Here is a 144,179-nt window from a genome sequence, read left to right as displayed (position 1 = left end):
GCGTTGTTCCATCTCTCTTTTCCATGGTGAATCTCAGTCCATCCTGGCTGACCTGAGCCATCTATTCCACAGTAAGTTTGTGTTGCTTCCATCTGGTCGCATATTTTCAAAGCCAAAACACAGACAAAAAGACTAAAGAATTCCTTTGTCCCTGCTGTGATTGTGTTTTTAACTGATACAATGTGATATTTATGTTATTTATTGCTTTGTTGGTTCTGAATATTGGTTGCATTTTATTTAACCCATAAAGACCCAAACAGCCACTGGCGACCAAAACCATCTACTGATCTAACATGTTTAGTACCTGTTGTTCTAATACATGTAAATAATTGGTGTAAAATACAGTTTGTCATCTTTTCATGGTCATCAGCTGTGACCCATTTGGACATTCAGAGGCTCCGTAGTTACTGCGGAAACACCGTCATCTTCTACAGCATTGATTCACCAGTAAAACCCATGGAGTTGGAATCAGTGACAGTGAATGGACACACTGGGTGTATGTTCAGTTCATGAGAGATTTGCTGAAAAAGTCACTTATTCTTTAGCTTTCTCTGTTTTATAATAACCTTTGACTTTATTCCAAGTTTTTATGAACATTTACATGATCAGTAAATTCAATATAAAAGGAAAAGCATAATTTACACTGAAAAATCTCAAAAATAAAGAGGCTGATAACGCAATAAATGAAAATAATTGCATAAGAAAGGTTAAATATAGAGACACATTCATTTGGGAAGTGCCAGAAGACTATCACTGGGTCTTTATGGGTTAATTTTTGGCTGCAAACAATTTGTTGCCATTTGGGATAATGAAGATTTTGTGAACTTGATCTTGAACTGCATTTTTTAACATGACATTTATATATTATATGTCAATATCACTACAGTTGGACTAATGTGATCATTGACTTCACAAAGCCTCATGCAGTTACAGCGATGCATCATATATCAAACTGTACCAAAAGAAAGATTATGTAAGTGTTGTTCTACTACAGGAAATGCAATGCAAAATGCAGCTTTTTCCATGATGGAATCCCAGCCCTACCCAAGGGTAATATTCCCAACACTGGTCAATAGTTACTAAAAAGATAATGTAAATATGATAAACCTTTATAAGTGGTCAAAATAAGGGTTTAATATGGAACATGTTTCCAATATATAGATATCGATCTACTTGTATATAATAATCTCTCAAATCTTCACACATTAAACATCACTCCATGGTGTGTGTGTGGTGGTACCTTCAGGGACCCTGCCTTCTGCCTGTATTATTTCATTTCCTCTTGTTTGGAATGCTTGACATTTGTGCAGTGAGTGTGTACCTCAATCACACAGTTTATACAGGCAAAACAATATAACAACAAAGCAACGAGGGATGGGACTGATAAGAATTTAATGATTCCGCTTCCATTATTGATTTTGCTTATCGATCTGGTTCCTTATTGATTCTCATTGGGTGAGGGGATAAAGAGTACAAATGGCTTTGTTTGCATTAACTGTCTTTTATATTTCCATCTCTGCATAGAAAATATAACATATATAGTATGTACAAATAATAACAGATGACGCCAGGCCCGTGGGCGGGGGAGTCACACCATATGACCGTACAAAGTGAAAGGGAAACTTAAGACCCTTTATTAATTCCTCTATGTCTCCCACTGTTGTGCACCTCATTTTTTTTCCCTACCTTCAAATACTTTTAATTGAGGGGCAGGACGTTTTTTTGCCCCCCCTAGAACTGGGCTCGGACTTCCTGGTGTTTGTTCTGTCGCTAGATTCACAAGCATTGCTAAGTAGCGTATCAAACATGTGACATTCCTGCAAATGAACTGCATGCTGTTTGGACAAATGCTATAGCTCATCGGAGGTATTTCCCCCCTTTGAAGAAATACAAGCTTTGCAAGTGTTCCAAGTGGCCCTGGTGTCATCTTTTCGCGTGAAATATAGCCATTCTTTGGAACGTTTCTGCCTTAACGCCATGTTGTCTACCTTCTAAACCAAAACAATGCAGTGTACATGTGATGTCATCACGCATGTGCAACGAAGGAGGAATCAATAAGCAGAATCATTAAGCAAAAGGCAAACGATTCCAAGGAACTGAACTACTGGAACTGGTTCTCGATTCTCATCCCTAAAAGCTACCATGGTTCACACTACTGTTCTCACTTGTTGCACTGCCCTAAGTACTGTGCAGTTCTGTCTGAGGGACCACATTCCACCATTCTGACCTGATCATCACCTATCTAACGTACATAGTCTTTGGTTTATTTCCCTCTAGAACATTCCCATTTGTGTTTATTTGTCAGTTAGACCATAGCGTCTGTGACGTAATCAGAAATTAACTTTTTTTTTTTTCACAGGGTTTTTCTTGTTAATGCTGACCATCAGGGGTCTGTACGTATTTAGTGTGACCTCCGTTTGTACTTACCATATCTTTAACCATTTTGTTCAGACAATATGAGATTAACATTAATTTTCAGATATTTTATATTAGGTTTCATTTCATTCAATTCATTTGTGCTGATTCTTGTCATGGGGATACGTTAAATACACTAAGACTTTAACCATTACAACCCATTTACGTCAGTTTTTGTGTGTGTTTAAAGGCTGTGCATATATTCCTGTATTTTCTTGGTGTATCTGAAGAAAAGAGAATGATAATTGTGTACGCTCTTTCATTTCCCTGCAAAAATAAGACTTTTGCACAGTATTGTAAATGTAATTTACATAGACATAAATTCTGCTGTCATGCAGTGACAGTAATAGTTGGACCAGACTCTTCTGTCCCACAATGCCCACTGTTTTTAACACTAATAGCTCCTTTGCATAATAGCAGATGCTAGTGATGCTTTACTTTCTTTTTTTACACATGCCACCATCTAGCATGACACATACTATAAATGTATTTCTACCTTCATCAAGGCTCTGTTTTAAGACCTCATGCCGACCATATGGGCGGTGGGCCTGCCCCCTGCCATACAGCTCTATTTTACATAATCCAAAGCCATTTTTCACTGCATGCTTTACCTATAATGAGAAGAGCCGACTAAAGGGCATATTCTAAATGTCATTTCATGCACTATTCAAACAGACAAGCTAAGGATATATTTAAACATTACGGTGTTGCTTTGCAAGATGAAACAGTAAATGTGAGGCTAAAATCAATTTCACAGCCAAACTATTTCCTTTTGCTCCATGAATCCTGATATTTTCTGTAATCTTGATTTTTAAAGACAACAGTTTGATGTCCAAATGTGTCTTATATACAGTATTTATTGTGCATCTAATTATTTTGGTCATATTAGTAAATACAGTTATTAAGGTGAAATTGATTAATTTTGGGATTTTAATGAGAGAAAATTCAAGATGCAACAACAACCCAGAAAAGCAACAGCTGCAACACAGAAGGAAAAAAAGGACCAGTTCATTGTTCCTATGCTTCCAAAAGTATATATCATCTTGGCTGCAATAGAAGTAATGTAATTCACTGTTCCCAGTTTATTTAATAAAATACACTTTGGGAGAACAAGACCATTGAACACACATTTACTTCATTTTCTTTGTTATTGATGATGGTTATAGAAAAAAAGGGGCCTCTGGGACTTTGGCTACTCTTGTGCAGTGTCTTTTATTTTATCTTTCTCACTTCTTTTCAGACTCTTAAAACAAACTGTAATCTTTCACTCACTGTGAGATTCTAATTATCCATTAGCACTGTTAACCAGCTATGAAAAATCTTGTGAATATGGTCTCTTTCATCTTTTTATTGCAGATCTGTGTTGTATTGGCTTATGCAGGTTGTGGACATGCATATACATGCATAAGAATGCACACATTATTATGTAGCAGAAAGAAAAGGGTATTATTCTGCAGCAATAATTGGCATACTTTTAGGAATCTTAAATTATTTAAGAACACGCACATGGCTAATTTAACTATTGTCAATTTTATTGAATCTGTGAATAATAAGTCATTTCATCCTTCAATGTGGAGCATTTTATCATCTAAATTAATCACTTTATGATTTTTTAAAGGACAATGAGTCTAAACTGCTCTGTGACAGATAAGTTCTCCTCTGTATTCATCATTTTCCAACAGATTAATGGATCAAACAATGGTGTGATGTGTATCAGTGTGGCAGAGCGGTCTTCTGATAGCTACACTGCAGCTTCTCTCAAGAGTTTAGCATTGAGTCTGTAAAAAGGTTTTGTCCTTGTAGTTGTTGCAGTTGTGTAATCTCTCCTTTGGGATTGAGTCTACTGACATTGTGGTAAGAATGTGGCTCCAGTGACTTTAGAGCTATTAGCTTGTACACTCTAATGTCTCATGTTAATGCAGAGCAGTATCTGAAATGTGTTTTTTCCACTGAAACAAATGCTGATAAATCTGAGTCATTCAATCTGTCACAATAAACACAGAAAAAAATCTAAAGTTCAAACTGTCAGTGAACAACGTTAAAAGGGTAATAGTCAATTCCATTATGACAGACGTCTTTTGGAGCAATAACGACAAATATCTTAAGCAAGCAGCCCCTTAAATATGACTCAAATATTAAATGCATTTAACAAGCTTCCCCCAGTGCTGCTGGAGGCATAAAATGTTTAGGGATAACAATATTTTTTTAATGTCAATAATTTATTCATTCTTTATGTTTGTTTTCCCTTGTTTCTTATGAGAAAATGGTCAATAACATCTTCGTGGATGTGTTGAAAATTGGATATACTCTTACAATAACTTTATATACATGTATTGTACTTTTGTGCTAGTGTCGGCTGCTCTGCCTGTCAGTACGTCCAACGCTTCACTCTCCACTACAGTCATCTTTTCTTTGTGTTGCGGAAGTGATACAGTGCACCAATATTTCACTCTGTTACATAATTTCCATTTCTTCCACAAATCAAATTTCATGATTTGACATAGTTTCAGCTACATTTACATACATATAATTACATATAGCTTTCATCACAGGTCACATAGTCTCAGAAACATGCACACAAAGCAAGTTAATAACCAATAAAGGGGATCCTTAATGTTTCTTGGTGCTGTTTGATTCTGTGTCTGAACTTTCAGCCCTACATAGCTTCAAAAATTCAGCTCCATATCTTGGGAAGTTGTCCTTCTTTGTCAGTGTTTCCAGATGTGTGTTATAACCTTGTACCTGTCTGTACAAATTAGCTCACGTCTGCTGCTTTGACATGTGGCTGCAAACAATCACTACATAGCATCAAGTCAGACCAATGCTAACCATTGACTGAACCTTCAAAATAAAAAAAACAAACAAAACAATACCCCATTCAACATCATCATTTTTGTTTAAACTCATCCTTTATCCATTTTAATGAACTCTTACTCTGGTGATACATGTTTGAATGCATATGCATGCAAATGCATGACATGAAGCACTATCGAATATATATTTTCACATTACAACCAACTTCCGGGATGATCTTTTTTTCCAACTTTATTAATCAACATCTGGCTCTATCATTCCCTCTGCCTCCAGCTCTCTAGTGGCCTATGACCGTTCGGGCCAGACATGCAGTCCCCTGCCCTCCTGCTCTCAGCTGGCCAGTCAGAGGCCACCTGAGAGCCAGAGGGCAGGGAACTGCATCTCCGTGTCCGGCCTAGACGGTCAGGGGACACCTGAGAGCCGGAGGGAAGGGGGCCTCTGACTCTCAGGTTCTTCAGGCTGGACACAAAGCCCCCCGCTCTCTGACTCTTAAATACAAAAAATAAACATTAAAAAAAAAATTAAAAATATAAAAAAAAATTAAAATAAGAAATTAAAAATAAAATTAAAAAAATTAAATTTTAAAATAAAAACAGTTAAATGAAAATATAAAAAAAATAATAAAAATAAAAAAGAATATATATATATTATACATATATATATATATATATATATATATATATATATATATAATATAATATATATATATATAATATATATATATATAAAACTGTCAGTGGCCAGTCAGGGGCCACCAGAGAGCCATCCCCCTGCCCTCCTGCTCTCAGGTGGCCTGTGCCACCTTTATTATTTATTTATATACATTATTTATACACTTATAAAAGTGCAGGATGATTAGACCCTCTGCACAATCACTGATGACAAATGTAATCATTTGATTACTTTGTGACAATGCTAACAGTTGTAATCACTCACAAATGATGTATTTTACTATATTTCCTTAAATGTTTGGGAAGGTAGTTATGTACATTAAATGAGTACAGGGTGGGTGAAAAGTAACTGGAATTAAAAATTGGTAATAAAATCCATATTCTTATTATGAATGAATTGAAACAAATGATACATATCTTTATTACATGGGAAAATGAAAGTAAATCTTCATATTTCAATGTAAGCACCGGTGGCGTCAACCAGTCTCCTCAAACGGCCAGGGATGGAATGAAAAACCTTCTGAAGGAAGGATCCATGAATAAGAAATAAGAAAATAAGAAATCCCCATTAGTGTTGTCTGTTTAAAAAATGTTTTCATCATGACTTCAGTGATACTAAAAATTCAGTAAGCAATTTCTAATGCCGAGTTACTTTTCACCCACCCTCTATATTACTGTATGTTACATTACATTGATTTTAATTGAACAAGACCCATATGTACTGTTCCTGTCAAATAATGTTAAATTAAATAAACTGAGTGATGAGCATAATTCTTATGCAATGTTAACTTAGAACTTGAACTGAATAAAGTAATTTAGGAGCCAAAGTTACATTTTGTTGGATCACATGTCTTGGTCATGACGTGCATATAATACATTTCTCCAAAGCACATCATCCTTTCAATGCTCAAAAGCTCAATATAATATTTGCGTGTGTGTGTGTGTGTGTGTGTGTGTGTGTGTGTGTGTGAGGGTGTGTGTGTGTATGTGTGTGTGTGTACACTCATGTGAACTTTGGGTTGGAGTTTATTTTGTTTTGTGATGTTTTTTGACATTACATAACTCCATTTCTAACCTAACAACTGTCCCACTTGACTCCATCCATGATAACAGTCAATAAACAAAACAACACACTGATTTCTACTGGTGGACATTTCTACTGTTGCTCCTGAGTTTTTCAACACTCCTCCTCTGCTCCTCGACTGCTGTAACACTGGGCAACAATATCTACTATTACCAGAGAAATGGAATCAGCTGCTATCAATAAAGACCTGCTCCCCACATAGCACTGACGCCAACACAAACTTAAATTCACATGAACTTAAATCTTTCATTTTAAACTGTAAAGTGATATTTTATGAATGTCTTCCACTGTTTTGAGACTCAGTCCTTACATTTCCATGTTTGAATCATGAGCTCCTTCTATAAAATACAGTGCTGATGGTGATAAAGATAACCTCATTTTTTTTATTTATATTCCAACTTATACATATTCAGACGAACAACCACTCACTGTCTTATTCACACCTATGGGTAATTTAGGTTGAACACTTAAAGGAGTGATATTTTGCTTTTTAAATAGAATTATGCATTTTAAAACATTTCTCTGTGGTCTACATAAACTGTAAATGCTATGCTTGGGTCTGAATTCTTCATTATTTAAACTCCACAGGTCCATCTTCAACCCTATTTCTGAGTAATGACACCAGAAAGGTCATTTTGAGCACTGGCCCTTTAAATGCAAATGAGCCACTTCATGCCCCGCCCCCTCCAGGTTGTTGTCCCTGCTTTCTGTCCCGTTCAGCCACTTGTGTTTGTTAATACAACCAACAACTGAACATTTTAGGTAATCGGCTCGAAATTTGGACATATTTTCAGTTTTTACTACAACAGCTGCTGTTGATAAACAATTATGTCATACTCGGAGAAATGGTCGTCAAGTCTTGACCTTATATGTGCAAATGTCGTGACGTAACTAGTTATAAACACAACAAATTAAGCAGGATTTGAAACGGGTTGTAGAAATCCACTCGATTTTTGCCAAAATGAATATAAAGATAGCTTTGCAGCACCTGGAGGGTTCAAATTCTAACTTTTTGAACTATTAGGGTCCAAATACACAAATAAATGTATCAAAGACTAATAAAACTAGGTTTAACAAAATATGACCCCTTTAACTTATTAAGGTTCATGTCTTTGGACGGTGGGGAGGAAGCTGGACTACCTGAACAGAACCCACACAGACACATTAAGAAAACATGGAATTGAACCCAGGACTTATTGTAATGAAGCAAAAGTACTAACTGCCCCACTCCCTAGCTATAGACGTCACATCGTTAGCCTCATAGCATAATTCCCTGAGTCATATTTTTTCTGGTCGAAGCCAATGATGCAAAATGAAGCAGCAATATTAGGAGAGTAAATTTACAAAGATATCACAATTTTGGCCCAAAAAAAAATGACATTGGCAATTATATTATGAGGTTAACAATATAATTTATGGATGGAGAATCGTGCTGTCACCCCTGGTTTAAGATCTGCATTTTTGAAGCCTGAAGTGACCATATTTGGACAAAATCAAATCGCAGCAGGAGCATCAGACGTGATACTCTACAGTCTGACCTAATAATGTATAGTCAAGCTGTCTGACTACCAGATCAGAGAGGTTCCAAATAAATAAATGAGGCTGGAATGGGTCCAGGGAACACATTATTTTCAGACAATGTAAGTTCATGCTCTTAAGAAATTAATTATGTTAAATTTTGAGCAGCCCGTTAAATTTGCTAATCTATAACTGCCCACATCAACCCCGTAACAGGAGCAGCGTCCAATGGGAGCTGTAAGCTGTTTTTATCTAAATCCTCCTCTGGACACACTGGTTTCTCTGTTCATGGTATCATTATGTAAAATTCTTTTCCCTTAAATCTCAAACTGGACACAGACTGGAATGTCATGAATAACTCACTCTATCTGTTCTATTGTATTTTAGCTTGTATTATATATTATTGTGATCGTATCGTATTCTGTACCAGTTTTATGTTGTGTTTTTCTGCTTTAAACCCCAGCTAGAGACTTGCATTAAACATTAACCTATGCCATAATAATCTATGCCACATACTGTCACATACCAGGTGTTTTGAAGCCAACCCTAGTGGCCACCACTGGTATTGCACTCAACAACTTACAAAATAGCATTGTATGACCTTATCAGAATCAGAAAACTGTATTAATCCCATGTGGAAATTATTGGGTGTTACAGTCACTCCATTCAAGTATAATAACAAGTAGTAGGAAAGAAATTATCAATACAACAGAAAAAATAAAAATATATAAAGCTTTAAATATACAAACATATATGTAGTTCTGAAGTTGGAGCTAAAGCCTTATGCCTGGACCCTTTCCAGATTTTTATTCTAGTGTTATGCCTGGCCTAGGGGAAACCAAACATAACATAAAAAGAGTCTCCACTTGGATCAGATCAGGACTGAAGTAGTAGTGGTCCAAAAATAATCAATTTCAATACAAAACTTACAGACTTCAGGAGAGCGAAGCCAAAATAAAATACAAACAAAAAAAACAAAAACACTGAAGTCGTGAACCCACTTACTCCCCAAGGAAAGGAAAACACAATACAATTTTATTCCTACCTAACCTAACCAAAAACTGAAGAAAAAGCTTCTTACACCTATTTCCATGTGGACTGCTGAATTTAAGTATTTTCAAAATTCGGCAGTTCAGTGGTACAGTGGTTTGCACTATGGCCTCCTAGACAAGAAAATCCTGGGTTTGATTTTGGGTCTTTCTGTGTGGAGTTTGCATGTTCTCCTCATGTCTGGTGCTCCTCCCACCTTCAAAGACATACACTGTAAGGTTAACTGCTTAACTCTTTCCCCACCAGGGGTTTTACACTAGTGGTTTTTCCATTGGACACATGCGCAAAACTTTACCAATATTTACTAAATGTCGAAAAGCAGAAGTGCATTATGTCAGTTTTTCCATTAAATCGCAAATGTGATGATTTGTTTATTTATTATAGCGAGATGATACGAGAAGTCATTCCATAAACATGGCGACAAACGTAATATCAAGGTGATTAACAGACGTTTTAATTATTTTTATATATCACCCCTCTATCTTGTACTAAATTAAAAAAAAAAAAAAAAGATTCAGTTTCCTGGTGTATCCACACATACCGCGCCATGTTTCTTTTAAAACTCTTCTTCACTTGTTGTAACATCCGTCCACATCTGGGGTTTTAATTCACGTGACTCAAGTTGCGGAGAAAGGTCTTTTTTGTACTGACAATATACAAATCTACAAACAACTTGGCATCTGTATTAAAGAACATACAAAAGGACGGGTGCAAACAGGAGTAAATACATAGATATCAACAACCATCAAGACTGCAAATTTGGAGAAAAAAAAAAAAATTGCAGAAAAAGGTCTTTCCATTGCAGTTTTGCGTAATTTACCATTTGCACTACGCCCGAAAAACCACCCCTTGCCAGGACAAAAACTTCCAATCTAAAAACTAGACTTTAGACAAAATTGTCATTTTTCCATTTGGTAAATTTTTATGCGCAAGTTATATTTTCACAGTTTGAGGGTCAATGGAAAAGCGACTAGTGAGTTGCCAGCCAGCGCCAGCCTTTTTGGTCATATCCACTAATATTTGAAGGCCCACTGAAAATGTTGTGTCAGGTGTATGTGAACACTGAATACATCAAAGAAAGAACAGAACTTCAACTTTTAAACACAAAAACTATTTTATTTTATCTTCATTTGTACGTGAAGTATAAACATTTGAATATTGGTAATTTTCTGGAAAAAACACAATTTTGGGCAAAAAAACTGAGGAAATTGCATTTTTTTTTTCAGTTTTTCTTTGTTTCTCTGTTTGTTTTTGGACTAACAAAAGTAATTCACATGATCGGCAACAGCTCCAACTACAGTATAACAGCGAAAACAGGGATTGATGGAAAATCTCATCATTGGCGGGGATGTGTTGGGAAGCAATTGACGGAATATTTCATCAGTGGCGGGGAAAGAGTTAATATAAATTACCCATAGGTGTGAATGTGACAGTAAATGGTTATTTGTATGTATCTATCAGCCCTGTGATGAACTGGTGACACATCCAGGGCGTATTCCACCTTCAGCCAACGGTTGACGAGATAGGCTCTGGCACCACCCAACCCTCATGAAGACTAAGCATTCAAAAATGGATGAACCAAAAATTTGATTTACAAATCCCACTGTACTGAATCACACAGGTTTCACAGATGGAATGATGAGAGAGGAGAACCCCTGAGTCATTAGATGACTCTCCTTTTAGACCAGCGGTAGGCAACCTGTGGCTCCGGGGCCACATATGGCTCTTGGGCCCTTTTCTAGTCACTCAATGTAGCTTTGTCAAAAACCATAGGAAATTATTACACTTTTTTGTACATATTTTGTCATTGGAATAAAGTGATTCTGATATTATGCAGTTGTAAAAATGTAGACTCTACTCCAAATTAATTAAAAAAAATAGTAATAGTAGCAAAAGTAGACTACTTTTTAATTTCATAACACTAAATTATTCATCTGTATTCTCCATTGCAAAGAAATGTTCACTTACCGATTGATTTTTGCTTCAAACTAAAATAATGACAAATATCACTGTTTTCCTTAGTCTTGTCATTTCTTTGTAGTTCTGTAAATGCACTGAAACTTTGATTTATTCTCCACATATTCTGTACAAACTAATCCTAAACAGCTTCTTAAACAGTCATCAGTTTGAGGAAAGGCATAATATGACCTCCAGTGGGCTGGACCATTAAAATACTAGCACAATAACCTGTAAATAATGACAACTCCAAGTGTTTCTCTTTGTTTATTGCAATAAAAAGCATTAAATTATGAAATATTTACATTTATAAACTATCCAAACAAAAAGAAGTAATTAACCTGAAAAAACAAAAATTTCTTAAGAAAAAAGTGCAGTTTTAACAATGTTATGCCTCAACTTCTCATTTATACACATACACACATTACACACGATGTTACACAAACATTTGATAATGTCACAACTTTTTAGTTTGGAATTTGGAACTAAACTGAATAGTTTCTACAATATTATGTGTCAGCTTATTATTAACACACTTACAGATCAGAGTGGATCTGCAAATGCACAAAACATTTAGTAACAGCATGAATATTGTTAATATTAGATTAATTTTCATCTTGTCCACATTTAATTGTTAAAGGGTTATTATGTTATTTTTTACTTTTGATCATATTGGTCTGTATATGGAACCTGGACTAAAACCAGTTCAACATCCTTGATTGTTAATATCAGTGTAATTTTTGCACTTTGTAAATTCATGCCATGGGCCATGATTGGAACCTTTGGAGGGCTGGTTTTGACCCCTGGGCCGCATGTTTGACACCTGTGTTTTAGACGCTCATACCATCAGCCTTCGTCCAACTGCTACTCTGGAACTCCAACAACACAAATTAGATCAGTGTTTTTCAACCTTGAGGTTGGGACCTCATGTGGGGTCGCCTGGAATTCAAATGGGGTCACCTGAAATTTCTAGTCATTGATTTAAAAAAAACACAAAAAAACTTACTAATAAAAATATATGGTGAGTTGAGAGAGACTATCACAATTCATAAAAGACATGACAAACTGTGAAGCTGAAACTGAAGCACTGTGGTTCTGTTTATCTTTCAAATGTTCATTGTGGTCGGTTTCAGATGCTGCAGCTCTTTCATAATTCACAGTTTGAGTTCTTGTTTGTTCAGTATTAATTGTCAGCCTTGTAAATCCAAGCTGGACTGACTGTACATATCCTGACCAAGGAAATCAAATTCTCACTTTGTGCAGTAATCTACACCTGTCTTTTCTGCCTCCGTCCATAATAATATAGATTATAGACTAAATGTTGTCTAAAAATGTTTATTTGCAACATAGTATAGCAAACTATTACATGATCAAACACAAATTAATTTGAACAAAAAAGAGTGTCTTGTTGAGCTGCATTATGTAATAAATTCCCATAATGTAATAAAGTTCAAAATGTAATAACAATGTGATGTCATCTTGTAATACAGCCACATTATGTAATAAGCTGACGTATTTTGTAATAAACTACATTATTATAGTAATTTTATATATATAATATTTATAGCATTATATAGTAATTTTTTTCACATTATGTAGTAAGTTATTACAATTTGAGAAATTTATTACAAAATGCACTTGACACATTTTTATCTAAAAAAAAAAAGTAATAACATGGTTCATTATGTAATAATAACAATCCAAATTATAATTTCATATATAATATAATTTCAGAGCAATTTAGAAGAAATTAGTCACAGGAGCTACAGGTAATGTCATCAGAACTTTAACCACACAGTTTAAAGATTAATTTAGCACATTACATTTTCCTGAAAATAAAATGTGTGAAGCAGAGGTGGGTAATCCCACCTCCTTAGAGTAAAAGTCCTGCCATGTATTTGTTCCAACCACTCACTGAACCAGCCCAGTTTGATGAGCACAACTCCTCATCCAGGTAGATGAAGGGATAATTAATGGATCACCTGTGTTAAGTGAACAGGTAGAACCAATTCATGGCAGGATTTATACTCTATGGAGCTGGGATTACCCACCTCTAGTGTGAAGTACATTTTGTAACTAGAAGCACTCGGAGAGCGCAGACCTCCGCCAAGGCTGATCAGTGCCCCCCCCCCCCCCCCCCCCTGGGCCCCCCCACCCCCATCACCACCAAAATGTAATCATTTCTTCCTTATCCCATTTCCAACAAACCCTGAAAATTTCATCCAAATCTGTCCATAACTTTTTGAGTTATGTTGCACACTAACGGACAGACAACACACAAACAAACACAAACAAACAAACAGACAAACAAACAAACAAACCCTGGCAAAAACATAACCTCCTTGGCGGAGGTAACAAACAAACAAACAAACAAACCCTGGCAAAAACATAACCTCCTTGGCGGAGGTAATACATTTCTCAAATAGTAATAACTTACTACATAATGCGAAAAAATTTACTACATAATGCATTGAGGTAGTTTATTACAAAATGCGTCAGTTTATTACATAATGTGGCTTTATTACAAGATGACATGACATTCTTATTACATTTTGAACTTTTATTATATAATGGGAATTTATTACATAATGCGGCTCAACATCTCTGTTTTGAGTGTCTGGGGTCGCCAGAAATTTGTGATGTTAAAATGGGATCATGAGCCAAAAAAGGTTGGAAACCAATGAATTAGATGAAAGGTTAGAGTCCCTCCCTCAGGTAGGGAGGAGGAAAAACGATCAAATAAAATCCACTCGACCAAAGGGTCAAAACTAGGGCTGTAATATGTCATCTCGTAACACAAACTGTGAGCCTTTTCGATTTCTTGCTCAAGCATCTTTCCTTTCACACTCAATCTGTGTTAACATGTGAGGTCTGTTTTCAACCCAGAGACACATTCCACTCCTGGTGTCATAGATCGTACACTCTGACATAGAGGTCTGTAAATGTCCACAACCTGATGACACTGGAACAGGGGCTTCCCTGACACGATCCCTGGGATGTTACAGGATTTCATCTCAGCTTTAATGGACTGACATCCTCTCACTCATTTACAGCAGTGAACATCACGCCACATTTTACCTTCACCATCTATTCATTCTTTGTTTAGGCCATTTTAAATACAGTTCGCTGCATTAAAAATGTTGTTATGACTGAAAGCCAGCCGAGACCGCCCAGGGTGATCAAGTCTGTCGATGTCAAATTGAAGTCATAGCTGAGGGAAGGTTGAGACAGTATGACATGAATGCAGAATTAGTGCGAGTTTTGCTTCAGCAGACTCCTTGTTGAGTTTCTGAAATACAAATAAGCCTATGTGGAAACTGTAAAACTGCCACCAACGTGAATGCCTTCAACTTTAGGGGGAAATTAAGTAACTGTATTATCCACCCCCCTCCCATCTTGATAGTGACACCGCTGACACTGAGCATTTAGGGAATCAACCCTTAATTAGTTGAATAATTATAATATTTCTTAGAAAATGTCCTCTGTCACCTTGTTTACTGCTATATCCTCATCAGATTTTGGCTGCATGCTTCCTCAAAATCCTCCCGGTTGTTTTCTTCTTCACAACTCTACACTACTTGATCAGATAGTGTGCTTGGCATTTCTTTCCTGATGAAACACTGCCTCATCTACCTGTAATAACTGACTGAAGAGGCGTCAACTGTCATTAAGACCGCACTGCAAACACAAAAAGTGCCTTCAACCAAACTGTGAAACGTTTGAGAGTTTTAACACCATAAAACTCAGGAAAAACACATTAGCTTTTAGAAGTGAGAAGTCGTTTAATAAATAGAGGTTTGTTTTTTTTTAAATTTATATATATGTATCAACCATAGAATGAAATGTGAAATCGGTGAGAAGTTTTATTGTTGGACGCTGGAGAGGCTTAGTCTACAGCTGCAGGTAAACAAAACAAACTAAAATCAGGGAAAAAAAAAAGGCTCAGAAAAAATATTAGGCAGCTAAAAACCAGTTACAGGTGACTCTGTCGGGATGTGATGAAAGACTGAAAACAAATGCATGAACTCCAGCGATGCAAGGTCACCTATTAAGTGGGTTTAAAACAGTACATAGGTAGATTTTGATGAGATCGAGTTGGGAATTCATTTATATTCAGCAAACTATTCCTTGTACAGGCAGAAAAGAAATGAGTAATCACTAGTGTGTCAGAATCTGAGCTGGACTGTAAAATGTATCCCCACACTCCCACAAGGTTTTGTCATTCAGCAGTGTAATATAATACAAAGGCATCAGACCCTGTATGAATTACATTTCATAATAAATCAATTAAATGAATTAGAATGTCATATAATATACTTGTATGCGTATATGTATTATGTATTATGTATTGTGTGTGTGTCTGAGTGCGTCTGAGTGGAGGGCTTCTCACAGTGAGCTGCAGGGAGCCCTGGCTGCATGGATGGATGGATTTATGTTATGGTGCTGCTCAGCGGTACTGATAGTGACATTGCTCTGCTATTTGCTTTGAAAATGTATTTTACAGCTCAGGTATGTCACCAGCTGAGAGAAACTCTGGAGCGGGAAAGTATTACTTTGCAATGTTACAGCTGCAGATGGGTGACAAATTAAAGGAAAAAAGAACATAAAGCATCCCAGTACTGTATGGAGAGGCTGCATTGAACCTTGGCATCGATTTTCACACTTCGGAACTCCACTGACGGGGACGAGCACCGTTCTTCTGAAAGATGTTCGCTCATTTGATGTTGGCGGTAGATGGGGGGTCGAACAAGTTGATCCAAAGTCTCCTTTAGGTGTCAACCAGGTCCACACTGGGTGACTGTGAAATCAATAGCACATGATTCACAGTTGCATCGTAAATGTGGGTGCGGCCTCTGTATGGTGGGGAAATTTCAAAGCAGAAGGTTCTGGCACAACTTCATCTACTTCCACTGTGTATGTAGAAGGAAAAAATGTCCACGAAGGAAGGAGGGAAGGGAAGAAGGAAGGAAGGAAGGAAGGATGGATGGATGGATGGAAGGGTGGGTGGGTGGGTGGAAGGAAGGAAGGAAGGAGGAAGAAGGAAGGACGGAAGGAAGGATGGCTGGCTGGCTGGCTGGATGGATGGATGGAAGGATGGAAGGGTGGATGGAAGGAAGGATGGATGGATGGATGGATGGAAGGAAGGAAGGAAGGATGAAGGAAGGAAGGATGGATGGAGGAAGGAAGGAAGGAAGGAAGGAAGGATGGATGGAAGGAAGGATGGATGGATGGAAGGGTGGGTGGAAGGAAGGAAGGAAGAAGGAAGGATAAGGAAGGAAGGAAGGAAGGAATGGATGGATGGATGGATGAAGGAAGGATGGATGGATGGATGGATGGAAGGGGTGGTGGGAAGGAAGGAAGGATGGAGAGAAGGAAGGAAGGAATGGATGGATGGATGGATGGATGAAGGAAGGAAGGAAGGATGGATGGATGGATGGGGGTGGAAGGAAGGAAGGATGGATGCTGGATGGATGGATGAATGGATGGATGGAAGGGTGGATTGAAGGAAAAGAGGATGGATGGATGATGGATGGAAAGGGTGGGTGGAAGGAAGGAAGGAAGGAAGGAAGGAAGGATGGATGGATGATGGATGGAAAGGTGGAAGGAAGGAAGGAAGGATGGATGGATGGATGGATGGAGGAAGGATGGATGAGGAAGGAAGGAAGGAAGGAAGGATGGATGGATGGATGGATGAAGGAAGGAGGGAAGGATGGATGAGGAACGAAGGAAGGAAGGATGGATGGATGGATGGAAGGGTGGGTGGAAGGAAGGAAGGAAGGAAGGAAGGATGGATGGATGGATGGCTGGCTGGCTGGGATGGAAGGAAGGAAGGAAGGAAGGATGGAGGGATGAGGAAGGAAGGATGGATGAGGAAGGAAGGAAGGAAGGATGGGATGGATGGTGATGGATGGTGGATGGAAGGGTGGGTGGAAGGAAGGAAGGAAGGAAGGAAGGATGGATGGATGGATGGATGGCTGGCTGGATGGATGGAAGGAAGGGGGAAGAAAAGGAGGAAGGAAGGAATGGATGTGATGAAGGAAGGAAGGATGGATGGAAGGAAGGAAGGAAGGATGGATGGATGGATGGATGGATGGATGGATGGATGGAAGGGTGGGTGGAAGGAAGGAAGGAAGGAAGGAAGGATGGATGGCTGGATGGATGAAGTGAAGGAAGGAAGATAGATAGATAGATAGATAGATAGATAGATAGATAGATAGATAGATAGATAGATAGATAGATAGATAGATAGATGATAGATAGATAGATAGATAGATAGATAGAAGATAGTCCACATACTATTCAAAATGCATAAAACTGTTCTATACAGTGAGTAAATCTCAGAGGACTGTCTGTCACTCAAACAGTCAGAAGTTTGTATGAAACTGTCATGTAGTAACAGAAAACAAAAGTTCAGTATGTTCTATGAAAAATGCATCGGATGAAACTAAATCTGTTTACATACCAAGTATCAGGCTTGATATAGTTGAGAACATGCATGCATTTGTTTTAATTTATTTATGTAACTAGAGCCATCAAAAATGCAGACGGACCAACAGACCTGTTCTCATATACAGACACATCTAACCTTTACACACTGAATCTGTTCCATAGTTTGTTCTGTGTTTGTGTTTGAGTTTGATAGACATCCACTCACAGATGCAGGAAGCTCATGATGCACTTCAGACTGACAAAACTATAATAGAAAAGCCAAAAAAACCCTGTATGTTTGGTGTTATTTTTATTGTTAGGCGTACTGACACGTCTCTATAAGAGGGTTTATCTGTTCCACACTCCATCCAACATTACAGTTAGAGGTGTAACTAAAGTCCTGTTTCCAGTCTGAGCCACTGCAGGATTCTGGAAAAGGCTTAAGTTGGAAAGAAGCTGAGATGGAGGTGATCAGAGTCTGAGGCCCTGTCCATACGAAGACAGCTCCAGTCCTGTCTGCTAGGGCAGCATGATATTGGAAAAAAATGACATTGCGATATGAAAAAATATTAAGGAGGATATAATATCTGTGTTTCCTCTTCGCTGTAAGCCCGCATAAGTAGAGTTTATTCCAAAAATTTGAGGCAAGTGATTGCACTTAAATGATTTGAGTAATGATCGACTATCAATTGGTTTGAGAAGGTTCAATTTTAATGCTAAAAGTATTGAACTTAAACTATTAAGTAGAAAACACTAAAAGACAAGTTATTTGTACTTTAAATCTGTTGTAAAATCAACCCCACTGTCCAACCATTCAACTCAGCATTTTTAAACTGGTTAATTTTCTCAGTTGCAGCCAGATTAATTTATCATTGATTAAATAACCTTTTTTAAGTTAATCAAACTCAAAATCCTATCCCTGATCAAAATGATTATGAAATTATTCAACCTAATATAATGTAATATGAATAGAAGTTAGCTCAATGTCATTTTCCAATTCAGGAAGTGCTTTTAATTTGATAAGACATTAAGATTTTCCATTGCACAATAATAGTTTTAGACAAACAGTAAAGCCATTGTTCTTCCTATGGCTCTGACTCATGGTGCAGCTCGACAAAAATACAAAACAAACACAAAAAGGCCAATAACACTGCCATACACACATTAAATCCAAATTAACACTAACATCACAACCCCGCTGAACCCCTGCACAGAAAAATAACACATTTTCAACAACATGCCCAATACCCCACAATGCAATGTGAAGATAAAAAGGTGTGGTTATGACTAAGACTTAGTGATTTAATTCCAGTCAACTTAAACTTTTTCATACTTTCAACTATGTCTACAAATTAGTAGAATACTTAACATTTTATAGTAACATCAAAACTTAAATCATTTAAGTGCATTGTAATTAAAGCATTTTAGTAAATACAAATTCCGGGCTTACAGTGTTGTTGTGGCAACAGGTGGAAGGCACTATCGACACAGAACACATGTTTCAGTATCATCCTTACAGCCAAATAATTCCAGATAACTGACGTTGCTTTTCTTTTTGGCATCAAGTCTTTGTTTTTGGTGATTTTTTTCTTGTTCATTCTGTTGCTCATTTTTCCATGTTGTTACCAGCGACTCACTCCAAACTGATTAAGAACGATTGTGATTGGTGGATCTGTGCGCAGTGTGTGTCAGGTAGGCTTGAAATTAGATGAGAACACATTGAGTTCATTTGCCTCCTACATTGCAGGACCTGCGACGTGACTATTGCGCACATGTACAGTGCAATGTCGATGCTCAAACGATAACTTGTGCAGCTCCAGCATCCACATGAGCCAGGGGGGCTGTGGCTCAGTTGGTAGAGCAGGTCATCCTTTGACTGAAGGGTCTGCGGTTCAAATCCTGGCTCCGACTGTCCACATGTGGAAGTGTCCTTGACAAGACACTGAACCCTTTATTGTTCCCAGTGGGCAGCAGGTGTAGAAAATGCACTATAAAAGTTCAGTACTGAAAAGTTTCAGTGACTGAAACTGGGTCTCAGAGTGGATAAACTTTAAAACGCCAGTATGACCAAGTTTTCTAAAACGATGATGACCTCTCTGACTTTTCACCCCAGAAGCAAGACACTACTTCACAACAACAATAACGGCGGACTACAGGGAAGTGCTCGTGCTACAACAGCTATTGCGCTTTTTGGAAATATTGAATCAAAATCTTCAGCTACTTTTTCATTACAATCAGCCACAAACAACCATAGCTGACAATACTCACTGCATGCTCTTGGATCTACCACGGAAAAGGGCAACCAGAGGGAAATATCGGATCAGATGTGATAGAGCCACGCAAGTTTTATGTGCATGCTCCATATCTTCTTCGTTTTTTTTGCGAGAGCTTTACAACGGCACATACAGGCCTGGCATCAGTACTACAGCGTTTTCAGTCGTTTTCAGTTTCGTGTGGACGCAGATATTTCCTGAAACGATGTGTTTACAAAGCACTTCATTGAAAACGCAAAGAAAAAGATCGGATAGAAAAGATGCAGTTTTGTGTGTGTGTTTTTTTTAATCATGTTGATTCTTGTATCTGATGATTCTATGTGCTCAAAATAATATTACTACTACTACTGCTGGCCTAAATGTCCAAGGTGGATATGAGACAGGAGTAGTTCAGGGACATCTGTATAACAGATAATCACAAACACTTAGGCAGAACATATGAGTCTGTGAGGGTTTGTTAAAGTGTTTGTTTGGTTTTACCACTTGGACAAAAGCCTGGCTAAAAATCATAGCTATCTGTTTAAATGCTCGCTATATTTAGAATTCATTTACAGCTTTGTCTCACCATCATACTGTCCCTTCCAACAGGGAATTGAAGTGCTCTTAATCCTACCAGCATTCATTGGGAAAAAAAGCAGCCTTTGTCAATGCAGTGTTATTTAATATGTTATTTCAGATTCAACCAATAAATTAACCAATGGAGACAACAGACCACACAAGAAAACAATAACATTCCTCCTTCGCTACTTTTTCTGTGATGTTCTTATCATTAATTGATGTGGATGTTTTAGTTTAAGAATGTTTGGAGATTATTTCATAACCTTGGAGCATGGGAGGAAAATACAGTTTTGCCAAGGTTCTGTTCAAGCCGGGGAACATTCAAGAACAACCACTTGGAGGCGTGCAGATGGTAATACAGACAGAGAGTATTCTGGAATTTACCCAGCAATGCTTCATAGATGAACATACACCAGTGATGGCTACCACTATTTAACCCCTAAAATACCCAGTGCTGCTTTTTCTGTTAGTACTCAAATGAATTTTTCTCTCTATTTAACCGTTCTTTAGTGGTTTATGACCATTTCTTAACATATTATCCTCTCCATTTTGCATTTTTTTTCCAGTGACAATCAGGTATTGTGTAATATTTTTTGTAAATTTATCATGCATTTTAATCATCATGCTGAGATTACAGTTGAAGGTTATACAGAAAACTTGGGAAAGGGGATTTTTTTTGTAAAATACATCATTAACTGAACATAATCCAGGTGTGTCCATCCACTGTCATTGATCCAGCTCCATGGGTTTTACTGGTGATTCAGTGGTTCGTTTACATGACTGTAAAAATCTGATAACTGGGAGTAATCCAATAATTGCCGTATCAGATGCACGTGTTTACATGCACTTCCGAAAAGCAATAATGGAAGAACCCTGGTTTACATGTTCAGTCCATTATTTGATTTCTTTCAGAGTACATACTTATGTTATGATGTAAGACGTACACTTCCTGTTATTTCAATACATCTGGTCTCGTCTTGGTGACCATGGCAACGCCTATGGTGTCAGCGTTAGCTGTCCTAATGTGGGAGCTATTGAGACATTCATTTCATTGTTTGTTTACCTTTTTCCATTCCATTTATATAGATCTTTTTTTTTACACGGATGTAAAAACAAAAAAGAAAGAAGTCAGATTAACCTGTATACATGCCTAAAGACATCGGAGTCATTCATTTTTCATTTTCTGAACCCGCTTTATCCTCACTAGGGTCACGGGGGTCGCTTGGAGCCTATCCCAGCTACATAGGGGCGAAGGCAGGGGTACACCCTGGACAAGTTGCCAGTTCATCGCAGACATCGGAGTATTGGGGATAAATCTAGGTGTGTTAATCCGATTTCTCATGACCAGATTACTGCTGTTATCAGATAAAGCCTATCCGATTATACTGTTTACATGATCACTTGAATAATCTGATAACTCTAGAAATCAGATAATGATCAGAGTGTTGGTGTGCATGTAAACGGCTCAGTGTTGTAGAACATGACGGTGTTTCCATGTCACTACAGAGATGGGTCATATCTGATGACCATGAAAAGATGATGAACTGCATTTTACACCAATTATTTACATGAATTGATTGGATTAGTGAATCAACAGAAGTTAAACAGTTTAGATCAGTAGATGATTTTGGTTTCTGGTGTATATTTGGGTATTTATGGGTTAATGACGTCCAGCCAATTAAATTCTAGAGGATGCAGTGGTGAGTGAAAGGTTTTGCATTTGACATGAAACATAGAGAAGTATTATACACTGAACCGATGCTCCTTAAAGTTGAGGAGGCTGCACTGTGATCAATCACAGACAAAATGAATAAGATTTGACAGAAACTGACTCATACACAGGCAGACTGAGCAGCTCTGATTAGAGACAGTGACATGATAATTTTTTTGCTTTGTTTTTGTGCAATTTCATTAAGAATTGAGCTGTTTGATCCAATTAAATGTATTTATTTAAATACATTATTTTAATGTGCATGATCACTGATGCTTATCACTATGTAGAATTGCCAGGTATCAGGAAAAACAGATATTTCTTGTGCATTGTTTCACCCACTGAAAATGATTATTCTGAAATCTCCATCCAAAGTAGAGATTTTTGAAAACTCCATCGTCATGCTTTATTGTGGTTTGGAGGGGAACAGTTGTATGGGCCCAGAACATAACAGAATGAGCCAAAAAATTACTAAATGTCATGTGTATGATCTTTGTTTACCCTAATCCTTACCCCATGATAGCGCTCCACAGCGTATTTATGCAGGTTTGTGTTGACTTAAACTGAAAATGATCTGCTGTGTACGATGTGATTATGAAAACAGCGGAGGGGAATATCTGTGTCTATAAATATCTACGTGTATAACTTGGCCTTAGTCATGACTTTTGTTTACAGCTACAAAAAAAGAAAAAAAAAAAAAAAAATCAAAAACTCAATATTTCAGAAAAACCTTGACAGAATTGTCTCAATGTGGTGTAAAGTTTCACTCAGACTCAAGGATGAACTAAATAAATTTTGTCAAACAAAGGTGACATTGATTATAATACATTTAACTTAAGGATCATGTTGTTATTTTGCTGTGTTTCCATACATAGACAATAATTTGTTTTAATTTCTCATTTTTTAACTGCAGGGTCTTTTTAATAACTCAAAAGTCTAACACTATGCCATCCATCTCTATATGAACAACTTTTATTTACATAAATTAAAATAAACAGTTTTATCAATGTTTTCCCATTGTGAGGGTGAAATATAGTTAAACAATAAATAGGTCCCCAAGTACCACTGTAATGTACTGCTTCATGTTTATTAATGAATGATTAAAAAACTAGTGCGTTGACCCGTGGGGATCCACAGGTTCTAGATGTGGTAGTTTTATGCTGTTGTGTGTCGCTTTGACACATTTGCCCAGCCAAAGCATTCTGGGTATAGCAACATGATTCTAAGGCTACTGTATTCCAAAATTACTAATATCTCCCAAAATATTGATCCTAACAACTTTCCGTTTTTGCTAGTCTGTTCCTTGACCCAAAATACATAATTATGTCAAACTGCAGTAGTCAGCTTCATCCAGTTTTTGTGTGAATCCAAAGACACGCATACACACACACAAACAAACAGAGGCCACTTGGCTTTATTATATACCGGGTGTGACTTGCTTGGGAGATGTGGGGATCAATCCTCCCTCTGGTTTTACATCCCTACTTCTGCTCAATGAATTTTAGGACAATCAACTAATGTAAATACAGGCGGTTTCCACCTATATCCTACATTACTGGCACTAACATTCACCTGAACCAACCGAAACAAATACAAACAAATGATTTTTACAAAATACAGAGAGGAAAGGGCCTGAGGGGGGGAATCCAGTTGTTTTTCATAGTGGGGCTGTGCCATATATGTGCTGATAATATCTAGATTAAATATGGATATATGATAATATTACTAGATTACTATAGAGGACAATATAGATATTATATGTATTATATTTTATGTGTATATGTGTTTTTGTATGTTTTGTTTTTGTTTTATAGTTTTTATTAATATCTGGAAAGATAAGTTGTAAATGGGTATTATCATATTAGTGTATATAGGAAAGAGGATGTATGATATTGTTATACTATTATTATTATTATTATTATTGTTGTAGTTGTTGTTGCTGTATTATTATTATTATTATTATTATTATTATTATTACATTGATATTGATATTCATGCAAAATAATAATTTCTTTATAGTGATCATAAGGAATAGTAATTGGGGGTAGGAGTATATAAGTTTTTACTTCTTCCTACTCCTTTTCGAGCATGTATAATTCAATTTCCTTTTTTTTCTCTTTCTCTTATTATTATTATTATTATTATTATTATTATTATTATTATTGTTGTTGTTTTGTTATTGTTGTTGTTTGCTATTATTATTATATTATTATTATTATTATGATTATTATTATATGATATTCATGCAAAATAATAATTGCTTTATAGTGATCATAAGGAATAGTAATTAGGGGTAGGAGTATATAAGTTTTTACTTCTTCCTACTCCTTTTCGAGCATGTATAATTCAATTTCCTTTTTTTTCTTTATCTTATTATTATTATATTATTATTATTATATTATTATTATTATATTATTATTTATGTATTTATTTTGTGGTTTGTTTGTTTATCAATCATTTATGGACCAGTACTTATATTTGCTGGTTGAGTTTGTTTTTATTTTATTGTCTACATGGTCGAATAAAGATGTCATTTATTTCATTTCATTTCACTATCCGCAGTCTCAGAATTTGCGAATGTCCCCATGCACTGGGGTGCCGTAAAAGGGGAGGGGGGAGGGGGGGGGGGTGAACGTGAAAAATTCATGGGGACGAGCAATTGTGTGACCAGTGGTACAGGTTAAAAGTTTGGATAATTTCGTGTAAGCTCTGCTGTATAATACAGGAACAGAACCCAGGAGGTGAACGTTGAAAATATGTAAAGTTTCACTTTCGTTTCACGCCAGCATTACTTATGTTAGTTATGCCACACCCCCCATGTATATAAATGCTGCCCCCCCCCCCCCCCCTGTTTTTTAATATAGATATCCTTGGGAAATGGAGTTTGTATTTCTTTTTTCAGCTACTTGTCCAATCAGTGGTGGGCATCCAATATTGGACCCCCATCCTCCTCCCATCAGGCTTTTCCTTTAATTCATCACTTGTCTGTACTTAAACACAAGACCTCACACAAACATGTTCTTTAAAAGCAAATTCCCGCTCATCAATTACACACACTATGGGCTCATCTTGTCTCAATCATTGGTTACTCGAACACAGTAATTGTTCTCTCCAGAAGTAACAGGAAAGGGTAAGAAATAGCTCAATAGCGCTTCCTCTCTAATGCGCTCGGCTCCACTGATTATCCCTCATGATGACACTATTACTCTTCTCCCCTGGTAACACTGATAGACCCAATTGACTGCATAAACAAAACCTGCACCCACCGTCGGGGTTATAAACAGGTGCGTTCAGACCCGTTACTCGGGGTCTCACTCGAGGGTTACCTCTCCAGTGGTTAAATGAGCAAAGAAAGTTTTGTGGCTAATTTTTCCACTTTGTAACAGTAATTCCTCTGCAGTGCAGCGCTTTTCAGTTCAAGATGAATCTTTTATCTTAAAGCATTCGGGGTACAAGAAAAGGGGTCTAATGCACTTCTCAGCTTAAACACTGCACTCTGTATTTAAGCACTCTGAAGTCTAAAGGAGCAGCTGCATGATTCACTCAAAGTGCTGTTTAGAAGAGTGGAAGGAGTGTCAGAAAGCTCCTTTGCAATAGTTGTTAAAGAAGGAGGCCCATATGTGTTTTTTCTATTTCTTTCTGAATATGACAATTTAAGCATATTTCACTCTTTGAACCAAAAAAAAAAGGAAATGGTCAGGGTTTCATACAATGCAACAAAATACTAAAAGGGCCTTAGAATTTTTTTTTTTGTGTGTGTGGTACCTTAAGCTTTAGAGCTGGATGGCTTGAATGCCGTTATCATTTTTAGACACTGATACGTCTTCTTCTAAAAGTAGTGAAGATAGCAGAGGCTGACCCAGAGTGACCTTGGTTCAGTTACTGTTTGGTTCATTCTTCTACCTTAGCTTTCACTGTAAACAGACTGTGAATGTTCACACTAAAGGCAGAAATCGCCAGTGTTGAGCAAGTTACTTCCAAACTGTAATACATTACTGATTACTTGTTATTTAAAAGTAATTCCTTACATTATAATATTACTGTCTCAGAATTGTAATATGTTACATGACCCCAGTATTACTTTTGAGTTACATACAGACGCTTGCAGTACAACCCCCCCCGGCAATACAACAGATAGGGGAGCCTTGGGACGCATACATTTGCCCCCTGAAGTACATGAGGACGGATAACTCAGTAAGTAACGCTACGGTCTACAATGTTCGAATCCAGCAGGAGCGCTTGCAATTTTTTTCAATATTTTACATGTTCACACAGGATGCAGTGCCGAGGATGCAGTAGATAAATCCGCAATTGATAAAGAATTGTAACTAGTCATAAAAATGTTAGCTTCCCTTGTCATTGCTGATCACAGGGATCATGCTAACTAGCTTCTGTAAAGCAGGGTTAGGGTTAGTAATGAGCATACGTCCATGTGGACAATGGACTGTCTTCTGCCGTCTTCACCCATTGGCTGAACACCAACAGGAAATAGAACTTTCCTGATTGCATTTTTGGATTCTGTAAGGTCTCACGGTTTTGCTGTTTGTTTTTTTCATTGAGCAATTAAATTATGGGTGAAAAGTATGTTGTAACACAAGTGCTATTGAACATATACCGAGTAAAATATTACAGAAAATTGATTAGTAATGCCTTACACTACTGTGTAAGGCATTACTTTGGTATCACATTACTCCCCACCCTGATAATCACACAGACATAAGGCCAGTGTTAATGTATTGATCACTTCTGTGTCACTGTTTGCCAACTGCAGTATATGTGCTGTTTTTGGCAGGTATCACATAACTTCAGGTGTATTATTACTACTCCTACTACCCATGGGACTGGAAAAAGGCCAGCTCTGATGTGCAGATGTCCCTGCAGGAAACAGAAGCATTTAGATTTGTGATCAATCCATCAGAGATTCATTCATGTGGCTAAGTGTACACAGAGAATAATACATCTAATCTGAATTTGATCCAGTATAAGACACTTGAGATGACAAGTATGAGATGGGGTGTGATGTGATGAAGAAAGACACTTCCACTTTTATTTATTTTTTTTACCAGAGTGGCCCAAGCACTAGACTTATTAATACTTATGAGACGTAAGCAGGGATTCAGAGACTAGAATGTATTCGACCCTGAGTGAAGATTGAAAGTGAAGTTGAGAGGCTGTTTGGAACAAACGTCACTGGCGGTGTTGATGATACCGCTGAAGCAGCCCGACCTCCACACAAAAATCAAAGACAATAGTAGTCGGATTAAAATGACAGATGTTTATGTGGCGTCTTGCGGTGCATATGAAACAAAAAGTCAAATGCTGGTGAGGTGGCAGATACAGAACCACTTTATAATAAGAGAAAAACAAGTTATTATTGTATGTGTTAGTCCTGTAAGTCAGGGGTTCCCAAAGTGGGCATCGCAGTATGCCAGCGGGGGGTTGTTAGATGATTTTAGAAACCTCTTGATGTGATCCCTGAGGTTATGACTGATTAAGGGAAGTATGGTTACACCTGTATTTTGAAAGTCGAATATTGAGTTTCAAGGTGCGTAGAAAGTCTTCACTTTGAAAGAGCAAAAGGTTTTATTACTACAGTATAACCAGCAGCTAAACAATGACAAACAGGTAAGGCATTGTTCGGCCTGCAGGTTTGACTAATGGTGTCATATGAATAAAAATAGGACCAAGGGTCCCTGTAGTCCAACAGCATATTAAGACATTATTGACATTCATTTGACCTTTCAAGGGTCACTCAAGGTCAAAGGTAATAGCACCCAATGAGGGCCCATATGTGACTTCCCATCTATTGCCAACAGTAATTATACCAATATCTTCAACTGTTTTTAGTTATAGCACTTTGAAATGTGTCCCATTATAAACAAATGGGGATTTTTAAAATTGTACAAATTCATAAAAAAAATGCAAAAAATTATATTTCACTTTTTTTTTTTGTTTTGTTTTGTTTTTTGTTTTCTACAAACTTGGTAGACCTTACCCCCAAGATGTTCCACAACAATATCAAGTCATTCTGACAGTTCTGAAAGATTGAAAACAACTCATACCAACAGTCCATCAGACCTTTCAGGCCATTGGACTAAAAAAAATAAACAGAAAAAGGCCAATAAACATAGTAACAGACACATAAATAAACATCAACATACTTTTGACTATTTTTTTTTTTGCTTTTGTTTTATTTCGTTTGACATACTGTAGTAACACACTGAACCTAAAATTACACATAAAACACAAAATCTGAGTAGGAAAACATAATTCTTTTACTGTTTTTCATTAAAAACATGTTGAACGGACCATTTTCATAACTTAGAGGTGAACATATAAATAGAAAACTTCAAAACAATTGTTAAAAATTTTGCAAATAACAAAGTTACAGACTACTATTCAGCCCACGCTTTGTTGTTTCTGAAATGAGCATACATATTTATTTCAGTTTCTAATCTTCAGTTACAACATTAAAACACAGGAAGATGTGCACAGTTTTGAACGTGCAGGAGGAAACCAAGGACATTATCCAAAGACCCCACAAACCCAATCCACAGACACTTTTCGCTGCTGCTGTTCCGGGTTCGGACCTTGAGACTGTGGGACGTTTCATCCCCAGTGCAATTCACACCTTAAATAGTCTCACATCCACTGTCATATAAATCACACTCTCAGTCATTTGCACAGTTCTGTTTACATATTTTCACATTTCACACATTTCCTGAAGACCTTGACCCCTATATAATATCATTGTAGTATGTTTTGCATTACTTTTTTTTTTTTCTTTTTTTTTTTTGTATTTAAGCCAAATATTTTTTTTCTATTCATGTCTGTTTCTATTTTTATAATGCAAAGTTTTCATTCACATTTTGTTGTGTTTCACTGTACAATGACAATAAAGGAATTAAAAATCTGAAGTATATGGCTTCTTCTTTTGGTCTTTTCATGTTATTTTTAACAGTTTTTTAACACTTTTTTATTTTAACACCTCAATCGACTGATTCATTCAATCATTCTTTTTATTTTAGTGAGCTGATTAAGAAAGTGAATCAATCAATTAAGTATCTGTGTTCTACAACCTTAGGTCAATATTTTGGGCAACCTCTACTCTCATGACAAAAAATACCAGCCCAATCAATAACCAATGATGGACATGTGTTGAATAAAACCTGCTGTATAACATCCATTGGCGGCTGGTGCTAAATGAGACTTGGGGCCATGAGAGAATATGAAGACAGCAGTTCTGAAAGTGTGCAGAGCCAAGTTTTTAATTACTCACTGGACTCAAACCTGTGTCTCCTGAGCAGAAAACCCACAACCTAATGAATTGACCACCGACCAGCTGCTCCACTGGGCCCTACGTTACCTCTACAACTTGGAAACCAAGTGATGTTTGGCCTCATACTCCATTAAATTAAAGGCCCTGTGTGTAATACAATGATGGAGGAGACTTTACGTTGAACAGGACTAAACTTTGTTGCCTGTGACATCTGGAGCGAGTGAATTCTCTGCTTTTATGTTCATTATGGAGTCCTGAAAGCATCTGGATTTTCACTGATGGCAACTTGCCAACCCAGCGAAGATTATACAATCACAGAAGGACAAGAAAAATTAAAAAGAAATCTGTTTTCAAATCACACACACCACATCTCAACACAAACAAGAAACAGTGGTGCCAGCCACATATAAACCCCACCCCTCGCGCATATTATAGTGTATTTTGGCATCGATCCAGCTGATGTCATCATGTCTATGTATGTGGTGATGTCAGCATATCAATTGCTCTATACATGTGCCAAGTTTGAAGTAAACTGAAGCAAAATTGATGTTTTATAGACATTTGAAATTCCTCCCATTATAAGTAAATGGGAGAAAAAAGAGGTAAAAAAAATCATATAAAATTTTAACTTTGACCTTCTATTCCCAAAACATAATGGCATCTATTCTGGGTCACTGGCAATGTATAAACCCAATTTGGTATGAATTCAGCTAACAATTTTGCTGCTACAGACATTTGAAATGTCACCCATTATAAGTAAATGGAAAAAAAAACATTTTAAAAATTCATAAAAAATTCAAACTTTGACCAACTTTTTCCCAAAATGTAATCAGATCTATTCTGGGTCACTGGCAATCTATAAACCCAATTTGGTATGAATTCAACCCATAGTTTTGTTGCCACAGTGTTAAGAAACAATCAAAACTGAACCAAAAACTTGCCTCCCCATAGGGGGGTGGGGGGTTACAATAGAAGAAGAGAAAGGGAAAAGAAGTAATAGTCATAAAACAAAAAAATCTTAACTTTAACAAAAATAAAAGCACAACACATCATTGAGTCAAATAACTTCAGCCAGTTTGTGTCAATGAGCCAACGGGAAAATCAAAAATTTATTATTGTTTTACTTAAAACAGCCACTGCCCTAAAGCATCTACTGATCTAAAATGTTTATTATTAACTTTTGAACCACTATTAGTATCAGTACATTTAAATAATTCAGGTAAAAGGCAGTATTTTTCCTTTTCATCGTTAACACTTATGACCCATTTGGATGTTCAGAGGTTCCGTAGTGGATTCCACTCGTTTGCTAAAAGTTTTAGAAAATACATAAACACTTATTTTGGACCAGAAAATGAACACATCCTCACAGAAATGAATTAAATACAGCTAAAAACAACTTCACTTTGGTCATGTTCAAGTCTAACTGCATTCTGGTCTTCAATATTTGATGCGTATTCACAAATTTCAAATCTGACCATTGACCCCTGCCCTTTTATCAGACTTTTTGACGTACCATTAGAAGAAAGGTCACAAAGGTCACAGTTAAATAGTATACCCTAATCCTCCCTTTTAGCATGGCAACTCATTCTTTTAAATTGGAAGAATGACAAACCCCCCCTCCTTTGGCAGATGGAAATATGATGTCATGTTTTTCCTTAAATTGAAAGATTAGATACACATTGAATGGATCAGTGGGGAGTTTAATGTGGTATGGCACCCTTTTATTTCTTATGTCGAACAGCTGACAATGCAGCTTGACTCTGGATAATGTGTGCTGTGTACAAAGTGAATGGGTAATTACATAGTGAACCACTGCAATATTTTGGTTTTTTTTTGTTTATTTCTTTTTTTGTTGTTTGTTTTGTGGCGTCTTATTCCGCTGCTGTACGTCTCAGTCTTTGTCTTATTTTTTGTGTATGTTTGAAAGACTTAATAAAAATACATTGATCAAAAAACCCAAAAAACGAACAACTTCACACATGTTGGCCTGAACTACAAAAACACAGGATGAATCTATCTATCTATCTATCTATCTATCTATCTATCTATCATCTATCTATCTACTATCTATCTATCTATCTATCTATCTATCTAGTCTAGCTTGTCTGCTGTCTGTCTGTCGTCTGTCTGTCTGTCGTCTGTCTGTCTATCTATCTATTTTTATTTATTTATTTATTTTATTTTTTTAAACACATCTTTATTGAGGTATTGGCACATTACATATTACATATATTACATATATTTTCTGACATGAACTGACAACATTATGTGAGTGAACACAAATCCCCTGACCCCCCCCCCACCGTCACCCCTGAATTTTTAAACAGCCATTAAAGTAAATAACATAACTACATACAATTGACCGACAATATAAGTAATAGTGACTTGTCACATCCATTTTTGTATATCTGATATATAATCAAACATCATTTAAAGCTATACCGTATGATGTGGCATTTTTACACTTTTCTTTGTCATCTTAAATGCTTCTAATAAGTGTGTGTCAAACTAACATGTAAAAGAAATCCACCAGGTATTGAAACGTCAAAAATGTTTAAATTCTCATATATTTCTAATAAAAGTCTGACCAATCATTTTAGTCGGTCCGAATGAAATAATTGGCCGAACCTGCCTGAGCCTCCTGTCAATCATCCATTACGGCCGTCCAGCATCCCGATCCATTATCTCCGTCTCACATCCGATATGTGTCCCTCTGAATCTGACGCTTCACTGGTGCTGCTTCTCCTGTCACTGACCACAGTCTACTGTCTAGGATGTGTTTGGATAGAACTGACATGCACATGTGGAAGGGAAAAAAACGGATTTATTAACAGAACGACAACTGAGGGGCACAAACAGGAGCCTGATGAATGAAGGATGGGGATAAAAGGTCCGGAAGTCAGCTGTACTGGACTGAACAGGTCTGCATAAAGCTCAGCTTTTCTGACGGTGGGACTCATACAGGTGCATGTACATGGTGTCACACATGTAAGATGATGTAGGATGATAATTGTATGGACTATGAAACCTCAAATGCCCACGGAAAATTTGCGGAAGCCACGCGTTCACAGTGTGCGTGCCCATCCCCTGGGCACTGCAGTGAAGACACTGGCCCAGTACTGCACAGACCAGGTCTACTGATGGAACAGGAGCCGCAGGCCCGCGGCAGGTGGATGATGCATCGATTACTGAGGGAGGGGTCCGCGGACACGCCAAAACGGACCGGACCTCCGCCTCTGCTTCCTCCTCCGTTTCCATCGCGCATCAGATAGAGGAGGAGAGAGGAGGAGCCTCAGAGCTCAGGCAGAGGGAAGGGGGCGGGGCTTTGGAGAGAGGCGGGTTGTTCATGTTCAAACTTTTACTAAGTGCTGTGAGAAATGCCACATCGGTAGGTATAGCTTTAACAAAAAAAGGATGACAATATTATTGTTATCATTAAACATTAATTTCAGACATTTTGCTCAAATTAATTTGTATAAACAGCTCTTCTTCTCCAAGCCACTTTAATCGTGACAGTGCTCCATGCCCCTATTGAACTTTAAAGCAGAACATTTGAGCTTGTCTGAATAAAAGTTTCACACGTGATTTGCAAAGGAGGAGGGTTACCCTGACTATTTCCAGTTCGGTCTGTAGAAGCTGTTTTTTCCTGGAACTTGTTCTGATTCTGCTCATGTTTTCTGTCTTTTCTACATATAGAGACTGATGATTGTGTGGTCATTATAACTTCATTAAAACAACAAACTGAATAGCGCCCTAAGACGTTTGCACAGTCCGGTCCTTTCAGGGGTGATTGTTAATCGATATGTTCTGTGTTGTTTATGTATGAAGATGTGTTGCACTGAAGTGTTGTCTAAAAGTCGCTGTGGTGGTTTTTGTACCAGATTGCTGCTACACAGGCAAGGAAACAGAAGGAAGTAATTGTTGGCTTAGAGTCTTCAGGTAAATTATAGGTAGTATGAAAGAGGTAAAATAAATGGGAGTTCATTGATCGTAGATTGTTACTTCTCTGATTGTGATCATAACTAACTTCCCTGACTCCACCTGCTGATAATATATTCCTCCTTCAGACGGACAAAAGGAGCGATTGATTCATAGCCTCTGTATGAGTAGACCTGCGATGTTTTCAATCTTCTGCCTTTATCAGAGTCAAAACAGACAAAAGCTTCAATGGGTGAGTGTTGCAGCCAATATCCAGAGGGAAAAACACAGATACACCCAACATTAAGAAATGGAGTTTAAAAAAACAACAGCTCTTTTGTTAACCCTCAAAGCCAAAAACAGCAACTGATCTAAAATGTTAAGTAACATTTTAGCTACTAATTCTATCAATACATGAAAAGAATTCATGTAAAATACAGTTTTCAGCTTTTCAATAATCATTGGACATACTGTATGCGCTAAACTTTACAGATATTTACTAAAGTCGAAAAAACGAAAGTGCGTAATGTTGGTTTTTCCATTAAATCACAAATGCGATGAGTTGTATATTTATTATCGTGAGATGACATGAGAAGTCATGCCATAAACATGGCAACGAACGTAAATATCGTCTTGATTTATAGATGTATTCATTATTATTATAATATATTACCCCTCTATCCCATATAAAATTAAAAAATGATTCGGTTTCCTGGTGTGTCCACACATTCTGCGCCATGTTTCCTGTAAAACTATTCTTCTTCGCTTGTCATAACATCTGTGGACAACTGTTTTTTTTTTTGTTTTTTGTTTTTTTTTTATTCATGTGACTCTAATTGCAGAAAAAGGTCTTTCCATTGCAGTTTTGCATGATATACCAATTGCGCTACTCCCAAAAAAAAACCCTTGTCAGCGCAAAAACTTTTAATGGAAAAATGAGAGTTTTGGCAAAATAGTTTTTCCATTTGGCAAATTTTGTGCACAAGTTATATTCGCACACTTTGAGGGTCAAGACACAGGTGTCAAACATGTGGCCCGGGGGCCAATCCGGCCCACGTAAGGGTCCAGTCCGGGGCCCCTGGGATGAATTTGTGAAATGTTAAAATTATACTAAGATATAAACAATCCTTTTAGTTCAGGTTCCACATTCAGACCAATTCAATCTCATAATAACCTATAAATACTCACAACTCCAAATTTTTCTCTTTGTAAATGTAAATGTTTTCATGCATTTAGACTAAAACAAAGTATAATTTTGCAAAAAATCTGAATAACTGGAACAAATATGAACAACCTGAAGTATCTTAAGAGAAATGCAATTTTAATAATATTCCACCTTTTACTAAATATTTGTGTATCTGTAAACCCACTGTGATCTGTAAGTTATAATGTACATGTGGAATGATAAACTAAAGCATAAATACATAAATTACACTTTTTTTTTTTCAGTTTGTCCATGTTATTCACATTGTTGGAAAGGTCAGTTTGTAGATGTAAACAATTTCATAATGTAATTTTCCCTTTTTCACTGTAAAACATAGAGAAATGTTTGGAGTTGACATCATTTATATATTATTATGCTATTATTTTTACTGGTTTGGCCCACTTCAGATCAAATTTAGCTGAATCTGGCCCCAGAACTAAAATGAGTTTACAGCCCTGACTTAAGCTATGACCCTTTCGGACGTTCAGAGACTCCAACATTATTCTAGGATCTAATGATAAGAGATTTTGGTGCTACGATTATCATCAGAGAAATACTCGTTGTTTCACTACTGCTATGATTATTTTGCGGGGGGTTTATATGTGGGGGTGTGGTCCATGCTGCACCTCCACAAAAGCGAAAGTAAAACTTAACATGTGTTACTAATTCTTCTACGTCTCCTACTGTTGTGACACATCAGACTATTTAATGCATTTTGCCTTGTGATCAAACACAGTGTATTTACTGCATCAGTTCACAGGTTCACCCTCCTGAAGCTTCTATGACAGTCTGAACTGGAGAAGAATGGCCTCACTCTACCACAGCTAAGCAGCCAGACTATTGTGAGTGGGTCGGACAATGGTAGCTTGAATCTGTGTAGATGATGGTAGTGAATGCAAACTGTATGGAAACGAAAGTGAGCCCGCATCGAAAATATATTTACTGTCTGAATTTCTGAGGCGAGACAGTCAGCTTGTTCCTTCTCTGTCATTTTCACTCATGGCATGTTGAATGCAGTGCTTCTGTAACGTTGATTTCATCTGCATATTAGCGTGTCTTTGGTTCCGCTCTTAATCTACTGTACATTATGAGACAGTTTTTGGCAACCTTAATGATTGACTAACTAACACGTTTAAAATCGCGATTAATCGTAACACCGTGACATCGTTACAACTAGGGATGGGAATCGGGAACTGGTTCTGTTTGAGAACCAGTTTCCAGTAGCTCAGTTCCTTGGAATCGTTTGCCTGCTTGCTTATCGATTCTGCTTATTGATTCCACCTTCTGTGCGTGTGTGATGACGTCACACATACGCTGCATTGTTTTGGTTTAGAACGTAGCCAACATGGCGTCAAGGCAGAAACACTCCAAAATATGGCTGTATTTCACACAAAAAGACGACACCAGGGCCAGTTGTAATACTGTCAAAGCTTCCGTTTCTTCAAAGGGGGAAATCCCTCCAATATGCTCAAACATTTGTCCACACAGCATGCAATTCATTTACAGGAATATCATGTATTTGATACCCTACTTAGCGACGCTTGTGAATCGAGCGGCAGAGCAAACTCCAGAGCATCATCTGGGCTCGGTTCTGGGGGCGGGGGCAACAAACGTCCTGCCCTCTCAAATAAAATTTTCTGAAGGTAGGGAAAAGGAAAATGAGGAGCACAACAGCGGGAGACACAGAGGAATTAGTAAAGCCTCTAAAGTTTCGGTTTCACTGTATGGTCTCCCCCTCGAACTGGGCCCTGCGCCATCTGTTGTTGTTATTTGTACATATGTATGTATATGTTATATTTCTGTGCAGAGATGGAAATATAAAAGACAGTTTAGTACAAACAATTCTGTTTGTACTTTAATTCCTTCACCCAATGAGCATCAATAAGAGAATCGATTAGGAATCAGATTGATAAGCAAAATCAATAATGGAATCATAATCATTTAATTCTTATCGATTCCCATCCCTAGCTACAACCCTAAATGATTCATCAGTAAAATCCATAGAGTTTGATAACAACAGTCGTTGTAGATGCTTGTTCTTATGTTCGATTAATGATATATCTTGCTGCAAAAGGTAACTTTTTCTTCACTTTTCTTTGTTTTGATATCCTCCTGAGACCCAGGAAAGTAAAAGTTTTGGCTTTTGTACATTAAATAATCACCTGGATTGGAAACAGTGTGATGAAACAGTTTTTTTCAGATCCTTTTTTTTTTTAAGTAAAGCTGTGAAGCTTATGTCCCCTACAGAGAACAAAAATGCATTGCCGGTCTCAGGAGGATAGAATAACCTTTGAATTTTCTCTGAGCTTTTATGAACAGCTACATGATCAGTAAATTAAATATAGGAAAATACCTGATTTTCACAGAAAAATGCAAAGTACAGAGGATATATGATAAACGGTAATAAATCACTTGGAAAAGGGTAAATGTAAAGAAAAAAAACAAGAAAAATAGTTGGAGGTCCTTAACCCCTTGATGCCTGAATTTATATCCAAGTATATTAAAAAAATATTATTGTGTTTTTGCTTTCTAGTAGATGCTAAATTAAGTGGAGATTGTTAGTTTGACTATAGCACATAAATAGAGTTTTGGGTATGTTGCATATTTGTGACAACAGGCAATTAAGGTAAAACACATTTTCCCGTCTCAGGCATGGAGACAGTTTTATTGATGCCACATCATTTTCAGTGTCCTGACTGTAACACTGACTATATTGTCTATTATTATCCAAACAAACAGAACTCAAGCTTCTATGGGTGTCAAAGTCATTTTAGTTCAGGTTCCACATACAGACCAATATTATCTCAAGGAGGCTGGACCAGTAAAATAATAACACAGTAACCTATAAATAATGACAACTCCAAAATTTTCTCTGTTTTAGTGTAAAAAAATAAATATAAAGGGCAGAAATTGCATTTATATCCCAGAATTTTATGTTTATAATGATTACAGAAATTAACTCCGATGGTGTTTCTTAAAGAAACTGCATGCATGATGAAGTCCATCTAAATATAGCACTGATCAGCCAGCACCATTTGTTATAGCCACATGTTGCTAATATGTTACAACCAAAACATTCAAATAACTTTAAAAATATTTGTCCCATGTAGTCTACTTTAATATATATGCTGTAGAAGCACACAATAAACCAGTAAATATTTTTATTTTGGCGCAACTTACCTTATGTACAAGTGGTGTCAGTCACAACAAACCCCACCCCCACACGTATTGTAGTTTATTTTGGCACCAATCCAGCTGATGTCATCATGTCTATGCGTGTGGTGATGTCAGTATATTAACTGCCTCTATATATGTGCCAATGTTGAAGTGAATTGAAACAAAATTGATATTTTTATAGACATTTGAAATGTTGCCCATTATAAATAATGGAGAAAAAACAAGATGTAAATAAAGTCATTAAAAAATTGAACTTTGACTTACTTTTCTCAAAATGTAATCAGATCTATTCTGGGTCACTGGAAATCTATAAACCAAATTTGGTATAAATTCAACCAATAGTTTTGCTGCTAGAGTGTTAACAAACAAACAAACAAACAAACAAACAAACCGAACAAAAAAAACAATACCCCATCCCTCCCCTTCGGTGGCGGAATAAAATTGATCCACTTATACAGCCTCCTTTCACGTGTCTCATAAGTGGGAACTTCTACTTCCATTAGCCGACATGTAGGTCTGCCACCGATCCATCCAATGAGAAACGAACGCTTGAAAAAGGTTCCTAGGAATGTGTTGAATATGCCTGAACCCTTATTGGGGGATTTATACGCTATCTCCGCTGTTTCTGTAAAGGAAACAGCATGTTGTGAATTTATGACTGGCGGCATTAAAGGGTTGAGGGTTAATCAGTGTTTTATTTTAGAGAATGTATGACCACCTCAGTTGCTCATCTGTGTTTAGAGAGTGAATCCAACGTGTGTTTGTGTGAAGCTTTGAGTTTACTATGTCTCTAGGCTCAGATCCTCCTGTTCTTCACTGTAACGTCGCTGCATGTATTCCCTCTCCTAATAACGTATTCATGTGGCTCCAGCCTTTCGCCTCTTTGTCGCAATGTGCTCTGTTTGTGCTATGATAGTGTTTGTGCCTTTGGTCATCAAAATTGCAAATAATATTTGTCCAGGCCCATGTGCACTCTGTGTGTTTGTGCTGGAGCCCAGTTTCAGCGCAGCAGAGTGCCGTGTATCATCACAGCGACAGGAAAAGCCTTGAGAGAGTTCCAATATAACTTTCCAAGGATGAAGCACTGAGTCTCTTTTCTTTGTTTTCTTCTTTCTCCTTTTTTTTGGTGCTTTTTGTAAAATATATTTTTGTGCAAGGGCGACATGGAGTTATGTACAAGAAATGTTTTTGTGTGTGTGTTTTTTTAATATGATCTTGACCTTTGCTCTTAAACTGCTGATTTATTTTTATTTCATCTTTCAAAGCAGATATTTCTTCGTCTAACTTGACCAATAACTCTCCTGAAAATGACAACCAGGGTTTTTTTTCCATTTATAAAATTAGGATGTCACTCCCTGCGTCCTTTTTTGTAACCTCTGGTCAGGCTCTACATGAAAACATTCATGCCTAACAAATGTTTCTGCTCCAAATTGTGTATGTTAATGTACTTTACTGGTGTCATAAGCTTTCCTGCAGTGTGTCAAAGGGTTTACCACAGTTATCCACCAACAATACTGCTGTGTGTCTAAAGTGTAGGTGTAGGGATAACACCTCAATCAGTAAATCTGCAGCCACAGTGATTTTGACGTATAGTCCCTTTGGTTTCTTTGATCGATAAATAGCAATGATGATGATGATGATGACAGTACCACCTTCAGAGAATTTTAAGCCAGGAAAAACACACTAGGAAATGAAAATACTCCAAGTAAAAGCTCTGCCTTCAGAAGTTTACTTCAGCTAGATGTATTAACAGCAAAATGTGTGTTGTAGTTGCTTCAGTTGTGGCATTAAGTTTTAGCACATATCATTTAACCAAACAGATCAGGATCAGTAAATTAAATATTGAAAAATGCCTGATAATATACTAATAATAATAATAATAATAATAATAATAATAATAATAATAATAATAATTATTATTATTATTATTATTATTATTATTATTATTATTATTAGTATATTGATTTTGTTCATCACAGGGCTGACATATAGAGACAAACAATTACTCTCACATTCACACCTATGGGCAATTTAAATTAACCACTTAACCCACCTTCGCCCACAAATAACTCAAATAGGTTCCAGCGACCCCCATGACCCTAGTGAGGACAAAGCGGGCTCAGAAAATGAATAATTGATTAGGTTTATCATGTCTTCCATTCCAAATGTTAGAGATTTTCTTGTGATCAGATAAGTTGAATTGAAGATATATATATATATATATATATATATATATAATATATATTATATATATATATATATATATATATATATATGTATATATATATGTATATATATATATATATAATTGTATTTTTTTAATGTGCTGATGGTTTCAGCTGTAGTTTCAGCCTTCTTCACGGAAAGGAGAACGGACACGGTTGAGTCGGGGAATTTTATCTTGAAAAGTTTCCTGGCCCAATCAGCTGTTTTTAAACATGTTACACCAGAAAGTGTTTGACAGCTCTGATGAAGGATGAAGCTACAGCTGAACCTGTCAGCAGGTAACAAAAAAAAAAAATTCCTCAGTTGTACTTGTCTGATCAAAAGAAAATGCCTACAATTATTATTATTATTATTATTATTATTATTATTATTATTATTATTATTATTATTATTATTATGCCTGAAAGTCAGAGGATGATATTTCAATGAATGGTGATAAATCACTTAGGAAAGGTTAAATGTGGAGAAAAATGTATTTGGGAAAACTGTAGATAAAGAGATCTGCAGTCACATTAACTTATATTTAAAGATTTTTCTCTCATGAGCAAGCATTTGTTTAATAATACAACAGTAAAACAGGACACCATGATATTTTAATGTAATAATTGTCATTTTCCTACACTCACATAATCATTAAAACTCTTAAAATACTTTGCTTGAACCAGCTGAAAGCACAGGAAATGAAGGAAAAACCCTGGATGACCACAGAATAAGTCAGCTTTCCATGTGTATAAAATGTTTATTGAATCATATATATGTAACTAAAATATGCACACAAACAGGAATGAAAAAAATAAAGTATTAAAAACTGCCATAATCTACAGCGTTAGGGAATATTCACACGTACTGTCTTATTAATATGATGTCTGTATTATTAGGAGGCTACAGGCCATACATTTATGCAGAAAAGAATAGTGTGAATGTATTTAGCCCTTTTTACACTCTTGGCTTTTTATATCTCGCTTGAATTCATTGTTTCTGGCAGATCTGGCAAGTGTCTATTTTTAACCTGTAGATTAATTGAACATCTGGAAATGTGACGGTGAGTGGCACATATCGGCAAGTTAGTGCAGTGTCTAGATTGTGAAACAGCCTGTTCTATATATTCACTCCACTGTTGTTTGTCAATGAGAAGTCCTTTTAAACAGTGTTTAATCTATAGAAGTCTATTTTAGGTCACATGACATAATGACCGTTGGGTTCCCACACTGATATGACTGTTAAATCACACCAATCCAGCTTGCAATGACTATTATCGGTATTTTCCAGCTTGAAATAAACCCACTTAAAGAGAGGTGCTAGCAGATTTCAGTCAAAGTAACCGCCACCCATGTTCCACCGCCAAATCAAACCCACTGCTCTTCTATCGATTGGGACCGATTGGACTTTAGATTTCTTCTCCGGTTCAGATGAAGACTACGAGGAAGTGCAGTCACCCTGACGCCAGCCTGACAATTCTCCCATATGCTACACTTTCATAACGATTTCACGCCCTGATGAGCTGCTCATTCTTTCGAAAACAGAAGTGTGTTCCCTGCAATTTATTAGCAGCTTCCGTCTTACTGAACAAATGAGCACAAACAAGTCCCCCCTCGCACCTCGACCACCATATCATGAGCCGGTTTTTCGAGTCTGTGTGTAATGGAGCTACAGTATGTACAGACATGTCACTTAAAAGCTTCTCAGTAATTATATGAGGGATAAAATAATTATATGTGAGTGTTTGTTTGTGCATCAGAGCAGATAAATTACCATATTTTGGCAACACATGAAACAGCAAATTAATTATAAGTTGCTAAAACTATTGCAATGTTTACTAAGTATTTTATTAACCTTTAAATAAAGTGATTAACATGTCTGCTGCATTTTCTCCAAAGAGATTGATGATTAGGATTAAAAGAAAAACAAGAGATGAAGGTCATTCAATTTTCCAATAATTACTTATCGTGTTTTGTCACTGTGTTTGTGTGCTCTCTATTAACCTCAGCTCACTTCTGATCTTTTAAAAAGGGTTAACAAGGATAAATGGGAACGCAGGATGAAGCTGCCATCTTGTCAGGATAGCTCTACTTCTGTGCTATATAGACATATACATATACACACATAAGAAGCTCTATTTAAGAGTTGTATGCCCAGGTCAACGGTAATAGTAGGAAGTCTCATAAACATCATGACATTTTAGTGAAAAAAAACAAACATGTTTTTGTACAGGTAAGGATAAATATGTTTAATACGGAGAAAGTATATGAAAACAAATTTCTTGAGGTGATACTAAACTATAGAAAAGCGTGGGTTAAGACAGCACTAGCACCACATCTAAAGTGATTATGCAATCCTGCAACAAAAAGAGCCATAAGGAGACTCATTAATATGGGTTTACAGGAACACACAAATTGTTTTACAGACGCAAGACCTGAAGTTCATGAAATAAGTGGATTTTCATAATGAAGAGAGAAAAAAAGGTGGATGTAATTACAAAGAGCATGAGTGTTTATACCTGAGGTGAACATATGTAACAGTATGGATGTAAAACCCAAGCAAAATGCAAAGATTTTAAAGTTTAAGATGCAAAATTATATTCTAAATTCACTGGGTGATGGGAGGTTATGAATACATATAATTTGGTTTGTTTTATAGTGGTTGTATTTGTATCGTAATATATGATACAGTTGAATATTTGATATGTCGTATGTCAGATAAAAAGTGAAGAACATAATAATAACTTCTAATTGATTCATTATATGCTGCACTTAGTGTAGTGTACTGTATGTGCATGTTGCACAGAGAAGATAAAAAAAAAAAAGTAGAGTAGTATTATATAAACGTGTATAAGTGATAAATTCATCTTTGTAATGTGTCTGTAGAAAAATGTAAAGGTTTCCTCTCAGTTTAGCATCAAAATATCAAGATAATCATGAAAATAAATGTTAAGGTTTAAGTTAAATAGTTTCCAACAATTACTAAAAATATGCAGGGATAATTATTTTACAGTATTTGTATTTCAAAATATAAGAGTGACAATAGTATACAAAAAAAAGGGGAAAAAAGTTTATTATTTGATATATTGTAGGTGCATAAGATAAAAAGTGTCTATCTATCTATCTATCTATCTATCTGAAAGTTTCTAATTGGTTCATTATATATGTGGAGGTTTATACACTGTGTATGTTTGTCTTCATAGCAACTGGCACAAATAAGTGCATGAGAAGTAAAGATTTTTGCCAAAAAAATGGGAGAGTGTAAAATAAATTGTATACTTTATCTGAAAGTATGTAATATTATAATTAGGTACAGCAAAATAGTATCATAAACGATTTTAAACCAAATTTGAAGTGTCAAATCCATCACTGTAATGTGTAGGTAGAAAAAAAAATGAATGGTTTCCTCTCAGTTTAACAATGATGAAATTCATGAAAATAAGTGTAAAGTTCGTCATTTCGTAGATAAATATCAGGTATAATGTGAAGTAAAATTGGATGTCAATGTAATGGATTATTCTGAAAGATAATTACAATAAAAGTAATATGAGAACCTGTTCATGTGTCGTAATAAGAAATAAGAGACTGAAAATGAGGAGTTCTGTTTTAAAGTTGTAATTAAATATGTGTTATGGTAGTGAATTTACTACCTTGTGTTTAAAAAAATCTCTGAAAATTTCTGAAAATGATCTAATTCCAGATTAATTGTGAAATAAGATTGATTATAAAAATGGGAGTACAATGGGTATGTTATGTGAGTTATGTGATACTCAGGAAATCTGTGTTTTTGAGAATTTCTATGTTGTATTTGTTGTATATTCACCTGACATATTAAATATAGGTATTTATTCATTTAATAGTTCCAAATAAAACAAATATCGGGTCAGTTAGTATTTTATTCTAGAAGTGTAATCTGGGTAATTCTTGGGGCTTTACTGTCATGTATCTCATAGCAGCTGGTATGGAGCCAATCCATTCTGAAACAGGGCACATTAGCTTCAGCCTCCTTAAGGCGGCCCTGCTGGAAACCCACTCTGGGCCATGACCATCGAACAGATAACCATTTACAGACATCTGTGCTGTGCATCTGAACTGAAGAAGAAGTAGAGTGCAATGTTTGTTTTCTTGCTGTTGGTAATTTAGTTCTCTCACGGTGCTTATAATAATCTAATAATAATAATAATAATAATAATAATAATAATAATAATAATAATAATAATAATAATATATTATTATTATTATTATTATTACTTACAAACTTATGTTACTTGTATATCATTCTTATGATTACTATTACTGTATCACTTTATTATAACTTTTATTCTGTGATTCCATGAGTATTTGATTAAAAAAAAAAATAATAGTATACTACTGTTACCTCTTACATTGAAGTCACAAATTATCTTTGTAATGTGTCTGTAGAAAAATGTAAGGGTTTCCTCTCAGTTTAGCATCAATATATTCACGGTAATCATGAAAATAAATGTTAAAGTTTAAAAATATAAAGATATAATAGTTTCCAACAAAATATGCAAGGATAATTGTTCTATAGTATTTGTATTTTAAACACATGTTGATATAATACTACTCTACTTCTTTTTCCTCCCAAAAAATATTTATGTATATATAGTTCAATAATCAAAAAATAAAAGTACTGGTAGAAACAAGTGTCAAAGTAGTAAATAATAATAGGTTATTATAGGGCTGCTTGATTATAGAAAAAAAAAAAATCATGATTATTTTAGCAATAATTGAAATCACGTATTAAAAACGATTATTTGTTAACCTTAAAGTTGTTTATTTTTTTCTTGCAAAACAATGTAAAATATACTCTTTAAACATAAATAAAGCTTTTAACCACTAAAACAAAGTATTTTCACTTTTGTACGAAACAAAAAAATCTTTGAAATCAAATAAGTGTACTGTAAATTCAAGTATGTTTCCTTTTGTAAACAAATAGTGCACTGTAATTAAACTGCTATAGACTTGCCATAGAACTGTAGCAATAAAAAAAAAAAAAAAAAACACTTAAAGTGCAAATTATAAATTCAAGTATGTTCAATGTAGTATGAAACATAGTAAATTCAGTGGCGTGCTGTGAGGTTTCAGTTAAGGCCTTCTGTATACATCAGCCATCTACAGGGTGTCCCATAAGTCTCCATACATAGGAGACATAATACATATGGTTCTAACATGTATTTCTTTATATTTCTTCTTTATAGTTCTTCAGCAGTGGAGGACACGCATTGAAATGTGTTCTCGACAAAATGGCAGTCATATAGCAGATTATATAAATAAAAATGGTTTATGTCAAGAAACGTTTTTTTTCCTATGTATGGAGACTTATGGGACACCCTGTAGAATACGCACGTTAGGGTTATACAGGTTAGGGTTAGGTTAATACGGGAGTTGCAGCGTAAAGAGATTGGAGACTGAAGATTGCATTGCGGACGAAGTTGTTTTTATGCGTTTTAGTTTTTCAAGATAAAGAATATGATAAAGGTGGCGGTGGTTAAACTTTAGATGGTTAAAAAGGTTTGTTGTGTTAGCGGTCGGTGCGGACACAACTACCAAACACTTTTTGCACGTGATGGTTTTTGCTCTTCGTCTTCTTCATCAAACCCAAAGTGATTCCATACAACTGAATTTGACTTGCCTTTTTTGTTTACCAAGCACTCTGCTGTGATTCTCCTGCCGTTTTTCCAGACCGCTAGGTCCAACTTTCCTCTTGGGGTGGACCTGCCGGCTAGCAGGCAGCTGTAGCTTAGAGGGGGGCGGGCAGAGCAGCTCATGGTAGCTTGTGTGCGCGTGAATTAAAACAACTCAAAATTAATAATCGTTTTTTCTCGATTACATAATTTTTGTAATCGTTGCGTGTAATAATCAAAATCGTAATTGAATTTCGATTCATTGCACAGCCCTAGGTTATTATGTTATGCTATTATAGTATAATGTTAGTATGCACTATATACAGTATATATGCCACTTATACAACATGTATGTGCCACTTATGCCACTTGTTTCTACTAGTACTGTCTGATGTGCAATAGCAAATTTTCACTACTGTTTTTTATAGCTATTGTATTGTTATTAAGGATTAATAAAGTTATATCTAATCTAATCTAAGAAGAAGAAGGACACTGTTCAGATCCCACTGGAGCTTGGCTTCTGCGTTGTGTTTAATACAGATGTTGTAATGTTCTAACCTCTACAGTATATGTTACATACATTAGCAAAAAGCATATTTGTATCCCACAGAGAATGCCATATTGTAGATCAAAAATATGCAAAGAACGCCCCAGTGAGTTTTAGTTATTACTAAATCAATCTGATAAGGTCATCCAGATGGTAGGTTTGAAGGAAATTGTGTGTTTAGAAAGAGATGTGATTTCACAAAACCAGTCCTCTGGGAGCAGGGGGGACGGCACTGCCAAATTGGAGCATTCACCAAGTCAGAGTGTACAAAGACAATTCTTGTTCATTAATTCAAAGTGGAAGCTGAGCACTCTTACAGAAGAGTCGTCCAACAGAGGGCCTGGATGTTTGCAATAGGAGGCAGCAGGCCAAATGGTTTCCTACTCAGTGGCCGTGCATGCTAGCACACCGGCTGCCAGTGGCAATCTACAAAAGCTAAATTCCTCGGAGAGCTATTTACTGCTGCCTTTTAATTTGCATGCTGTTTAGTCGCTGTGAGTCACGTGACTTTTTCAGTCTGCTCCATCATATGCCATCTTTTCATTTGATAATTTTTTTCCTGCTCAGATAATCAGTTGTTTGTCTGATCATGAATCAAACTTTTAATATATTTATATTATTTTTCTCTTTCATGTGGGTCGTTTCTTTGTTTATTTCCTCCTAATGAGCCATTGTTGATTTACATATGAATTATCCTGCGGTAATTACTCTGGAATGAAAGGTTTGGAACAAGCGAATCTTTAAAATCCGCTCAATCTATTACAAAAATTATAACAGCAAGACAATGACCCTTAAATCAAAGTGGCGCTGCATTCAACTCCAAACAAAACAATACAAATCAAGGGGAATGATGATGGAAATATTAAACTTACACAAAAAGCTTAGCAGAAAAACATCTTGTATATTTGTTTTGATTTTGCACTTTCAGTTTATTGAAAGTTTACTGTACCCACTCATTAACCCATAACGACCCAGAGCTACTTTTGGGTTAGGGTTAGAAAAATGTTAGGGAGTCGATGACAAATACAGAAACAGGGAGGAAAGTTCGCAAGTACCAGCCATTCAAATACAGAAAGACTTGTGTTCTTAAGAAGTCTGTTCTCTGGGACTGTTCTTACCAAGACTGTACTCGCCGAGTTCACAAAACCGTACTCTGTGTTCGTGATATTGAGAAACAGCCATAGACTCCCTCACAATATTCTTGGAGTCATAAACATATTACTTGTACCAATAAAGGCATGCTACGAATCATTAGAAGGCTTCGATTCTCCATATTTTTGCTATTTGTGTTTTTTTATCGAAATCATGAGCACCAAAGACCTGATAAAATCCAGACATGTGTCGAGGATTAGTCTTGATCCTTTTGTCCAGGCACAGTCAATTATAATGTGAGGAGGTCCAGATAGAACAAATGTCCTTGTGTACAGATCAGCAGCATCAACGTGTTGCCCTTCTTGCTTCCAAATTTGAGGTCTTCGTCCTTGGCCCATGATCTGATCCTTCCACTAAATCAAAAGCCCTACTCAGGCGGGATTAGTTTTGCATAGGTACGTGGGGTAAAGTAATAATTGTCTGAGATTTTAGTCCGTCCGAATGTGCTACATCAGTAATCATGACCGCACAATGTCAGTAAAAATTACCTTGAATTTTACCTTCTGTAAAAGGGTCCAGGAAAATGACCCCAGGTAATAGTAATCCGAATAGACCAGTAGTTAATATGTGTGTAGATATTCCATCATATCCTGTTTACAAGTGTTTTTTTGTGGATTTTCAAGCATGGAGGCTCTTGAAGAAGCACTCAGTTTTCCAGTAGGCAGTCGGACAAGTGCGCCTAAAACCTTGTGTACTGTCAGAATTGGTGTATGACAAACACGATTCAGAAGTGAAAGAAGGTCGAAAGCACTTGTTAGAGGTACGGGACTTCTGATTACTTTGAGTAAGCTAAGCAACGTAGCAGGACTATGTGGCTAATAAAAAAAAGTGTTAGCTTAATTATCGGTTGCTGGACAATATTAACCCTTTCATGCATACTGGTCACTCCAGTGGACAGTTCTTCTCTGGCTGTTCTCTTGTACATTCATGGGTTTTGTTGTTTTAGTTCCATATCAGCCAAAACAATGGACACTAATGCATCATCCCAAACATTGACATTCATACCATTACTGTAAATTTTCTGTTCTAGATGAACCTGATCTGCAGTAACATGTTTGAGTGTAAGTTAATTGCTTGTTATTGTTATTAAACTGCAATTAAAGTTTTTGTTTTTTAAATTGATTAATTAATTAATTAATTTTTTTATTTTTTATTTTGCATATTATATCCATGTAGTGAGTATTGACTAGTATTAGAGTATGTTAAAATGTGGGAAAACAGCAGATTGGCAGCCTTTAAACAGTTTTTATTTCATAGTTTTCACACAATATATCAAGAAATACATGTTTCTTTGCTTCAGACATTAAATGCATGGTGTCTGTCAAGCTGAGTGGACATTTTTGGAACTCCATGAAAAATAGGTTCATAAAAGAATTTTCAATTGCATTCTTTTTTTCGTGTCTAAAGAAGAATAAAAACACTCAGGAAAAAAAAAATTGATTGATTAAAGTTCTCATAATTCATGCATGAAAGGGTTAGTATCAAATCATGATGTCATTACCTGACAACAGGAAGCAACGTCACACGCACATGACGACAGGAGGGGTCGGTGGTGCGTGAATGGATTTACTGCTCCCACTTGGGGTGATTTTATTTATTTATTTTTATTTTTGTCTTTATTTAGGCAGGACAGTGCACATTAATGAATACATTTATACATTCCATTTCAGTATAAACATGTAAGCCGGAGTTAGCATCAGTGCTAATTCTTCAACCACAGTTGCCACTTAATAAATAAATAACAGTGATCCGTGCAATACAAAGCAATACAGTGGAATAAGTGCAGTACACAGCAAGACAGTGTAATACATTACAAAACAGTACAGTTCAATACACTACAATATAGTACAAAATGACATTTGTGACTACGTGTCAAAGATTTAAATAAACATCCAGCTGTCCCTTTAAAGTGCCAGTGTTCACATGTTTGGTTGTTTCTTAGCCATACTTTAATCTGGTTTTTGAAAGCAGCATACATGGGGCTCTCCCTGATATCCATTGGGATGGTGTTCCAGCTGGTGCAACCTTTATATGATGGAACATTTGGGCAAAAGATGTTTTTTTTTTTTTTTGCTTGTACCTCGCAGTCCCCCCTAGTGGTTGATCTAGTACTGAGCTGGTTGTTTTTCTGTCTGATAAAATCTCCTACAGGAGGTGGGGCTAATCCGTGTAGTGTTTTATAAATTAGACATATGCTTTTGAATAATCTAAAGTTCTCAAAGCTGAGGAAATGATATTTCTCTAATATTAAGCAGTGGTGATACAACTGGGGTTTTCTATCAAACACCTTGAATCTTTTTTGTAGAGCTGTTCAAGGGGTGTTAGTACTGAAAAAAAAAAAAAAAAAAAGTCAATACCATGGACATCCCTAGCTTTGGAGAGCCCTAATGATCTTTACTACTTCAGCTTCTGTTATTTTTTCTAAGTTAAAGATTGGTTTTTCATTGTCTATTTGACAAGTAAGGCAGTAGATGGACTAAAACATCACTGATATTTCTTATCCCATGCGAATTATCCATTAATATTACCGACGTCCTGTGGTAAAGTGACATTACCCCACGTGCCCATATAAAACTAATCCAGTCTGAATAGTGCTAAAGAGTCATTTTTTGCATAATTCTGCAGACCACATTACATCTTCAGTAGTCACAGAACACTCATAACCACATGTGCATGTATTGAAGACAGTTTATGACTAGAATATGTTAACATGTCTTCGACAAACAGTAATTGTGACCCTGTGGTTACAGTATCTTTTGTTCAAGTCTGTTCAGGAGCCCCATTGTCCTCCTCTAGCTCGCTTTTCTCTTGTCTTATTCCTTGTCCTCTCTCTACTGGGATTTATAATTATTATTATTATTATGAGTGCAAAACAAAGCAGATATATCAGCCCTGACAATATTCCAAACGTCTCTCAATACATGATCCCTTGTACAACATATAATGATGGATACTGGAGTTGGATCTGAGTTAATGTTCTGGTCCAGTATCTTCTTGAGCTGAACTCAGGTCCTTCGCACTTCACTCAGTCACACTTAAGAACATCAAATATTAGAATAAGCGCTATAACGCTGATTGTTATTATGAGGCCAAAAAGGCCAGAGCTAAGCTATTAACTGTTGTAAAAAAAAAAAAAAAAAAAAGGACAAGTGGTAAGTAGGATTATTGTCTGACAAATTACAATTCCAACAGAATAGAGAATGAAAAAACGGGCCACTTTGGTTAAAAAAAGAACCCACTTACAACAGACTACCAATGACTGGAGATAGACAACATAATTTCACACAGTTAGCTTTTGTGGAGGCAGAGTCGTAGAGGGAGCAGAGAAACATGACAGCAACTGTGGAATGAGAAAAATCGAAGAGGAGCAATAACAACCTCAGCCCCTGTGAAAAATTACCCCGATTGAAAAGGACATTGAAATTTAGGACTTGAAAGGGGATGAAGAAAAACACGGCACTGTTTAACTGACAGTATTGACCAAAAAAACATCACTTTCTTTCATGATCAGGAAATGTGTCTTTAGGAGCTGCTTTTCGTATTGTGCTGGATGTTTGCAAATTGTCTAGAATACATGACATGTCACAAACATAGTCCTTGTGGATTTGCAAAGATGTCAACCATGGCCCTAGAATATGCATTTATTTGAGAATCTCCCATTTGGTTTTTATTGGAACAGTGTGAGACTGGAGGGTAAATTATCCCTTTGTATGCATCGGACATGTTTGTTTTTCATGTTTCAGGGATGACTGAAAAACCTATACAGATGTATTTCATGTGAAACGAATAACAACAACACTGCGGTTGTCTGTTCACGCTGTGTACTGAACTCAGGATGACTTGTCCTTTCTTGCACTTTTCCCTCACTTGACTCTAATAGCACCACTTCCATCTACTATTTGTTCACAGACTTGTGTATTACATCGGTACAAATAAAAAAGTAAGTGACCTCGGGCTACGGTACATTGATTTTTCAGACTTTACTTCTTGACTGCATAAAAGCTTTCTCATGTATGATATAGAGACAACAGAAGAATAACATTCATTTTACAGTCAGACATTCAAGAGTTCTGCAGCGGTTAGGTGGATTAAATAGTAAAATAATGTTTAAATAAGGAGGATGGATGCAGAGTAATGGACAAAAGTAGACGACGCAGCACATGTTAAACTGATCATGGTCATATTTTGGAGAATACAAACACGAATGACGAGTCCCAGACAAACCAACAAACCTTTTCTGCTCTTTTTAACCAAACAAATTACAAGTTTTAAAGGTTAAGTATGTTTTCATAAGTGGCATCAACAAGAAACCCCTACAGTGGATATACAGTCACAGAAAAAAAATCATTAGACCACCCCTTGTTTTCTTCAATTTCTTGTTCATTTTAATGCCTGGTACAACTAAAGGTACATTTGTTTAGACAAATATAATGATAACAACAAAAATAGCTCATAAGAGCTTAATTTCAGGGCTGATATCTAGACATTTTCCATGATTTTCTTGATAATAACCAAAATCACTTCAGTTCTTACATCAATAGCTATGGAATTGTACTGACAAAAACAGTGCTTTTAGGCATCCCGTGTTTTCTTTTCTGCCTGTTTTAGTCACACGATACACACAGGAGTTCGTACTTAATTGCTAACCATTATTTGTTGATGATGTTTGATGGTCTACTCATTTTTTCCGCGACTGTAAGTCTATAAACCCCTGTTAAAATGACCAAGATAAATAAAATAAAAACATTTTCCACCTTTAATGTGACCCTATAAACTGTAAAAACTCCACTGAAAATCAAACTGACATCATTTAGCAGAGGACCAATGTGAACTGGTAATACCCTCATTTTGACAAAGATGGCTGCCCTGCACCTATAACCCCTGTTGCTCCTTGCTACCGCAACCATTATCAGTATCTCCTCCAATTCATCTGTGCCAGCATTTCCTATCAGCCCCCTTGACCATGCACTAACCCCCCCAAAGACCTGAAAAATATAGGTCAATGTGACACGTTACACTGATTTGACCTTGAAAATAAGGTCAAGGGCCAAAAAACTCGTGTCAGAGCTTCCCAAGTTGCCCCTAAATACAAAATATATAGCAGACAGACACCAATACATAGACCCTCATATAAATGGGAATGTAGCTGTGTTCAGGATTAACCCATTAAGACAAAAACATTCACGAGGGACCAAAATGATTTACTGATCTAAACTGTTTCATACCTGTTGTAAAATGCAGTTTGTCATTATTTCATGGTCATCAGATATGACCCATTTGGGACGTTCAGAGGCTCTGTAGTAAATGTGGAAACACTGTCATCTTCTACAACATTGAGTCCCAGTAAAACCCATGGAGTTGGATCAATGACACTGGATGGAGACACTTATTTTATATTCAGTTAATGATAGATTTTATAGAAAAAGAGACTTTTTCATCAGTTGCCTCTGTTTTGATATAATACCTTTGGATTTACTCTAAGCTTTAATGACATCTACATTATCAGTGGATTAAATATCAGAAAACACATGATGTTCACTCAAAAATGCAAAATACAGAGCATAATATTAGAGTACATGGTTATAAATCACTTAAGAAAGGTAAAAAATACAGAGGAAAAAATCATTTGGGAACTGCCACAAAAGTAGCACTGGCTCTTTATGGGGTTAACCAGCTACATTAACACTCATGTTACTGTATAGCTACCATCATTTAAGTGCCCAATAAAAATAAGCTGTTCTGATGGGTTTTTCCTACATTTTTTTAGTCACATCTCACAGTGTGTTCTACAGAGAGCTTCCAAAGCATGAGAAGGATCTCACTATTAAAAAGTGGTGGAAGGATGCAAAATTATTTCCAAGGCAATAGATGTACCATGGAACACAGGGAAAGCAGTAGTCATCAAGTGGAGAAAATATGGTGCAACAATGACATTATCAAGGAGTGGACATCCCTCCAAAACTGATGAAATGATGAGCAGAAAACTGGTTAGGGAGGGTTCCAAGAGGCCCACAACAACATTAAAGGAGCGTGCAGAGAGTTTCTGGTGAGGACTGATTGTGTATGTCATGTGGCAATGATCTGCTGTATTCTGCAGAGGTCTGGACTATGTAGTAGAGTGGCCAAACAGGAGCCTTTCTGGCTAAATTTTGCAAAAACAGATGTGAAGTCTCCCAAAAGCATGAGGGAAAATGTGTTATGATCTGATGGAACCAAGGTTGAACTTTCTGTCCATAGTTTGTTAAAGGTATGTTTGGCACAACAAACGTACCTGGGGCCAGTGGTTAGCACTATTGCCTCACAGCAAGAAGGTCCTGAGCAACACATCGGGACCTTTCTGTGTAGAGTTTGCATGTTCTCCCCATGTTTGTGTGGGTTTTCTCCAGGTGCTTCCTCCTACCATCCAGAGACATGCACTGATACGTTAATTGGTTAATGTAATTGCCCATAGGTGTGAATGTGAGAATGATTGGTTGTTCGTCTCTATACACATCAGCCCTGCAATGAACTGGTGACACCTCCATGACAAGGTTATAATAGTTTTGGATTTTTAATTATAGTTTAGTTTTAATTAGTTTTGACTTTTTTTCCTCTAATTCAGTTAGTTTTAATTAGTTTTAGAGCAGGTTTGCTAGTTTGTATAGTTATCATTTTTTTCTGAATGCTTACTTTTAGTTTAGTTTTAGTATTAGTTTAGTTCTTTCATATATTTATCTTCCTCACCATCCTATTCAAAGAAATTAGTGAGGTGCAAGTCAGCGGGTTACCCTGGAAACTTTTTTGGGGGTCGGGTTAGGGCGGCTCATTGACTGAGCGAGACAGAAACACATGTACAGTACAATGTATAAATTCCCTATAGCAGGTGGGGGAGGGTGCGATCCACACACAATGTCACGTACGTGAAAATAGTGTGAAGATGTGCAAAGCATGAGAGGAGATGCACAAAGCAGCCAGCAGTAAACCAGATAGAAACATATATAAACCAGATAGAAACATATATAAACCAGCTAACCAGCAGTAAGCCAGATAGAAACATATATAAACCAGATAGAAACATACAAACCAGCTAACCAGCGGTAAACCACACAGAAACATATAGAAACCATATAGAAACATATATAACCGCTTATAAACATATATAACCCAGTCCATCATCAGTAAACCACACCTTAGCAGATATCTCATATCTTAATCATCTACAGTTCCATTATTAGCCAACTTTGCTTCAGTTCAGTTCAGCTAGCTGTAGCTAGTAACATCAAACATTTTTTTACATTCTAACAGGTTCCATACCTCTGTAATTAGATTAGTTTTCATCCTCCTCTTCTCTCCTCTTCTAAACTGTGCAGTTCAGGGCTTGGAAGGCCTTTCATGGTGATAAACTCTCCAGTTTTTACCTGGATGCAAGTTCAACACTGACGCTGTCATTTAGCTCTGCTCTGTCTCTGTCACTCAGGCACACACACACACACACACACACATACACACGGTGCGCAAAAAAAAAAAAAAAAAAACGACCCATGCATCACTAAAGTAAATCCCAGACAGGACTGTGCTGCTGTGTCCCAGCTTTAGTCTGTATGTTCCAGGTACAGTGGGGACCAGAAGACGACTGGAAACCACAGTGACCAGACATGACAGACTGTGAAGTGTCCTATGGTGCTGCTAGCTAAAAGTGCTGGAGCGAAATAAATCAATTTGATATCAATCCAACATTGACAAAGACGAAAACGAAGGGAATTTTATCCATAATTTTTATATGTTTTAGTTAGTTTTATAAGCTCACAATACAGTTTCAGTTAGTTATCATTTTTTTCTTTTAATTAGAGTTTTTATTTATTCAGTTAACGAAGATGTTTTTACATTTTAGTTTTCGTCATTTCGTTCGTTTTCCGCTAACGATAATAACCTTGCTCCACGATGTACCCCCCGCCTCCTCGCATAGGTAGCTGGGATAGGCTCCAGCACCCCCACAACCCTCTTGAGGACTAAGCAGGTCAGAAGATGAATGAATGAATGAATGAATGATGAATGAATGTTTGGTACAAAAACAACACTGCACATCAACAGAACACCATTGAGGTTTTGCACATACATCACATGATCACGTGGTTTTCTGTTTACGACGCCATATTGGTAGGCAAGGTTTCCTTGGATCGTACAATGTGTTAAACGATGGACCTGCTAAACTCCTGTGTGCCGTTTATTACTTAGCTTTCACCAAGTATAAGTTAGTCCATACAGACCGCTCAGTTCCATGGTGGCAGCGGTGGTTCTGTTCTGACCACTGCTGTTTATAGTTTATTACCGCGGTTAGCATAGCTTCTCAGTATAGTTTAGCCTGCATGTCTGTTGCGCTTAGCGGCGTGGAAAAAAAGAATTGTCATCATGTGGTACGGTGATGAAGACCCTTTTAAAACCTACCAGGAAGGGCTTCCCCTGACCTATCACCCTACAGAGAGAGAGTGATTGTGGATCTACCTGCTCCTTTTGCCGGCGATGGCAGCCAGAGTTTCCTCAGTTGGAAGTGGCAGTTGGAGCTACAGCAGGCGACGCCGGTGAGTTTAGCGGGGAGCTGGTGAGAATATTCCCCACCCATCTGTGCAAGTCTGCTTTTCTACTATGGGACAGCCTTCCCGATGCGGTAAAGTCAAATTATGCGGTTGTGAAAGAGAAGATCGGACCGGCTTTTGGACAGAGACAGTTAATGGACCGTTTTAGAGCTAACATATTGGCTCGTTCACCAGTTCCAGGCAGAGTCCTGGAGGTGTACACGGCTGGTGTTAGCTGGCTGGTAGCAGGTACTGGTGTTTTTGCCTCTGAGTTGCGCACGCATCACTGTTGTTAGTAAACACTGAAAGTCATCTATGGTGCTTTTATCACAAGCAGACATAACTCCGCAAATAACAAAACACGCAAAGAGTCCAAAGAAAACACGATATAAAGCACAGTTCTGACTTTCTGGATCCAGATAGCGTGCCTACCAGTATGGCGGTGTAAACAACAATCACATGACCAGTGACATCAGCTGCAAGTCCTCAATACTCACAGTGATGCATGGTGGTGGCAGCGTTGTGCTTTGGGTCTGCTTTGTTTTTAGCTGGAACTGGAGCCGTATTCAATGTGGAGGAATTAAGAAGAATTCCAAATACCAGTCAATGTCAGCACAAAACCTTCAGGCTTCTGCTAGAAAGTTGAAGATGAGGAGGACCTTCATCTTTCAGCAATGACCCGAAGCATACATGCAAATTAACAAAAGAAAGGCTTCACCAGAAGAAGATTAAAGTTTTGGAATAAGCCCCATCCAGAGCCCAGATCTGAATCTGATTGAAAATCTGTGGTGTGATCTGAAGAGGGCTGTGCGCAGAAGATGCCCTCGCAATCTGACAGATTCAGAGCATTTTAGCAAACAACAGTAGGAAAATATTGCCAAGTCAACATGTGCCATGTTCATAGACTCCATCCAAAAAACTGAAACTGGTGCTTCGACAAAGTGTTAGTTCGAGAGTGTTTTAGTTTGTTTTTTAATGGAGCTGTACAGGTTATAGGTTACATTAAAGGTAGAAAAAGTCCTGACAATATGTATCTTTCACTACGTTCACATTACGTGTCTTAAAGCTCAATTTAGATTTTTTGATGCAATCAGATTTTTTTTTGTGTGTGTGCTTGTTCCCATTATCATTTAAATGTGACCATGTGCCATCAGACTCATGTGTGAACAGTCTATGGTCCTGACATGACCGACACACACACACACACACACACACACACACTCACCTACACACACACACACACACACACTGTATTAACAGAAGTAAATATGGATCATGCCAGCTCCTGCCTCCTCCAGTACAAAATTGTGACAACTGTTGCATTTCAATGACGTAAATGTCAGATGAAATGCAACAAAACTGCTCACACTGAAGTTATGACCCATTTAGTACCGCATATGAAAAAAGCCCCACTGTCATAAGAAAGTCAGACATGAGTCACATATGGGCAAAAAAGTCAGATTTGGGCCACTTTTACCAGCAGTGTGAACAGCACTGATCTCATTTTATATTGTTACATCACAAAACCTATTATTTTAACAGGGGTGCGTAGACTTTTGTTTCCACTGTGATTATTTCAGCATGTCTGTTATTTTCCAAGGTCTATCTAAATGTAGAGGCAGCTTCCTCATCGGGGGGAAGGATGTGCAGAAGGCCGGCTGATGCCATGGTAACTGCAATATGAAACGGCGAGCCAATACTCCGACTTCACGTCATTGTTTGTTGATTGAAAGTTGAAGCACAAATCGGACCCAAGAGTATGCAAATATGGATTTACATACACAGATGGTAAATAAAGACTGAGACACACAACAAAAGTGATGTTAAAGCATCATTTAGAATCACAACTGCTGTGTGTAGACTTTTTGTGTTTCATGATTATGAGCAGCATCCAATTGTGATGTTCACTCTGTTCTTTCTGATAAGAGTAATAAGTTCTCATCACATGAAAACAGATACCTTTTGTTCTAAAAAAAACCCACTTACTAGCTTCTTTGACAAATAAAAGTATTTGGTACAGATTCTTTAACCTTTTAACCCCTGACATGTCCGTGATGAGTGTACTGAATGTATGATTTCTTTAAAATATTCATAAAAATTCAACCATTTGCTCAATAGAAAAAAATGTAAAATGTGCTGATAGAATAGACCTTGTTCTTTTTATAGATGTCTGAGCATGCTCAGTGCACCCCCCACCACCTGTATAATGAGGTAAAACACAGAGCAGTGAGTGAGACCGACTCGCTATAAAAATAGATGGCTTGGGCATTTTTTTTTTTTTTTATACACCATTTTCCTTGTTGTTTTTTGTTTTTACTTGTTTTGGTGATTTTACTTTAATTTTTTTTTACTGCGTTTTTACCACATTTTGATTGTGTAACTGCTTTTGGAGTTCAACCAGGTGCCAAAAAGCAGCTGGACTGATTTAGAAAAAAAAGAGCCCCAAAACAAAAACTACTGGGCCAAAATTCCAGTTCACAGTTCATGTTCACCATCCTAAATCTCTTACTGATGTACATTCTGAGTGCCTTATTTAGTAAAAACCTGTCAAACTTCAGTTCCTCTCTTTGTCTTGTTCTGTTATTTCACCCTGTTTTGACCTTAAAACACACAATAAAGCAAAACCACTGAAGAAAGGAACACAACCACATACTCACAGCAGCTTTTATGACACTGAAACAGACACAGATTCACAGCAGAACGTTTAACTGAAATAATGTCTCAGGGGTTAAAGGGTTAAAAATGGGTTAGGACATAAAGATGGCAGTGATGTCTCCCAAATGTACAGTTCAGACCCAAAATGGGTTGTGGAGCTGTTTTTATTGGGTTGCCAATTGGAGTAGGAAAATATCCAGCAGTAATATGACATTCCTGATTAAACATAAGAAATATGTTTTCTTTAAAAGCTTGTGAATGTTGACTTCATAAACGCCATGTGAAGAGCACAGGAGAGGTGTCAGTTGTATGAGATGTAACAAGATAAACAACATAAAAGATGCAACACAACAGAAATGAAGTCAAGATCTAACAAGATTAAAATTACGTATCGAGAACGAAAATGATGCAACAGGACAGAAATGATGAACCAGACACAAGAAGTTGGAAGCAACATAAAGGAAGACTTCGAGAGACGGTGGTTTCGTCAGTGGAAGGGCTGATAAAAACGTAGATCTATGGCAATTAATGATGTTTTTTTAGAAGTCCGGGTCCAGAGGAGACACACCAAGGGGAAAGGTTCAGGAACCAGTGGACTAGGGGGGAAACAATGATCCTACAGCGAGACCAGTTCAAAAAATGTAGAGAAGATGCAAAAACTAACAATGCAAAAAAAACGAGAAGGCCGTTAATAGAGACCTAGACCAGTTTGTTGCTTTTGTTGTTTGTGTACTGTTAGGCTGGAGATGCACCTGTTTGTTACCATGTCTTCACATAGGGTGTATTCACACCTAAAAAGTCCTTTGGTCTGCTTATTTGATTAAGATCGAATGCAGACTTAATTTTTTTCATTTGGGTCGGATGGCATTCTCATTACACTTTTTGCTGGTGGACCAAAATGCATAAACAGAAGCACGCACGTGATGAACTGCGCTGGCATTGGACAGAAAAGTTGGGGGCAGGATGAATTGGAGACAGCCGGTGTTGATGACAACAAACATGGAGGTCCTACGTACAGCTATCATTTTTGGAATATGTATTATAGTTTTTACAGACACAAATTTACGAAAATAATGTTAATTGTCAAGAACAGCTCATCTGGAGCCAGTTTCATAATGTGGGCATCTGACCAAATGTCAATGAGACATTCTATCTCCTCATTGCTCCACGTCTGTCCACAGCTCATGGCTGCTGCTATTAGCTCTGACCACCCATGAACCTCGGCTACTTCCAGCCACTATGGTGGCTTGTCAGCACAAAAAGGCGCAAGATTCCTTGGTTAGTTTAGCTCGAGGCCGATTATATTCACACCAGAAGTGAACCAGCCCAGAGTCCATTTGGAAGCAGACTGAGAACCGCCTAGACGAGGTGGTCTCGGTCTGCTTGTTTGATTTGAATCAGAGTTTGCATGTTTGTATTCACACCTAAAAAAAGTTGGTCAGTTTAAAACGAACTCTGGTCCGTTTAAACTGACCAAATGAAGTAGGTGTGAATACGCCCATAGAGAACTGGCTGTGGTGGAGATATGAGGGTTCAGATACTTACATATACTGTGAGGTCAGTGGATTTTATATATATATATATATATATATATATTATATATATATAATATATATATATGTATATGTATGTATATATATATATATATATATATCTATATATATATATATATATATATATATATATATATATATATATATATAGATATACATATATGTTCATGGAATAGTGTGACTATAATATCTGTTTTACTGCAGGATGTTGTGCATCACTGCTTTACAGGTTATATAATTTGGGCAGTGAGCCGCTTAACCTGTTATTGCATACTTTTGGTTTATTGTAATGAATAGAACCACTTCTACATGGTGTTTAAGGGTGAACTTACATGATACACCTGTATTTATTTCAGCAATGTTATTATTTCGAGCCAACCTACTACTTATTTCCTTTCTTTAGAGTCTTCTGTTTGTGTTTTGTGTTATTTCATGTCATCCAGTACAGTATGGTTATATGTAGTTGAATGTCACAAAATTAAAACCAATTCACTGCAAAAATCAAAATCTTACCAAGTGCATTTTTCTCATAGTCAAAATATCTCATCACACTTAAATAAGACATAATCACCTAAAGAGTAACTTGTCACTGAGATACAAGAACTTATTTTAGACAATAGATCTTGAAAATCTTATTTCAAATAATCTTACCAAGATAATTTTCACTTGTTCCATTGGCAGATTTTTTTTTTTGCTTTAATCAAGCAAAAAAAATCTTAAATTAATGAGCTGATTACCTAAAATGTTCAGTTGCTGGTTGTATTAAGGAACTCAAGTGGCTGAACGGGACAGAGCAGCACAGCCAACAACCTGGAGGGGTGGGTTCATTTGCATTTAAAGGGCTAGCGCTCAAAACGACCTTTCTGGTGTCATTACTCAGAAAAAGGGTTGAAGATGGACCTGTGGAGTTGAATTAATGAAGAATTCAGACCCAAGCATAGCATTTACAGTTATGTAGACCAAAGGGAAATATTTAAAATGCATAATTCCATTTAAAAGCAAAATATCACTCCTTGAAGTGATTTTTCACCATTTATTTTAATACTATCCTCTGTGTCTGGCATTATTTCAGTGTAAACCATGTACTTCCCTATATTTAACTTACTGATCATGTAGATGTTCATAAAAGCTCAGATTAAAGTTGAGGGCCATTATATCGAAACAGAGAAACTGATGAAAAAGGGACTTTTTCAGCAAATATATCAATAACTGAATGTAAAACCAAGTGTCTCCATCCACTGTCATTGATCAAACTCCATGGGTTTTACTAGTAAATCAATGGTGCAGAAGATGTTTCCACAGTAACTACAGAGCATCTGAACATCCAAATGGTCATATCTGATGACCTTGAAAAGATGACAAACAGCATTTTACAACCAATTATTTCAACATTAATAGGTTTAGTGGCTCAGAAGTTATTAAACATTTTAGATCAGTAGATGAATTTGGTTGCCAGTAGCTGTTTGGGTCAATATGGGTTAAAATATAAAGATATTCTTTTAATTTTAAGATTTGATTATATGCTATAATTGCATGAATGTTTGCACCATCTCATATTCTTGCTGTCTTTCAATGGGGAGCTGAAACACTTGACAATTACTGTGGTTTTTCTTTTACTTTAGGCAATATGGCATTGCAATAAAATGTGTTATTCACTTAGATTTATCAGAACAAGAAGTAACACATGATTATTGAAATCGCTGGAGGTCATAATCTCTCATTATATATCAATAGACATGCTCATAACATTAGTGACACAACATTAAATATGAGCTTAGTTAATGTGACAGGTCTGAGCAGATCCGGTTCAGATTATCTAAAGGGACCAGATGCTGTTTGATCACATTACATCCTTTTATATGAAGTTACATAAGCACAACCTGTGATAGAAATGTACAGAAAAGTCTTGAAAAAAAAAAAAAAAAAAAACTGAAGCAGAATGAAGATGACAGTTGAATGGATCAGAAAGGAACCCACCATGTGATGTCATCACCAAGGTTGTTTTCAAGTGAGTAACACGTTTTATTATGGTGTCAAATATTATTTTAAGTACAAACAAAATAAAACCAAAGTAGATATTGTTTATAATATACCAGTAGATCAGAGCTGTCTCAATAATCAGGTGTTTACGTCGTAATGCCACCAAGTGACATCATCAGCGAGGTTGTTTCAAGATGGCTGTGCCCTTCTGGTGACAGAGTGTAAAAACAGAATTGATTAAACTTATTGTCCCCTTAAATAACACTGCTTTATGTTGCAATGATCTAGTTTTCTGATAAATATAAGTTAATAATATATGCTTTTGCAGTACTGTTATGGCCCGAAGGTTCTAACATCTTTAACAGAGGAGACAAAAGGATTCAAATTGTAAAGTTCTTCATTTTTAGTTGTACTTTTCATTGTTGGTTTTTCTTGTTCAACCCTTACCATGCCCTAAAAACAAAAAAAGGACGAAAGTTTAAAAAAAAAGGATCAAAGTGAGCCAGCCAACTTAACATAATGACAGTATGTGGGCCAGGCCAACCCTGTACAGGACCGCAGAAGCTGCCCACATACCGCTACCTTACAGAACACACCCACAACTAAATCCTGACAAAAAGAAAATCCGAAAACATGACATCAGGACCCACCTGGTCAAACAAAAGCAAAGGCTAACAAAAGCTAAGGAGCAGCCAAAATGACTCACTCCAGGAAGCGGCAGCACAAAACCTGATGCATGTGTCCTGGCATATGTGTTCTGGATCCTGGAGTTGGAGCTGGAGCAGGAGGAGAGAGAGTGCCCAGTTGTGTGTGGCCAAGTTATAACCTCTGAGACTGGCTGTTTACAAAAAAAAAACCCAAACAAAACACTAAATACAAAATATACCACAAAAATATTATAAAGGCAAAAATACCAATAAAGAGGGAGAAATTATTACTAACAAAATAAATTATTAAAAAAAAAAAAAAAAAAAAAGACAAAGCGGAAAAAGGTGTGCCAGAACATAACAAGAAAAAACACACTTATTTATTATTTCAGTTTCTTTAAAATCTCTTCACTGTCCACTGACCAGTTACTTCTTCTTATCCCTAAGACAAGACTTAAGACCTGAGACAAGTCTTAAACCACCAATGTTTTTAATTTCATCCTTGACTCTTTGTCTTTTAAACCAGATTGAGAGTTACACATCCATTAGTTTTGATTTTTTGGTTTTTATGGTCTTATTTACAGTCTTTTTGTGTGAGTGTGAGTGCATACATGTAAACTGGGTATGGCATTTTTCATTATGTTTGCACTGTGTAACCCTGATCTTTATTTCTACATACACACAGTACCTAGTATTAGCATTAGCAGTTAGCACCAAACACACCATAGGAACTAGGAATGCACCGATGCCGATACCAGTATCGGGTATCGGTCCGATACTGAGCGCGTGTACTAATACTCATACTCGTAAAAGTGCTCTGATACAAACACACTGATACCACTTTACAGCAGCGTGACATTCACAGTTTAGTGCAGCAGGTACACAGCGGAAGAGTAATGTCAGCAGTGTGGAGATTTTTTAAAATAAACGACGGTGACAAAAGTAACAGTGACTGAAAGTTACGTTAAAGACACAGACGGATACGGGTGGAGCGTTCTGTCCGTCCTCTGCCTACATTCTGTAAATAATTCTGTCAGTTTTCCAGGTGCTCACAGATGCGTACCCAGACGGAGAATTCAGAGTAGTATCCCCGGGAACCGTAGAGGTAGCGGAGCTTTTGAAAGAGCGACTGTGTGTGTTAGAGAAAACTACTGACATGTTTATGACAACTACCCTTATTAATATCAATATTAGCATCTACATTAGTATTACCTCCTCTGTCGTGTTTCATGTTTGTTATGATTTACTGTCTTCTTCTTTGTCTTAAAAAAATTACTCTTCTTTGTGATATTTGGCAAGAATGGTTAATTTAGAGCAGCGCCCTCTGGTGGATTGATCGAGAAACGCTCATTCCAACACATTAAATGTCAGTAGCAGCACTTTGTTCCAGTCAGACTAATGACAACGACAGTAAAGCACATTTTCAGAAGTAACTAAGAACGGTAATGGTATTATTAAGTACTCATCGGTACTCGGTATTGGCAAGTACTCAAATGTAAGTACTTGTACTTGTACTTGTACTTCACAGGTGTCAAACATGCGGCCCGGGGGCCAAATCCAGCCCGCCAAAGGGTCCAGTCCGGCCCTGGGGATGAAGTTGTGAAATGCAAAAATTACACTAAAATATTAACAATCCTTTTAGTTCAGGTTCCACATTCAGACCAATTCAATGTCAAGTGGGTCAGACCAGTCAAATACTACTGTAATAATCTATAAATACTCACAACTCCAAATTTTTTTCTCTTATTAAATGTAAATATTTTGATGTATTTACACAGTATAATTTCACAAAAAATCTGAGTAACCTGGACAAATATGAACAACCTGAAATGTTTTAAGAGAAGTAAGTACAATATTAACAATATTCTGCCTGATATTAAATATTTTGTGTATTTGTAGACCTGCTGTGTTCTGTAAGTTATAATGAACATGTGGAAATGATAAACTGAAGCAGAATATTGTTAAAATCACACTTATTGTTTCAGTTTGTTCATGTTATTCACATTGTTTGAAAGGATAGTTTGTAGATGCAAACATTTTCATTGTTTAATTTTACTTTTTTTCACTCTAAAACACAGAGAACATTTTGGAGTTGACATTATTTATATAATAATAATAATAATAATAATAATAATAATAATAATAATAGATTGGATTTATATTGCGCTTTTCTAGACACCCAAAGCGCTCTACATTATTGACCCATTATTCATTCACTCTCACATTCTCCCTCTGGTGGTGTTAAACTACATCTGTAGCCACAGCTGCCCTGGGACAGACTGACAGAAGCATGGCTGCCATTTTGCGCCTACGGCCCCTCCGACCACCACCAAACATTCATACACCAGTGTGAGTGGCACTGGAGGCAAGGGGGGTGAAGTGTCTTGCCCAAGGACACAACGGACTGACTAGGACAGAGTGGGATTCGAACCTCCACCCACCTTCGGTTATTGGACAACCCACTCTACCACCTGAGCCATGGCCGCCCCTATTACTTTTATTATGTTATCATTTTACTGGCTCGGCTCACTTCAGATCAAATTTAGCTGAATGTGGCCCCTGAACTAAAATGACTTTGACACCCCTGTTGTACTTGGATTGGAAGAAAGTGGTATCAGTGCATCCCTAATAGGAGCCACGAGCTGCCAATGAAGGCACTCGGAGACCGACTCCAGATCTGCATCAACACTGTATTCAAGAGCACTGACAGGAGAATGAACCTACATGTACCCGTTTTTATTATTATTATTATTACAGACTAAGGGAATATATTAGGTAATTACTTAGAAAACTACCCCTATAAAAGGAGAGAGAGGCTTCCAAACTTGCTGAATTCACAACAAGCACGGTGGTAATAATTCATATGGATGACCTAAGTGCTGGGAAAACATCCCTTAGAATAATGTGACACAAACCATTTAAAACTCAACGTGCTCTCAGCGGTAACTGTTTTCATAAAGTCAGTGCTCACTACAAGATGTCAAACTGAATATACCTGAGAGCTGATTCTCAGATCACTGCCCATCTTATGTGAATAATGTGCTGCTGGTGCAGGGAGAGGTTGTGACTGAGACAGAAAATGAGCAGGGCTGAACTCAGGCGAACCGACTTTGAAGAAGCGCTTTTATCTTCTCAGAGTCGTTCTTGCTTTAGGTAACAAACAGACACAGATTCCCGAATAAATCATAAAGGCAGAGCAAAGCGAAAGAGAGCTGCAAACAAATGGCACTCATTCAGGGCACAGAGCAAATTTATCACACATGTTTGGGAATTTATGGCGAAGTACTAAAAACGCTAAAGTAAAATTATTTGATAAACTGTCTCGAGGAACTTAAATATCCATTGACGCGCACAGATTTACTCAACTACTGCCACTCTGCTCGCCTGACTTTATGATCATAAACAAGTGCTTTAGGGGGACATTTGACATTATTTTATAACGTAGAAAACGACAATACAAGGTATTTCTTCTGTCCCCCAGTTGGAGGAGCTTTGGGCTTGTAAAGTGATGCATTTATAAATCATGATTCCCAGCCATTGGGTTCATTCAAGCACTGTTATTTCGAGACAATTTTGTATTTTTCTGTATTTGCATAATCATCAGCTTGGCCTCATAGCGGGGAAAGCAATATTATGAAGGTTAACCCTCCCTGCTTCAGCTCTGAGATGGCAACTCGGCGTGAACAGTCCTTACTGCAGGTTTCAGACTATTATGGACAAAATGTTCTGAACAAGTGTTTAGTATCCTTGCTGAGTCAGTTTCTTGGGTTGAAATTTATGCTTTTAACTTAAAAATGCACAATAAAAGTACTAGTTCTCATTACATTTAGAACACAGACCTTAATGTTAGTGTTTTGGGACAGTTGGAGAAGCAATTACCAGATATGTTCATACAATAAGAGAATATAGAGTTGTACACTAGCAGCTAATGATATTTACATTCAAGCACTGCTGAAACTACATTTAAAGCTCATCTACTGAACCGTGTCTATTAAATTTCTATTTAATCGGTAGTTCTTAAAAGCACAGTGTTGTTTTTATATGGGTTCTGAAATCACACTACTCCCTAAACTGTTCTGTACGTTTCAATAGCCGAACATACAATTAAGTACGTAACAGTAAGTACAAAACAAAACACAATACAAGAAGAAAAAAAAAGGCCATAAAGTGGAATTGAACACCTGCTGAAAACCATGTGGTGAATCATGTGTGAAAGTGGTTTAACCTTTATTTTACTGCACTAGTATTGAAGTGTGTTACAGGACATGTCCAATTCACACACTTGGATAAGGCTAAATTTGCGGTTACCGGGGCAACGAGGCGCATCGGAATGATTTTTTGTAGTCTGGAGATATTCTGTAAAAAACATGTTGAAGACGTCTGAGGCGAGTCACTGAGTGATTCTCAAGTGTCCCACATGACAGATGGCAAAATGCAGCGAACACACACAAAATATTTCAGCAGTTTTTTTTTTTTTTTTTAAGTTTTATTTGTTTTAACCAATAAAGACCCAAATATGCATCACCGACCAAAAGCATCCACTGATCTAAACTGTTTAATACCTGTTGATCCACTAATCCTACAATACATGGAAATAACTGGTGTAAAATGCAGTGATTCATCTTTTCATGGTCATCAGATATGACCCATTGGATGTTCAAGGCTTCGTAGTTACCATGGAAACATCGTCATCTTCTACAACATTGATTCACCAGTAAAACCCATGGAGCTGGATTAATGACAGTGGATGGAAACACTTGATTTATGTTCAATTAATTATATATCTTACTGAAAAAGTCACTGTTTCTGCAGTTTTCTCTATTTTTGATCTAATAACCATGAAGTTTAATCTGAGCTTTAATGAACATCTACACCATCAGACAATTAAAATAAAGGAAAATACCTGATATATATTGATAGAATACAAATACGGAGGATACTGTTATAAATAAATGGTGATAAATCACTTAAGAAAGGTTAGAAATAGAGAAAATATAATTGGGAACTGACACAAAAGTAGTGCTGGGTCTTTATGGGTTAATGAAGTGTAGTTCAGTTAAACTCAGCCCACACATCAGTAGATGATTAACAGCAGATAATTTCAATGCAGCACTTAAGCACTTTGCTTAATTCAAGAAAAAAAATCTGCCAATGGAACAAGTGAAAATTATATTAGTAATTTACTTGAAATAAGGTTTTCAAGATCTATTGTCTAAAAATGTGTTCTTTATATCTCACTGAAAAGTTACTCTTTAGGTGATTATGTCTTATTTTAAGTGTGATGAGATATTTTGACTAGAAATGAGAAAAATACACCTGGTAAGATTTTTTTTTTTTCCAGTCAACCTTTTTTTTCTGCTTTAGTTTTATTTATGTTCTAAATTTACCAAAGCTAGATTATTCAGCGTTGCAGATGTAACAGTCACATAAGAACGGCACTTAGCTCGTCTAACTAAACTGAATTTACGTACTTACTTGCCAGTAATCTCTAACCCAGTGGATGCTATGGTGAGCAAACCCATGAAAACCAATGTCGTAATAGTTCACAATTATAACCACCGTTTCACTATTGGCCAATTATGTTACTTGAAGTAGAACGACATACAGTACTGTACTAAAGTCTGTTGTTTTTGCATGGTTGAATTAGCATGCATGTTTGTTTCTCATTGTCTTTTCTTCACATACACCAGGACAATACAGGGAACATGTGCACAGCCTTAAAAGACACACAAAAAAAGTGAACTAAATGTGTTCTAAATTCTAAATAAACTCATTATTTAGTGTGGCCCCTGACCCCATGACAAGAAGAAGCACAGTTAGAAACATGTGACATGTGTTGAATGAAACCTCATATTAACATCAGTAAATATTAGGCCTGTAACGGTACACAAAATTTTCGGTTCGGTACATTTTCGGTTTTCAAAAGCCACAGTTCGTTTTTTTCCGGTTTGGTACGGGAAGAAAGAAAACCCCTCAAAATGTCTATTAATGCATTTATGAATTTTTCAAATATTTTCCCCCCAATTTTTGGAGACAATAGAATATAGAAAAACAGGAATAATATAATTCTGCTGCTACAAATCAAATAGAAAATAAAATAAATTATTAATATACTAAATATATTTTAAACATTAGTATTGCACTTTTCCCTGAAAGGTAGTTTCAAACAAACAAGAAAAAATCTAATCACAGTTCTGTCAGTTCACATTCTGCAGAAAAAAAAACAAAAAATTCCACATGAAGTGCAACATTAACAAGAGGGTAAACTGGTATTCTGTTTAAACAAACTGAAGAGAAACATGGACAACACAATGACCAAATTATTTATTTTAGGACAGAGAACAAAACTTTGTTGTGTGCCTGTGTGCACGGGGGATTTCTTTTTTTTTTTTTTTTTTTTTTTTTTGTCGGAGCCGGGGGTAGGGCGCAGTTATACCCCTGGGGGTGCGGTCCATAACTAACGTGACGAACGCTGCCGTGAAACGAAAGTGAAACTTACATACTTCAACGTTGTATTTATTCCTCTATTATACAGCGTGTGTGATAGACAGACAGACAGACAGACAGACAGAGCTAGTGTCAGTGTTTTAGAACTACCGTAGTTCCTAGGGGCCAAACAGCGTCCGTCTTATTAACGTCTCTTCTCCTCGTTGTTGTCTTTCACCTGAACCTGAACTGATCCAAACTGGACTGTACTTGATGTGGAGGGTCTTCAGTCTCTTCCTTCCATGTTCACATCATATTTGTTGTTTTTTTTAACCTTATATCAGCTGCTATTTCATATTTTTGGGTCAATGTGTGCGTCCCTCCATTTGTCCATTGAAACTTGCGCAGATTTAAAGTTCAGCATCGTATGACACCTTTCGTTCCTTTTTTTTTTTCTCAACATACTGTGCCGTTTTGGTACAGCTGTGTACCAAAACGGTTCAGTTCGGTATGTGTACCGTTACAGGCCTAGTAAATAAATACACTAAATCTGAATAAAAGGATTAAATACATGTTAAACACAAAGGGAGCTTACAACTAAATATGATCACTTTGGTTTATAGAAGATGTTTTTTTCCCCTGAAACTTCAGTTTTTACTGCTGTACATATTCACATATTTCCAGGGTTGCTCTTAATACAGAGACTGAGAAATGCATATGTGATCATTAGACCAAACACTTTGGTACGTAGAGGGTGTTTCGTCATTTAACTTTAGTTTTTAATGTGGTACATATTTCACATACAGTATATCCTATTGTATCTTAACACTGAAAGTGAGAAATGCGTATGTGTAATTCTTAAAACGTTGCGAACTAGGCTTTTGGTGGCTTATGATTTTTAGAAATATACCACAAGCTTCCTTAGTGAAATTATCACTCTAAATTGGACTGAGTCACAAACAGGTCCACATTCTCCTCCTCTAACGTGCCCTCAGAGATTTTGTTGCACATGTGAATACTACTTTAGTAACAGTGCGATCATTATAATTCATTACAACCATAACATCACAGGTAGGCCAAATACACTGATGGTGTTTAGTACAGTTACCTGTGTTGTAGTCACAGATTCATCACTGTGCAGTGTTCATGCACATCATATCCAATTTAACCCAGAAAGACCCAGTGCTACTTTTGTGACAGTTCAAAAAAAAAAGTTTTCCTCTATATTTAACTTTTCCTAAGTGATTTATCACCATTTATTATTATATTAGCCTCTGCATTTTGCAATTTTTCAGTGGAAATCAAGTATTTCCTTTGTTTATGTTACTGATCATGTAGATGTTCATTAAAGCTCAGATTGAAGTTGAGGCCTATTGTATCAAAAACAGAGAAAATTCAAGAAAAGGTGACTTTTAAGCAAAATATGTCATAACTGAATGTGAAAACAAACATCTACAACCATTGTCATTTATCAGACTCCATGGATTTTACTGGTGATTCAATGCTGTAGAAGATGATCATGGTCCATTATATCAGAAACAGAGAAAACCGATGAAAAAGTGATTTTTTTTTTTTCAGCAAAGATATCAATAATTGAATGTAAAAACAAGTGTGTCCATCCACTGTCATTAATCAAACTCCATGGATTTTACTGGTAAATCAATGTTGTAGAAGATGTTTTCCACGGTAACTACGGAGCCTCTGAACGTCCAAATGGGTCATGTCTGATGACCATGAAAATATGACAAACTGCATTTTACAACAATTATTTCCATGTATTGATAGGATTAGTGGATCAACAGGGTATTAAACATTTTAGATCAGTAGATGCTTTTGGTCATTGGTGGAGGTTTGGCTCTTTATGGATTAAACAGATCTTTGTCTCACAATGGCAATAAATCCATGAAGATTTCAGGCCCTCTCAGACCGAAGATAGCAAACTGCAGCAATATCTTTGTGGATTAAAAAATAAAAACAGTCATTGATTCAGATGGTCACTGACCTGGTCTTGCAACAAAAGCTCACAGTGTCAAAGTTGGACCATCTCAGTGTGACTCAAGGTTATAATAGTTTTGGATTTTTCATTATAGTTTAGTTTTATTTAGTTTGACTTTTTTTCTCTAATTCAGTTAGTTTTGATTAGTTTTTAGAGGAGGTTTGCTAGTTTTTATTAGTTTTTTGTTATTTTCTAAATACTTAGTTTTAGTTTAGTTTTAGGTTTTTTTAATATCTTTTATCTTCCTCGTCGTCGTATTCAAATAAATCCCATACAGGACTCTGCTGCTTTCTCCCAACTTTAGTCTCCATGTTTCCACCTAGAGTGGAAACAAAAAGACGACTCTGAACGACAAGCAATGAGAAGTGACGGACCGTTAAATATCATATGGTGCCAGCAGCTAAAAGTACTTGAAGGGAAATAAATCGATTTCATATTATCCAACATTGACAAAAGACGAAAACGAAGGGACTTTCATCCATAATTTTTATACGTTTTAGTTAGTTTTGTAAACACACAATACAGTTTCAGTTAGTTATCGTTTTTTTTCTTTAATTATAGTTTTATTTATTTCAGTTAACGAAAATTCCTTTACAATTTAGTTTTCATCATTCGTTAGTTTTCGTTAACGATAATAACCTTGGTGTGACTACTGCGAAAACCTGCATTCCTTAAACCCCTTTAGCCCTATCAGCCCACCCACGGGCCGAAAAAATTATATTAATATTCATCTACTACAAAAATATAATAAATCAGGGCAATGAAAGTTTTTTTTCAACTTTTGCTCAAAGTTTTAGTGCAAACTTTAATGTTCAAACATGATTTTTAATCTTTGTGGGGTGAAATATACGCTATTAAAAATCTCTGACACGAACAATTAATTTATGCATATCATCGTCAATCCAGCCGAAAAAAAAAACAGGCGAGGATAAAAAATTCCAATTTCTCTTTAGTTTGTTACAGTTTACTCAGGCATAGTAATAGATACAATATTTTAGACAATGGGAAATAGATTCTGTGAGGTCTCTAAATGTCCACAGACACCAAGAACATCTATATGAACCTTATTAATGTGAAGTAATTCTTCATTTACTTTGGGTATGTCTTTGTAGGCGCTTTTCCCCTGAAAATATGGTCAGGGTTTAATAGGTTGCAGCCTGAAATGACACATCAATTGCATCAGAATACTGATCTCAAGCTTTCTTTGCAAAACCTTCACCCAAACTTGACCTCTGTTCCTGAGTCCAACCCAGTTCACAGTCTCCTCCTCCTCTGCCTTGATACTGGAGGTTTTATTGTACAGGGTGGGGAAGCAAAATTTACAATATTTTGAGGCAGGGATTGAAAGACAGTGTATGACCAATTAGTTTATTGAAAGTCATGAGAATTTGTTTGCCACAAGAAAATATACATAATAGAAAATGTTTTTATTCTGTGTCCTCCTTCTTTCTCAATAACTGCCTTCACACGCTTCCTGAAACTTGCGCAAGTGTTCCTCAAATATTCGGGTGACAACTTCTCCCATTCTTCTTTAATAGTATCTTTAAGAAAGTCGACATTGCTGTGTGATGTTCTATTGGTAGCATGTTCTAAAACGCCCCAAACAGCAGAATCCAGAGGGTTTAGATCTGGGCTAGAAGGTGGCCATAAACATGATTCCCAAAAATTGCTAAAGTTGGATTTGTTGCTGTTGTCAACAAGTGTTTTGGTGTTCTTGTGTAAGATTTTAACTTCAAATCATATTTTACTGCATTTCTAACGGTCTTGTTGTCTACCTCAAGTTCAATTGCTATTTTTCTCATGGATTTAGTTGGATCCTTTAGGATTTTGGATTTGAGAGCTTTAATAAAAGCTTTGGTACGTTTTTTGTTGCTTCCTCCACTTCCAGACTTCTCGTAATAGTTTTGCTCATAGTCATTCTCTTCTTTCCATTATAAACAGTCTTTATGGACACTCCAACTATTTTTGAAATCTCCTTTGGTGTGACGAGTGCATTCAGCAAATCACACGCTCTTTGACGGTTGCTTTCCTGATTACTCATATGGGCAAAAGTTTCTGAAAAGGTATGGATAATAGTGTTAGGTATGATTATGACACTAATATATGTTTGGTTTCAAACAACTGACATAGTGCCTGCTGAGAAAAAAACAACTAAATGTTCATTGTAAATTTTGCTTCCCCACCCTGTACATATAAAAACCGCTGTGATCATTAGTTGTGTTGCTTACAGGAAAACGATGGTGCACTGACACTGCACATTTACTTACATTTCAGCGTGAAATTCAGTCAATGCTATCTCTGTCCAGTCTACACGTACGTTGTAACTGAGTTTATTAGATCCGTGTTTTGTGTGTCTGACAATAAACTTGTATGACAGCTGAAATCTTGGAGCCTTTAGGATGTGTCTGAAAAACAAACTTCACAGACCAAAAAAAGCCAGTTCCGTCACTTGTCTTCATCCATTCTTTTGTATATGCGGCTCACATCTGTCTGTCTGTCCACATCATAGCAGGTCATTGTGAAACTGTCACAAATATGCATCAGTAAGTCAGTCAGTAAAGGACAATTACTCTCCAAGGCCACACCACTTCTGCTTCTGATGAAACTGTGTGGACTGTGTATGTGAAATCACACCTCGGGCCTTGTGAATCATTCAGACTTTTTTTTTGAAGGAAACGCTCAGTTATGTTCGTGTGCATCATCGTTCGTGTGCGATGTACACACTGGTCCCATGAAAATATTGCGACTGAAAAACAACTGTAACACTATTTCTCAGAGCTTATACTCAGGTATTTTCTACCAGTCGGTGCTGAAAGTGTAAAGGAAACCGGCGAATCTAAAAATCTGTGCTGACATAAGGTGACACCTGATGACGCAAGGATCAGCAATAAAAACTGAATAAAATGGAGTCTGACTTTGTAGAAGTGCAAAGGCTGAACCTGCACCCCAATGAATTCTGGGTACTGAGACCCACAGTTCACACATCGCCTCTGTCTGGGTGCAAGAGGGCGCCTATCTCTCTAAAAAGTGACAATTGAGCTCGTTTGGGGAAGTCGAAATGTACGGCTGATTAATGGAAAAAATATAGTTGGATCCAAAAACAGGGCAAAGTGCATTTGAGATGTGAAATGCACGGGAAAAAACGCACACTTACTCAATAACCCACTGTCTAATTAGCATTAGCAAACTTCTAGATTTATTAAAGCAGCAAATAATTGAACAGATCTGGAAATCACCCTGTCCCCAACATATCAACTGCTAATTAATGACAAAAATAATTAAAAAAGAAAAAAAAAAAAATCAAGTCTGAAAAGTGACTGAGTGAAATGCAGCATTCAATATAGGCACGTTTAATTGGTCAGAAAATATTCCCAAGATCATGTCATTTAGGATTTCTTTCATAAAGTTTTGCATAATGTTCAGCTTAGTGATATAAAAAAGCACAATTTCTGAAAGCTGCTTAAAAGAGTAAACAGTCTTTTATATTTAAGACCCCAAAAGACTACGCTGATGTGGGATTGCATTGTTTTTATACACCTACTTCAAAGCGCTAGGGTTCACGCAGTATTTTGCAGTGTGTTATTACTATTTTTTTTTTTTTTATTTTGTGTATATGTGCGGATGAGTTTGAGCGTCTCTGACACAGTGAGAGATCAAAGAAACCCCATAAACACCATACAGCTTCACACATAAGACGCTTAACAACTCCTGCACTTTAAGGTACGGCTTTAATGAAGAGCTTTTTGTTGTGTATTCAGATTCAAACACAGCAGTATGCACACATAGGAGAAATTTAATGACAATAATAATGTTAATCGTAAGTGCCATTGTGTGCACTATGAGATTTTCACAGTTCTATGATTATTATTATTGGGGTTTCTTGGGTGAACAAATGTCTCATTGCAAATCAGCGTTTTAGTGGAAATGTGTAAAAAAGCACAATGCACATTCAACTCCAGTTTCTTGCACTATGTACATATGAGTGTTTGATGGTTACTGTAATATAATCTTTTTCTGTTACTTTAATATTTGTATTATATCTGCTCTGTTGTCCATAAAGTGGAATAATTTAGTTTTCAGACATGTTCCTCTTTTATTCCTATGTACAGTCGTCCTCAAAATTATTCATACCCCTGCCATTTTTTGTAACTTTTTGTTTTTGTGATGAAATGAATGAGTTTTGTCAAGTTTGTTTGTGACTTATATGTGATACACAAGTGAGGAAATAAGAACAAATGATACTTGGAGAAATACTTTATTTCAGGAGTATTTTATCAGAGGATTTCTAAAAAAACGCCATGTTCAAAATTATTCATACCCTAGGTTTATTAAGTCCAAAGTCTTTTCTTAATAGTCAATAGAGTAGCCTTTTTTCTTGATAATGGTTCCTGTAAGTGTCCATAAGTTCTCTTCTGTCTCCTGTGGGGTTTTGGTCCACTCTTCCTGGACCAAAGCCTCCAGCTGGGTCCGGTTCGATGGTCTCCTACCCATCACTCTGGTCTTTAGCTCCCTCCACAGATCCTCTAAATGATTTAGGTTAGGACTTTGACTGGGTCATGTCCTTGAACCACTACTGCACTACCTTGGTGGTATGCTTGGGGTCAGTGTCCTGCTGGGACATCCAATCAGGACCAGTCTAGAGTTTCGCAGCACTTTCACGCTGTCATCCAGGACGTTGATATAATTATGTTAAATTCATGATGCCTTGTAACTTCATGAGGTTTCCAGTACCACTAGCAGAGAAGCATCCTAGCATTATAGGTTATAACCATAACATTATGTTGCCACCAAAATAACCGAGGTATGAAGGTATCACAGACAACCATCCAGCCAGTATTGCACAAAGGAGTTCTCCATGGATGCAGACACAGGAAGATGGCATGACTCAGGATGAAACATCAGGAGGCTCATCTGGCATTTCCTAGAGCTCTTCTTAACCAAGATCCAAGCTTTTGGTCATCAATCCAGTGATTTGATGAAACAAAGATGGAGTTGTTTGGCCACATGGATGTTGACTGCATCTGAAGGAAGCAAGGAGAAGAACGCAAGCTGAACACAGCCCCAACCATCAAGCATGGTGGTGGTAACATAATGCTATGGGGCTGCTTTTCTGCTAGTGGCACCAAGAACCTCATCAAGATACAGGGCATCATGAAAAAGGAGGATTATATCAACATCCTGGATGACAATGTGGAAGTGTCTGCTGAGAAACTCTAGACTGGTCCTGACTGGACGTCCCAGCAGGACACTGACCCCAAGCATACCATCAAGGTAGTGCAGTAGTGGTTCAAGGACATGACCCAGTCAAAGCTCTGACCTAAATCATATGGAGAATCTGTGGAGGGAGCCAAAGACTAGCATGATGGGTAGGAAACCATCCAACCGGACCCAGCTAGAGGCTTTGGTCCTGGAAGAGTGGACCAAAACCTCACAGGAGACAGAAGAGAACCTGTGGACACTTACAGGAACCATTATCAAGAACAAAGGCTATTCTACTGACTATTAAGAAAAGACATTGGACTTAGTAAACCTAGGGTATGAATAATTTTGAAAGGGGCATTTTTTGGAAATCCTCTAATAAAATACTCCTGAAATAAATATTTCTCCAAGTATCATTTGTTCTTATTTCCTCACTTGTGTATCACATATAAGTCACAAACAAACTTGACAAAACTTATTCATTTCATCACAAAAACAAAAAGTTACAAAAAAATGGCAGGGGTATGAATAATTTTGAGGACGACTGTATATACATCTGTAATCACCTTTGACTAATGCAGTGAGTCCCAGTTACACTTTATCTGTCCAGAATAAATCACATCATCACAATCATTTCATGAGAAGAGGGACAAATGTACTGTTCCAACTTCATGGGAAACAGTGTAATTTATATGACTACATTCCTTAAGTTTTTGCACTTCACTTTTCCTTTGAAAAATAAATAAATAAAGAATTGATGCCAGGTACAACAAACCCCACCCCTCGCACGTGTTGTAGCTTATTGTGGCATCGATCCAGCTGATGTCATCATGTGTGTGCTGATGTCAGCATATCAATTACCTCTATATATGTCTCAAGTTTGAAGTAAATTGAGACAAAATTGATGTTTTTATAGACATTTGAAATTTCACCCATTATAAGTAAATGGGAGAAGACAAAAGATTTAAAAATTCATAAAAAATTTGAACTTTGACCTACTTTTCCCAAAATGTAATCAGATCTATTCTGGGTCACTGGTAATCTATAAACCTAATTTGGTATGAATTAAACCAATCATTTTGCTGCTAGAATGTTAACAAACAAACAAACTGAACCAAAAACAATACCCCTTGCCCCCCCTTGGGGATGGAGTAATAAGTATAAGTTGTACATCAGACCAACTAAGTTCTCCATCTGTTTTTGTTTGCTTGTTTGTTTGTTTGTTTGTTTGTTTGTTTGTTTGTTTGTTTGTTTGTTTGTTTTTTGTCCCAGGACCAACATGAACATGGAGCGAAAATTTTCAGTTTTATGCATCATGGTTTATCGTGAAACCAGTGTACTGCTGCAGCCCTGGTGTGTTTTTTTATGTATATGTGGAAATTAATGTGATTATTTGAAATGATAAGGATAACAGTTAGTGTTGACCCATGTAATCCAGAGCAGCCCTCTGCTAAAAACTCTGTGCCTTTTCATGTCGTAAACGGATCACGTTGCAATAAGAAAGTAAACATAAGGTGGATTTAGGGCATTTACAATGCAGTCAACTGAAACTACAATGACAAATTGCTACATCATGAGGGAAATAACTATGATGTGATTTGATGAGACAAAGATTATGATGAAGTGAAAGACTCAGTGAACCAGGACGTTCGCAGTGGCTGTGGGCATCTGTCCTTATGGACAGTTAGAAGAACATGATGAGGAAAATATGCTCAGCAAATACATTTTTACTGAGCAGCAGAGTCGGCACAGATGAAAGACACACTCCTAAAATGACTCAAACATCATTTTAATGTGCAAGTTGAACATCATAAATTATAATGGAAAACATTCATCCATCCCTGTATGATAGATAAAAAAAAACAAATGAAAAAACAAAAAACACGTACTTTAGTATTGTGTGCAACAAATGCAATCAAATTTGTTCAGCGTGGAAAGGGATTGGTTTGATCTCAGGTTGCAGTAAGTCCTGCTGGTATAGTAAATGACCTCATTTAATGAGCAGAGCATTCACAAGCCTTTTGCCTGCCATGTGCTGGTGCACATTATTAACATAAAAATCCAGCAGCACGCCCTAGAGTTTAATAAGTCCAGGATTATAGGAACGCAGCCGCCTCTCCCCCTCTGTTTCCATCTCTCCCTCTCTCTATCTTCCTCCTGTGTCCTCCACTGTACCTGCCTTGTGTACTTTCATCCTCGATTGTTGGCATGTAAACAGCTTCTCCTGCATGTTACAGTGATGAAAGGAGCTTCCTGTGGAGACGGCTTTGTGTCCGGCTTTGACATTTCTATTTGTTCAGAACATGGCTGTGGAGGCTTTGGCAAAGCTTGAGATGTTGGATTACAGCCTGGTCATGTTTCCGTTTCAGATTTTAGCACTTGACCTTTAATAGGAATCCATTCTGTTTGTTTGCCAGCAGATGTTTATTTAGGTTAGATATTTCTTGATGACCTCTGTGTTCCGTCACTTCTTCCAATCTAGGCATGAGATTAACGTGATTCAGGGCTTTTTTAGAATTACGGTGGAGATGAATCTTTTTTTTTTTTTTCATTTGGGGTTTAGTTAGCATTTTCACACAACAATCTGTTGTGCATTAAAAATAAATACATGAATAAAAAGTTGCTTTTGAGTGTTGATCATTAAAATTCCCTTGCTTCTTTTCACTGCTTTATTAAGATTTTAGAAGGAAACTCTAACTAACGAATCCCATGAACAGTATTGACTGACGAAGCAGAGAGTTCATCAGACATTTATAAGAAAACACAGCTCTGACTCACCAGAAGCTTTGCAATAGTGGTGAACTGAACATGTATGTCTAAGTAATTAATACCTAAATAAATAAAACTGAATCACTTCCCACTAAATTCCAAGTAATTAATCAAAAAATGTGGAAGTGAAAATCTAAGTGGGAGTGATTTTAATCTTTTGAGCTATTGGCTGCCATCAGCACAATTTCTGCTGATACCGACGGTTTGTAAAATGTCCTGTTGGTGCCCATTAATAATCAGATTAATAATCCGTCTATCTCATGTGGGAATGGAAATGGTAGAGGTTTAGTCAAGTGAGCAACAGACGGAATGAGGACAGCGAGGCATTGGTGATTAAAAAAGCAGCAAAAAGAGAAATAAATAGCTGCACTCAGATGGTTTCAAAGAGGTTATGTTCTAAAGCAGGAATAAATACTGCCGCATTATGTAATTTTATTTAGGTATTTTCCAGACTTAGGGATCCAAAATGGATCATGCAGATATTGTTATTGTGTCACCAGTTGGGGGAGTAAAATATACAGCAATAATATGATTATTGTAAAAAAGGAAAACAGACATTTGTTCTCTAAGGGTGTTTATGAATGTTTAACAAAGTGAATTGCAGAGGAGAGGTATCAGTTAGATATGATAAGATATAACAAGATGTGAAATGATGTAAAAGACCCAACAAGACACAATGTCAAAGAGCAAGAAGAACTTTAAAATGACATAAAAGATGTATGACGACAAACCTGATCTAAGAAGATGGAAATTATGTAAAAGAAAATAACATTAACCACTGAAGTCCAAATGCTATTTTTGTGGGCTCGCAAATCAATTTTTCCCTGCATTTATCATTTCCTATTTGATTTATCACCAGTAATTATAATATCTTAAGTGAAATTTTTTTTTTTTTCTATGTTTAATTAACTAATCATATAAATAAAAGCTCAGAGTAAATTTAAAGGTAATTATCTCAAAAAGTGACATTTTCAGCAAAATACATCATTAACTGAACATAAAAACAAGCATCTGCAATCACAGATATTGTCAAACTACATGGAATTTATTGGTGAATCAATGTTGCAGAGGATGTTAGTATTTCATGTTTACTACAGACCATCTGAACGTCCTCATGAGTCATATATGATGATGATGAAAAACTGAGGAACTGCATTTTACATGAATTATTTACATGTAATAATAGGATTAGAGGGTCAGTTGGTATTAAACATGTAGATCAGTAGATGCTTTTGGTCACAGATGGCTGTTTAGGTCTTTGAGGGTTAAACACAAAAACATTCCTTCAGTTTCCATTCAGTGGAGGGTTCAATAACAATGTAGATCTATGGGAATTTGTGAGGTATGTTGGGAAGTTTGGGTTCCAAGGAGACACCAAAATTCTGTTTTCAGTCTCAAGCTGAAAAAGTTTAGGACCTTCTGCTCGATGGGAAACAGCTGTCATACACACTTGACCCTGTCTGTTGTGTGCTGACAGGTTGAGAGGTGTGTGTGCTTCACCCAGGGTTCGTCTCTAAAACAGAACTTCAGCGCTCAGAGCAGAATGAACCGGAGCTCCTCTGTTATTATATTGTCCTACATCTGCACTCTGCAGTTTGTGACTGAACTCACAGTCCTAAAATGTCCTGAACAGAGCAGAACTAGAGGGAGATAGAAAATAGAAAAGACAGGCAGAGGGCACAGTGTCTGCAGGTAAATACACCGTCACACACTGACAGAGGGTCAGAAGTGATGATTGAGTAAGTGGGAGCCTCCAGGGCTGAACAGTGAAACCAAAGCCAAAGAGCCAAAATCTGCAGTAAATTCCACTGGGGGCTGGCTCTGAAAGCCAGCCAATCCCCCCCAGACCCCCATGTTCAAATGGACAACTTACAGCTCAGATAAACATGTTTACAGTCTAGAACAAACAATGGTTTTGGCCTTTATAGTTGACTTGCTCCACTGTAAAAACTGTACAGGGAGTGCATTTCTATTTTATTTAAGTCACCAGTTTAAATGATCCAAAGCCAAAATGTCACGCATAATAAAGGGAGTGGCCAGTGTGATTGACAGGTGAGTGTCTGGGTCTGGATTGACAGCTATAGCATTAGCTAGGTAGCCGAGTTCAGCGTTTATTGAATAAAACTCATTTTTTTCCCCGCAGTAGTTGGCACATAAGTGTGCCGTGAGAAATCATCAGGTGTGCCGTGGAAGATTATCCAATTTCACCTGACTGGTTCTGTAAGTGAGCAGCGTGACATAGATACGTACGACTGTACGCACAAATGATCCACGCTACAGTAACAGTCTCCTGATCCCCTTTGAAAAATAAAAGTGTAAGTGAACCGTCCCCGATGGGGTGCGTTCTGTTGATAAAGCTCCCCACACTAGTGATGCGTGGATCAGCAGGTTACCCGCAAAACCAGGGTATTGGGTTGGGGCGGGGGAGATATGCCTCCCATACTACTACACAACCGACCTCAATCCATAAACTGGGGGTCTGGCCTCTCAGCTTTCTTGTTCCAAATGCCCTGCCCGTGCACCCCCAGTGTGCCCCTCCCAAAAAAACCCCAAAAAAACAAAGCTATTTCAGTTTTCTTCCCTTTCTCCACAACCTACTGTATCTATGCAAGGTGGAATTTTCAAGCATGGCTGATATAAAGATGAAAAAAGAAAGACATTCATGTGTGTCTTTCTTCAGTTCCTGCAAGAATATCAGCTTTGTGTTCAACTAAACAGGCCCAGGTTTCACACTAAGTAAACTGAGACTAGATTTGCATTATATTTTAATAAATATACTTTTTGTGACATTTTTGTTTGGTGGTGTGGCTTGTGATTTTTCTAATATAAAATATGTGCCGTGGCTCCAAAAGGTGGGAAACACTGATATAGAGAAGTGAAGCCCCGCCCCTTCTAGTTGTGCACCATGGGATCTAATTCTGGAAAAGAATAATGTGTTACTGTCACTACTGAAAAATACTATAATATATATATTTATGGTATTTGTCGGTTTAAAAAATATATTTATGAAGCATGAAAGTCACAGTTTGTCATAAAAGTGTTGAGATATCAGGCTGTGAAAATATGTAACAGGTGGAGGTGACGTCGTTGTAACCGTTTGCCTCTGTGACCTCCTCAGAGTCGCTGTAGATGTCTCTGCTGCTTCGACATAACCAGACTGGGGTGATTTTCATCTCTTTTAATACTTTTTCACCTTGCCCTTGAAGAAAGTGGTGAAACATGCCAAAGTCAGACCAATTCTGTTAGTGTTGTGAGATGAGAGATATAGTCCACTGAGAGCCATTTCACCCAAAACTGGAAATTCCAACTTAATTTACTGATATACCTTTGTCTTTGACCAGTGGTGGTCCATCAGGTCCAACTAGGCCTCATCTGCTGGTTTAAAGAATCCGAATTTCTGACACATTTACACTCTACATTTTAATATCCGTTTGAAGAAATTGTATTAAATGATTTCTAATCGTCCATTCTCTTTATTTGGCATCTTTTCTCCTGGTTGCTCTGCTTCCAGTAGTGAATGTGTGTGTTACAGCATTTGTCCAATCATATTTCACCTTCACGTGTTGCTGGGTAAAATAAACCTGCCTGGATGCCTTCAAAATCAACACTGCAGCCTCTGGGGTTTCAAATAAATGACAATCAACCTGTTGCTTTAACTAATCAGGTTTCCTGTCAGCCACACAGGCTGATGGAGCAGGTGTACAATAACGTTGGCATTTTTACCTCATTTCAAAGAGCGACTAGTCAGAGCAGGCTCAGCTAACAAACCACATCTGTAGTGACTTGCATAAGATTAAATACATTGGTTTAGATTTAATAGTTGAAATGTACGGAAGAGGATTAGGGCCACTGGAAAAAAGAAAAAATTAAGGTCCAATATATATATTTTTTATTATTATTCTGAGATTAAAGTCAGAATTCTGAGAAAAAAAAGTCAGAATTCTGAGGAAAAAAGTCAGAATTCTGACTTTTTTTCTCAGATTTCTGACTTTTTCTCATAATAATAATAATTAAAAAATACATATTGGACCTTGCTTTTTTATTTTTTTTTTTTTCCCCCAGTGGCCCTAATCCTCTTCCGTAGAAATGGATTTTGTCACTGGCATACAAAAAATAAGCAGCTGTTGTGGAGAATATAATGTATTTTATTAAAAAATGGTATGTTTTTGTCATTTCATTCAGTAGACGTTGATCCTTGTCCTCGAGATGATGCACATGATGCAGTTATGGCTGCAGTGAAAGGAGACCTGCTGGGTTGTGTTCACTGGGTTTCTTCCTTTAGTATTGTCATTCATTCTTACTACGACAAACCTGTCTGTGATGCAAAGCCCTGTTTTATTGAATTCTTTTTGTATAGTATTGATGGCGTAGTACTGATATTAAAAGGTGGATTAAGTCAGGTAGAACATGGCCTCGGTGTGAAATACATGGCTCAGATGTGGAAATGGTGGCTCAATGTAAAAGAGATCCTGAGACTTGAAAATTAATATATCTTTTGCCTTAACCCATAAAGACCCAAAGATCCATCACTGACTAAAAGCATCTACTGATCAAAAGTTTTTAATACCTGTTGATCCTCTAATCCTATCAATACATGTAAATAATTGGTGTAAAATGCAGTTTGTCATCTTTTCATGGTCACCAGATATGACCCATTTGGACGTTCAGAGGCTCCGTAGTGAACGTGGAAACACTGTCATCTTCTACAACACTGATTCACCAGTAAAACCTATGGAGCTGGAGCAATGACAGTGAATGGAGACACGTGGTTTATGTTCAGGTAATGGTATATTTTACTGAAAAAGTCACTTTTTTTTCAGTTTTGTCTTTCTCATATAATTACCCTCGACTTTAACCCTTTCATGCATCACGGTCACTACAGTGAACAACTATTCTGCAGCTGTTCTCTTGTATTTTCATGGGCTTTGTTGTTTTAGTACCATATCAGCCAACACAGTGGATGCTTAGTTAGTAATACTAGTATCAGAGTATGCTAAAATGTGACAAAACATCAGATTACCTGCATTAAAAATGTTTTTATTTCATATTTTTCACACAGTAGATCACTTTCTGATATTGCATTTTAAATACATGTTTCTTTGCTTCAGAAATTAAACGTGTGGTGTCCAGATGACATTTCTGAAACTCCATAAAAAACAGGTCTGTTTTTTATGGAGTTGTTATGAGTGTTTTTATTAGGCGTGAAAAAAACAATGTGATTGAAATTATTTTAATGAACCTGTTCATTAAAATCATTTCAATCACATTGTTTTTTTCACCCCTAATAAAAACACTCCGGAAAAAAATCTTGACAAAGGTTCTCATAATTCATACATCAAAGGGTTAATCTGACCTTCTATGAACATCCACATGATCAGTAAATAAAATATGGGAAAATACCTGATTTATTCTGATAAAATGTGAAATACAGAGGATAATATTATAATGCATGGTGATAAATCACTTAAGAAAGGGTAGATGTAGAGAGCATTTCATTTGAGAACTGACCGAAAAGTAGCACTGGGTCTTTATGGGTTAAAATAATTCTGATATGATTTTGGCTCGGTGGCACTACAGCTTCATTGTAATGTTATTCATTGTCATGTTTTGACACATTTTAGCTTTAATCAAACAGCAGCAATTCCTGCAGTTGCCCTTGGCTGCAGTGGAATTTTGCTAATATTTCCATTAATTGTTCAGCCATTGCATGTGTGATCTGGTTCACATTTTGAGGGAAAACATGTCAGTTCAACACTCCCGATCCAGCTAGGTATGTTATATAATTTCACATACTCTATATCTCTGTCATTCATTAAACTCAGACTTGAGTTTCTACTGGTATAAACTGCTTTGTTGCTGCCTTCAGTACATTCCCAGTGACTGAAAAATCCTAACGATATAAAATACAACATTATGATAATGAAAATACGAGTCTGAAACCTTTCAAATGTGCCCTTAGGAGGCTTTATAATTATCTCATGTTTATCTAAGCTGGGGAGTGTCTGTTTTTAGTCCTACACAAACTTTGTGCATAATACCTCGGAGTAATTCAGAGACTCTTTATATATACATGCCCCGGTACCCTGACAAATCCCAGAGCACAGAAATGTCTCGTATCACAAAAAACAGAATTATCCTTTAATTAATCTCTACATTACACTAATCCTGATCGGGGTTGTGATAAGTCTACAAGCAGAGTGGGTTCTATGGGGATGAGTGAGGGGTCAATGAATCTCCATAGATAATTAAAACGTTACGTCTCCAAACGTTCCGCACAAAAATCAGTCAAACCCGCTCACCTCGATCCGATGCTTGCGGCTTTATTGAGTTAGGTCGACAAGACAAGTATGGCAGGTCAGAGAGCATGCTCGATCCGTTTAGACGCCCACTTGACATCGAGACACAGGGACTTGACAAATCTCTTTATGGGTCCCTGAAGAGGTATCACTCTGACCCGCTGAAGCCCAGTATACACATGCCGCACTTCTGTGTGTATAGAGAAAACAGTCAGCATTTATTGTGATATTTTGATTTACTCTCTCTGTGTCCCCTTTTTTCCCCAGCTGGCTTCATAGTGTCTGGATTGAGTTTCATTGTAATTCAGTCTTACTTTTCGGTCGGAAGAAGCTCCTGAGACGTCTTTTAGAACTACCTCCAACAACTGCTGAGGTGTTGCACAAATGAGGAGGAAAACTCAAAATGTAGCTGGAGGGCGAGGATTCTCACCGGTGTCAAAGTTGTTTTTTTATTATTTATCTTAAATGAAAGTAGTTCCTAGAAACGGTAGTACTGCTGTCTTACTGCTGTGAACTTTTATGGTTGAAACAACTCAAGACTCAAAGACAGGTCCTAATTGACACAGAGAAACAAAAAAAACCAAACAAACCAAAAAACAACATTTATTTTGCTTGTGTTTGTAATGAATGCTTTTAGAGCTTACACCGTCCTGCTAGTCTTCACAAAGCACACCATTTACAATACACTCTATATGTCCTCCTACACAACAACAGCACGTTTTGTTAACAAGTTTAACAGAAGAGTAGCACTTTATCAAATGGCCGCCGCAGGACGTCCAACGCAACACACATCTTCAGATCTCCACGCCGGTGTGAAACTGAAGACGTTTCATCTGTGTGTAGGAGTTCTCCCTTGAGAACGTACAGCTTTACAGTACAAGGAAAAGCCATTGACTGCAGATTGTGATCTGATACTCAATACTACTAGTGTGGGCAGAGCATGTCTGATAAGCCTGAATGCATCACGCTTCAATTGAACCGAAGGCATTTCACATTTTGACTTTTTCATCTCGCTAAACGGCATGATTAAAGTATAAAAGGTGAATATTGTGTAAATAATTGATCAAGCTGTAGATAGAGGTGCATTTGAAGTAAATTAAAGCGAGACAATCATGTAAACATGAGTCTCTGAAGGCTTCCACTAAATATTTAGTCTGTCTGTCTGTCTGTCTGTCTCACCTCTTGTCATTCCACCACCCCTCCCTTCCCTCCTCTCACTCTAATACACTGCAGCAGTTGTAACTCTTACATCACCTCCCTCTCATCATTTTGGAGGTCGGTGGAGAATATTGAACAGTCACTTACCCTCATACTGACATGACTGTAGAATAAAGCACACAGAGGACATGGTGTATTTAGCTTTTCTTTTTTTTTTTTTTTCTCCTCCACATCTCTCCAAACCAGCTGGACGTTTTTTCATGTTTGCTGTGTTTGTGTCTAAAGCCTGAGGGGAGGGTGAGAAGGAGCACCTCGACTTATTTTCCTTCACATTCCCGCCTTTTGCTGCTCGGTGATGTGCAATTTTTTGTGCACAGTGACGATCCTGAGTCATCAGGAGATGTTTTTGCGGTGAAGATCATTGTGTTTAGATTCACAACACAATCATGCCTCGCACACATTGATTTTTTTTCAATGCAGAGAGAGTGTTGTTGTCTTAGGAGAGAAAGATAAAGGGATTGGCAAAGATGTTGTTTCACAGTCTGACATTATTGTAAGGTGGGCTTTTGAATCATCATCTTGCATGGGTGTAGTTTTTGGTCAAATAATTTCGGGGGAGGAATGTTAATCCAGTTGTGGATGGTATCCCAGACAAATTTTCTACACAAAAACATCATTTGAGGCACAATTTTCTAGCATCATTTTGTAGGTTATGATGATATGTATTCTTTATTCAACCTGGTGAATCACTTTTCTAAGAATGACCTGGCCAAGAGAACAGACATACTGTAATAGTTAATTTACAAAAAAATAAAATACAATATCTAATTATATCCAATAAAATACCAAGATAAATGTCCAGGGTCTGCAGTTGAAAAATAGCCATTAGTGCATTTACAGCAATGTGAATTAACGTACGATGTCTCTGTAATAAACCAAGTAAAAATAAGTGGTCCCAGGCACAACAAACCCCGCCCCTCACACATATTATATCTTATTTCGGCATCAATCCAGCTGATGTCATCGTGTCTGTGTGTGCTGATGTCAGCATATCAATTGCCTCTATATATGTGCCAAGTTTGAAGTAAATTGAAACAAAGTTGATGTTTTTAGACATCTGAAATGTTGCCCTTTAAAAGTAAATAGGAGAAGAAAAAAAAAGTAAAAAATTCATTAAAAAAATGTAACTTTGACCTCTTTTTAAATGTAACCACATCTATTCTGGGTCCCTGGCAATCTATAAAACCAATGTGGTATGATTTCAACCAATAGTTTTGCTGCAATAGACATGTGAAATGTTGTTCATTATAAGTAAATGGGGAAAAAAAAGATTTGAAAAATTCCGAAAAAAATTGAACTTTGACCTACTTTTCCCAAAATATAATCGGATCTATTCTGGGTCACTGGCTATCTATAAACCCTGTGCATACTTCACAATTTCACTATGTAGGTGTACCTGATCGTTCCGGAGCAGAGTCCTTATTCATGACAGTGGCCACACATAATGGATTTCTGGGAGAGAATCGTACAGAATTCACCAACGATTTGTGGATCCAGAATTTCCGAATGACCTGGGCAACATTTAATGAACTGTTATTTTTTTTTGTTTTGTTTTAATTTTTTAGTTTAATTTTTATTTCTTATATATTTATTTATTTTATGAACCGTTATGTTATTGAACCTCTCATGGCACCAGAGTTGTCATGCCCGTGACTAGTGAAAATGCGCAAAATGTGTTTCCATTACACTTTTGCGATATGCTTTTTTATCAAAATGTCTCAAAAACCACTTCATGAGAAAGTAAAAACTTTTTCGCGATCTGTGACAATTTTTGTGACATTTCTGTGTTTCCATTACCAGTTTTCTATTGCATAATTTACATTTTGTGCATTTCTGAGGGCAATGGAAACCCAGCTACTGAGGCTGCGGTGGTGCTGTAGATGTCCAAGTGTTTCTCTCTTAAAGAGAGTGGGTATGGGTTATGGTGTCTACTGTTAATGCATGACATGTAGATATGTAGCCGTGGAGACCTGGCATGGTATGGTCAGCATTATGTTTATTGGAATAAAGAGGAGCTCCAAGCTACCTACCCACCTGTCTCTAATCTCCTCCACCTACATCCACCATGTCACAGCAGGTATGGCACTTAAATTTAGTGCTTTTCAGGATCATTTTTAACCAAATTCAACATTGAGCTTTGGCCAAATCGTCTTTTTCTTGCTCAACCATTGCAGTAAATCTAAATGTAAACAGTGTATATGTGTGTGACCGTGTGCAGAGGAGGTTTTAATGCAGGAATACAGGGATTTCTCAAAATAATTGTCAAGTAAAAATATCTTTGTAACATCCAAAAGGTGGAGTTTGACTAACACTAACCAAAAGAATATATCTGCAGGTTTGATGAAGTCAAATGTGTATGTTTTTAAGATGTTTTTCAAAGCATCTTTGGTCAAATTTAAAACCTTACATTCCTCAAAATAACAGTACAACTGACCTCATAGTCCTTCAGTCAGTCTTAACTATTTGTCAATCCAGTTAACATTACATTTCCATTTCTCTATGACAAACGTTTGTTTTACTGATGTTGAAGCTGCTAAAGTTCATACCTGAACCCCTCCACCCATGAACAACTGTTAGTGGCTCCACTCGTTCCCTTCTGTGGTGATAAAATGCGAAACACCAAAGGAAACACAGCAATTTAACTTGTTTAATCTGTGAAGTGTTTAAGACTTTTGAGGATTTTAAGGATAAATTAGCTGTTTTAAGGACAAGTAAGGCCTTAATTTAGGACAAATTTAAGACTTTTTAAGGATGTGGGGACACCCTGCGCAAGAAATTTAAATACAGATAAAATAAATCAAACATAATGGGCCAATAAAATTCTAATATAAGCTTATGTAAAACCCTTAGGGACCCCTCAGGCCATTTTTGTACATTTTTGTAATTGTTCTTGTTTGATTTGCTGATCATTATGGCTATAATAAAGCTGAGAGCAGAGTTTCTCTACCTTTTTTGAACCACACCCCATGAACAGCACAGGGCTCGTGACTGCGACTGAATTACGGTCGCATGCGCCTGAGAATTTCGGTAGTGCGACTGTTTTTGAGATTACGATCGCACGGTGCGCCAATAAAAAAATGAGCGAAAATTAATACATGCGCCTAGAATAATGGCTGCAGAAGTAACTCGTCAGCTGAAAATAAACAAGCTCCACGCCCCGCTGACTGAAGCAGAAAATCTAGTCCCCGCCCCCTCGCGTGCGCAGGCGGCATAAACAAAGGGATCAAATAACTCCACCGACATTTGAAACAATCTCCTGACTTCAGGCGTGGTGTAGACCACAGTGACTAAGGGTACGTTTACACGGCAACACTCCGCAAAGATTTCTCCTTTGCGTTATAAAATCATTCCGCGTTAAGACGCCGCCGCTATGATAACGATCTGCGTTAACATGAGTCCGCGAGGACAGCTGAATACGTTGTAGTGGCCATGCCAGACCAGTAGCTGGCGATGTAGAGCTGTAGTGAAACAGTGGTGGTAAAACAGGCGCCTGCGCACAAACAATTTCCGGTTTAGACAGCCTTTAAATGAGGAGAAGAAGAAGAAGAAGAGGAGGAGGCGGACAACACTATTTACAAACAACAATGGTGAGTGGTCGTACAAAGACGCAGGACTTCTTTGTCTGGACAGACGAGCTGAGCACAGTTAGCAGCACGTATGTTGTTCTGAAACCAGCCATTGTTGTTGTGGTTGTTCCTTCTTTTTCTGCAGCTTTATTGTGTCATAGAGGCTGGCAAACCAGCTTGGAGGCGCATTACCGCCACCAACTGGCCTGGAGTGGGTTAACTGGCGGTTCTTGGCTGCGCGCGCATGCGGTGACGTCATATTTTACCCCGGAACGCTCCAACTCGCGTTAACACAGAGCTGGAATGCGGAGCGTATCGATAACATTCCACCCTGGACCCTGGTATCAAAAATTTCCGGATTCAGGCACTCTAGGCACCGTTTCCATGTTAACAGAAGGCTAATCCGCGATGAAATCTTCCCGGAGTCGACTGAAGCCGACGCCGTGTAAACGGCCCCTAAGGGCCTTTAGGCCATGAAATAAAAAAGTTGGTTGTTGCAAATAATGGTGTGATTCGTCTTTCTTCTCCAAGAACCAACTAAAGTATATACCACACATTGACAATTGTTTTGCACCTGTGTCAATGTAAGCTTTTTCTTTCATACTCTATTCAAATACTTTATTCTAGGTTGTTAACATTGCTTAAATACATATAGGAATATTACTTGGTATGGCCAAGAGTTTTGCTTGTTCTCCAAATTTTTTATATAATAGTGGTGCGCCTAGATTTTAGCCTGTGCTCCTAACTTTTTAGGGTTAGGAGCACAGTGCTCCTAGGTCAAAAAGTTAATTTTGAGCCCTGCAGCATCACATGAGTCTACTGTGCCCCCCCCAATGTCCGAAAACATTTGTGGAACGGGGGTGGGGGGGTGAGGTACATAATTCTAAAAGTAATGCGATTGGGGGTGGGGGGTGTTATAATGTGCTGTTCCGGATGATATGCAACCCCCCTGTCCCACACATTTTTTCAGACATGGGGTGGGGGTCTGTAGGCTCATGAGTGGGGGGAGAGTATGTGATGAGTGATTTATAATGTTGTGATTTACAACAGTAGTCACTAACGCATCCACACAGATTTACACATGGACGCACACATGACGATATCAGTCGCGACCCACCCCCCATGTGCTTGTGCCCCCCTGGGAGAGTGTCCATGCCCCCCCATTGAGAACCACTGGCTTATGGCATGAATTTTGGCAACCATGTTTATTTTCATGTTTATTGATTGAATCTAATGTCATGTACTCTAACAGGTCTATTATATGCTACAGGCACTTTTTGTACCCTCTGACAAAAATACTATAAAATAATCATGTATGAATATTTTTTTCTGCTTTTTTCTGCATACATTTTTAAAGCATTTCAGCTCTGTTCCAAACAATGAAATTTCCAATAATTCTGTGGATTTTAACCCAGTTTGAATGTACAATGGCACATGTATTAATAAAAAAAAAAAGAGAACGAAACAAGAAAACTCTAAATTTGAGTCTTTCAGTCTAATATATGGTGGAGGGATACGGTTTATATTGTTTAATATCATCCTTAGACATGCCAAATATGAGCAATAACACTGATTTCACTGCATTAGTATTTTTTATGAGGCTTTTTTTTTTTTTTTCGCCATGAGAGTGAGAGTTTGCCTGCACTGCCCAAAAACTACTAATGCGATGAAATCAATGTGTTATTGCTAATCTTTGACATGTCCAACACTCTGGAATTATTGAACTTTTAGTTTTAAGCAGAGTGGAAGTGGTTTAGGAGATTTGTGCAAGAAAAAGTAGAAAAATATATTGATATATGATGATTTTATAGCAGTGTTTTACATGTAGATTTTTGGCTTGAGGGTAGTAAATTAGAGGGATGCACAAGGGTTAATGGCTTCTTATAAAATTGATTTTAAGACATTTTAAGACCTGCAGACAGCCTGTCTATGGTGGAAGTAATTGGGTTTGCAGTGTTTATATGAGCTCAAAATGTGCATATTGGAAGTAAATAAAGGACAAATACATGTGTTGTAAATGTTGAAACTTCCCTAAAATCTACAACTAGACCCTTTTATACTTTACAGACGCCTATACAGAAATATAGTGGTTGTAAAACAAATGATTAGAATATAGTGTACAGAGGGCACCTGGAGGCTGCATACCTCATTATTAGTGAAATTATTAAAGCAAAGGAAAATGCTCTTTTGAGTGTGAAATGATAGGCTGTGGCATCCAGACAAATGAGTACAACAGACCTTCCTGCTGACTCATTTAACTAGATGTTATCATTCTGGGGCTGAAATTATCATGCAGTTGGAAATGTCCACTTTTAGCACAGTCTACATGTAACTCTGGAGGCACTAAGCCAGGGGTGTCAAACTCATTTTAGTTCAGGGACCACATTCAGCTAAATCTGATCTGAAGTAATAAAAGAATAACATAATAATATATAAATAATGTCAACTCCAAACTTTTCTCTATATTTTACAGTGAAAAAAGTAAAATGACATTATGAAAATGCTTACATCTACAAACTATCCTTTCAAAACAATGTGAATAACATGAACAAACTGAAAAAAATGTGTAATTTTAACACAAGTTGCTTTTCCATTGCACTCATGCGCAAAACTTTACTAAATGTCGAAAAAACAGAAGTGCATAATGTCTGTTTTTCCATTAAATCTCAAATGTGATCTTTTGTTTATTTATTATCGCGAGATGTAATGATAAGTCATTCCACAAACATGGTGACAAACATAAATATCATGTTGATTTACAGATATATTCATAATTCTACCACGGTTTTGGTGTTCATAATTAGACTTCAAAGGGGACATTGGCGTCTTATTGAGGCGGTGGAGCATCAAGCCCCTTACACCTGGGAGTGGCTACGAATGAAGCCTTTTTGGGAAGTGATAGTTGAAGATTTCACAGAGGAACTGTGGATTCAGATTTTCAGGATGACCCAGATAACTGTCTATCTGTGCAGAGTACAGGGTAGTGGCTGAGACCTTTGGAGTCAGCAGAACCACTGTTCACAGGTGTGTGGATGGTGTGTGCCAGGCTATATGCACACTATTGATGGGGCAGTACATTAAATTGCCAGACGTAACCTTTTACCCTCATAGCACCCTCTAGGTCCTGGTAAATGCTTGCGTTTCTCTGGTGTTTTGAGTCGAGAATGCTTGTTATCTCTCTATCACGTACTAAATTCAAAAATGTTTCAGTTTCCTGGTGTGTCCACACGTACCGTGCCATGTTTGTTTGCAACTTTTCTTCTTTGCTTGTTGTAACATCCGTCAACATCCGTTTTTTTTTGTTCACGTGACTGCTGTTGCAAAAAGAGGTCTTTCCATTGCAGTTTTATGTTATATACCAATTTCACAATGCCCGAAAAACCACCTCTTGCATGCACAAAAAATGTTAATTGAAAAACGAGAGTTTTGGCAAAATTGTCGTTTTTCCATTAGGTAAATGTTAATGCGCAAGTTATATTTGCCGAATTTGAAGGTCAGTGGAAAAGCATCTACTGTTATGCTTTAGTTTATCATTTACACACGTACATTATAACTTACAGATCACAGCGGATCTACAGATACACAAAATATTTAGTAACAGGTGGAATATTATCAAAATTGCACTTACTTCTCTTAAGACATTTCAGGTTGTTCTTATTTGTTCAGGATATTCAGATTTTTTTGCGAAATTATGCTTTGTTTTAATGGAAATACATGAAAATATTTACATTTACAAAGAGAAAAAATTGAAGTTGTGAGTATTTATAGGTTATTATGAGACTGAATTGGTCTGAATGTGGAACCTGAACTAAAATGATTGTTGATATCTCAGTATAATTTTAACATTTCACAAATTCATCCCAGGGGCCCGGACTGGACCCTTTGGCGGGCCAGATTTGGCCCCCGAGCCACATGTTTGACACCTGTGCACTAAGCCATTCCATTCCAACACTTTGTACATATCTGTGCGCTTGTGCAGTGAAAATCATACATGGGAGTGGGGGGGTGTATTAAATATGGAGGTGGAGGAGGAAAGGGAAAGCTCACATCACTCCCAGCTCCGGTCATTACCTCCCCTCCTGGGAAACACAAACACTTCCTACATGTGGCTCAAAACACAGCCTTATACATAAACAATGCCATGCGTAGCGCGAAATGTCTCCTACTTATAAATTAATACTCTATAGAATGTAAACAGCATGCACTTAGATGAAGAAAAAAAACATAGGAGCATAAATCAGTCATCCTGCCTTCATGTTGCTATGGGATATCTCATACAATGTGATTTAAGATGAAAAGATGAAATTGTCGAGAGGGAAAACAGAGTGTGCGTCAGTTTTACGGATGCTTTTCAACTAACAAACACTGAAGAAAAGGAAGGCGGTTAAAAGGCTCTCCCCCATGTCTGAAAAACGTAATGCTGCTATGAAATCAGCATTAGTACTGTATGTTTGTTTTTTTTTTTGCCAGACGAGACAAATGAAAACCTTAAATTGCTAAATGCTCGTCTCATACTTGAATGAAGCGGAGTTTTTTTTGTGTAGCTGTCAATATTTTATTCTGTGTTGTTTTGTTGCTTCACAAACTTTCAGTTTTTTTTTCATTTTAACCAAGTGAAAACATCAAGTTCATTTCGCAAAGCACATTGTGTTTGCTGCTAAAACTAAAAAAAAAAAAAAAAACAAGTTGGGAAAGTAGTGTTTTTTCTCCAGTTGGTTGTTATAGTCATTATATGCTTCTGTATTCATGCACGAAGCCTCTATATCCCCTTTTACGCCCTCTCACTGATCTCTCTTCTCATGTATTTTGGATCACAGGCAATTCCCCTCTCTCTCTCACACTATTGATGGCCCACCAGACCTCGCTCGGTGTCAGCTGAGGTGATGCATATTGAAAAGTTTTGCACTGTTGACATCAGGGCTCTACTATTTGATCTCCTTGGGTTTGGCAAAGCGGTGAACTGTCTGTTTTGGGATGTACAAAACAAATCCTATAAATGGAATATTCGCTCAGGAGGGTTGAGTCGCTAGTTTATGAGGGCGTCGGTAATCCTGTAAAGTCTGGATTTGCCTTTCTTTATGTGGGTCTGTATTGTGGTAGATCTCACTGGCTTATGAGTTGTCAAACAGGGACAAATTAGAAATAATTGACAAAACCAGGCCCTCCTGATTACTGATTGAGGCAAATCAAAGATAAACAGCTTTTCCTGTGATCTGCCTCTCTCCACTATCCTTACTACGTGAGACGCTGTGTACTGTACGGAACCTCGGAGAATCAATGGATAGATTCAGCCTAATTCTCACCTGCTCGTTTATTTTCATCCCCGCTCTGCTCCAGAAATGTCCCCCCCACCCCACCCCTTCCTCCTCCTCCTCCTCCTCCCCTTCTCTGTGCCTCGTAGCAGCCTCCTGTCGTTGCAAATAGTTATCGGGTTGCTGTTGCACCCGATAAATGAGAGCAGATTTTGGCACATCCCGTGATATTGAACAAGGTCAATCTGGATTTGTGAGCGTCATCGTGTCTTTAAAACACAACCCCGGTTTAAACTCTTCTCTGCGGCGTCTCTGGCGGTGACGCTACGAGTCTTCCTAAAACCTGTTTACATTACAAAGCATCACATTCTTTGCATTTCGCAGCGTGCTCACAGCGGCCAAGTACGCTAAAACTGACACAGACGACGACAACACTAAATGGTTGTTGACAGTAGATTTGTTTGGATAGAATATTATGAATACGTAACAAGCATGCACGGGCTATTTGCCTGTTAGCAGTGTGCATCTCACCCACTGGTTCTGATTCATGTAATGCATCTAGATACATTTGTATGGATTAATACTAGTGAATTTATACCTTAGGCAGTTAATTCAGTGCAATAAATATACATTAATATGCTTTGTATCTCATCCTGATGCTACGTAAGGAAATTTGAGCTTCTCCCTAAGAAATTTTACTATATCCTAATATGCAATCAGATATTATTATATATCTGACTGCATATTAACCCATAAAGACCCAATGCTACTTCTGTGGCAGTTCCCAAATGAATTTTGTTCTCTCTGTTTAACCTTTAAGTGATTTATCACCATTTATTAATATATTATCATCTATATTTTGCATTTTTTCTGTGTATTTTCTTATATTTAATTCACTGACCATGTAGATGTTCATAAAAGCTCAGATTAAAGTTGAGGGTTATTTTACCAATAAAGAGAAAATGGAAGAAAAAGTGACTTTTTCAGTAAAATCAATCATTAACTGAACATGAACCAAGTGTGTCCATCCACTGTCATTGATCAAACTCTATGGGTTTTACTGGCGAATCAATGTTATAGAAGATGATGGTGTTTCCATGGTAACTACGGAGCCTCTGCACATCCAAATGAGCCATATCTGATAACCATGAAAAGATGACAATTTGCAGTGATTTATCACCATTTAATGTAACACTATCCTCATTACTTTGTGTTTTTTCAGTGAAAATTAGGTATTTTCTTACATTCGATTTACTGATCATATAGCTGTTCATAAAAACTCAGAGTAAAGTTGAGGGTTATTACATTACAAACACAGAAAACTAAAGAAAAAGTGACTTTTTCAGCAAAGATATGAATTACTGACTATATAACAAGTGTCTATCCACTGTAAGTGATCCAACTCGATGGTTTTTACTGGTGAATCAATGCTGTAGAAGATGACAGTGTTTCCATGTTCACTACGGAGCCTCTGAACTTCCAAATGGTTCATATCTGATGACCATGAAAAGATGACAAACTATATTTTACACCAATTATTTACATGTATCAACAGGATCAGTTGGTCAACAGGTATTAAACAGTTTAGATCAGTAGATGATTTTGGTCACCAGTGAGTTAAACTGATTTTTCCATTTCAACATAATTTCTATGTAACAAAGTCTCACTTTCCACCATTTTCTCTCCTAGAGCTGGATGCTAAAAAAACCCCCAAATAACTCAAAGCATAATCTCACAAAAATTGCATCTTTTCACGGCTTATTTTAATCAATCTAACCATGATGTGTCCATCACAGCAATGTGACAAAAAAAACAGTCAACAGATAACACATTCTGCTGCAGCACCAATCAGTGCTGTAAGTGACTTAGATTTCCAAAAATAAGAGATAACTACTTCATGTGTTATAAACTGTCTGCATAGAAAAGCACAAAACATAAATAAGACGCCAATATCTAATCTGTGTAATGGATGATCTTGTTAAACTGGAATGGAAGCAGCAAAGCAAACACAAAGTGTTAATTATAATGATTATGGAGATGTTTTGTTGCCAGGCCACAACATGAGGCCTGCATTTTGTGATAATCTGAATAATTTAGAGTCACAATGAGATATTTTATTTATGGATGCACAGGTATATCAACCAATCATCTACAAATAAAAATGACATTCCTTTTACTGTTATATGATTTCATAAATAGCTACTGAATTGGTGCTCAGTCAAAAATAATGTGATGAAGCCCTGACAAACTCTGAAACTGTTCACTTATTACCCCGACCCCCAAAGGAGAGGCAGGGGATATTGTTTTTGGTTTGGTTTGTTTGTTTGTTAACACTCTAGCAGCAAAACTATTGGTTGAATTCATACCAAATTGGGGTTATAAATTGCCAGTGACCCAGAATAAATGCATTACATTTTGGGAAAAGTAGGTCAAATTTTTTACATTTTTTATGAATTTTTTTTTTATTATTTTTTCCCCCCTTTTACTTATAATGGGCAAATTTTCAAATGTCTGTTGGAGCAAAACTATTACTTGAATTCATACCAAATTGGGTTTATAGATTGCTGGTGACCCAGAATGGATCTGATTACATTTTGGGAAAAATATGTCAAAGTTCAGATTTTTTATGAATTTTCTAAATGTTTTTTTCTTCTTGCATTTACTTATAACAGGCAAAATTTCAAATGTCTATAAAGACATCAATTTTGTTTCAGTTTACTTCAAACTTGGCACATATATGGAGGCAATTGATATACTGACATCAGCTCATGCATAGACATAATGACATCAGCTGATCAATGCCAAAATAAGATACAATACATGTGAGGGGCGGGGTTTGTTGTGCCTGGCACCACTTGTTTCTATAAAGTGATGATTCTTTTGTTTGACAGAAAATAACATTGGTGTCAGTAGTCAGCATGTTGCCTTAAACACTAGAAATGGCCCAGATTTTCATACTTGATGAATCATACATTATAACAACATATACTTCATGTGGTAGTGGTTAGTGCCTATGACTCACAGATTGAAGGTTTTGTACTCAATTCCCTGTTGTACAAAGGGGGGGGGTCCGTCTATGTTGATTTTGCATATTTTCTCCACGTGTTTCAAAAAGCAAAATTATGTGAAATTGTTCGCATTTACAAATTATCCTTTCACAAAAAATATGAAAAACCTCAACAAATATGAGCAAAAACAAATGTCTAATGAGAAATATATGCAATTTTAACAATATTCTGCCTGTTACTAAATCTTTTGTTTATTTATAGAGTACAATCAATAAGTTGTAATGACCGTGTGTAAATGATAAGAAGAGGCATAATACTGTCAAAATTGCAATCAATTTTTCAAAGAAATTTCGAGTTGTTCATGTTATTCACATTTTCATAATGTAATTGGACTATTTTCACTGTTGTTATTTTACAGGCTGAGAGTTGAGATTATATTGGGCTGTTTGTGGCCCCTGAACTTAAATGAGTTTGACACCCCTGCATTAGACACTGCATTCAAACATTGGTCTGTTGTTAGTAGTGACTAAACCTCCAATATAAACAGTCTACTAACTTGAACATGTTGGTTGGTAGAAATGGACTTGAAAATCAATATACAAAAACATAATTAAGGCATCCTGGTGCAGCCTTTTATAAGGTTGTCAATCATTATCAGTGGTTGAACATATTGGTTGGCACAAAATGGAGCTGAAAATTCAGTCAAGTAAACTTTTAATACCTGGAGTTTTACATAAAGTGTTCAAGTTCTTAGGAAATCAAAATAACAGTTTCAGGCCTTTGTAAACACTTGTTTGCTCTAACTAAGGGTACAAATGGAGGTTGTGTGATGTGAACTGATGAGAACAAGAATACAGGGGAGGTTGGTGTTTAGTTCAACAACAAATCGTTCTTCAAAGTAAGAAAGCATTTCAGAGGTTTACTGTCATCCAGACACATAAACATTTTCTGAATGCATGTGAATGTGTGTGTGAGTTCCTTCAGATATTCCAAATTGAAAGCATATGTCAGACCAAACAACTACATAAATGCCTCAAAAATTCTGAGGAGCTCACTCAAAACAATATTGCCTTCAACAATGACAAAGACCTTCTCCCAGCTGAAGGGGTCAGAACCAGATGTGAGGAGAGCAACGGGAACATCATCCAAATCAGGCTCCTCTTCCTCCTGCAAAACACCATCAGTGTAATTACCAGCGGGGCATACTCCAAAGGTACTTACTGTAAGACATAACCTGGATTAGTTTACCCAGAGATAGTCCTAAAGCTCATCTAAGAAGTGCCAAGGGCTTCAGTCTTGTAACTAAAATGTCAATGGGCTCCTCTAATATCAGATTTATGAGGACTTCTAGGGGTTAATTACTATTCTCCTGAGGAGACTGTCAATGGCAAAATGTTTTCACAAAAAAAAGACAGATTAGCAAAAATAGAGGAAAAATGCCCCAAAAAATATATAGTAGTTAATTTTATTATGCAAGATATCTAAAGACTGATTTTCTTGTATTTATGGATAGATATTAAGTGAACAGTGCTTACATTGCATGTCTGGAAGAATGCTGAAACATCTTCACACACATAGACAGGAAGTCCACGGAGAGACAAAGTGCATCTGAAGTTGACATCATGTTCTCCCTTGATTGACAAATTAAAATGATAATTATTGCAGAAACATATTTGAACTTGTTCACTGCCGTCTAGGCCCTCTCAACAATAACTCCTCAATGTGTCAGTGTTCTGATGTATGATCAGTACCAGCTGACAGCAGGGCCGGTTCTAGCCTGTCAGATTAGGGTGGGCTGGTTGGAATAACAGGTGGGCAACTTGGTTGGTATGTACAGATGATAGTGAAACCGAACAGTGGCATGAAGGCAGACAATTTGAATTGCAGTCCTGACAGCACTGAAAAGCAGTGGTTTAGGGGTTTATTTAATTATAAGAATCCCTTTAATAATCCCCAAAGAGAAATTAAATTGTCAGGCAGCTCATCTGTGTTCATTTACTCTTTAATATAAAATAGAAATAATTTTAAAAGTCCTTCATGCATATTTCTTTTCATTGGATGATCTTGAAAAATAAAAGAATGAATACTAAATACTAATGAAATAAATTAAATCACTGTGGCCAGAATTTATACAAAAAGTAGGCAGTCTACTCTTGTTCAAACTCAGTCTGAAAAGTGGCACAAAAGAACAACTGCACAAACCACTTCAACTTGGCCAAAAGTACAAAATAAAATAACTAAATTATATTTTTTCATATTTCACAAACCCAAAAAGTCTTATTCAAATTCAATCTGAAAAGTGACAAAAAACAACAAATCTTTCTTTTTCCATCTACAAGCCTGAACTTTAGACTCAAATGTTAGTAGAACTATATACATATAAACTAACAGGACTAAATTATTATAATAATGAATATAATTTGGTGACACAGATCATTTGCCCCTCACTTGATTTTTGTCCCTTCCTTGGGTGACGATTGACAGACTGTGTTTGTGTTTTACTGGTGTTGTGTTGCCCAGTGTGTGTGTTTTATTGGCATTACTTTAGTCAGTGTGCGGGTGGCCGCTGCACCAGGCCGGCTGCAGGAGCCCAGAGACTGTGCGCAGCCCAAGAGCACATCAGAAAGACACAGGTGCAGTGAAATTCCGAAACCCCGACAGGTGCAGCAGTGACCGAAGAGGGTCATTTATTTTCCCACAGCTCAGAAACAGAGGACAGACAGTGAGCTGCTGTATGAGTGAATGACGTGCTTAGAGAACGCAAAACAACAATGACAACCAATCACTGATGGAATAGTGCGGGCTGTAGGCTGCCCACCTAGTCACAAATAAGACCCAATAGTAGTGTATTCTGTTATATTTTTCTACTGGATACACGTTTTACCTTAACTTTCGGTTGGGTGAGCTGAGCCCATCCCTGCCCATGCCTACCACCAGCCTCAGCTGACAGATCCATTGGTAATTCTAGTAGTAGTCTAATACATAGTATGAACCAATTTTAAACTCAAGTAAATCCAACGTTCAACTCAACTGCTTCTGTTTACTTTAAGGCCTTGTTCACACTGACACTCCAAATCAGATTTTTAGCATATCCAAACTGTATCAATCTTAGGTTCTTCGACAAAGTAGCCAAAAACCATATGAGGTACGATTTTTCCAAATCTGGTTAAAGCCACAGATATGGTTCCAAATCTGATTTGAATCAGTTTAGACAGATCCATTTCAATCTGAACAGACTGGCCACCTAGATAGGATTTCAATATGTCTTTAACTCAACCTGCTGTGGGTAATGTCTTTCAACATAAGTTTTCTGTCTCTTAGTCGTGGATAATTCCTCACCTTTAGCTGTTGTGCTAGTAAAAATGTTACAGCCCATAACAGTACTGACTAGCTCATCTAAACATGTCCCACTTACAACAGTGTCATGTCTCAATAAGACCTCTTGTATGGTCTTCTTGATGATTGGCTGGGACAAGGAAAATATTTGAGACAAATGTTCCACAATTTCCTGAGTTGCTAAGACAGAGACATGGATAACGGTTTGCATCTTAAAAAATAATGATGCCAAATTATGGATCATCTGGGCCCTCAATTCATCAGTGTCACTGCAACTCTCAACCTCAGAATGATTAATGTCATCTGTAGTGTCACACTGAGAAAGTCCTTCATCAACACCATCTGCAGAAGATGCTGCTGGAGTACCACCATTCTCTGCGGACACCACACCATCTTTAAAATTAGAACTAGCACAACATGAGGACTTTTTTTTTTCTTTCATTTGTTTCATTTTATTGCAACATTGCCACCACATAAAAAATCTTAACCTTCCAACAAAGGAGCCTAACAATCATTACGTGCGGAAAGAAATTGACAAAAAAAGTTTACCAAGGCTACCAGTTAATACGAAAAGTAATGACAGTACTATAAAAGTATCTGCTGTACTCAAGTCTCTTTCCAAAGAAGCAAGATGCATGTACAAACTTCTCCGTCTCATCCCAAATTCTTCGCCATTTTCTGATTCTGTTTAGATTCTGAACTACGTTTACGCTGATGATGTCAGACACCCTTGTTTGGCTGATACTAAAAATATATTAGTAATCAAGCAAAATGTTTACTCACAAAAAAAAAAAAAAAAGTTCCAGTCAATGAAAATGTTTTAATTCGCTCAGAAAACTAATAAATTTATTGTTGAGTCAACTAAATACCAGCTCATGGACTAGGTGTGCTACAGTATGTGCTAATGCTAACGCTAATGCTAGGTGTATTAGGATGGGTAAAATGCACAGATCAAATTTCTCTACTGGGGCAATAGAGTAAGTTAACCTTAAACTTAATATTAAAGCAACACATTTTTATTTTATTGCAATAAATGTTTACATTGTAATATGAAAATGTAATATTTGTTATATTTTCACTTTTCATGCTAGGTCCATCAATTGAGAAACTGTTATAACAAAAAATTGCCTTAATATCTCTACTGTAAATGGATCAATAATTGAAAGAGTTCTGCATTATAAGTATGTTGGCATCTGGGTAGATTAAAAGAAAAAAAAACCAAAACTTTCAAGTATCATATTGACTACCGTCAGCAATCTGCACCAAAAAACTGGACTCTGGTATTGAAATGGAGTCAATTTCTCACTGATCTTTAGAAAATGAATCCTGTCTGTTCTTGACTATGGTGATGTGATCTATGGACATGCTTCTGCTTCTGTTCTGCAGTCCTTGGATGCTGTTTTTCAGTCTGCACTCAGGTTTATTACTTTAATATCCACCGTCGCATTTTATATGAAGAGGTCTGTTTGTGTATTTAACCTCCTCAGACCCAGGAAGTAAAAGTTTTGGTATTTTTTCACATTAAATAATTGCCTTGTTTGGAAACAGCATGATGCAACAGACTTTTTTTTTTTTTTTTTTTTTCGGATACATTTTTTATTCTTTTTCATTAAATGTCCTTTGCAGTAGACAGTGGTTTTTTTTCTTTTACTTTTTTGAGTAAAGCTGGGAAACTCTTGTCCCCCACAGAGGACAAAAATGCATTGCAGAGTCTCAGGAGGTTAAGACAAAATACGCCTATGTACTTGTCCATTTATACCCTTATACTTTCCTCTGTCACATCCCTGTTGTAATGACATTAGTTTTTCTGCCCTCACTCTAAGGCACTTTTTACAGAGCAGCCTAAAACTGAACTCTCTGGTCTCATTTAGTAAATTTTTATCTACGGTCACAAATCACTCATGTTCTGTTTGCGTGTTTCAAATGATTGGTGTTCTTATATATTTTTTTAAACTATGTTATACACCTATTTTAATTTAGTTTTAAATTATTTTTACTCTGTATCTGTGTTTTATATCATTGTCACTATCCCTCAGTAATTTAAAAGTGTACTATTCTCACAGCAGAAAACATCCATGAAATATAGACAGTGTTTTTTCGTGTTGTTGTGGTGAAAGTTAACTTTACCAACTTATGCCTCTGTGCAGCAGAAGGCTCTACGTCTGACAGTAGCACCTGGTCGTAGTAGTAGACTGCATAGCGTTAACCTGAGGCTAAATGTAACCTTGGGCACTTGCCCTTGGCAGGTGAATTGAGGTGGGTGAGTTATGACTGGTGGTGAGGCGATATCAGACGGCCGGAGAAATAATGATGCTGGATGGCCAAATACTACTGATCGTGCCTGAGGCTCGTACTTCAATGGCCGCTCACACCGGGAGTTGTTATGGTTGGTGTGTTTTAATTCAGAAGTTTCTGAAAATAAATGAACAATTATATGTGAGTGTACTGTAGATGTTGTGGTTAAATCCTCTGGTAATTAGGAAAAATGTATACATACACACCCAACCATAATCACAGATTAATGGCCTGATAAATAGTACGGTGTCTGTTGTCTTTTATATAATGTTAAGCTTTCAACAGATTGGAAAAGCATGACTGAGATAAAGACTGGGATAGGGAAAATTAAACAGAATGCAGCAGCAGACTGTAAATGAATATGGCTTCATAAAGATCTCATTTGTATTTTATGTTTGACTTTGATGGCCCTCTGGCTTCTAAATATGCACATCAAGTGGGGAACATCTGAATAGCTCATAATGATGTAGGAATTTATGGGTTCCATTGTTTAGAGTGGAGAGGTCTTCTTCTGCAGGACAGTGCAGATCTCAACTCAAAGTACGCAATAAAACCTGGAGAGTCACGGAAGTCCAATAAATTTAACATGTCAAAATTCGACAAATTGTTTAATTATTTGCAAAGCTTCTGCTCAATGAGCTCACTTTCCAACATGCAAAATCAGATGTTAGGAGCTAATGTGTGATGTTAGACATCCAGGCATGACAGATGCCACGGAGAGAGAGTAAATGATCACAGCAAAACTTATTTCAGAGCCCCGGAGTGCTTTATACAGTGTTTACTCAAATGAAGCCCTGGATCCATCAAGCGAAGACATAATTACTTTACACTCTTTAAATATTAAGCGCCCTCTCACTCTGGTGTAAATGCACGACTTCATACCATGTTAGGATATTTCCTGTGACATTAAACATTCCTCACAAAGCATTAACAGTGAAAGACTCTTTTCTAGTCTTCCTGTTAATGCCAGCTCATAAAGCCCATAATACAATGTCAGACTTTACTCTGGATGACATGGCCGCCTCCATCTCACTTTTGTCTTTTTTCCTGAAAATCACAATTATTCCTGAGCTGTGTTACCTGACAGATTGTCAGAATTTACACAAAGCCTAATGAACCTCAAGCTTTCAGTTAAAGCAGTTCCCGAGCACAGCTGTTTTCTTACACTCAAAACCCTTTTCAGACCTCCACCTCTCATTTCCTCCCCCAATCCTGTCACTTCTTGCAACTTTTCATCACCATGAATCGACCTCAGCATGGCTTTTTCTCTAACAACACGTTCCCTCGCTCTCATTAGACGTAATTACTTAATTAGAAATAATCTAATCAGTTTATTGCACAAAAATAACAGGGGCTGTCTCATGAAACAGCACGTTAAGGAACTGATTGCAATAATTGGAGATGAACAATCCTCTTGTAAATACATGTCGCTGCTAAGACGAGCTATACGTATACAGGGTGTATCACAAAAAAACGTATACATTTTGAAAAATTACCCCCAGTTCCGCATTTAATAAGTTTTGGAATTTTCTTTTATGGACGTCGGTAGGTAGGGGATTGGTGGATATTTGTCCAAATTTACAGACCCAGGTTTTCATGCATGAGTGAGCAGGGGCAAATTGCGCAATCCAAGTTAAAACTGGGTTGCGTGAAGTAGCGGTGGGATTTAAATCCAGTCAAAGGTCATGGGAGGGGACAATGGGCATCCATCTTGCTTTCCACAAAATTGCCAGGTTACAGCATTAACTCTTTGGCCACCATGCCAATTTCATTTCTTTACCCATGGCAGCTGTTCCTGGGTTAACCCTAACCCTGACTTGGCCTGTCTTCAATGACATTTTCAGGCCTAAACAAGTTGAATTAACATTGAAACTTGGATTGCACAATTCGCCCCTGCTCACTCATGCATGAAAACCTGGGTCTGTAAATTTGAACAAATATCAACCAATCCCCTACCTACCAACGTCCATAAAAGAAAATTCCAAAAATTATCAAATGCACAACTGGGGGTAATTTTTCAAAATGTGTACTTATTTTTGATACACCCTGTATATCACCTGAAAGTGAGATGTACTCACCGTTGAGCCATGTTCATGAGAGCCCACCCACCAGTTCCTGTCGAGGCAGATTGTGCTAGTTTGTTTTCGGTGTCTGCGTGTTGTGGTGACCCACTGCGGTCAGCGAGGTGGCCGACCTGCATTGATGTGCTCCAGACCAGACACAGCTGTGTAAATATTGAGCCAAGCCAAGCTGAGGCGATGGCCATCAGCCATCCCTCTTGCCACATGCTCTGGCATCAGGTTGTTTGACCAGCAGCTCTATTTTCTGACCTCATGCCTCTGTAATTCTCAGCATGGAGCATGTCACTGTGTTTAGAGCGTTTCCAGGATGTGGCGGCTGATATCAAGTTGCATTTAGGAACTTCATACATTCACCACAGGATTCCATTTTTGCATAAATTTGCATAAAAATGATAAAGTATGCCAATGTAACCACTCTGCAAAACAGAGATCATATTAATATCATTTAGGTTATATAAAAACAGGGATATTGATATAGAATGACTCACTCATGCATTAATTAGTATAATTAATGACCTCCTTATCATAACTGGTAATGTTTAATATATCATGGTGATTATGGCGTAACAATGAGCGACTGAAGTTCCTCTTTTTTATTGTTTTAGTCTGTGATCTGGATTGAGCTAAAGGATTTAAAGACTAGACTTTCATGAATAATTGCAGGTTTTAGAACAGACTTCCTGGGTTGATCTCCCATAATTAGGCCATCCCAGTGTTCTCGGCGCTGCAGCCCATACAGCACAGTTAACCGTCTCAAAGAGCAGCAGGGAAATGCATTTTCCCCATCACATCCTTTAGCTAAGGTTTAATTTCCAGCTTGTAACTTGACCAGTTGACTTGGCGCATCCTGTTACACCCCGCCACGGAGCATCCATTAATGGTCTTTGGATGTCTGCAGACGCATGATAAAATACCATTATCAGCTCTGCAAAGCAATTTGGATTGCACCAGATAGAAAGAAGTGCTGCTTTTATAAATGTTTGTTACATAAAGCGGAGTGACAGGAAAACAACACATACAAGCCTATTTTACTTGCCAGTCTGTCAAAGATGTGTCACACTCCGTCCTCTGTTGTCATGGCAAATGAAGACTCAAACATCTGAAGTGATGGTGAGGAGGAATGGCAGACTATGGGCAGTGAGTCAGATTGTTGTGTAAAAATGTCTTGATATGCTTGTTATTTGGGAGGTCTAAGACCAATTTACAATATGATGGTTCAGCAGATGAACCACTCAACAACTGCTATTACAGATGTTCTTTGAGAGCAGAAATATAAAAGCATGACCACGATAAAAACAAGACCCATGGTTTATTTTAACTATTTTAACGCAGGGGTGTCAAACTCATTTTAGCTCAGGGGCCACATTCAGTCCAATGTGATCTAAAGTGGGCCAGAACAGTGAAATAAGAACAGTGAAAAAAGTCAAATTACATTATGAAAATGTTTACATCTTCAAACTTTCCTTAAAAACATAAATAACAGGAACAACCTGAAATGTCTTAAGAAAAATAAGTGTAATTTTAACACCTCAGTTTATCATTTACACATGTGCATTACAACTGTCAGATCACAGTGGATCTACAAAGACACAAAACATTTAGTAACAGGCACAATATTGACTGTTCAGATTTGTTCAGATTATTCACATTTTTTGTGAAAGGATAGTTTGTAAATGTTAACGGAATGTAATTATTTTTTGTTTTTTTACACTAAAACAAAGTGAAAAATGTGAAGTTGTCATTATTTATTGGTCATTATGTTCTTATTTTAATGGTCTGACCCACTTGACCTGAACTAAAATTATTTTGACATCCTTAATATTTATTATAAAATCCATTTCCAATCCATATTTTTTTTTATAAAGCACAAATTTAAACAAACACAAAGGTTTTAAAAGTGCTGTACAGTAAAATAAATACAAAAACATAATAAAAAGATAGAATACTAAGATAAAAACACAATGAAACATATTATCTTCTTATTATATATTATTTATTTATTATTGTTATATTTCTTATATATTATTTATTTATTCTTATTATGTTTATTATCTTCTTATTATGTATTTTTTATTTATTATTATTAGATTTATTATCTTCTTCTTATATATTTTTTATCTATTCTTATTAGACTTATTATCTTCTTATTATATATATATATATGTATATATATATATATATATATATATATTCTTATTAGATTTATTATCTTCTTATTTTATATTTTTTTATCTATTCTTATTAGATTTATTATCTTCTTATTATATTTTTTTTATTTATTCTTATTATATTTATTATAGATTTTTTTTTTCTAATTATATTTATTATCTTCTTACTATATATATTTTTTATTTATTCTTATATTTATTATCTTCTTATTATATTTTTTATTCATTCTTATTATATTTATTATCTTCTTATCATATATTTTTTATTTATTCTTATTATATTTATTATCTTCTTATATATATTTTTTATTTATTCTAATATTTATCTTCTTATATATTTTTTTTAATTTATTCTTATATTTATTATCTTCTTAATATATATTTTTTAAATTTATTCTAATTATATTTTATTATCTTCTTATCATATATTTTTCATTAATTCTTATTATATTCTTATCTTCTTATATATTTTTTATGTATTCTTATATTTCTTATCTTCTTATTATATATTTTTTTTAAATTTATTCTTATTTTATTTATTATCTTCTTACTATATATATTTTTTATTTATTCTTATATTTCTTATCTTCTTATTATATATTTTTAAAATTTATTCTTATTTTATTTATTATCTTCTTACTATATATATATTTTATTTATTCTTATATTTATTATCTTCTTATTATATATTTTTTTGTTTATTCTTATTATATTTATTATCTTCTTATATCTTTTTTTATTTATTCTTATTAAATGTATTATCTTCTTATTATATATATTTTTTATTTATTCTTCTTATATTTATTATCTTCTTTATTTTCTTGTAATTCTTGCATTTTATGAACTCACCAGAGGGGCCAGATTGGACCCTTTGGTGGGCCGGTTCTGGCCCACGACCCATATGTTTGACACCTGTGTTTTAACAGAACAGGTGTTAGATTAGTACTGCGGTTAAACCAGGACTTGAAGTGAACCAGGTTAATTTTGTTTACTGGCACTTCCCACAAGTTCCAGGTACTTTTTTTTTCTGCCCTTCCTCTGCCAAATATAAAGTACCGAGGGAACACAACATAGAGCTCCTCCACTCTTCTAAGGTTTACTTGTTTTATGTTTTTGTTTTTGTTTTTTTTGGCAAGTGGCAGAGACGTCCACAGCTACATTAGTAATGTTACAATAATGTCTGGGTCACCAACCCTCTTTTCAGGCTAGTCTTACACTCCGACGCCATAAAAACAAATCTCACACCAAATAGGTCAAAATAACAAAGGTGCTCGAAAAGACAGATTTCCAGGTGCGATATTGTTCGTAAGCTGATCCGAGTTTAATACAAGCTCCTGTTCAGTGGTGACATTTTTAGTCTAACACGGCGTGACACCAAAGACTCTGGAAAACAACAATGCTTTATGTTATTCACAGAACAAACTGCATGCCCAGCCACCACTGCTGTCACATCCATTTGGGGAAAATATGCTTCATAATATATTTCAGCTAGAGCCACAGGTTTTAATCGAATAACTGGTTAGTCAATTGAGAGAAAACTTTTCATTCTGTTTATGCATACAACTTAAATTAGTTTCTATATCCAGCTCTGATAATGTTAATGTAGGTCATGAAAGGCTGTGCTGTACATTCGGTTTTCCAAAAGAAAGACCGGAGCTTCATGGAATATTTATCAACTGAGTTTTTTTTTTCTCTCTGTGGCTTTGATAAAGAATGAGGTGTATTGGCCCGGATTCCTAATGACCTTGGTAGAGAGTTGCAGCTGTGATGCATACTCTCAGGATAATTCGCATGCAGCGGAGGTCAAATCTCATTGTGAAAGCTAGATTTGTTGTAATATAAGGAAGCACACTGCTATCGTTTCACCACACACACATATTCAGACTGAAATGTAAGAAAACATGTCCATATGGAAAACGCCTTCTCTAAATGATGAAGCACTTCCAGCGTCAACAAAAAACAAATGGGTGAATAATGAAAGATATCGCTTGTCTGTAACTCCAATTTATTGAGCAATTGGAAGTGATGTTTGAAATCCAACCCCGCCATGCCAAAGCAATTTCACCTGATTTCTAGTCCATTATCAAATAACAATCAAAAACACCATCTGCACTTGCCACAAATGCTGCCAATTGAGATCTAAGTTGCAGTAGTTCCTGAATGCCATAAAGGAAAATTATTGCAGGTTCTGCAAAATACCATCTGTTTGATGCTTGTGTTTTTTACCAACTCTATAGATTAGCCGTTTCCGCTGGAGCCGTAATGAACGCAATATTTCACACCAGAGTTTGTGTCTAAAATGTGATGGCCTCACCAGATTGTGATCATATTACCTGAGTTAAAGGTGAGTCTACAACATCTAAAAATGGCCATTATTACTCTTTTGACATTCTGCAATTGGTGTGAAGCTCTACAATATTGGTTCACCTTGCTTTATTGAGGTGAATCTGATATCCGATTAACGTATTCGAACAGCCCATATACGCTGACTTGGGCCAATTAAAGCCTCTAGATACCTGAAACACAAACCTTATCGCATTACATCCAGGAAATAACAATCCTATTAGAAAGTAACAACTTTCATAAAATGTTATGGAGCCCTGTGTGTTTTTCAATGCTGCAATTTGCTTTTGCTTCTTTTTTTTTTTTTTTTTTCATTCATCCTGGTTCAGGGACAGCAGCTATGTTTCCTCTGCTAAACATGTAAACAGAAAATCATTAAATCTCCTGTTTGTCTGTGGATAGACATGATGTGATTGCAATAGAGTAATTTATGCTACAGATGTTTGCTGCAGAGCGCACTCTCTCCACCGGGGAGTCATGATTAATTTATATGTGTTTGGATAAAAGCATGTATCCAAGCCCTATTAATATTGCTGTTTTGCAGTAAGATCATATCGTTGCAAATTGAATATTCATTGAGAGTCTAGGCCGCTTCCTGCAGAAGTTGGAAGCACATTCAGATATTAGCTACAGGTTGTAAATCTCACTCCAGATTCTGGATTTTGGAAATGCTTAGTCAGCCTGGGAGGTGGCGAGGGCTTTATTTAAATAATCCTCCCATAAATGGCTCTATAAGTATTATCATACATTTTAGTCTGAACACAAGCAGGGACTATTTACTGGATGGCTGATCAGGTGGACTGTTTAGACCTGGGGTGTGTATGTGTGTGTGTTCATTCCATTGTTTGATTATTTAACTCCTGTATATTTAGACATAATTATGCATATTATTAGCCAAAGTTCACCTTCAGTCGGCCCAATGTTACAGTCTCTGTAATGTTATCACATCTGGGCTGTGGCCTTTTCACCAGCTCTAAACCCTCTTTGTCCAAATCCCTCTGCCCATATCCCTTTGTTATAACAGCCACTAATGCGACAAACTGATTAAGCACTATTAACTTGCAAATTAGTTCCTTTGTTCTAACTTTATCCCCATCAGCTTAGTCCACTTTAAAGACCTCAAAAAAATCATTGCGCTGTCAGTGATGCTGCAGAATTGTCCACTTCATACATCAAGTACGTCTCTTTGCATTGTATACAATAACATTTAGAATCAAGTGCTATTATGGGTGTTTCTCTGCGGTGAAAGTAACTGAAAATACAGACAGAATCTGTACTGCACCGTTCAATAACGATGTAACACTGGGAAAAGCCCTCTAGTGAGTGGATGTTCATACCAGAATAGGAACGACCCATGCAAAACATGTTTCACATGAAGTAATCCTTGAAAAACAGTGATGCAATACATGAGTGTATGCATGGGATGCTGTATGAAGGCGCCTGAAGCAGACAGAACTACAGAAAATAGAAGTGTCAGAATCACAGATTACTACGTTTATTAGATGTTCTCTCTGCGTTCATTGATTAAATATCACATTATTCAGTCTGACTCATCATCATCTTTTCCTGCATGTATGTAAGAGTGTTAGTGTATTGTGGAATGTCTCTTCCTTTATATGATACAAGAAAGATGAAAAACCCACAGTCTTTACTGTATGTAAAATGTATTGAAAATCAATGCCAAATCTAATGAGAGTTTGTCAAATCTAGTGGGTATCGTCCAAAGTTAGTCTTTTCAGTACAAAATTCCTTTTTTGTCTAACTATCCCTCTGCTTCAGCTCAGCGCATTGTCTGGGGAAACACAAAGAATATATTTAGCACTAAAAAAAGACTAGAGCCATTCTGTCCCCAACTTGGAATCACTTTAGGAGAAAGAAAATCTCTTCATGGCCAGTGTGTGCAGAGGGAATTGTCTCAGCAACCAGCATTTTAGGGTGGAGGTGAAAAAATGTCAACATGTTTTTTTTTGTGTTGTTTTTATTTTACAACTTAGCATGAAACTAAACTCTAAGTTTGTATAAGCTGAGTTCATGCAAAATTCAGATTTGTGGACTTTGTAATTTGTGGCGAACTACTCGCAGCAATGATGCCAACTTTGATTTCTGTCTAATAAAATATATATCTGCATTTTATCTCAAGCACAGCGAAGTTGTGGCTTATAGGATAAATAACTAATTTTAGAGTGCAGCGGAGGATGTTTTTTCCAGAAAGAAGGCCTCAAAGGTGTTTACAGCAGCATGTACAAGTTTAATGAACGGAATAGGAAAAAGAGGGTGCACAGCCTCGCTTTGAAATATTATTAAAAGCAGCAGGTGTTTTGAGGTTATGAATTGGAAAGCAGCATCAGGTCCATTGTGCTTCAGAATCAGAGTAGTCTGAAAGCCCTGTGAGCTCCAGATCATACTGAACTTTAAGTAGTCATATGTTGAGCAGTTCTTACTTCGGCTGGAGTGACTTGTAACAAATCAGATGTTGTTGAAAAGCCTGGGAGAGAGGTGCAATACTCTGTCCAACAAAGACCTGAATAATTAAAGCTGAAGAAAGCCACAGCCTACTGCTAAGTAAAGGCCAGAACATGGTAGCTGTCACTTACAATCATCTAAATGGATGCAAATGTCACAACTGGTCTTGTAGTTAGAATGAAAGTGGCCTTGTTTGTCTTAATCTAAGCCAATCTAGTTGAGGAAATGTCTTGGACACTGCCTCTTACCTGAGGTGCCCTTCATTTCCGTATGACTTCTGTCCGCTTAGCCAGAGTGGCTGTTGGCTAAGTGCAATCTGTGCAGCTGTCTCTGGTTTGTTTGTTTGTCGGGGCTAAGACGTGGCATGAAAGCAGTCGAATCAGACAATAAAGACCTATTTTCACAAGCTTCCTCGGATAACGGCACAGCTTCACTGAAAGGCCTGCTCCACATCACTGGCAAGCCTTGACATAATTCAGATAAGAATGTTCTACCCGAAGAGGCTAATGTTTGTAAATCACAGCTCCACCTTTTTTTTTATGAGGCATTCCTCATGAGCAGCGATACCATATGTTGACAGTTTAATGTAACCTCAGAACGGAACACTCGGCTAATATTCAATTTCTGTTCAAAATATAGATAACGTGACAAAAAAGGCGTTCTAAGCTATCGCACCGACATTGTAGCAGCTGTGGAGGCTGAAGACTGTGATGACAAGTGGATGTTAAGACAAGGAAAATTGATTCAGCCCTATTTTCAATATACTTTGACGTTTATAGCTCACGTTGTGTACTGTAATAAGTACAAACGGTCATGTTAGAAAATCATTAAAAAAATTAATACTCTGTCACCTTAATTATTCATGTGTAGTTCAAAGGTCACGTTTTTAATTTACTTGCTCAGACCCCCCTCTCACATCCACACACACACACACATATGACAAGAAGTGAAGGTGAGATCCAAGAAACAGAACCAACCTGAGGCAACCAAGACACTTTTTTTTGGCAACATTGATCATAATGTGTGTGGTGTGGCGGCTGTCAGTATTGATAGATGAATTTCACGGAAATAGTCACAGATGGCCTGCAGGCTACAGTGCTAGCGCTGTTTCACAGAGACCTGGTTGTGAGACCTGGTTGCATGCATACAGACGTGACTCATTTGTTGCTCCAGGCGGTAGATCTGCCATATGAGTTTGAGCGCTGGCATGACAAGGCAGGCACGAGCAGAGGCTGCACTCAGTCTGCGTCTTAACCATCAGGGCTGTCGGGTGAAGAACGAAAGCATCCCCGCTGATGTGGAAATAACATCTCCGACTAAACTACAAGGAGGGATTTTATTTTCTAAAACAATGTGATTGTTCTGGTATGTGTTGGTGGATTATTGGATACGGAGACAGCATTAGCTCATATTTCAAGTCACAGAAACTTTCATTTACCAGACAGATGAATAGAGGTAATTTCACTGATATACATTTCAGAGGCACCAGCACCTCAGTCACACCTAAACTAAAAAGCAGGTTTACAAAGAAAAATGAAGTTAACCGTAACAGTGAAATTAACTGAACGCTTTCACTGTTCATTTAGCAGCGAGATACACAAGCGATTTTCTGTTAATCTGCAGACGATTCCTTCGACAAAATTATACAGTCTCTGGTTGTCACAGGCAAGCACATTTCTTTTAACTTTGTCTGGATTAATTTCCAAAGTGATTAAAGCTGCAGGAGCTGGAGAAAAAAAAATTTTTTTGCAAATACACACCTTCCTTATACATCTCTTTCCTCCCAGTCCAAAGAAGACAAATATAGAGAATGGGATGTTGTTTCATGCTTCTACATTGAAACACGGAGGAGAACAGCAGAATCTTTTTGTTGTTTTGTTGTTTTTACAGGGTTGAAATGAGCATACATCTGTTTTTCTCATTCCCTTTTCATCAGATACAAGAAAATACAGGAAACATGTATACAGCCTTAAAAGACACAGAAAAAACTGAACTAAATGGGTTGTAAAAGTTAAAGTGTGACCCCTGACTCCATGACAAGATGCAGCACAAACAGCTAAAAACATCTGACGTGTTGAATCAAACCTGGATTGAACCATCAGAAGATTAATGCAATAATTATAATCTATATCATTATACTGGAAGGTCTCAGAGCATCTGTATATGTGTGTGTGTCTGCACAGTTCTGAGAAATTGAGACGTTTTTAACTGGCCAATTTGGTACCTACAGTTGAGGAATAGTTCCATCTCCACATTAAATATCTCGGCAAGTTGATAGGACCAATATTTTGGGAGATATTTGTAAATTTAGAATACAATAGCTTTACAATCACGTTGTTATGCCCATGACGGTTTGACAGGAAGGTCAGTACCACGCTGCATGATGCGAAATGAAGTTCTCCAAAGCATAAAAATAGGACCAATGGCCCTGTAGCTTACCGGCCAAATTAAAAGCTTTGGGAAATGTATCCAGATGCCATTTATTATCACCCAGTTCTGTGTATTTATTCTATTACAGAAATAGCCCATGTTTTGGTCATATTCCAATCAGATCTGTAAAAAATTCCAATTCCAACTTGATATCATTGATACTTATGGATTTATTGGATCAATCCACTTCCTATGTGTTATAATGGGAAAATTTTTCAAAGTTGCACCAAATCCAGAATCAGATCCGGATTGAAATAATTCAATACCTTGTGTTGACATCATCATAAAGAAGCTGTATACCAAGTTTGAAGTCAATCATAACTGGAGTTTGGGAGAAAAAGACAACTGAAATTTTTTCCCCATAAGAGCCCATGTTACATTTTCTGTATGTTCCCGGATCCAGAAGGAGACCCTGATCAGTATGTGGCCATTATGTTTTGGTCATCTCTCCATCAGGGCTGTACTATAGAAATTTCAACTTGATATCATTTATATTTCCTGAGTTATTGCATTGATCCACTTCCTATCTCTTATAATGGAGACATTTTTCAAAGTCACACCAAATCCAGAATCAGATTCGGATCCAAATAATTTCACTAACTTTTGTTGACATCATCATAAAGAAGCTGTATACCAAGTTTGAAGTCAACTGGAATTGTAGTTTCGGAGAAGAAGACGATTGAAATTTTTGTAACGGACGACAGACGACAACGACAGACGATGATGACACCGCCGGATGCCACATGATGACAATAGCTTACGGCCTATTGGCTGATAAGCTAAAAACTACCACATCTAGAACCTGTGGTTCCCCACAGCTCACCGTGCTAGTTTATTTCATATTATCTGAACAAAAGGGTTAAAGACGTGTTAAAGGAATGATATTTTGCTTTTTTAAATGGAATTATGCATTTTAAAACATTTCCCTGTGGTCTTCATAAACTGTAAATGCTATGCTTGGTCTGAGTTCTTCATTAATTCAACTCCACAGGTCCATCTTCAACCCTATTTCTGAGTAATGACACCAGAAAGGTGGTTTTGAGCGCTGGCCCTTTAAATGCACATGAGCCACTTCACACCCCACCCCCTCCAGGTTGTTGGCTGTGCTGCTCTGTTCTGTTCAAGCAACAACTGAACATTTTAGGTAATCGGTAAACAATATGGACGACAACCGCTGCTGCTCACAAACAATTATCAGGAAATGTTTGTCGGAAGTCTTGACCTTATATGTGCAAATGTTATGACGTAACTAGTTATAGATGTAACAAATTAAGCAGGAATTAAAACAGGTTGTAGAAATCCATTCGATTTTTGCCAAAATGAATATAAAGATAGCTTTGCAGCACCTGGAGGGTTCAAATTCAAACTTTTAAAACTATTAGGGTCCAAATACACAAATAAATGAACCAAAGACTAATAAAAGTAGGTTTAACAAAATATGACCCCTTTAAGTTCAATGGGAGGTCACACTAAATACTACATATTTGATTAGATAGAACCAGTTTTTTCCCTGAAACTTTTATTCTTAATGTTGTATGTACTGCCCATATATCCACATTGTATCTTAATACAGAAACTGTTAAATGTATATGTGTGGTCAGTGTTACTTTACTAAAGCAAAAAACCTAGATGTGACCCCAGATCTGACAGAATCTGATTATTGTTTGTAATAATAGCATCGATCATGTGTTTAAGCCCCACTACCTTGGTCTGAAAACTACTGTGATTAGATAAAATGAGGGGTACATTTTTACAGCTTGAAAACACAAGCAATACCACAACTTAAAGAATCACAAAACAAAATGATTCTTACAATTAACTTTTTACTGCCATTGTGATATGTTTAAAGTACATACGTAATGAGCACTTTAGCAAATTGCACTTTTTTTTTTTTTTCTCATTTTATGTGAGGATTTGACCGATCAGACAGATCTGTGGATTCACAGCCTGTTATCTACCCTCTGATGAACCGGTGTCAACTGTGGGGTTTGTTTGTTTATTTTTCAGCTCTACTCATATCACCACACTATTGAACAATGCTATCGCATATGAGGCAGATTTTCATACAGGCCTTTTATTAAAACACAGTAACTCATAAACACATTCACTTCTGCTTCCCATAAACCAAAGCAGTCACTTGGAAAGTTCAAGTTGAACCAAGAAGCCTGCAGGTCTGTACATTTATAAACTGTGGCCATATGAATAATGTAAGTTATGTGTCCTGCTGCAGAGTCTGTTGTCTGACGTACAGTATCTTGGCTGACCCTTTCAGCACTTCTTGAGCACAGATAACCCGCCAGAACAGCAACCAATCTTTCATCAAGCTTAATGCGAAGAATAACAATATGAATTTTCGTTTCCTGTCTCACTTTGGCTGTGCGTAAGAGCTTGTTAATAAATAATACAGGGAATGTGAAGATGTTTGCTGAAGTCGACATGTGCTGTACGTTACTGAAGTGTCTCTTGTAAAATGTCAAATGTCACAAGTCTATTTGAGGACGTCCACAGCGATAGATAAATGTTCAGAGATAGAGAAATAACAGGGATTCGCTGTGATTCTGCAATAATCAATAAAATATATCTATATCAGATTAATTTGTTTTCTCTACAATTAGAAATACAATAAGTAGTAGAAGGCTGCATTTGTAAATAAGAATTTGTTCTTAATTGCTTACCTGGGTAAATAAAAGTTAAACTAAAAAAAAAAAGAATTTTATATTTAGGATCTATCCAGAAATGTCACCTACTTGTGAAAAATGTAATCAAACAGATGCAGATTTATTACATACCTATATATTATGCCCAAGATTAGAGGAATACTGGGATGCAATGTTTTCATTCTTTTCAGTTGTCTTTAGGGTTCAGCTAAGTTTGCGTTCCAGGCAGGTTTTTGAGCCCGTAAGTCACGACTTCAAACCACGACTCACGTCTTTGTAACGTTCCAGGTAAGTCATGCCAAACTGCCTGAGCACAAGGGATTGTGGTAGTTAGATGTAAACAAACCAGCATGGCAGACCGTATGGAGCTTAGGCTCATTTACAGTCATTTCTATCCCAGAGGTGTTTGCTCTTTGCTTATTTGAGGGAAACAGAGGAGGAAAAACAGCGCATAAAGCAAGAGAAGCTGTTCTACCTTTTATGTTATGTTATTTGGATATTTAGATACGTATTTGGTATTAATTTATTGTCCCACTCCGTTAACTGAAAACTAGCTATCACTGGAGTAGCTACTGATTATGCCGAACATTTGCAGAGAAACAATGATAGAGCCATACCTTGTTTTAATAAACAATCTGCATAAACACCACATCCATAGGGGCTGCCATTGCTGTTTCACGGGCTATGTGACGTCAGAACTTGGAACTGGGAGTACATCGATCTAGTACGAGTTCACGGGTGGGAAGTCACGGGTTTGACTGCCATTCCAGTGCATTTTCACCAGTAGAAGGTTGGAAAAACACGAGTTCCAGGTGGCCTGGAACACAGCATAAGGCCAGACCCCCTACTGGGTGTACTGGGTGTATTGGGTGCTCCAGAAATATATATGTATATATATATATATATATATATATATATATATATATATATATATATATATATATATATATATATATATATATATATATATATATATATATATATATTTTTTTTTTTTTTTTTTTTTTTTTAATTTTTATGTTCTTATCCTGTTTTTTTTTTTTTTTTATCCCAGACTGTTTTTATCGTCTCTGGGTTTTTATTGTGTTTTATTGCATCTTGTTTTTATTTATTTGATCTTATTTATTTATTTTATTCTTTTACTTATCCATGCTGCTGTACTAATGAATGGTGGAACGCTACAGGGTGGGGAAGCAAAATTTACAATATTTTGAGGCAGGGATTGAAAGACAGTGTATGACCAATTAGTTTATTGAAAGTCATGAGAATTTATTTGCCACAAGAAAATTTACATAATAGAAAATGTTTTTATTCTATGTGTCCTCTTTCTTCTCAATAACTGCCTTCACACGCTTCCTGAAACTTGTGCAAGTATTCCTCAAATATTCAGGTGACAACTTCTCCCATTCTTCTTTAATGGTATCTTCCAGACTTTCTCGTAATAGTTTTGCTCATAGTCATTCTCTTCTTTCCATTATAAACAGTCTTTATGAACACTCCGACTATTTTTGAAATCTCCTTTGGTGTGACGAGTGCATTCAGCAAATCACACACTCTTTGACGTTTGCTTTCCTGATTACTCATATGGGCAAAAGTTTCTGAAAAGGTATGGATAATAGTGTTAGGTATGATTATGACATCAATATATGTTTGGTTTCAAAACAATTGACGTAGTGCCTGCTGAGAAAAAACAACTAAATGTTCATTGTAAATTTTGCTTCCCCACCCTGTAAGCACTTTTTGTCCTGTCTGTTAGCTCGATCAAGTACCTGTCTAACATGTTCAATGTATGTCATGTTGTAATGCCAAAGCAATCACCGTGACTGCAAAACAAATCTACCCATGGGTACAAATAAAGTAAACTTGACCTTGAGAAAGCACAGCGCCACCTCCTGTCTGATGGCCTTCTCTGTACAAAGAAGCTCATTCTCTTGTTGTGGAAGTCAAAAGAGACACCAGCTTTTAAAGCCTGGATAAAAACAATGATGGATACCCTTCACTTAGAGAGGATTAGATACACACTTAATGACAAACTAGGAGAGTTTTAAAAAAAACTGGAAATATATGGAAGGGCAGTTAAGATCCACTACATTAGCAGTAGTCTACACTACACCGATTTATCTCAGTGGCTCTGGGGATGGGGAGGGGGTTTAGGTGAAATGTCAAATTGAGTTTTTTGTTTTTCTGCCCTTCCCTCTTTTTTTCTCACTTTATCAATGTTGTTTTCATTTCTGATTGTGTGTTTGTTATGTTGATATCAAAAATGAAGCATAATGTACTAATCAGGGGGTCATCATAGATAGTAAACTGCGTTGGAAACCCCATTTTGAGTATATTAAAAGTAACGTGTTCAAACCAAAAGGCATACTGTGTAGAACAAGGGACTTACTAAATAAAAACAGCCTATACATTATATACTGTTCTTTGGTTATGCCCTTCTTAACATATTGTGCAGAAATAATGGGGAAATGCAGGAAAAACTAGTATAGATACATTAATAAAATTTTTAAAAAAGAGCTATTAGAATAATTAATAAAGTAGGATATTTTGAAGCAACTAATTATTTATTCAACTTAATACCTTAAAAATGCAAGATATTGTATATATTAAAATATTAGAGATGATTTATAAAGTAAAAAAAATTATATTGTTCCAAATACCATTCAAGAGAGAGTAATTATAATTTAAGAGGTCTTTATATTTTTGAATGCATGAAAGTGAGGACAAATGTGAAGTCTAGATGTATTTCGGTTGTGGGTGTCAAACTATGGAATGGACTTGATGATGAATTTAAGTTGTTCACTTCTCTGACAAAGTTTTAAAAATGCCTTAAGTATAAGACCATTCAGGAATATTAAACAGAGATGGTAGATGTGTTTTTGTTGTTATTGATTCTTTTGTTATAATGTGAATCCTCGATGATGTACACATTTAATTTAATGTAAGCGGTGTATCAGGTGAGAAAGATGGGTAAAAAATCAGCGTTTGCTTCTAGACTATTCCTTTTTTTAGGTTTTTGTGTTTGTTATGGTTGTTGTACTGTGTGTGGTGATTACTGTGCAAACCAAAAATAAACCATTCATTCATTCATTCATTCATCTCAAGTCTGTACGATAAGGCTTTGCAATAGAAAAATATCTGAAACAACAGAATTATATATCTTAGCAAATACTGTTAGATTTTTATTCATTTTAGTATTTATTAGAGATAAGAACTTAACCCAATATTCTGTGTTGTGTGTGATGTATTCAACTAGATGAACCACTGGACCACGTTATCAGCAGTTCTTTTTTGTCCCTCACATTTTGGACCAATAGCGTATAGATAGATTTGATATCTTTTCACTTCAGAAGCACATAAAGGGTTTAATTTTTTTTTTATTACAGTTTGTTAATAGAGACTCCAGAGCCAAACACACTACCAGGAGTTGTACGCTCGTGTCCCAGAATGAAAATAATGACCTGGTAATAAGAGATTTCACAGATATCACAGCTTCATTTGACATCATTTGCATGTCTTGTGACAAGTAAAACAAGCATTCAACACACCCCAAATGTTTTGGCTATAGACAGGGTTGCTATTTAACAGCAGCTTTAATGTAATTAAATCAACACTCTTTTAGTCGCTGTCTTTCCAGAGTTAGAGCTCAGTAATATATCATTAGAGCCACAGGGGCCCATAAACATTCCTATGAACTATCCTGTTGGGAAAATGTCCTGACGTGCACTATTTTCACCATTCCCCTCTTTTGGAAGCGAGCCCATGTTTGTTATAAAAAATGTGAAAATGGTTTACAGTTTTACAAGGCGTCCTGCTTTATATGTTTCTGTGACATGTTCGCTGACCTACCTGCACAATGTGGACGTGAGGAAAGTAAATCCCCATAATGACTGCATATCAAGGCATGCTCATAAACATGACATGAAGCGAAGGAGAAAATATGAGTGATGGATGTTGTTCAAGGACATATCCATGATCATCTAACCATAATGCCCTCAGTACTCCAAATAATCTCTTCTATTAGCGTGGTCATATGGCTGCAGCGTGTACAGTCATGGATCTTTAACTCAGCTATTGTAGGTTTAATCCCCCCCACCCCACCCCAACCCAGTCCCACCACCTCCACCCCGTTACCATGCAGTTGTTGCCCTGAGCATAGCATTTCCTGCCCTCTGCGTCTTTCATCTCTTGGTTTCAGTGGTCGACAACAATGGCAAACCAAGGCTAAAAAGGTCTCTGATCCAACAAGAGTCACTTCAGACCCCAAGGTCTTTTGTTTTATGCAACACTGTTTTGGAAGAAACCAAACAGATGTTTTATGTATGGGGAGAAGGGGAATTAATTGATCCAAGCCAACAGACGTTTCCCAAACGCTGGCCTGATAATAGGGGACCCGTCATCATTAGGATTGATGGCACCAATTTATTATTAATGATTCGTAAAATGAGATCCAGTAGACCCCATTTTAAATACATTTTCCATTACGGAGGAGCTGACAAGCAACACTGCTGATTTCACTGCCAAAGCCTTTCGCTGTCTCCCTTTTTCCCCCTGAAACACAGTATCCTGACTTCACAAGGCGCAATGTCTCACTTTGGTGATGCTTGGATTGTCCCAAATTGAAAGCATTTGTTTTAAAGCTGAGAGGTGAATTTCAAGCCCTGTCATGGTCCCGCGATATTCAGGTGTTTTATTTTGTTTTACGCCACTGACTACATCGTCTTACAGTACATTCTAACGCCCATTCTTTTCCCCTGGAACATCCCCCTATTGGCCGCCGACTCTGCAGCCATCTGCCATGTGGTTTCCAGTCAGTCTGCAATTACTGAAACACGTCATACAATGTGAATCAAAATGCCAAGACGTCCTGTCTGCATCTAAAATCATATACATAACTCATGATTCAGAATATCATATTTTCCTCTTGGAAAAAAGCATATGACAAGGGCACTGATGAAATCAATGTGTAACACAGTAGATGAAGAATTAATGGCTGCGCAGGAGTGTTATGATATCATCCATCTGAAATGTTATCTGTAGCATCAGAAAACCACTGCAACCCACACTCTAAGTGCAATGTGGAAGAGTAAAAAATAAATAAATAAATAAAAAAATAGGGTCAGACAAAACCTTAAACTTGCTGAGACATTGCAGCTCATATAAATACAGACAGCATTTAAACTACCTGCGGGGTTGTGATAAATTATTTCACAGATTCCCAAAGTAGACATCTACCTTCATACAGTAGATAAAGCTTCCTCTCCAAAAATACCATTAGCAATGCCTAGAGTGTGTTTAATAATTGATGACTGGAGCATTCATGATAATTAAGAGTTAAGTGAGCAGTATGTGTAGGTGTATGTGTGCACCCAAAGGCCCCCGTGAAAGCGTGGTGATGTCTGTGTTGTTGTATCCACAGTTGGAGTCCATGTTTGCATGCGGTTGCACTCCTGTTAAATAGGTGACGATTCCTGTTGAGCTGTGAAAACAGGACTGTAAAATCCTGGTGCCATGCCACTCATCCTCCTTTACACTCATGCTGACGTAAGGGGAGTTCTAGGAAGCCATTACTCCAAATGACTCTAAATTTCCAAGCAACGGTCGCTTGCAGAGAGAGACTGTCTCTCCAGGACGGAAGCTGAAGCTGCGTCGCTTTTATCAGCAATAGACATTTTCAGCAAAAGTGTAAGAATCCTTTTAAATGGTGAATCAAAAGAAAAGAACGACCATTTAAATGTCACACAGAAAGAACGGTCAAAGACAGACGTTAATAGATGTAAATGATGCATACTAGCCTTCAACTGGATCTATTCATGTCCAGTCAAGAGGTCAGATGTGAACTATGATTTTCACATGTTCTGACCATGAGTTTGAAGTCTTTTTTTTTCAAACTACAGTCACTACAGTAAGTCTTGTAAGTAAGTAAGACAGTTTTATGCACTTTTTATATATATATATATATATATATATAGTCATGCTGTGAAACGATTAAAATTTTCACTCAGATTAATCACAGGGTTGCTGTGGATTAATTTAGATTAATCACGATTAAATAACATCAATTTTTAATCTATATTAATCATGTTTCGTTGTGCATGAGCAAACAGACTCAAGAAAGAAGGGAATATATGTGCACTCAACGTGTCTATTAAACACCTTCAACAGTTTCAACAAAACAACTTGAAACAACGGTTCCGTCTTGGGTTTTTTTGTCCTCATATTTCCATCCAGAGGGCCAACATGCTGTTTAGCGTCTTCCATCTTTATGGGTTGGTTCTGCTGCCTATCACTACTGGATCAACTGCCCATTTGTGCACGTGTCACAGTAACTGTACTTGGACAAACTGCCCCAAATGCATTAGCAAAGATGTTCAGATGGGTTAATTGCGTTAAAATTTTTAATCAGATGATGATGATGATGAATCCACGTTAACGCGTTCATTTTGACATTCATTTTGACAGCTCTAATATGTTTTTATAGATCACGGGTCACAAACATACGGCCTGGGGGCCAAATGCGGCCCACCAAAGGTTCCAATGCGGCCAGTGGGATGAATTTGCAAAATGCAAAAATTCCACAGTCAAGGCTGTGAAACTCATTTTAGCTCAGGTTCCACATACAGACCAATATGATCTACAGTAAAATAATGACAACAGAACAACCTACAGTTTGATGTGAAAAAATAATAGTATATTATGGCTATAAATAATGATCACTTCAAATTTTTGTCTTTGTTTTAGTGCAAAAAATAACATTAAATTGTGAAAATATTTACATTTACAAACTATCCTGTAACAATAAAATGTGAAAAACCTGAACAAATATTAACAACCTGAAATGTCTAAGGAAAATTAAACACAATTTTAACTATATTCTGCCTGTTCCTCAGTGTTTCGTGTCTTTGTAGATCTGATCCATAATGCACATGTAGAAATGATAAGTGGAGGCAGACTATTGTTAAAATTGTACTTATTTTTTAGAAGAAATTTCCATTTTTTCAGGTTATTCACATCTTTTTTGTTTGGATAGTTTATAAAAGTAAGTATTTTCATAATTTAACAACAAAGACAAATATTTGGAGTTGTCATTATTTATAGGTTATTATGCTTTTATTTTATTGGTCCGGCCCACTGGAGATCAAATCGGGCTGAATATGGGCCCTGAAAGAAAATGAGTTTGAGACCTCTGTTATAGATGTACGTGTTTTTTTTTTTGTTGTTGTTGTTTTTTAGAATTATGTCTTTTCTCTGGTATTTTTTATCTGACTTTCTGAATGACCACACAAGAATTCCTTTGTGTATATTGCACAACTGGCAATAAACTTGTGGATCTTTGAATCTTGTATCTTAAAAAAGCATTATTTCTGGGAAAAATTTGAAAAAAAAAAACCAACATTGTCAAGTGTGTTTCATGAGACCATAATCAGATTTTAAGAAAGCAAAACTGTGTCTTTATCAGGTATTCAAACATCAGATTTAACCAATAAAAAACTAAAACAATGATTTGCATAATATTCCAACAGAGGAACAAGATTGTTTTGCTTAATTTAAGTACATGAAGTCCAAGTTAACTATAAATAGCTTAAAGTTTTGCCTATCCAACTGGCTGATTTTGTGCTTCTTTCTTTTTTGCAGGTGTTGTTGCATGTGGTCCGACATGTGCTTTTGTCCTGCACTACATCACTGCAGAAAGATGACAAATGAAACTCTGTAATATCAGCCAAAAACAAATGTACAGGAAGTGTTCAGTTGCTCTTTAAATATCTCTATAATTATACTGACATCCTGCCAGAATGATTCCAACACACATTTCAGTTTAATGCTAAGAAAGCGCCATCATTTCATTCTCAAAGTGTTGTGTATAAATACAAATAATTGCACGTATGGACGGAGAGGTAGATATTTAAAGCTTTGAAAAGCCCCCACACACATGTTCACACAGCGGTATCACTGTGTGAAGTCCTCTCATTAGTTTCAATGAGGCCACTGCTCTGAACAGCAGGAGCTTGAAGCATGCAGAAATAAATAAATAGATAAATAAAGTAAAAAAAAAAAAAAAAAAAAAAAAAAGGCAAAAACGTGAATTATGTTTTGCTATCACTGGATTCTGATCTAAAAAATCTTTTCCGTTTTTGGCAAATGTATATCTCTTAGTGGTCCACTGACCGTCTTTTTGACTGTGACACGACACAATGCTTTTAATTTTAATTAAATTCTCTCAGTGTTTTTTTTTTTTTTTTTTTTTTTTATGATCTTATCTCTTGTATGTGTATTCTTTTTTTTGATTTGCATTTGTCTCATTGGGAGCGTGTTAATGTTCCCACAGCTCTATGTTCCCACAATATTATTTTGCCGCTTTTATAATGAACTAGTTCAGCTAAAGTGAGTTAATAGTTGAAAAAAAACAACTGTGAACTAATGACGGCAGAGAGTTCACAGCCTAACACTTATTTACAGTCTGAGCTCCGACTGAAAAAGACCCATTTGGAAACATTTAGTGTTTAAGTAAACGGTAAAATTGTGGAATCATGACATAGAGTTGTATGCAAGCTACACTCAAGCAAACCATTGTTTTTGGTGACCTTTATATTGACCTGTAACATCTGTGCATGCATTGGTGCCAACAGCGATCTACTGTAGGTAATAAACTGACTTAAACATTATAGATGTAAGAAACATGGAGTAATCACAGCACAACTCACTTGGGGTCTATACTTTAAATAAACATATCTACATCATTATTTATGACTGTTCTGTGTTGTTGCCCTGTGGATAAAGTCTGCACAAATTAATATTCAACTAGTACAAATCACTTATATACAGCTCTGGAAAAAAATAAATAAATAAGAGACCACTGCAAAATTATCACATTCTCTGATTTGACCATTTATAGGTATGTGTTTGAGTAAAATGAACATTTTTGTTTAATTCTCTAAACCAGGGGTGTCAAACTCATGTTAGTTCAGGGGCCACATACAGCCCAAAATGACCTGAAGTGGGCCGGATCATTAAAATAATAACATAAGAATATATAGATAATATCAATTCCAAAATTTGTGTGTCTAACTTCTATGTTTTAGAGTGGAAAAAAGTACAATTATATTATCAAAATGTTTACATCTACAAACTATCCTTTAAAAAAATGTGAAAAACATGAACAACCATTAACAAAATAAATTTCTTAAGAAAAAAAGTGCAATTTTAACAATTTATGCTATTATTTGGCCTCAGCTTCTCATTTTTGCATGTTCATTACAACGTACTGATCACAGTGGATTGACAAATGCACAAAACATTTAATAACAGGCAGAATATTAGTACAATTACACTTAATTCTCTTAAGACATTTCAAATTATTCATATTTGTTCAGGTTGTTCACATTTTTAGTAAAAGGCTAATCTGTAAATATAACATTTTTTGTGTAATTTTACTTCTTTTTTACAATAAACAAAGAGAAAAAATTGTGGTTTTCATTATTTATAGTTTATTATGATAGTATTTTACTGGTCTGACCCACTTTAGACTGAATTGACCTATAATTATTTTAACATCCTTAAATGTGAATTTCTTCAGTGTAAGTTTTGTATTTCACTAATTCATCCCGCGGGCCGGTTTGGACTCTTTGGCGGGCCGGTTTTGGCCCCTGGGCCGCATGTTTGACACCCCTGCTCTAAACTATTTATTCTGGAGATTGGGCTGGCCACGACTTCATCTGGTGGTCTGTCATCCACACCTTTACTGACCTAGCCGAGTCCAGGAGCATTGTCCTGATAGAAGAACCAGTCCTCAGAGTTTGGGAACATTGTCAGAGCAGAAGTCCAGTAGTTTTCAATAGTTATTTTTGGATTCCAATTACTTTTGTGGTACTAATAGCACTGTTTTTGCCTATTGTAAGAAGATAGTGATGGCCACAGTAGTGGTTTTTATTCTTCTCCTTCTTAAATAAGACATGGATCAGGTGTTTATTCAGTAGAATAAGGTGTGCTTGTGTTGGAATTCAACACACACAGGAATGGAATGGCTGTCATACATGCATACATGCTGATTTCACAGGAAACTGCAGTGGTCTCTTAATATTTTCCAAATATGTGGGGGTGTGGTCCATAACTAACATAACACTGGCGTGAAACGAAAGTGAAACTTCACATACTTTCAACGTCCAACTCCGGGGTTCTACTCTTCTATTACATACAAAATTTTCACAACTTCTAACATGTGTCCACTGGAGCCCCTCCACTGCTCTATGGGCCCACCATACATGTTTAACACCCCCACACACACACGTTCACAAATTCTTAGACTGCCGAAAGTTTGGTTCAGGTGAACTTTAGTGCCAGTTATGTAGGATATAGGTGTAAAAAAACTCAGTCACAACCTGCCTGTTATTTCAGTTGGTTGGTTGTCCCCCCTGACGATGAAATTCATTCAGCAGAAGTAGGGATGTAAAAACCAGAGGAGGGGTTGATCTCCTCCAACAAATCGCTCCCTATATTTATTTATTTGTGAAAGAATAACTGAATATAATTTTTTAGCTCTAGCTTTGACAGAATGTCTTTACAAATTCATAAAACAACCTTTAAAATAACACAAAAGCCACATATCACCAGCTACCATCAGTGAAATGACATATTATTATTAATCAGTACGGATGGTAAAGATCAGCTGATTTTGGAGTTTATCGGTTGACTTGAATAACTGAATAAACTGTTGAACTAAGTCAAATATAAATAAACCTAGAACTGAACATTAAGCTGTAAAAGGTCAAAGTGATTCAACATCGTTTATGCTATTATTTTGCATTTAAAGTAAATAATTCCTCTTACAGAACCGCTATCTGAGTTAGAGTCTACTGATAACATTAGTTCATAAACCAATTAAGTGGTCAAATTTAGTAATTGTTGTCTCTAATGGACAGATCACATGGCAGCAATAAATTTGGCACCTGTAAGGCACAAAATGTTCCATTTGTTGAGCAGATCTCTGTAGGGTGTACAGCACACAGCCAGGTAAATGATTATGACTAAATACTCATGTACCTTAGAGTCTGTGCTGCAGTGTTTTGGTGTAATTTAGTGGCACACGGCTTTTGTCATGTCTGCAGTAAGTGTTGATTCTGACAGATAAACATGATGCATTCAGGAGCAATTCAGGAGATATCAACTGAAATCTACATCAGTTTGTATGGCAAAGCATTTCATCCACGGGGATTTCATGGTGCATTCGAGTGCAAACTAAAATATGTGGCAACACAGGTACAAAAGGTTTTTTTTTTTCTTTGTTAAAATCCACAGGCCTCAGTCTTCAGGCTTCAGTCATGATTAGAACATGGAGTACAGGATCATATATTGTGTTATATCCCTCTGAGTGAGAGATTGATAGGCGGATCAGGACAGCGTCGGCACTGATGCAGACACTGTAAGCGAGCTGAGCCAAAAAGTAAAGCTCTCAATTTACCGGTCGATGTACGTTCCTACCCTCACCTATGGTTACGAGCTGGGAGTAGTGACCAAGAGAATAAGATTGCAGATACAATTAACAGAAATCAGGTTCCTCCACATGGTGGCTGGGCTCTCCTTCAGAGATAGGCTGAGGAGTAGAGTCACTGCTCCGACACGGTGAGAGAGGCCAGCTGAGGTGATTTGGGCATCTGTCCAAAGGAGGGGAGGGGAGGGGGGTATCTTTCACTTGGCCGGGGAACACCTCAGTATCCACCCAGAGGAGTTGGATGGATGGATGGATGGATGGATGGATGGATGGATGGATAGATAGATAGATAGATAGATAGATAGATAGATAGATAGATAGATAGATAGATAGATAGATAGATAGATAGATAGATAGATAGATAGATAGATAGATAGATAGATAGAATCATACACTATTGGTCATAAAGTTGAAATGATTTAGTTTTCAGACACTTTCGTCTTTTTATTCTTACAGACACATCAGTAATGACCTTTGACCTTTGACCAGTAACGACCTTTGGCCCTTAAAACTTTTACCCTTAAAACTATGATGAAGTTAAAAAATTCAAAACAATTTCTAAATAAAATTGAGATTAGTTTGGTCTCTGGATACTCATGTAACTAGTTTGTTGTTAGAATAGAATCAAAAACAGACACCAGCCGATGTACATGTAGAAGGAAATCTATGTGTATTGAATAAAAACATGTCATAAAGGATACAATTACTAAAAAAATATACATATTTACATACACAGTGGAAAATCAAAATTGCAATATACTAAATAGATGTGAAGTGATCTATCTATAGATAAGATAAGATAAGATTAGATAGATAGATAGATAGATAGATAGATAGATAGATAGATAGATAGATAGATAGATAGATAGATAGATAGATAGATAGATAGATAGATAGATAGATAGATAGATAGATAGATAGATAGATAGATAGATAGATAGATAGATAGATAGATAGAATCATACACTATTGGTCATAAAGTTGGAATAATTTAGTTTTCAGACACTTTCGTCTTTTTATTCCTACACACACATCAGTAATGACCTTTGACCTGATGAAATGATTACATATTCAGTCCTAGTTACACGTTATCTATCAAGAATAAATCCCATTACCACAACCATTTCAGAAGGGGTACGAATATTATATTCCAACTTTATGGGCTACAGTGTATGTTGGTCAATATGGAAAACAAATATCGTGATCACATTTTCTGCCTTCTCATCCAGCCCTACACTCCTGGCACAGGCTTAGCTTTTAACAGAGTGACTCAGTTCGACTGTTTTCGTCCTTCTACTTTCTACCTTCTGCTGCACAAACCTTTAAAACCCTCTTTCATCTAAAACTCTGCCTTATTGTACACTGCTGTGCTGTGTTTCTCTCATGCATGATGACTCATATTTTACCATCTCATTCACACTTCAAACATAAGATCTCCACCCATGCACTTCCCTGCTTTTAATTTAAAACACAGAGCTATTTCCAGTTTTAATGGCCCAAAGGTTACAACTGGCTCATTGATTCTGTGCAACAACTCAAATTCTCACAGATGCATTATGGCCATTCTGTGCAATGTCACAGGGAAAATTGGACCCACTTTGTCTTTAACTGTGGCTGTCGCTGCATCATGGAGACCACGTCTGTACCATACAGACACACTAACAAGGCACTTCAATCCACACATCCTGACAAGTAAATGGGGATTATCATATTAAAGCAATTAAGATTGCCAAAAGATAGATCATTGTAAATCAAGTACCTTCCTCATCGCCCTGTGAAGAAACAGCGTCCATTAATTTTGTGGGTTTAAATGAGTGTTTAGTATTCACTTGCAAATGCTACTTGTCATCAGTCTCTCCTGAGTATAAGACACACACCTACACACACACACACACACACACACACACACACTGACTGACATAGGTGTGTATGCATGCACTGCAGGTTCAGATATTTACTAGCAAAAAACAAATGTACACCCCCCCCCCCCCCCCATTTCCCTGTAAAAGAGAACTGACAGCAATTTCCATGTATACAATGGCCACCTTCCATTATTCATTTTGAGTGGTTCCTTGTGTGTTAGTCTGCCTGAAAAATGAAATGCATGAATTCCAAAACACACTCTGTACTGTACCGTGTAATTAGAGCGTATTATGCACTTAACCGCAATTTGAATAATACAATGCAAATTACTTTCTGTTGAGAGTTTTAAGGGAGGATACTTTACTTTGCACTTACACCCACTGAGACAGGAGCAGGGAATCAAAAACGGGGGGAAAAAAGTCTTCCAGTGAATATTCCATTAAGCGGGTCTGGCCCTTTACTTTTGACTCAGCTGTTAGCCTAGTAGCGCTTTGTGCACACCACATGACGTGACAAGCTAATCGCTACAGGACAGCTGCAACTGTTTTGCCACTGCGGAGCTGATGAAAATACATACCCCATGATTGTGACCTCGATTGGCTTTCAAGTCTTTAAAGCGAACCGTCATCTCCCCAAAATGCCCATTTCATCTGATAGTTCTTTTAATCACTGTTTATTTCAAAAAGTGACTTATATTAACTGCCACGGGCCTTTGATGAAACGGTCCTCTCAGTTTCAGTTCTTATCCAGACATGGCATGAGGCAGATGGTAATCGTCTTTCATAATTCAAGCCTCATAAGTCCTAAATTGAATCTCTGAGATGCATTTCTCTTAATGTAATCCAGATTTATTGAATTACACATCCGCTTTAGATTTATTATTTGGACTAAGAGGATAAATCTATCTGGAGTTTTTGTTTTATATAGTATCTTAAAGCACAAAGGAGTTTCAATGAGGTAGCCATTAAATTACAATGGCAAACTAACATGGTCTATATAAAATATTGTACTATTAAGTATTCAACAAGTAACGAGAAGAGGTAAATTATGTGCCAGGGTGCGTGTAGAACTATTTCCTAATAAGAAGGTTGTTCAAACCTCAGAGAGATAGAATATTGGCTGTACATAACTGAGACTGTGCAGCAGCCTTTTTACTGAGCCGTGGAAAAATTGATTGCAATATAAACACATTTTAATGAGTCTGATGATCAGTGGAACTCAAAGCTAATTTGACTGAGTATCACAACAAAATGTAGCTTTGGGAAATGTGCAGCAGATGAGCCCATGCCAAGAATTCCACATTAATCTGCATATGAAATCAAATGCACTGGATTTTGTTTCCCTTTTCTCCTCTCACCAGGCAGGACAATGAAGAATTCCCTTTGTGTTAAAAAAAAAAAAAAAAAAAAAGGAAGAAAAAAAAGGCTTTTCACCGAAGGGTTGTATTCACAGTTTCACCTCATCCTGCAGCAGCTAATCCACCAAGAATCCACCAAAAACATAAGTAATTAAACGGCTTCATGTCCATATTTAGCTCATTCTTCTGTGTGATATATTTGAAAATGTTTGCACAATCAAGGCCTGTGCTGAAGCATGGTCAATTTGTCTTTCAGCTATTTCCACACTACATCTATCAAACTGCAGATTTTAGGGAATGGGTTGTGCCTGCCTGGAATTTATGATGACTATTAGAGACACTGGCATGAGTGCAAAACCAAGACACTGGGGGGAGAGAAATATTTTTGTAGGGACTTTACTTCAATAAAAAGATTAAATTCCGTATGAGCCAAAAATATTTCATTCCCATGAACCGTGAGTGCTGTATTTATGCCAAAGTATAATCAAAGACCTGAGCACCGGAGTCCAAGAGGAGGACTGGATCCCACTGTAATGGTGACATATTGCATAGCTTCCCTCCTAAACACTCGCTGAGCTGATCTCACATGATGGATCTATTCTTAAGCATCGCTGAGACAAACAGAAAAAAACATAAACATGGATGTGACACTAGCTGATACATGCTGAGTGTTGTAATGTTCGCCAAAGACGACACATTTGGCACATCTAAGAATCTCTACATGAAGTAGAAGACATTTATCAATGGAGCTTTTATATAGTTAATTAAATAATCTGTGCAACAAGAAAATAGTCTTTCTCTAAAGTTTATGGAGACAAATATGCTGCTATTTTTTAATCAAAGCTTTGCAAAGGAGCGCTCCGTTCAAAGCACAAAACTTTATTATGATGGTTATTTAATACTAGAGACTGGCTTCACACATAAAGGGTTAAGAACACAAGTGGGTGACTTCATTATACTAATTGCAACAGTGATTGCATCTTCTGTCATCATATTATAAGATGACATTTGAGACTAAGGTTCACAGACGGGGAGATCTCAGGGAGTTGTTATTTGCATAGTGGCTCACACAGTATGGAAACTATTTTTATATAAAAACTTGACCTAATTCACTTTAAATACTCTACTGCAAAAAATGGATTAAAAAGACTGTCAAAATGTTATATAATAATATAAATGCTCTCCACGTTATCTCTTTCACTGCTGGAACTTCCTTTCAGCTTTTTATTATGGTATTTTCAATGGTGATTTATAGTTTAATTGCCCTTTTTAGCACACAACCAATTGTGTTGGATAAGGATCTCAGTATTATTAAACTCTTCAAGATCATTTGAAACAGCTGGATTTACCACATTTGTTTAAATATAATCAAGGCAATTACATGAGAAAAAAAAACAAAAACAAAAAACAGTGGCATTGAGCACTAATGGCCACAGTTAAGTATTAAAACCAAAAGAACAGCTAGAAATTATGAGCTACAATGACAGTAGTTCCACGTCCTCTTTTTAGCTTATCTATTGGTGAAAAAAAAAAACCTGTGGCTCTGAATGTTGCTATTAAAGAAAACCAATATCAAATAGCAGCCATCACAGAGATAAAAGCATTGGTAAAATGGAAAAAATCTGATATTTCATTGTTGTATTTTTTGGTTTTGATCTTCCAGGTCTAGGTTCCGCTCTGAAGGTCCATCCAGTGTGTGTCTCATAGTATTTTAGATTCAATGACCAATGTAATAACTGCCAATAACATAATAATTTTAGCCATTTGAATTTTAAAAAAAATCCTTTGAAAAGGTAATAAGTATGTAAGAAAGGTTAACACTTACCCTCATAAACCCACTAACCCCATGAACTCCTCATAGTCCCCTATCCCCTTGTATTATTGGCAAGTAAAATAAAATAAAATAATAACAATGTCTTCCCTTTGTTGTTGTGTGCTCAGCTATTCAGGCACAGTGCTGGACAGGAATAACACATTATTATACCAATGCACTGAATGTGAAATTCTGCACTGGCATTGTTGTTATGTCCTGTTTGATGTTTGGTGTTATTTTGTTCTTACTATTCTTTATTTCCTTGTATGAACCCGAGAAGCAAATAAATCTTCATTTAAACCAAATAAAATCTTTTCAGGTCTTCATCACTCTATCTTTGAATGAGCATAAAGTTAATGATACAAGTTTATGAAACTACCGTTATTCATTAAAGGTTGTTTTCATCAACAGGTAAACTTTGGCCACTGGTGCTGATGTATCCCTACAGACCACAAAACAGGCTGAACACACTGATACGACACATCCTATTGGTCCTGACTGATTGGTATTTCAGCATGAAATATCTTCCATGTAACTGCAGCCGTGTTTTAAAAAGTAAAAGTCCACTGGAACTGCAGAGGCTCTAAACCAGTTGCTTGGGGCAGGTGGGACTCTTCAGCCTCAAAAGGCAGTTTGCCTAGGAGAAGAACAACCATGATTCCAAACCTCCACTGCCTTGTGGGATACCTGGCCACAGGAGAGGCTTCAGGAGTCAACCCTGAGGAAAAATCTGGAGCTGGAGTCCCTCAAGCGGTCTGCTGCTGCTAACAGCGATGATCCGGGTCTACGTGTAATAAGCCCCAGTGCTCGACTGGCATCGAGCGTGACGCCAAGAGCTGTTTCCGATGGTGGGAGGGATCCTTGGGTTTCATTGGACAGTTACCTCCTGTGTCATGCTGGGCAGTCTCCAGCCAGTAAGGTACTGTCCCACCACAGGCTTCGTCGTTGGGTGCATGGGAATTAGACTAACACTGGCAAGCAGACTGTAACCATCACACCAGGCAAGAAAATACAAATGATGTGAATGTTTGCTGACTCTCCAATTCCAAACCTCCGATGGCACAGTCACCCTTGTAGGTGCTTACAGTCCAAAACTGACCTTCATACCTGAGTCAAAGGACGAGTTCTAACCAAACCCAGCGATGTCATCAGGAACATCCTTAGTAATGAACACCTTGTCCTCCTTGGCGACTTTAACACTAGAGTGAGTCCCAAACCTTCCTGCTTGAGACACTTTGAACTTGGCAAGATCAGTGAGAATGAACAGCACCTGTTAGAGCTTTACGTCTATCACAGCCCCTGCATGACCGACTCCTTTTTCCAGATAAAGCCACAACTCACCATTTGGATATGGTTATTGTCAGATGAATAACCTGAAGTATCTGCTCCTCACTCACACATACAAGCAAGTGGGGAAGCCACGCACTGACATCACAAACCTGCAGTATCCAGACAAAGCAGAAGAGTTCATCAAGTCACTTGAAGACTCTCTGTCTGCAGACCAACCACTCAAGTCCACCACTGAGAAATGGGACCACCTTCAGTTCCATCTTTCTTAGTCCTGACTATGACTGGGCTGTCAGTATCATACCCTGTGACTGTAGGAGCACCTCCATCCACTTCCTGAGGCTCCGCCTCCTCCCTCATAGGGCAAAGGAGGTTCTGGGTTTGGGCTTGGAGAAGAAAGGCCGAAAGACAATGAGCTGGAGCAACCACCTCCTCTCTATCAGCAGATAAGTACACATGCTGCTCAGAGATAGTGCTCCCAGTGGAACAGAGCCAGACCTTCTCATTCTGATGAAAACACAGTGGGGTATTGCCACTCTTCTGCAGTGCCAGTGCTTCAAGGAAGATGTAGTATTTAAGCAATTTGTCAAACCATCTGAAGCCCATCCATAGTCTGATTTGTGCAGATGGATGAAGGTTGTGGATGACAAGGAGAGGACTGGCTGTGGACACATGCCTTCTTTGGATCAGGCCTTAGGGGCCTTGGTATCCCCCTCCAAGTCAGTCCTGGAGAAACTGAGTTGCCCAAGGCTTCCCTAGTTCTAGCACCCATAGTTTCACTCTTGTCAGGAGAAGGTCTTCACATGCTCAATTATCTAGACAATTGGTTAGCGCTGGCTCAACGGAGCAATGCCATAGTGATGGGATCCAGGTCCTGCAGCACTTGGAACCTGCACCTGGGCCTGCAACTCAACTTAGAAAGAGCCAGCTCCAGCCCTCCCAGTCCATGGAGTTCCTAGACATGTGGTTAGATGCCAGGGCAGGAACTCTAGACAGGCTGCCCTCAAAGCTTGCTTGTCCCATTCTCAGTTGGGGGCCAGGGTGGCCTGGGAATTATGCCTCTGACTGTTGGGATTAATGACAGGCACAGCACACGTACTTGCACTGGCTCTTCTGAACATGAACCTGATACTGCGTTGCCTCCTGGACCTGGGCCTTTTCCCCCAGACGAATCTGCCAGCCGTGGTGTTGGTGACACAGGCTGCATGGCTGCCAGGTGATACAAAAGTGGTGCTGTGACCAAACCATAAGTTCTACCCTGAAGATTTGTCTGAGTCCCATACCACTAAATCAAAGAGGTTGTATTTAATGTGATCTCATTTGGCATGTATTATATCTTTAACCCTTTTGTTCAAACAATTTGAGATTTATTGTATTAATTGTCTGATGTTTTATACCAGGTTTCATTCAACACATACCAGATGTTTCTGTTTGTGCTGCCTCTTGTCATGGGGTCAGGAGTCACACAAAATAGTCACTTTAACCTTTAGAACCCATTTAGTAATTTTTTTGTGTCTTCTAAGGCTGTGCACATATTCCTGTATTTTCTTGTTGTATCTGAAGAAAAGAGAATAAGAAATAAGTATGTATGCACATTCCAACCCTGCTAAAACACCAAAACTGAAGACAGCCTGATTCTTTTCCACAGTACTGTACAGTGGAGCATGAGATATTCATCATGAACTACAGGTGGGGGGAGGTTTTATTTGAGCTGCTGCTTCTCATTAGATGAACTGAGGTCATGACCTTGTGAGATATTGGTGTCATGACAGTGTAAGCATTTGGTTTTCCCTGTTTGAGCCCACAGAGCTGAATATAACATATAACCTCTGCCTTATATTTCTGCAGCTCTCCTCGATAGCCTGAAGAAATGTTGTCACACAGTTACTGTGTTTGTGCTGTTTGCGCTTTGCCCAGCTACCCAACTGTTTTCAAAGGGATATTATTAACTCAAGTCCAAAGTTGGGTGGAAAAATAAGCATAAGTTATTTACTTTGGTTTATTTTATCAACTGAGGGGAATTGCGTGAAGTTTTAGAGCATGTATGTTTTGAAAAAGTGTCAAGGGGTATTTGACAATTACTATTATTTACAAAAATGTTACTTAATAATTTCAATCAATTTCCAGAGAATTTCTGATTTCCAGAGAATGACATACAGTTCTATACAAAATTCTTTGGCCATTTTTAGCTTTTTAGTTTTTGAAATGTGTATACATATTTATTTTGTCATTCTCTTTTCTTCACATACAACAAAAAAATAGAGGGAACATGTGCACAACCTCAAAAGACACACACAAAAAAAAAAAAAAATCAAGAAAATTGGTTCTAGAAGTGACTATTTAGTGTGACCTCTGACCAATGACAAGAAGCAACAGTTAGAAACATGTGACATGTTGAATGAAACCTGGCATAAAACATCTGAAAATTATTGCAATAATTCTCATTTTGTCTGAACAGAAGGGTTAAAGACATGTAAATATAAAGGGAGGTCACACTAAATACTTCCATTTTGTTTTATAGAAGCTGTTTTTTCCCTGATACTTTTGTTGTTACTGCTGTCCATATTTCACATATATCCAGACTGTATCTTAAAACAGAGACTGAGATAAGAAATATATGTGTGGTCAGTAGAACTTTGCTAAACCAAGAATGTTAGCCAAGGACTTTTGACAGCACTTTATCTTTGCGTGTGTAATATGTATGTGCTGTATGTATGTATGTATGTATGTATGTTTACATGGAAGACTGTAAAAAGACCTCAACCATTTAGTATCAATTACCAAATTTTTTGTCTTGGTTTGTAAAAAAAACAGAAAAACAAATCAAGACTATGTGGAGTCTATGATTATAAAATTGCCCTTTAGACAATATTAATTATAGTTCAGACAGTGATAGAAAAGAAAAAGAAAACAGTTGACTTGGTTGCAGGTTCATAGTTAAGAATCTTTTTAAAAATGTGTAAATTGAAAGGTCATTGGTAATGCTTCTGAATCCTACATTGCTTATTCCATCCATTTTTACCAAACTGATGTGGAGGGACCAGTCCAAAGGCCAGCCTACACATCATCAGAGTCCTGCTCCTGCTACCAGGGATTAAAAGGTCGTCTAAGGCAAAACAAAGGGCATAAATTTCAGAGCCCCCAACAATGATAATGGCCTGCAGTGGGCGGAACTGAGGGAACATAAATTTGTGTGCAAACAGGCGTCAGCCAAGCAGGGAATTTACTGGCCAGCCTTAAAACATGGAGCACAGACAGAGATGGCTTTGTACAGGGAAAATTTTTCCCACAATTCCAGGTTCTGCTCCAGGAGCTTAGACCTAGAGGAGGTGAAGCACCCCTGGGGCAAATCCTGAAGGCGGCAGCCACCAAAGGCCCAGAATCACCCAAACTCACTCAAACATACTGCAAATGTGATATTATCCACTGTTGGATGGTGATTTATAGTGTATAAGTCATGTTCACTATACATTTTTTCTGATTTATTATGTGGTTGCTGGAAGCTAATGTTCTCTAGGTTTAAAGCCTGTACATACTCCACAAGAACAGAGAAATCTACTTTCTCAAGGTGGAAGGAAGTAGAACAAAGTTTGTTTTTGGCCATGGTATTTCATACTTCACAAGAAACTCAATAGTTATTGAACACCATACGAGTAGTTCTGCCCAGATGATGTCGAGAACAAGCTGCAAGAACCTACAAACTGGGAGAAAGAGAGAGAGAACACATTTCTCTGTTCTTACAGAGTACATATGTGCAGGTCTTTGAAGGTTCAAGGTTAACTTACTTTATTATCCCCGTAGGGAAATTCAGTTTCTGCATTTTACCATCCTAATGCACACAGTACCTAGCATTAGCATTAGCATTAGCCCACATACACACATTAGGAGCAGTGAGCTGCCATTGAAGGAGATCAGGGACCAACTCTAGATCTTCATCAGTACCATGATCAGGGGCACCGACCGGAGAATTAACCTCCATGTACCTGTTTTTAATGGTGGAAGTAACCCATGTGGTGCAGAGAAAACAGGTAATTCAACACAGAAAGGCTCTGCTCTGAACCCAATGAACCCTCTTGCTGTGAGGCTGAAGTGCCGCCCAAGTACCCATTATCAACCCCATGAACCATATAGGTGATAGAAATGAAAACAGTAATCCAAAACACAAAAAGCATCTTACATTATACTCTGCGAAATTCTTGAAAGCTCTTCCACCGAATGAGACATGATACATTAGTCCATTTATGAGAGGAGCACAATGTGTCTATTCTCTTGATTGTGTCATACAGTCCTAATCCTGCATATCTAAGAATTCCTGCTAATGCTCTGTATAATGGACACAAAAGGAAAACTCTAGTGTAGGTGAAGGCTGATGAAAATGTAAGACTTCATGCAGTAAATCCGTCCTGTGCACCTTTTCAGTGCACGCTGTGAATAAATGAGGTGTCTGAAGATATTAAATAAACACAGTTTCCCTAGTTAGTTATTTGGAGGAGAATATTTCGAAGCAGGCATTTTACAGCGTGCACTCAAACATGTCTGATGAATCTGAATTACAAATTAGCATCCTTTGAAGATGAAAAAAAATCCTCTTACATTAGAAGGAACTGGATGTGTCCCAGTGGAAACGACGTGGTAGCGTGCACTGATTTCCTCTGGTCAGACAGCAGAGACACTGGGTCATGAAGGTACGCTGCTCTGGATGTAAGCTCATATGAAACATGTTACAACGTGGTCTGACTGATTACCTACATGTTTGCGTTTGAAGATGTTGGTTCAAAGTGGTGGTGGTGGTGGTGGTGGTGCAGTTATCACTTGACAGGGAAGCTGCAGACTTCACAGTCCTCGTTTAATGGAGCATCACTCACATGTAGTGAAATGAAAATGAAAACAAGACGAAAGCGATGTTGAAAACATGTTTTCAAGCTTGATTGCTTAGATGTGTTTGCTGACATGACTGAAGTGTAAAGACCTTCCTGAGGGACAGAGGTCATTTATGTATACACATATTTTCTTTACAGACATGTCAGGTCAGATCCAAGGCTCAAAATGTGAGTGAACAGGGAGTTCCCCCTGTTTCCCAGAGGTGGACTTCTATCTGTAATGGGGTTAGTGTTTGGTTTGATTAGTTTACTGTCACTGTAAAGCAGGGCCGTGTATTTCACACCCAGGCCTTCAGTCATATTCTACCTGATTTAATCCACCTTTTAATACCATCAATGCTAAACAAAAAATGCAATGTAACGGTGTTGTATCACAGACAGATATATTAACGGAATGATATTTTGCTTATTTTAAATGGACTTATGCATTTTAAAACATTTCCCTGGGGTCTACATAGACTGTAAATGCTATGCTTGGGTCTGAATTCTTCATTAATTCAACTCCACAGGTCCATCTTCAACCCTATTTCTGAGTACTGACACCATAAAGGTCGTTTTGAGCGCTGGCCCTTTAAATGCACATGAGCCACTTCAGGCCCCGCCCCCTCCAGGTTATTGGCTGTGCTGCTCTGTCCCTTTCAAATAACAACTGAACATTTTAGGTAATGGGCTTGAAGTTTGGACATATTTTCAGTATGGACTACAACCGCTGCTGCTGATAAACAATTATGTTGTACTCGGAGAAATGTTCATCGGAAGTCTTGACCTTATATGTACAAACGTTGTGACATAACTAATTATAGACGTAACAAATGTTGAAGGAATTGAAACAGGTTGTAGAAATCCACTTGATTTTTGCCAAAATGAATATAAAGATAGCTTAGCAGCACCTGGAGGGTTCAAATTCAAACTTTTGAACTATTAGGGTCTAAATACACAAATAAATGTACCAAAGACTAATAATAGTGGGTTTAGCAAAATATAACCCCTTTAAAATAGCAAGAATGAATTCCAATACTCAAGCAAGAAACCCAATGAACACAACTCAGCTAATCTTCTTCACTACAGCCATTGCACCATCATCATCTCACACACAATCATATATAATTACTGAATAAATCACACTGTTCTCTCCAACACTACTGATTTTTTTGTATGTCTGCGACCAAATCTATTTGTTCTCCAGTCAAACATACAGTATGTTTGGAGCAGCTGTTAAATAACTCTAAACCAATAAATTGTAGCTTATGGAAGCCACTACAGATGTGGTTTACTAGCTGAGCCCCGACTAGCCTTTCTTTGACCGTCCAATCAAACAAAGTGAAAAAAAGAAGTGACACGGTGGTGCAGTGGATAGCAATCGTGCCTCACAGCAAGAAGGTTCTGGGTTCAATTCCAACACCAGTCGATGGGGGTGGGACCTTTCTGTGTGGAGTTTGCATGTTCTCCCTGTGTTTGTGTGGGTTCTCTCCAGGTACTCTGGCTTCCTCCCACCATCCAAAGACACTGATGCACTGATTGGTTAATCAAAATTGCCCTTAGGTGTGAGAGTAAATATATATTTATATAAATATCAGAGGCGATTTCTCACAGACTGCAAGGGAAGCCCGGCTTCCCCTGAAATTCCGAAAATTAAATGGTTAAATATGTACAGTTGTGTTGACATTTCATTGACTACCAATGTGTTAGAACACGTTCATCTCACAGACAAGTTCGTTCAGAATCAGCTTTATCACAAGTCAACAGACTCGATGTTGTTCACTTCTCATACATTCTTGTTGCGCTGTTTTCTCATACGATCTCTGCTCAGTGCATTTGTCCGTAGACGCTCAGCGTCCATGCACTTCAATGGGACTGAGTGGAACAGTTTTTTTCATTGCCTCAAAACTGGATGGTAATTGGATAAATGCCACTATGTTGTCCCGCCCCCGGACGCTCGGCGTCTCTGAGGGTGAATGGAGCTGTGGGCGGAGCTCGGCCGGGCTGGACACCGGGATTCCACGTGCTGATTGGAGGATCGGTCGAAAGGCTGAATCCCGTTTGATTGACAGCTATTTTGAGGTCTACTCCTTCACTTGACAGAGTTCAGTTTAATACCGTCGTGCATTCTGCTGTGAAATTAGAGAAACCACTACGAAATTACTTGTTCATTTCTTGCACTGTAACTAAAACACACTCATTGTACTTCCTTGTTTCAATTTCACATAATTTCAACATTTTCTTGTTTACTTGGTACGATAAGGTCACTGACCATTTTCTTAAAAAGGAATGGAGGGCCGAATTTATGTTTAAATAACTTGACGTTTTTTTTTTAAATTTTTTTATGTAAGCTGACAATGAGCTTCCCCTGTCTGAAAGACGAGCAGCCGCCACTAATAGATTTTTATATATATATATATATATATATATATATATATATATATATATATATATATGTGTGTGTGTGTGTGTGTGTGTGTGTGTAGGTGTGTGTGTGTGTGTGTGTGTGTGTGTGTGTCAGTCCTGCAATAAACTGGCAACATGTACCCTGCCTTCACCCATAAGTAGCTGGGGTAGGTTCCAGTGACCCTAGTGAGGATAAAGCAGGTTCAGGAAATGAATGAAAAAATGATTGGTGAATGCAACAGGTTCATTGTCATTTATTTGAAGCTCCAGATGCTGCACTGTTGATTCTGAAGGCCTCAAAGCGGTGGCCCTGAAGGGGAAACCACAATGACACATCGTAAAGCACACAAGAAAAAGAAAATCACAAAAACAAAAAAAACACAAGAAAAAGAAAATCACACACAAAAAAAACACACATACACACAAGAAAAAGAAAATCACACACACAAGAAAAAAAGGCACACAAGAAAAACACACACACACACACACACACACACACACACACACAAGAACAAGAAAATCACACACACACACACACACACACACACACACATGAGAAAAAAGCACACAAAAAAAGAAATGCACACAAGAAAAAAAACCCCACACACACA

Source organism: Sphaeramia orbicularis, chromosome 10 (genome assembly GCF_902148855.1).
Source record: "Sphaeramia orbicularis chromosome 10, fSphaOr1.1, whole genome shotgun sequence".
NCBI lineage: Eukaryota > Metazoa > Chordata > Actinopteri > Kurtiformes > Apogonidae > Sphaeramia > Sphaeramia orbicularis.
Note: the sequence above shows the minus strand (reverse complement) of the source record.